The sequence below is a fragment of the Somniosus microcephalus genome, chromosome 5, assembly GCF_052327205.1.
Source record: "Somniosus microcephalus isolate GS21.2 chromosome 5, FLI_Smic_1.0, whole genome shotgun sequence".
Classification (NCBI taxonomy): domain Eukaryota; kingdom Metazoa; phylum Chordata; class Chondrichthyes; order Squaliformes; family Somniosidae; genus Somniosus; species Somniosus microcephalus.
Window position 1 is genome coordinate 111,040,811 of NC_140991.1, and position 144,179 is coordinate 111,184,989.

Here is a 144,179-nt window from a genome sequence, read left to right on the forward strand (position 1 = left end):
CCCCTCACTCCCTTTTAACATCTCCTCCTGCTCTCCCTTCTACTTCCTCCCCCTTTCCCTTCGCCCTCCTCGCTGTTGTCCAAACATCACCTCCACCCTTTAGCCCCATTTAATCTGAATACTGCACTTGGTTATGACTCTCCATGTGCAATGCCACGGGAGATCAATTAGTACTTTAAAAATGCTGATATTAAATTATGCTTACTACTTACATTGATAGTTGCTTCTTCGACAGCACCTCCCAAATCTGTAACCTCCACCAACTAGAAGGACAAGGGTAGCAGGCGCATGGGAACAACATCACCTTCAAGATCCCCTCCAAGTCATACACCATCCTGACTTGGAAATATATCGCTGTTCATTCAATGTCGCTGGGACAAAATCCTGGAACTCCCTCCCTAACAGCGCTGTGGGAGCATCATTACCACATGAACTGCAACGGTTCAAGAAGACGGCACATCACCACCTTCTCAAGGGCAACTAGGGATGGGCAATAAATGCTGGCCTTGCCAGTGATGCCACATCCCATGAATGAATGAAAAAAAGATAGTGAGCCTTTAATTGTGCCTATGTACAGAAGGACAACATATTGGGCCGTATTTTCTGATCGGAGGCTTCCTGCGTGCGGAAGCCTCCAACCTGGAAAAAATCTACGCCCTTACCTGAGCGCTCCCGAGGTGTGTATAGTTCTGATGCTGGGCCTCTCCAATTCCAAGTGTGCAGGGCCTACGTATCCCAGGGGCGCATGCGGTTCGCAAGCGTCCCTGGGATCACGTGGGCCATGGGGAGCCAATCAAAGAAGGGAATCTCCCTTCATACACTTGACAGATAGACTTGTCAAATATATGAATGGAGATCACCCCAAAAACACTTGAAAACATGAAATATTTTTTTTTAAATCACATTTTAAAAATTAGTTGAAAGTCCAATAATTTTAATAATTTAAACAAAAATTTAATTTTTTGAAAAAAAAATTAAAGTTTTTTACGGGGCTAAAAATAAACTTACCTTTTTAAAAGTATTTTTAAATGATAAATGACTGGAATTTTTTTTAAAACTTTTTTTTCAACTCTTATCCTGGTAAAAGCAGGCCTTACACCTGTTTTTACCCGGCGTAAGAATTCTAAGGGTTTTCTGTGGGCGGAGGATCTCCAGAAAGCAGAACTATCCACCTGCAGAGGCCCTTCTCCAGGTCAGGCATCCAATCTGTCAAGACCATTCTTGACAGATCGGAAATGCCGGTTTTCAGCGCATGCGCTGTGCATGCCTGAAACTGTCATTTCCGATGTCCCTACGGGTGGGTACACAGCCTGTACACACCCATAGGGATTAGAATATCTGGGCCATTGTACCTTTCTTAAAAAACATTTTATTCCACTATTAAATCATTTTCATTTCAGCTAATGTCGCCAAGCAAGAAGAATTTTCACCTTCACTAAACCACGAAAATTGATAGGCGACTTTAAACATTTTGTGTAAATTTTGTGTAAAATCAGATATCATTTTTCTTCACCTACTGACAGGTGTGACTATAAAAGATTAGCTTTTAACACCAAGAATATGATGCTAGGGAGGCATCATTCCACGAAGCAGGCTCGAGGGGCCGTATGGCCTACTCCTGCTTCTAATCCTTATGTTCTCTATCTGATAATGTCATGTAGAAACTGTATCAAGGTACATTTAATAATCTGTCATGGACTGTTAAAAGGTAGTTTCTTCTGGAATCTTCTGCATGAAAACATCAGCTTTTCACATACTGTGGAAATTCCATTATCCACACTTCACTTATCTGCATTCCTAATTATCCCTTTTTTCACAGGACAAAGCTTTCTGAGATGTTGAAACTTTTGTTTTGTTGTTTGTACTGTACATGTCTTTATTCCCTACTTCTTCAATGGCTTAAACTGTTTAAGATACTGCATTATTAATGGTTGTGAATGATCCATCACGCATTGCAAGCGTAAGCCAATTATGATGGTCTTTTATATTGGTCGAAAGAACATCCATGATGAACCATCAGTTTCTATTACATTGGAGATTTCTCTAGGTTTCAAATGTCTCCAGATATACACTATAGTTCTTCCTTAATGACTGGATTGAGTCATTGAAGAAAACCTACAGTGTATGAGTAAGTATTAGGAACTGACTGTACTTTGCCCAGATAAATTACAGCTATTTTTCATTTAAAAATGAAATACATTATATTCCTCTATCCCTATGACTGCTGGAAGCTCAGTAAACTCAATGAAGTTGCAGAGTAAGGGAAGTTTGAAGTACGCTCACATTTTTTTCACACTTCTCAGTCAGTGGATTAACTACAATCGCTGATTTGCGACATGGGGTGGTTGGGGAGCGGCGGGGCGGGGTGGGGGGGAAGAAAAAAAAAGAGTAGGATAATAATTATTCAGCCATCGGCAGCACTAGCTCACACAGTGCATGTGCCCTGCGTTCCAGTTCAATTTCCTTGATGTTGCAAATCAGTGCCTGTAGTGAGCAGTGTAAACTTTGCTGGGTGACTTTAAGACATCTGTAAACTCAACTATTATGCCTGAATTGTTTGTTCTTTCAGACCAATGTTTTTACATCGTAAATTTTCCATGAACAGATTAGCTCCCATTTTTCTAAACATTCATGTGCGTACACTGAATAGTATTTTGAGGTTCTTGAGTTTGTTGTCACACCTACATTCCTGCAGGAACAGAGGTGAATTGTGCTCACTTCAACTCTAAGGAACCATGTACACTGAGGCCAGAAGTAAATTACTCACAGTTGCATAAGGCCTTTTGGCATTGTAGGTTTAGCTCAAAAGCCCATAGTTACCAGGGCAGGCGGAGAGAGCTGGGACTTTTTACTTTGGAAGAAATATGACTGAGGTCTTTAAAATAATGAAAGGATTGGACTCAGTCCAAATGGAAGGGCTATTTGAGCTAGCTAGATAAAGGAGGACCAGGTTAGATGTTCGGAGGTTCTTCTATTCGCAGAGATTCCTTGACCTCTGGAATAAGTTGCCAGCACATGCAGCAAGTGTAGATTTGCTGCAAGCATCGAAAAGGAAGCTGGATGAGTTCCTGAGATTGGACAACATTTCTACATATAGAAAGAAAGAAAAAACTTGTATTTATATATTGTCTTTCAGAATCTCTGGACGTCCCAAAGTGCTTTACAGCCAATGAAGTAATTTTGAAATGTAGTCGTCCTTGTAACGTTGGAAACATGGCAGCCAATTTATACAGAGCAAGGTCCCACCAACAGCAATGTGATAATGACCAGATAATGGAGGCTAAATTGGATAGCCCCGAAAAACTGGTGTGGAGATCGCGATGTGCGATTAACCCGTGCCCATTGCTTCTGATGCAGGCAACATGCCAACTTCGGGCTGCCTACTAATTTACATGATTGCAGCATGCAGCCAGTGCTAAACGCACTGTTGAGTGGCTGCACACAACAGCAGGGGGCCCAAGTTTGTGAGCGGCACCACTTAAAGCTAGCCTGCCCTACTTAAAGGGGAGGTACATTCTGGCAGGATCAGGTGCTGGAACTATTTGTGAAAGAGAGTCTGAGCAGGAAGAAGAGTGAATTATGGCACAACAGGGGAGAGAGTGAGCTCCAAGGTTCTCTGATGCTGCACTGGAGACCTTGGTGGAGGAGGTGGAGAGGAGCAGAGAGGTCCTCTATCAAAAGGGGGCCAGGAGGCCCTCCAGACAAACTCTGCAAAGGTAGTGGGAGCAGATAGCCGTGGCAGTCCATGCCAGGTGTGTAAGATTCGAAATTTTCAGCAAAAATCACGCAAGAAAACCGGATAAAATAAGACTGTTTATTGACCAAAGTAAGCTTGCACAGAAAAACCTTTGATAAAAGGGCATACAAAATGGCCGCCGGGCCTCGTGATCAGTTATCTGGACCATTTTATTTCTGTTACTGCAAGCCAGACAGGCTTGTGGATTGAAGACAGTAAGCCCGCGAAAGCCAGTATCTGGGAACCGAAACTCAGAGAAACAGCATACATATTCAATGGATTCTAAGTACAGGATGGGGCCCATCAAGATATGGGCGGACAATGCAAAAACACTTATACCCATTTATTGTACAATGGAGAAACCGTTTAGCAGCCATCAAGGAAAATCTCCGGACCGATCAATATGCGAACCGAGTCGCGATGACAATGTAAAAGACATTAAAAGACATTATCGGCCAGGAAGGCCAGTTAAGTTATCACCGGCTCCCGTTACAAGACAAAGCGCCCCTGCAGAGATTTCTGCCCGCCAAAATTAATACAAAGACAGGACTATGATTTGGCGGGAGATAAGACTGTCCCAAAAGAGTATAACTATGGATTGAAAGTCCATCTAAGTTACTTCGTACTTCACTTCACTGATGCTTCTTGCTGGGCGACTTCAGACTTCTACTTCTTCAAGAACTTCTTCTACAAGGAACGAACGAAGGACGGACGGTGCCAGGATCGGCGCCTCTTCCACTTCGATAGATGCGGAATCGATGAAGACGTTTCGTCTTTTTAAAGACGGACAATTTTGGTGAAAAGACAACGTGGTCGGTGTTCAGCCAAACAAGACTCGGCCACGACGAGAAGACGACGAGGGTAGCCCGGGTACTGGGGTCGGGAGGTCATCGACGACCCAGGCCGACGGAGAAGAAACCCTCTGGAGAACCGACGATCCAGGCCGGAGAGATTCTCCCATTTGCATGCAGTTCTTCAACAGCCTGCAGTTGAAGGTCTGCTCCATGAACCCAAATCCACAATAGTGGATCTCAACCTTGACGAGCGCTCATCGAGGCTGTGTCTACCCCACCGCCTCGAGGGAGAGAGAATATCGACTGCGCCAGAAGTTTCCAAATCCACGTGACGACGGAAAGCGGTGCCAAAAAGGCTGCGAACCCCCTTTTTCACGATTTCGAGAGTGGTGAGCATGATCCCAAGTTCCCCAGGTCGAAACTTAGTTTAGGTATAGGGGAGGGAGTTAAGGGTAATCGTAATGTGTTTTCCCTTTTACGATGTGCCGTGTGTTCCCCAGTTCCATAGAGTCAAGTTCATAAATTTGTGCATGATTGTAGTAACTTTAATCTGTGCCTATGACATGTATTTTGTAATGCTTCAAACAGTTTAAAAATAAAAGCATCCATTTCGTGCTATTCAACCTGGTCTATTGAGTTCTTTCTCTGCACTACTGTTCTCTGCACCTAAGTCCAAGGTCTAGAACCGTAGGGGGAGTGGGTCGAACCACTCAAGGGTAATTATTGCACGAAGCCTGGCAGGAGACCAGAAAGAGCAAGAGAAACCCCCTACAGGTGTCAAGCCCAGAGGACCTGGATGCAGTGCCACAAGTTCAATGACCTCACACGAGTGGTCAAGGTCAGTGAATTCATCTTCAAATGCCATATCCCACCAACTGCACCACATCCCCGTCACTCACCTGTGTACAATCTCTAGCAATCGTGACTCATACCTCACATTCTTATCTTCACCTCACCCTCACTCACTTAGTACTGTTGCAAGCCTCACACCCACATCTCACAGCTTGCATACACTGCCAGCTATTCAACCATGACAGGCACATCACACTAACAGATTGAACACTCACTGACACACTTCCCTCTCTCATGTAGGACAAGGTGGCGCATAACCGGAGGCAACAGGAGCTAACTGGCAGGGTACAGGCATGGCTGCATGACCTTACCTTGATGGAGGAGACGGTGCTCACCATCATTGGAGCAGCATCGCTGAGGCTGTGGCCGGTGACAGGGCTGAAACCATTGAAGATGACGGTATTCTTATACATTATCCTTATTCTCACAACCCACTTCCCCCTCATCCCACAATGTCTTTTAATTTAAAAGCTGCAGATAGTATAGGCACACACATCTTTATTCCCCTCCTCATCACAATCCTACCCTTGTGCCTTTCTTCTTTCATATACCCAAGAACTCCAAGCTTCCCAGCCAGTGCAGGAAGAGCAACAAGGCGGAAGAGGAAGAAAACAGTGCTGATGAAGAAACACCATCACTCGATTTCACACTCACAGCAACCAGTTCAGATACTGATGCTGCACATAATTTAGAGGCTTGCTTAGAGGCGGGACTGCGCATGTTGAGATACCGGGCACGCGGGGCCTGCAGCCAGGGCAGTGGGCAAGGTTAGCGCAGGTGCCAGCTCACTGGAGGACAAGTTTGAGGTGAGGTGTTGCTTAAGTTGATAAGCATATTATATAGCCGCCGGTGAACTAGACCTTGTGCTATATACACCATAAACTGTTTGCACTATCCCATTATCTCCCAATTTGTGCAATGACAGAGGGCAAGGAATTCCCACACCAGGAATTTCATTGGCCTTGGCACCTTTACCACGTTGGAATGAACCCAACGTATAGATTAGCTCAGCAGCAGGTGTGCAGCCCACCTGGGGGGTCTAGGCCTGGGTCCTCTTCTTCCCCATAACAGCTAGAGCATCATTACTTGTCTTAAAATTGACTAAGCTAATGGCACTACCTGGCTAGCAAAAGGCTTACCTGCACTGCCTTCCCCCCTGTAGCAGATAAACAACAGTTGGGAATGGGTGCCCACCACTGGCATGTAAATTAAATGACTCCACGCTGACCCCGAATGCACTGGTAGGCCGGAATTTTGCCGGTGCTCAGGGGGTGGTTTTGGAGGCGGGACATCCAGCAAAATCGCAAAGATTGACAGCGGATCGGAATCTCGCTATCAACCCGCCTCCAATCAATCTCCCCAAGTGTTGAGTCCCCGATTTGCGCATGGACCCAACACATAGCGGCGGGAAGAGGATTATAGCCATTTAACTGCTTGTTAACAGGTAGTTAACAGGCAGTTAAGAGGCTTTTTGAAATTTTGACAGTTCTACTTCTGGCTTCCCGATGTCCTGACACCACGCCAGGTAAGTGTGGCATGTTGTGGTTCTGTTGTAATGTTTCTGCATTGATGTCAACTGCAGAAGTATTGTGAAGGATCCAATGGGGCACTGGTGAGTTTCAGAGGTAAGATAATGTTGGGAAAATCATTTTTAATGCATTTAGACTTTTCTGTAGGTAACAAGTTTTGAATTGTATGTGTAGTCCCACCTCATTGGGAGAACATCTCTCACCAGTGACAGATCGCTTCTGTAACCTCACCTGCAGCTGCCATCTGTTCTAGCCTAAGGAGGGAGTCACTGGAGAGCCTGGGTGCAAGAGCTTACCTGTGAACAGTGATTGTCAGTGTTTGCAGTATCTCAATGCTGTCAAACACTGAGAAATCAGCTGTCAAAAAAAATGTGTGTGGCCCCTTTAAGAAAACCAGCAGATGATGAATCATCAACTGACACCATCTGACACCGGCTTCCTCTTAATTGGCCAACAAGCCCGCAGGGCCAATTGACACAAAATCACATTTATGCGTGTGATGTCGTTGGGGGCAGGACTGGAACCCGGAAGGCAGCTGTCCCGCTCCCAAGCCGCCTCGACCCAAAAAATTGAACCCGTAGAGTCAGTGATCACCAGTGCCCATCCTACTGTCATTCTGCCAGTGGAATATGGCTGAGAATTTTCAGACCTGTGGTCATTGTTCCCCCTAATTTTTTTTGCTTCGCGGCCCATTCAAAGTTTTGCGCATGCGCAGAATTTCACATTGGAAATGCCGGTCACGAGCCAGACAGCCTTGCAGGATGACCTCGAGCAAGGCTCTGGGCCTAGAATGCCTGGCTTTGGACTGCACCACCTCGGCACAGGTGGCAGCAGTCTGGGCTGGCTGGCTGACAGGCAACAGCAAGGGCACTGGCGGAGTGGCAGTTGTGGGAGGATGAATGCTGTAATCCTAAGAGAGTACAGCAGGTTTGTGCTCCACAGAGCCACTGCCATTCCCCCAGGGCGGCACCTCAGCAATCCTAATAATCTGTTGGAGGACAGATTGCTGGACTGCTTGACACCCTGCAAGCCCTATCAACACTGGTAAATCCAGCCATGATGGCAGAAGTCTGTGCTTGCATCGCAACAAGCTGAGCTTGCATGACTTCAATCTGAGCTTCCATTGCAGCACCCAGACATTGAGTGGATGCTGCTTGTGCTGCAATGGAAGCTGAGACATCAGCCATCAGACGCTGAATCATGGTTGAGTCCACAAGTGCGCTAATGGATTTGCCCACCCCTTCATGCTGGAAATCATGGGCTCCAAGCTCTGCACAAAGCCCTGTGCAAGGTTGATGCCGGACTCCTCCATGCTCCTTGACATTGCATGCAGGCTTTCTGGCAGGCCTGCCAATGCACCAAGCACTTCTTTGTGCATACCCATCAGCCTTCTTCTGTAAGCCCCCCATCGAAGTCCTCATCCAAATCCGATGCAGCAGAACTCATGTGTGACCTCGGCCTCCGGAAAGCTGGCACCTGTGCTACCCTTTCCCTCTGCCCTGGCTGCAGGCCACTTGTGCCTGGTGGCTTACCACATGCAAATCCTGCCTCTATGCTACCCTCCAAGATACGTGCATTGACAGTATCTCAGCTTGTGGCTGTGAGTGTGAGATCGAGTGACAGTGTTTCTTCTTCATCATCATAACTCTCCTCTTCCTCTACTGCCTGCCCAGGTTGGAGTTCTTGGTTATCTGAAAGGAGAAAGGCACAAGGGTAGGGTTGTGGTGGGAGGTGGGGGGTGGGGGAAGCAAGAGCTGCATGCTTACACCATCTGCAGCTTGTAAATGAGAAGAAGTTGTGGGATGAGGGGGAAGTGGGATGTGAGAAGGTGGATTAGATATGAACAAATGATTATCTTTAATAGTTTCATCCCTGCCGCTGGTCATGGCCTCAGCAATGGGCATTCTAATGATGGTGAGGACCGTCTCCTCAATCGGGGTAAGGATATGCAGGCGTACCGGTCCCCCTCCAGTTTGCTGCTGCGGCTTGAGGTTTTGCACCACCTTGTCCTGCAAGAGAGAGGGAAGTGTGTCAGTGAGTGTGGTGCAATCTGTTTGGATGATGTACCTGTCATGGTTGAATAGCTGACAGTGTTTGCAAGCTGTGAGATGTGGGTGTGAGGCTTGCAGCAGTGCTAAATGTGTGAGGGTGAGGTGAAGCTCTGAATGTGAGGTATGAGTCGTTATTGCTAGAGATTGTTGGTAGGTGAGTAATGGGGGTATGGTGCATTGAACAGTGTGTGAGGCTAGTGGTGCAGCTAGTGGGATATGGCATTCGAAGATGCAGTCACTGACCTTGACCACTCGTGTGAGGTTATTGAACTTCTTTTGATGCTATATCTAGGTCCTCGGGCAACACTGCTGGCATTGACCTCCGCCACTATTTGCTCCCACTGCCTTCGCAGTGTCTGTCTGGAGGGTCTCCTGCGGATACAAGGCCTTTCTACCCCTTTTCACCTCCTGCACTAAGGCCGCCAGTGCTGCGTTGGAGAACCTTGGAGTTCTCTCTCTGGGGCATGTTGTGGCATTCCTGTGTTTCTCCCCAGTGATACTCCCTTCTGCAATGACTACCAGCACCTGCTCTTGTCAAACTGCACCTCCCCTTTTAGAGGTGCAGGATGGCTTTAAGAAGTGCAGTCTAGCTTTAATTGGTGCTAGCCTCACACGAACTTGGGTCCCCTGCTGAGCATGCAGGCACTCAGCAGCATGTTTAGCGCTAGGCTGCATGTTGCACTCATGTAAATTAGCAGGCAGCATGAAGTTTTTGTTTGCTGCCTGCATCAGATGGAATGGGCATGGATTGATTTCACATCGTGCTCCCCATGCCAGTTTTCTGGTCTTATCCAATTTCTAGGCCTAGGTGTCTAATCTATCTGATAGCTTTTGGATTCTGCTGATGTTCGGGGGGAAAATTCGGTACCTTAGCGCCTCCCGTTAGTGCCAGCAGAAGGTGCTAACAGGATGCTAGAGCATTATCACTGGGGCGCAGCGAATACAACGCCACATGCCAAATCCCACCCCTACCTCAGTGCCGCCGCCAAGAGTTATCGCTGGGATCCTCAACGCCAGTTGGATTGTGACATCAGTGAGTATACAATGCTCACTGAACACCCGATCTGCAAAATTCATTGTCGCCACCTACCTTAGCGCCTGGAGAAAACAGCGACAGGGAGAGCTGGCTTGAAGCAACAGCAAGCTGGCTCCAGGGACGTTATATAAAGGGATTATCAGTAATGAGTCGCAGCTGTAGTTTAGTGGAGTTTTAGCGCTTTCTTGTCAGTTTCACTTGGTGCAGCAGTCTCATTCCATTATTTCAACTTTAGTTACTATCTGGAGTGTTGTGGCTGCTAAAAATAGCAACTTTTATTCTTAAAAAAAAATCAAACTGCTGCACTTGGTTACATAAATGGGCACTATACTGGCAGTTGACCTCGCCCTCCAGGATTTACAGCAGAGGGAGCAGAGGCAGCAAGAAAGACTGGAACATGTGGCTAGAGGGAGGAGGAGGGCCATCAGGGCTCTCAACAAGAGGTCCTACCCTCCAAGGGTATTCCAAGAGCATTTCTCCTACCTCCAATTAAGCAAGGAGCAGTGTATTAGAAGGCTCCGCTTCAGCAAGGAAGTAGTCACAGAGCTCTGCAGCCTCCAGCAACCAGACCTCCAGCCTCAGATCAGGTGGACCTCAGTGGCTCTTTCAGTGGCAGCCAAGGTCACCGTCGCCCTCAATTTCTTCGCCAGTGGATATTTCCAGTCTGCAACAGGAGACATAGCAAACATCTCGCAGTTTGACATCCATCGCTGCATCTAGGAGGTCACAGAGGCTCTATACAGTAGGTGAAGGGATTATATTTCCTTCCCCATCACCAGAGAGAAGCAGGACGAGCATGCATGTGGCTTTGCCAGGATAGCGGGATTCCCCATGGTGCAGGGCGCCATTGGCTGCACCCATATGGCTTTGCGGGCATTGCAAACAATCCTGATATCTTTCGTAACTGCAAAGGCTACCACTCACTTAATGTGCAGTTGGTGTGCGACCACAGACAGCGAATCCTCAATATTAATGCCCACTATCCTGGCAGCAGCCACGATGCCTTCAACTTGCACCAGACTGGTGGCTAGCACTCTTCCAGCCACCACGTCAAGCTCGCAGCTTGCTGCTCGGAGATAAGGGCTATCCACTCTCCATCTGGCTCATGACTCCCCTCCACAATCCCAACACTCCTGCCCAGCATTCATATAATGAGAGCCATGCTGCCACCAAGAACATAATCGAGCAGACCATCGGGGTGCTCAAGCAATGGTTCTGCTGCATTGACCACTCGAGAGGAGCCCTCCAGTACTCGGCTGAGCAGGTGACCAATTTCGTGGTGGTCTGCTGCATGCTCCACAACTTGGCCATCATGAGGGCTCAGCCCTTGCCACCAGTGTTTGCGTGACCACCTCAGGAGGAGGAACAAGGAGGGGATGAGGAGGACGAGGAGGAGGACAAGCAGGAAGAGGAGGAGGAAGAGGAGCAGGACTGAGGGAGGAGGTAGCCACTCAATTAGCCTTCCGGAAGGGCGGTCCATGACTGCCTCATCAGACTGCAGTTTGAATGAATTATACCCCAGATCCCCATTGCTCACCACATCTCCATCATTCCATCCCTGTCACAGGCCATATCACAGCGCAAATCGGAAGTGAGACACATGACAAAAAAATCCAAACTGAATTAAAACATTTATCAAAAATCAGTGAACACATATTTACAACAAAAATATTAACTATTCACCCTTGTGCAATCCCTTAGTGCCCATCATTACTGTGCCTTTGCCTACTCTAGTGCTCCTACAAAGTATTGGCCCAGTAGCGACAGCAGGGCTGGTGGAAGGCTGCTGAGTATCCGTGCGGGAGACTTCAGATGGCCTTGCAGGATGCCCTCAACCAGCTCTGGGCCTGGAAGGCCCAGCTGTAGACTGTACCACCTCAGCATGGGCGGCAGCAGTCTGGGCTGGCTGGATGACAGGCAGCGACAAGGGCAATGGTGGAGTGTCAGTGGTGGGAGGAGGAATGCTGTCATCCTGAGAAAGGACAGCAGCTTCCTGCTCTACTAACCTACTGCCACTCCCCTGGGGCAGCACCTCAGCATCCCTAGCAATCTGTTGGAGCACAGATTGCTGGCCTGCAGCGACACCGTGAAAGTCCCAGTGACGGTGGTACACCCAGCCATGATGGCAGCAGTCAGAGGTGCATAGCATCAAGCTGAGACTGCATGAGAGCAGTCAGAGATTGGATGCCACCAAGCATAGGCTGCATTACAGCACTAAGACGTTGCGTCGCTTCCGCCTGTGCTGCAATGAAAGCTGCCAGATCACCCATCACACGTGGCATCAGGTCTGGGTCGCCACGTTTTCCCTGGGAGTCTACCATCCTTTGCAGATTGGAAATGATGGGCTCCATGGTGTGTGCAGAGCCTTGTGCAATGTTGGAGCCAGACTCCTCCACGCTCCTTACCATTGCCGAGAGGCTCATGGGCACCCTTACCATTGCATCTATCATTTCCATGAACATGCCCATCACCCTTCTTCTAAACGCCTCCCCATCGAGGTCCTGTGCAGCAGAACTTGTGCCCGAACTCACCCTCCGGGGAGCTGGCCCCTGTGCTACCCTTTCCCCCTGACCTTGCTGCAACCCACTCATCCCCGGTGCCTCACCCTGTGCAGATCCCGCTACTATACTAGCCTCTAAAGAACACTTAGTGCCAGTGTCTGAGCTGGTGCCTGCGGGTGAGACATGCAGTGACACGGTGTGTTCTTCCTCCTCCTCCTCTTCTCCTGCCTCGCTCTCTACGGTGCCCTCAGGGACAGACTGCTCAGGTGCTTGCTCGTTATGTGAAAGCATAAATGCACAAGAGTCGGTTTAAGGTGAGGGGAGGGGGGCAGGAAGGGAGAAATGCATACATACAGCATGATTAGCTGGAAAGTGCGAAACGATTGTGGGGTGAAGGGGAAGTGGGATGTGAGAAGAAGGAGTAGAGATGTACATACCGTTATTGTCCCCAAGGGGTTCATAAGAACATAAGAACATAAGAACATAAGAAATAGGAGCAGGAGTAGGCCAATCGGCCCCTCGAGCCTGCTCCGCCATTCAATAAGATCATGGCTGATCTGATCCTAACCGCCAATCTACTATCACAGAAACATCTCCTGAATCTAACAGAATTAGACACACGAACTAGGAGCAGGATCAGGCTACACGGCCCCTGGGCTCGCTCCGCTACCCACAGGGCCATGACCGATCCGAACCTAGACTCATGTCCAAATTCCTGCCCGCTCCCCGTAACCCTTAATTCCCTTTACTTCTAGGAAACTGTCTATTTCTGTTTTAAATTGATGTAATGATGTAGCTTCTACAGCTTTTTGGGGCAGCATATTCCATGGACCTACCACCCTCTGAGTGAAGTAGTTCCTCCTCATCTCAGTTTTGAAAGAGCAGCCCCTTATTCTAAGAATATGCGCCTAGTTCTAGTTTCACCCATCTTCGGGAACATCCTCCCCGCATCCACCCGATCCAACCCCTTCACAATCTTATATGTTTCAATAAGATCGCTTCTCATTCTTCTGAACTCCAATGAATAGAGTCCCAATCAACTCAACCTCTCCTCATACGTCCATCCCCTCATCCCCGGGATTAACCGAGTGAACCTTCTTTGGACTGACTCGAGAGCAAGTATGTCTTTTCTTAAGTATGGACACCAAAACTGTATGCAGTATTCCAGGTGCGGTCTCACCAATACCTTGTACAACTGAAGCAATACCTCCCTATTTTTATATTCTATCCCCCTAGCAATGAAAGCGAACATTCCATTGGCCTTCTTAATCACTTGCTTCACCTGCATACTAACCTTTTGAGTTTCATGCACCAGGACCCCCAGATCCCTTTGTACTTCAGTACTTTCCAGTTTCTTGCCATTAAGATAATAACTTGCTCAACATCGCTGGTGGCCACAGCACCCGCCACCTGTCACCCAATGATCTGCAGCACTCAATTTTCCAGTGCAGACAGTGGTTGGGTGTCAGCTTGTCCCCGCCTGTGCACTCCTGCTCCCTCCTGTTGTGAGCCACCTTGACCTGCAAGAGAAAGGAAAGTGTGTGAGTGAGTGTGGAGCAATGTGTTTGGGTGATGTGCTGCCATAGTTGAATAGCTGTCACTGTGTGCAAGTTGTGAGATGTGGGTGTTGATAGGTTGAGAATGTTGGTGGGTGAGTGCTGAGGTGTGGTGCTTTGGGCAGTTTGTGAAGAGTGTGGGTCAGATGGTGGTACGTAGCTTTTGTTGAAGCATTCACTCATCCTGTCCACCCGAGTGAGGTCGTTAAATTTCTTCCTCCACTGTGTGTGGGTCCTGGGGACCACAGTGCTGCCCGAGATGTGCTGTACTACCTCCCTCCACCACGTGGCATGGAAGACTTGCGGCAATGTCCTCCTGCCACTTGCCAGGTAGAGCACCGCCCTCCGTCTCTCCACAGCGAACACCAATGCTTCCAATGCTTGACCGTAGAATCTGCAGGCTCTCTCCCTGGGGTGTGGATCTGCCACGAGTACAGCTACTTCAGTCCTCTGCTTCTTTCTCCTTGACCTACTGCTTCTTGCTGAGGCAGCTGCACAGCCAGCAATGCTGTGAATGAGATTCTGCAGCATCAATGAACCTCCCCTTTAAGAACTGGTAAAAGCCTGTGGCAATCATGATTTGCGATTCGACTGCACCTGATGTTGGTTCACCCTTTGAGCGTAACGCCAGTGAGCTTGGGCTTAAAGACTTGAATTAGCGCTCCAATCATTTCTTTGAGCAGTGAGCATGAATTTTGCATGCATTCTAAAGCATTAGCACCTGGTGCTAATTCTCAAACTTTTCTAATTTTGTCTTCCATTCCTGGGCTATAATGAATTTTGCCCCCATCCTTCCTAACCTCAGGTCTAGTTTGCTAGTGGGAGTTCCATCATAACTCTACTGGGAGTTCAGCAGAACAATAGGCCAGAATCTGGTTATGCTGGTTCCAAACCTAAACTGGACATTTCTGCTCCACCTTGTAAGGAATGAAGCCTCCACTTGCCCTTTACAAGGTCACTGAAATGGAGGTGGTGCAGCTGTGGTGGGAACTCCCCAAGTTGAGAGTTCCTGCTTTTCTGGCCTATATGGGACCTGGTGTACATCAGGAGGCTGGTTTACCCAATGAGATGAGGCATACTGTTCTCCAAACGGGTGCTGGAGGACCCCACCAACATTTCCAAGATGGGAAGTAACGTGGACCCCTGAAAAAAAAGACAATTTTTTTTGAAGGGGTTGGTTTGTTGGGGGTACACAGAAAAGACCTTTCTCCAAGTGGGGAGGGGGGTGTGCCAATGCACCTCTCATCATATGGCAGCCAGGCACTGAGGATTTTGGCAGCATGGGCTGGTGGGTGCCTGAAATGTTCCCCTAGTTGGGGTTATTTGATTATCTTTGTCCTCTGTCCCATCAGTTTCAGGTTGGTAATTTCACTCAATACATTGGCTACTGTAAGATTCGCAAAATTTCCACATTTCCCCAAAGGTTTATTATTAATAAAAGGGACCCTGCATGGACATTTTAAAACAAAGTGTACCCAAAGATGGCGTCCGCACCTCGTGGCCGAAAGCCTGTAAGATTTTAAAAGCTTGGACTCTGTGGCACAAGCAGCTTTTGGGGAAAATTGAAACCAAAGATGCAGTTTCTGTGAAGGGGGACTTTTGTATTTTGAAAAGCAGACAGCAGGACTTTGAATATGTATTTGGCCAAATCGGAGACAGATCAAAAACCAGTTAGGCCTATACTTAAGGACATCGAGCAGTTTGCATAAATAATCGGAAACAGTTTAAGGAAGCCATCGAGGCTGGTCAGGCTGATTAAGATCTATTAATAACAAAACAACTCGATAATCAGGCCAGTAGATGCGATTACCGGCCATCTAAAAACAGTTAGTTTAGATTGCTACCATTATTTAAACTAGCCCACCAAGATTGGGAAAAAGAACTAACCTGATTTGGCGCGCAGATAAGGGCCATCTGAAGGAGTATAACTGAAGGCAATCTCTCTCTTCTTCTTCTTGCTCCTCGCCCTCGTGGCTGCTGCTCTTTCCCCGTCCCGCGCTTACCGCCTGGTCACTGCCCGTGCCTTTCCCCATTCCATCAGGAACGCCCGGCATTGCATCAGGCAGAGACGGACAAAGCAGGCCAGGCGAGGCGGGACACGACGAGGTGAGGAGGCGAGACGAATTGGGAAGATGAATGGGAAGACGATTGAAGAAAAGCTTCGAATAATCAGGCCTTCAATCCAACCGACCTGTGACTATCTTCATGCAAACTCCAACTGCCGACCGAGAAAGAGGAACCATCATCCCTGCGAGGTAAAGTACCCAAGCAGAGTCTTTAACTTTGGGGTACTTGTACCTGGACGACACCCTTGCAGCACCCCAAGACCACATGATGATGGCAGGCCCCAGATAGCACAAACAGCGAACCCCAAGCCCCACCGCTGTTTTGAATTCAGCAGATCTTTGATTGGTGAGCATGAATTCTGGCCCCTCATAGCTTAATCTAGTTAGGTATAAGGTGTGGGATAAGGATAAGGGGATTGTTAAGATAGCTTGTTTTCCCTCAATGTGCCGTGTGTTCCCCATTCCCTGTATAAGTATAGTTATTTTGTATTTGCCTGTAATTTTACACTAGTAACTTCTCATAAGATTGTGTTAATTTCTATTTCAATAAAATCTTGGTTCTGCTTACATCCAATCCACCTGTCTACTCAAGTTTTCTGTGTCGCCGCCTGTACCTAAGTCCGGTGTCTAGAACCCAGGGGCGTGGGAGTGATTCGAACCGCTCACAAACAGTCAGGGGCATAACTGACTGGGCGCACGCGCCAACCACCACCACCCCCTACAGAAATGGTGACCTCGGCAGGACACCAGCAACAGGGTTGTGATACAGTAGACAATGGTTCAGATGAGCAAACCATGATGGAGGAAAGGGTTTGTGATTATGTGTTTAGCAAGGTGAATATCACTAAGAAGTGGATCACCACTCTGTTAAAGGCTGGGCGTCCGGTAGATTCAGCAGCTAAGTGGACAGAGGGATAGGAACACAAGAAGTCCTTAGAGAAGGCAGTTTGGCTGATGTGTTTTAAAAAGCAGGTCCAGCTTTTGGACAGGCTCGTTGCAACACAGGCAGCCGCGTTAAGGGAGTCAGCCCTGGAGATCCAGGATAAGGCTCTCAGCGGAGAAGTTATTAGTAGATTTGCAGATATTGAATCAGGATAGAGTGCATTTAGTGGGAGAACACAAGGCCCAGTTGGAATACCTACGGTGCCAAGTCACCGAGGCCAAGGGAAATGAGCTAAGGTTGCGGGAGAAAAACGCCCGCTTGGCAAGGCAGATTAGGGAACAGGAAGAGAAAGTACAGGAGGTAAAGGGAGCTTACAAGCTAGCGAGCGAACAGGGGTTTGAGGAGGCAGACCACGGCCCCTGTAAAGAGAGGATAGAAAATCCGAGCCGGGCCCTCCGGAAGGCAAAAGGCGTGGTATGCCTCATAAGCCCAAAGGCAGGCCAGGCAGATTTTATGGGGAACGAGGGGAACACAGTTCCAACGTCACTGGTAGTGCTTACGGATGACCCGGTTGAGAGACAGGAGACCTCACGACCACCACCCGTAGCGCCAAGTTTCAGCGAGGTTTGGCAGCAAGTGGGGGTGGAACCAGGAGTGGAGCCAGAGGTGGAGGCGGAGGTGGAGCAACCCCCGTCAGAGAGGTCGGAGCCGGGACCAATGTGCCCAGCACGGCATTGGAGGTTCGGCCCACCCGTCAATGGCGACAATGAGGGACCCCTCCAAAACCAGTTCGTATTACCCTTTAACACCCAACAGCTTAGGGTTATGGTCAACCATATCCTGAGGCTCTCCGAAAAGGGAGACCCCTCGATCCATTTCAAGGAAATAGAGCAGGCAGCCAGCATCAACGACTGCGATGATGCTGAGAAGGCCAAGATGCTGCTATTCTCCCTGGAGAGTAGTCTCCTCCAATCCCTCTCTGACGAGTGTAAAAGGGGGCAGAGCGGGTACGAGGAGCTTAGAGATGCAGTTCTGGAGGCCATGGGGATGAATGAGGAAAGTCCTTTCTCCCGTGTGGAGAAGACAATTTAGCTCGCAGGGGAAACCCCGCAGGCTTTAGCGAACCGGCTGTGGCTGGTGTACCGGAGGGCCTGTTCGGGGACGCCGGACCGAGCGTTCCTGACCAGGGATTCCCTGGCCCATTGGCTCCGTTGCCTGGTGGCAAACAGCTTGCCACAGGTCCGGGCCAAGGCAGAAGCCTGGTTTGACCCTCTTTGTTGGGGTCGAAGTAGGCAAGAACTGGTCCTGGTTCTCTGGTGATTAGGTATTTCATTTTCTGAAATGCTGTGTCATGTTGTTTGCCCCACAGGAACTCATTGGATTGTTTGAGCAACTGACGCATGGGTGCATTAATTTCGGAGAGGCTCGGGGCAAACTTGGCTAAGTAGTTAACTATTGAGTCTGTGTGTCCCAGTTATGTTTAGGATCAATCACTGGACACAGACAACAAGAATAACTTTAAACAGGTCTTTACTATTCGGAGGTCAGGGCTGAACTGCCCAGCAGATCCTTACACAACACTTATATACCGGTGTGGTCACCACCGGTATTACAGTATACAGCAGCCAAGAGAAAGTAGTACATCTCTTAACGTAGTTCTCTTAAGGTGGAACAGGTTACATACACCACAATCCTCCCTTTTTAGCTTAACAGTTATATCCCCATTTAACATAACATAATAACATATATACAACTTCATGCAAAACAGTTCAAAGATCCAGTCTCTGAGGAGGCCTCCTGATTCGAGTTGGATGACGCCTTTCAGGGGTCTCTGATTCTCATTGTTGAGGTGACTCATCTAGTTGGTCTCTTATGGATTGGACATCATCATCAGGTACATTCACTTCTGAGGTAGATGCTTCAGGTTCACTAACTTCTTCCACGGTTGTCTCTGCCGTAACCATGGGTTCGACCCTTGTTCTCGATTCTACTAGTTGGTCAGCATGACGCCGTATTACATTTTCACCAACATCTACCGTGTACATCAGGGGTCCTTGTCTGGCCCGAATTGTTCCAGATTGCTATTTCTCGTTTTTATAATCCCGGGCTAACACTGGTTGTCCTATTTCGAAACTCCGAGTGGTCTTGTTATTTATATGCTGGAACTGTTTGTTTTCAACTTCCCTCCGCACATTTGGTTTTAACAAGTCCAACCTGGACCGCAACCTCCTGTTATAGAACATCATGGCAGGACTTTGGTTTGTCACTGCATGGGTGGCGTTTCGATATGCCAGTACGAATTTGTCCACCTTGTGTTGTAGTGGAATCTGATCTTCGCTCATGGCATTTATCGCTTTTTTGAACGTTTGTACAAATCTCTCGGCCAACCCGTTTGTAGCCGGATGATATGGGGCAGAGGTATAATGTTTCACCCCATTCTTCTTCATGAATCTCTGGAATTCTTCTGACACGAACTGCGGTCCGTTGTCTGAACATATTTGTTCTGGCAATCCATTTCTTGCAAATATCGTTCTTAACACCGCGATCGTCTTTTCCGAGGTAGTGGTAGTCATCCTAATCACTTCTGGCCATTTAGAATGTGCATCCACCGCAATTAAAAACATGGAGTCCATGAAAGGACCAGCAAAGTCAATATGTACACGTTGCCATGGGGTTGAAGGCCATTCCCATGGATGCAGCGGTGCAATCGGAGGTGCATTTTGCACTTTTTGGCACCCTGAGCAGCTTTTCGTCAGCTCCTCTATCTGTTGGTCGATACCCGGCCATCACACATAAGCCCTAGCAAGGCTTTTCATCTTGACTCCACCCAGATGACCTTCATGCAGTTCCTTTAGAACTCTCTCTCTTAACTTAGGAGGAATAACCACCCTTGTTCCATACATCAATGTTCCTTGACAGACAGACAGCTGTTCTCGTCTTGCTGAGAATGCCGGTAACAGTGGATCACCATGTGCTGGCCATCCCTTCACTGTCACTTCGTAGACCCTGGACAGTGTCGGGTCATTCCTGGTTTCTCTTTCAATACTTGCATTGGTGACTGGTAAACATTCGATGATGGTCGAGTGAAATAACTCAACAGGGTCAACCGTCGGTGCCTCCTCCTCTGTAGGTAGTGGCAGGCGCGACAGCCCATCAGCATTACCATGCTGCTTTGTACCTTTGAATTCTATCTGATATTGATGTGCCCCTAGGAAAAGGGACCATCTCTGGAGTCTCTGTGCTGTCATCACCGAAACACCCTTCTTAGGGTTAAAAATGGATACCAACGGCTGGTGGTCTGTCAGAAGCGTAAACTTTTGGCCCTGCAGGTAATGATTAAACTTCTTTACTCCCCACACAAGGCTGAGAGCCTCCCTATCTATCTGAGCACAGTTGCGCTCAGCGGAGGTCAATGATCTGGATGCGAACGCAACTGGCCTCTCCTGGCCATTTGGCAACTTGTGTGAGAGTGCTGCCCCAATACCATATGGAGAAGCATCACAAGCCAAATGAATAGTCAGCATTGGGTTGAAGTGAGCCAACACTTCCTCTGAGGTGATCAATGCCTTGCTTTCGTGAAAGGCCCTCTTACAGTCCTTGCTCCACTTCCATGGTAATCCCTTCTGCAAACGAGCATTCAGTGGGTGCAGCACCGTGGATAAATTTGGCAGAAACTTATGGTAATAGTTAATCAACCCTAGAAACGACCTCAATTGGGATACATTATCCGGAGCGGGAGCCTTCACAACAGCTTCGATCTTGTCAGGAGAATTATGAAGCCCCTCCTGGTCAATGACATGACCACAGTACGAGATCCGCTTCTGAAAGAATTCACATTTCTGGCGATTAACTCGAAGAGCATATTCTTTCAATCTGGTGAGCACCAGTTCCAAGTTTGCAAGGTGTTCCTCGTCATCATCTCCTGTAATCAGAATATCGTCCAGGTAACATTGTGTACCTGGAATTCCCTGTAATACCTGCTCCATGGCCCTCTGCCAAATTGCCGGAGCTGATGCCACTCCAAAAACCAGTCTATTATACCGGTACAAGCCTCTATGCGTGTTGATCGTGAGATACTGGCGTGACTCTTCCTCAACTTCCATCTGTAAGTACGCCTGCGCCAGGTCTATCTTGGTGAAGTGTTTCCCGCCAGACAACGAAGCGAAGATATCCTCAATCCGCGGAAGCGGATACTGCACCGTGTGAAGCACCGGATTAACAGTGATCTTGAAATCTCCACAGATGCGAACCTTCCCCGGTTCCCCCGGCTTATTGCTCGATGAACGCTTCATGACGGGGACAATGGGCGTGGCCCACTCATTCCAGTCTACCTTAGACAGTACTCCTGAACGTTCTAGCCCTTCCAGCTCAGCTTCCACAGCAGGCCGTATTGCATAAGGTACCGGTCTGGCTTTGAAAAATTTTGGGTTTGCATGTTCTTCAACCTTGATGTTTGCCGTAATTCCTCTCAGCAGCACGGTGGCATAGTGGTTAGCACTGTTGCCTCACAGCGCCAGGGACCCGGGTTCGAATCCGGCCTCGGGTGACTGTCTGTGTGGAGTTTGCACATTCACCCCGTGTTTGTGTGGGTTTCCTCCGGGTGCTCCGGTTTCCTCCCACAGTCCAAAGATGTGCGGGTTAGGTTGATTGGCTATGATAAAAATTGACCCTTAGTGTTAGGGGGATTAAATAAGTGGGGTTACTGGGATATGTGTTGGTGTAGGGGTTACAGGGATCGGGTGGGATATGTGTCGGTGCAGGCTCGATGGGCTGAAATGGCCTCTATCTGCACTGTGATTCTGTGATTCTGTGTTCCCAGTCCCTGTTGGAACACCTCTTTAGCATCGTCCAATATTCTGGACAATGTTTAGGTTTGACATCTTTTGTACCGGAATCTACCATTAGTGCTTTTAAGGAATGCCAGTCCATATTCATTTTCCTAATCCACTCCCGTCCCAGTAGTGGTGGACCTCCCTCAGGTAGCACATATAAGTCCATTCCTCGGCTTTCTTTGCCCTTGTGGACCACCTTTACCTCTATCTTCCCGATGGGGTATACTCTTTGCCCCGTGTATGTTTTCAATACAATCTCCGTATCCCGTACGGGAATATGTGGGAATAACCTTTTGTAATCTTTCTTATTCATGATCGTCAATGCCGATCCAGTGTCCAATTCCATCTTCACTTGGACTCCTGCTATCTGAAGTGTGACCCAAATTGTTTGGAGGTCTGCTTCCTTACCAACATTGTGTACTCTTAGACTACCCAGTTCATTACTGCTGGAGTCTGAATCTGACTTCTGTTCGTTCGAACTGTTCTCTGTCACCTTGTGTACCTTTCTGTACTTTTCCTGAGGTGACTTTTTGTTGCTGGTCTTCTTTCCTGACCGGCATACTTTAGCTATGTGACCAAGCCTGCCACATTTTCTGCATTCCTGATTTTTGAACCAGCACTGGTTCTGATCGTGCATTGTCTTTCCACAACGATAACATTTTACTGTACTCAAGACCATTTGATTGGTGCTGAGTTCCGGTGACCGTAGCTGCATTTCCGCAGTGCCTCTCGCTGCGGCTTTGTGTGATGCTGCAATAGTGATAGCTTTATCAAGCGTAAGCTCATTCTCCTCAAGCAGTCACTTTTGTGTTCCTTCTTTTAACAATCCACACACAAATATATCTCTCAGCGCATCTGCTAGTCCTGTTCCAAACTGACAGTACTTTGCTAGCTTACGCAGTTCAATTAAAAATTCAACGTTGCTTTCGTCTTTCAGCTGCGTTCTTCTGTAAAATTTAAATTGTTCCGCTATCATCAGCGGTGTGGGGTTTAAATGATCTTTCAGGACAGTAACAATATTCGTGAAAGTCTGATCCGCCGGTTTATTTGGTGATAGAAGGTGCTTCAATAGTCCGTATGTCTTCGCACCCATTGAGCTTAATAAGGTTAGTGCTTTCTCATCATTTGGTACCTTATTTGCTTTACAATACACTTCCATGCGTTCTACATACATGGTCCAATCTTCGATATCGCTATCAAAGGTATTAATGCTCCCATGTTTAGGCATCCTTGCAATTTTTTTTTTTAATTTTTCTTCTTCTCAAAATGGCAGCTTCCCGCGCTTGTCTTCTTCCCCCGCCTACTAAAATGGTGGCTTCCCGCGCTTGGCGGTCTTTCCTGCGCTCGTCTTCTTCCCCCGCCGACTACAATGGCGGATTCCCGCGTTTGCCTTCTTCCCCCGCTGGCTGCAATGGCGATTGCCTTGCTGCTGCCGTTCTCACCTCCCCAGCGGTTCTCACTCCCCAATGCTGCTTTGCCTCGCAGCCCCGCATGCAGCCCAGTCCTTTACACCGGCTGCGTTTGAATTCTCCACGGCTCTCGTGCCTTAAGCTTCTCAACTCCCTGATGCTGCTTTGCCTCGCAGCCCCGCTTGCAGCCCGGTCCTGTACACCGGCTGCGTTTGAGTTCTCCGCGGCTCTCGAGCCTTAAGCTGCCCCAGCTGCTGCGCCTCTCGGCCTCGATTGCAGCCCGGCCCTTTCTACCGGCCGTGGTCGAGCTCTCCGCCCTTATTCCTCCGTTTTCCCTCCCCTACTCCACAGCCAACGCGGCCGACTTTCTGCTCGTGTCGCTGATCGGCTTACCCACCACCGTGGTAGAAGGGATGATCACTGCCTGTCGCTGATGGAGGGCTTCGTGGTCAGAATTCTTTTTCTTTTTAACCCGGGTTCTCGATGCCTCCCGTGCGATGGTACTCAGCAGGATGATGAGGGCGGATGCCTCTTCTCGACGCCCATTCTGAGGACGAAGCTGCCTTGGATGTAAAACTGCCGCAGGCTAAGATCGGACTCGTCGCCACTGTTGAGTCTGTGTGTCCCAGTTATGTTTAGGATCAATCACTGGACACAGACAACAAGAATAACTTTTAACAGGTCTTTACTATTCGGAGGTCAGGGCTGAACTGCCCAGCAAATCCTTACACAACACTTATATACCGGTGTGGTCACCACCGGTATTACAGTATACAGCAGCCAAGAGAAAGTAGTACATCTCTTAAAGTAGTTCTCTTAAGGTGGAACAGGTTACATACACCACAGTTAACCATGTTTAGTACTGTCTCTAGCTCTGCACAGTTCTTCGACGGCTCCATCTTCTTGATGGCGGAGATTTTCTCTGGATCCGGCTTAATGCCATCAGTTGAGAGGCGATGCCCGAAATAACTGATCTCGGTAGATCCGATTATGCTTTTCTCGGTGTTGAGCTGGATACCTTTCTCCCATGATCTTTGTAGCATCGCACGGAGGTTCCTGTCATGTTCCTCTCTATTCCTGCCATAGATGAGGATGTCATCTACAATTGCGACTACTCCATTGAGGCCTTCATAGGTTTCATCGATCTTCCGCTGGAATTCACCCTGAGCTGAGATAAGACCAAATGTTAAACGCAGAAATCTGTCGCGTCCAAATGGTGTGTTGAACATTGTTAGCTTAGATGACTCTTCCGTGAGCTTGGTAGTCCAGTATCCTGATTGTGCGTCCATTACACTGAAGTAACATGCTCCCACTAGCTTGGGTGTGATGTCATCTAGTGTTGGTAGAGGGTAGTGAGGGCGTTTGATAGCCTTGTTCAAATCTCTGGGGTCGAGACAGACTCTGAGCTTGCCTGTACGTGGTTTCTCAACCACTACTAACGCGTTGACCCACTCTGTCGGTTCTGTTTCCCAGACAATGATTTCTGTATTCTCCATGCCCTGCAGCTCCTCCTTCAGGTGACTATGTAGAGCAAGGGGTATCCTTCTCGGTGGGCAAACCACAGGGGTTGCTGCTGGGTCAAGGTGAATAGTGCATTCACCTGGAAATAGTCCGATTCCTTTGAAAACATCAGCAAACTCCTCCATGACTGTCTGCTTCTCAACTGGTGCTGTCAATGATAGCACTAGCTTGATGAGGTCCATGTCTAAACATGCCTTTAGACCTAGCACTGGAGGTGCTCGAGTGTCAACAATGTAAAAGTCCAACATCATGGCGCTTTCTTTGTACTTGCATTTCATCACGCATGTGCCTTTTACAATGAGCTGCTCACCCCCATAGCTGGTCAGTCTGTGTGAGGTGGGCTGTAGCTCACACTCATCCTTCAAGCTGTGATACTCACTTAGAGGAATTACATTAACCTGAGCTCCAGTGTCTAGTTTAAACCTAAGCTCTGTGCCCTGTTTTCCTATCTCAATATCGGCAAAGGCTTGCTCAGCCTCTGAACTCTGTTTTTTCTGTGACACAGAATCAATAAACAGTTCCTCTGCATTTGGCTCTCTACCTGGCATTTGGCTGTCACTCACTGCGTGTACTGCTCATCCAAAAACAGTCCTGCAAACTTTAGCAAAGTGGTTCCGTTTACCACATTTAGCACATTGCCTTCCTTTGGCAGGGCAATGCTCCTTTTTCCCCATGCACCTTGTTTCCACAATATCCACAGTTTTTGAAGCATTTTATGTCTGTGTCGCTCATTTTTAGAACTTTCTCTGTTCTTTCTGTTCTGAAACATGCTCTCTGGGCGGTGTTCTTTGGTGTGTGTCTATTAACTGTGTGCACTATCTGTTCACACGAGCTGCTCATGGTGCCGGTTATGGTTTTCAACTGTGCTTGGGCTATCTCGTGCAATCTAGCTATGTCCATAGCTTTGTCCAGCGTTAGCCCGGACCCAACTTTCAAAAGTTTCCCTCTCACTTTAGCTGAATGTATTCCAAACACGATGCGGTCTCTGACCATCTCATCTTTATCTGCATATTCACAGTCTTTTACCAGCAGTTTTAGCTCAGTCATGAACTGTTCAAACAACTCACTAGCTCCTTGTACTTTCTCCTGAAACTTGTACCTAGCGAATATCGTATTTGTCTTGGGCATCACATATGATTCAAAATGGTCAAAATAACTTTTCAATACCTTTGCTTCATCTGCGGTGAGAGACCAAGGCCTAGAAATTCAGTAGCGTGCGCCAGCCGTTAGCGCCTTAGGAGGAGTAGATCTCGAGCGCTAGGCGCTTAGCGCCCGGGCGCAGCGTGATCTGCGCCTTGCCCCAACTTCAGTAGACATTTAGCGCCGGCGCAGAGTCTTAGCGCGCGCCCTGCTGCGCGCGCAGATTATGACGTCATTTCCTCGTGCAACGCCCTTTGTGCGCCCCAAACCGGAACTTCAGTCGCGCTGGCCCATTGTGCGCCGGGCGGCCCTAACGACTGTGGAGTGGAGCGGTACACAGCCGAAGCGGGCCGCGGGGAGCGCAAATTAAAGGGCACTTACCCTGCACTATAAAGGGCTGCCATTTTGCAGCAATCACTCCTGTGCAACGGATTTTTTGAAAAAAACCAAGGAAGGGAGCTTACTGCTTTGGGCCAACACTAGGACAGGTATTTTTGGCTTCAGGCCAGAGCTTGGCAATTCGCCTTCACTTATATCTCATTGTTTGCCAGCATATTATGGGGGCTGCATGGGGTGCCAATGCTGTGTTTCAGGATTATGTCGGAAGGGCTCGCAGACGCTGGGTTTGAGGGGCAGCCCTGGCTAGACGCAGAGGGGGCAACAGGCGTTGGCAACGTGGGCCTTACCCACTCAGGCAATACCGCCAGCAGGTCTCGTATCTCAAAATGACTGGCGCGCGATGTGTTAGGAGGCTGCGATTCAGAAGGGAGGTGGTTGCAGAGATCTGCCATCTGCTTCACAGAGATCTGCGTCCACAGCTGAGTTGCAGGACGTCTCTGTCGGTGGAAGTGAAGGTGACGGTGGCTCTGAACTTCTATGCCACCGGCTCCTTCCAATCAGCTGCTGGGGACATTGCTAACATATCCCAGTTCGCCGTCCATTGCTGCATCCACCAGGTCACCAATGCCCTTTTCAGAAGGAGACGCCAATTCATCTCCTTCCCCATGACCCTGGAGAGGCAGCAGCAGCGTGCAGTGGGATTTGCAAGAATCGCGGACTTCCCCATGGTGCAGGACGCCATTGACTGCACGCATGTGGCTTTGCGGGCACCTCTGGACCATCCCGAGGATTACCGCAACCGGAAGGGCTACCATTCCCTCAACGTACAGCTGGTGTGTGACCACGGGCAGCGCATCCTAGCTGTCAATGCCCGCTTTCCAGGCAGCAGCCACGATGCCTTTATCCTGCGACAGACTACTGTGGCTGATATGTTCCAGGCACAGCCTCACCCAAGAGGATGGCTTATCGGGGACAAAGGCTATCCTTTGTGTACCTGGCTCATGACCCCGCTCCACGCGCCCAGGACCCCTGCTGAAGAGGCATACAACGAGAGCCATCAAGCGACTAGGAACATCATAGAACATACAATTGGCGTCCTCAAGCAACGGTTCCGCTGCCTGGATCATTCCGGTGGATCTCTGCAGTATTCGCCGGAGCAAGTCTCCCAGTTCGTGGTCGTTTGCTGCATGCTGCACAACCTGGCTATCCGCAGGACTCAGGCACTGCCACCTCACGCTGGAGCACCACCTCAGGAGGAGGAGCAGGAGGAGCATGAGGAGGAGGAGGAGGAGGAGGAGGAGGAGTACCAGGCCAGGAGGGAGGCACAAGGTCCAAGGGCCGCCCGTCGGCGGCTTATTGAACGTCACTTCTAGGCCCCCTGTCAGGGCATGGCTTGTGCCAATGAAAGAACATGAATGCAGCCGCTCCGCAAGCCCTCAGCCGCTTAAGGCAACAAACACTTCAAAGATCAAACATGGACAATATGAATAAATAAAATGCTTTATTGAACAAACTCAGGGCCCTTCCCACATGAAACCCAAAAACAGACAAGACCCCCCAAAAAACAGTCACACACATGACTCACTCCCACAACCTGGGGAGGAATAACAAAACATTTGAACAAAAATGGCCTTCATCCTCGGCCTTAACAGAACAACCATCCCCAGAAACAAAACAACCATCCCCAGAAACAAGACAACCATCCCCAGAAACAAAACAACCATCCCAATATAAACAAACATTTGTCCACAGCCTCTACTTTGTGGCCCGCGAGGGCGATTCCTTGTCCAGCCTTTGGCGGCCCCTGGCCGCCCTGCTGCTCCTCCTCAAACCGTGACCAGTGGCTGCTGCAAGGCTGGGGGAAGGCTCCTGAGGGGCACATGTCGTCACGGCAGATGTCCTTGGGGGTCGGCCTAGACGAGGTCTGGGCCTCGAGGGGCCGGCTGGTGAATGCTGCAGCTGTGGCTGGCCTGCATCAGTCGGACCAGCATCTCGTGGCAGCTCCACTGGGGGAGTGACAGTGGTGGCTGGAGGAATGGGGGCAAGCTGGCGTATGGCAGGCCGCCACTGGTCAAGTGACACACTGGCACTCGCCCGGGCCCGCACTGCAGCATGCGCTGCCATGTGCCGAACGACAGACCGCTGTGCTGCTACAGCGCGGCGGGTGTCCTGGCGATGCCCGGCTGACGCAGCGAGTGTGGCAGCAGTGAGTGCCGGTGCTGCCCTGGTCTGTGACTGCATCAGACCAGCCAGTGACTGCACGGCACCACTGATCAGCTGCCCACTCGCTGCCTGTGCTGCCACGAATTCGGCACGACTCGCGTCCTGTGCTGCCCCGAATAGCTCCAAACTCCTGGCCTGTGAGGCCCCGAACTCGGCCACACTATGAGCCAGGGACTCGATGGCCTCAGGCATCCGTGCCACAACCCCCATGAGCTCGGTGTGCCGGCGCTCCGAGTCCACGGACATTTGATCGAGGAGGCGCAGCTCCTCGGAGTTGACCGTCGGCAGACTGGAGGCCGGACTCTCCCTCTGGGGAGAAGGCCGCCGAGCGGGCCGACCCTTCCTGCGTTGCTGGATGCCACTGGGCCCAGCAACTACACCCCTCTGGGAAGAAGGCCGCTGAGCAACCGCACACCCCCTGCGTTGCTGCACGCCACTGGTCCCAGGAGCGACACTCCCCTCCGACACTTCCCCCACGCTCTCCTCCAGGGAAGACGTGTCCCCTACATTGGCATCCCCTGGCGCGGGTGAGGGTTCCCCTGATGGGCCGCCTTCCTCTTCCTCTTCCTCCTCCTCCTCCTCCTCCTCTTCCGAGGGGCTGTCAGTGGCAGCTTCAGGGACCTCCTCCTCACCATCTGAAAGCAGGAAGGGACAAGAGTAGCTTTAGATTGAGGAGAGGGCGTCAGCGAGGGAGGCATGAGTGGTGGCATTCAGCGCATTGGCCGGACAGTGGCAAAGAATGTAGATCTGATGCGCAAGTGGGACGAGAGAGGTCCAAAAGGTGATGTCCTTACCATTGGTGCCCAGGACAGGGTCAGCATCTCCACTGGCAACGGGGCCAATCACCCGGGCTCCCATGAGGCGACCCACACGCTCTTCCAGGTCAGTGAGCTGCTGGATCTGGGGACCGCCTCCCCCAGTCTCAGTCCGGCTCTTCTGATTGTGGGCCAGCTTGGCCTGCAAGAGAAAGGACGGCCTCTAAGTACAGTGTGGAGCCCTGATCTGGTGTGCACTGCCTCCCATGGTCGAATAGCTTGGCCAGTGTGGAGCCCTGATCTGGTGTGCACTGCCTCCCATGGTCGAATAGCTTGGCCAGTGTGGAGCCCTGATCTGGTGTGCACTGCCTCCCATGGTCGAATAGCTTGGCCAGTGTGGAGCCCTGATCTGGTGTGCACTGCCTCCCATGGTCGAATAGCTTGGCCAGTGTGTCAAGTGCAGAATGTGCAATTGATGTTCATGCCAGTCCCATAGCTGCTGGATGAGGGCTGGCCATTAGGGCTTTCAGGTCCCTTTGCCCATAATGTGAGGTGCACATGCAAGGATGAGGAGGACACTGGAAAGGCTACTCACCCTGACAATCCTCGTGAGGGCATTGAACTTTTTTCTGCATTGGACAGAGTTCCTGGGGACCTCGCTGTTGGCTGTCACCCTGATGGCGACCTCCCTCCAGGCTTTCCTGTAGACGTTGGTCGCAGGCTTCGTCCCACTGTCCGGGAACAGGTGTTTGCGTCTCCTCTCCAAAGCCCTAACCAGCACCCTCAAATCATGGCCAGTGAAGCGCTGCGCTCGTTCACGGGCTTTCTGCATCTTTCCCGGCGCTATTTCTGTTCACCAGCAGTGTTTAGGCCTAGCTGGAGGGCTGCAGTGTCCAGGGCGTGGCAGCAGACGAACTCGACCCTTCCCCCTTTAAGAGCTGGCCGGCGCCAGGGTGTCTGCTGTCAATCAAGAAATGACCGCACCTGCGCTGCGCCCGGCCTCGGCGGTTTCGCTCTGCACCGCCGGCTTTGCGCCTAAAGATAGTTGTGGAATGCCAGTTTTAGCGCTCGAGCAAACTCTTAGGGCGAAGCTACTGAATATCGGCGAAGTGGCCTCGACTTTGCGCCGGACGCAAACTTTAGCGGCCGCCCGACTTTTCCGCCCCAAAAGTGGCTATACTGAATTTCTAGGCCCATGAGTTAAAAATGTCTCTCCATTTTTCTGCGATCCACAGGAGTAGGTAGCTGCATCTTTCTTCCTCCCCTTTGCTTTTCAGCAGACCCGAGAACATCAACTCCACATGTTGCTTGAACTTGTGCCATTCTACAGGTAAGTTCAAAGATCCCCAATCGATTCAAGGCAAGGGAGCTCCAATGATGTCCATTTGCAATCCCTGTCCTGACGCCATGTCTTGTTTTGCACACTTTGTAAAAAATAATAAATTTCAGGACACCGGAGTATTACAGTTTAACTCTTCTATTTAAGCATTATGTCTTTGATCTTATTCATAGCAATACCAGTGGGGAAAAGCGTGGCATTAAGACACCTAGCCTGGGCCTTCCAAACAATAGTAGTCCTTACAGATGCCTGCAGGCCAATGATAATTCAATATGCAAATGTTACAGTCATAGTGGTTAGCACTGTTGCCTCACAGCGCCAGAGACCCGGGTTCGAATCCGGCCTCAGGTGACTGTCTGTGTGGAGTTTGCACATTCTCCCCGTGTTTGCGTGGGTTTCCTCCGGGTGCTCCGGTTTCCTCCCACAGTCCAAAGATGTGCAGGTTAGGATGATTGGCTATGATAAATTGACCCATCGTGTTAGGGGGATTAAATACGTGGGGTTAGGGTGGGATATGTGTTGGTGTAGGGGTTATGGGGACCGGGTGGGATATGTGTCGGTGCAGGCTCGATGGGCCGAAATGGCCTCTATCTGCACTGTGGGGTTTCTGTGATTCTGTGATTCTGTGATTAGCTCGTACGGGGAGTACTCCGGGCTTTTAGACTGGCTGGCCCAGATCCCCATCAAAACCAACGGTAGGACTTCGGCCCATTTACGGGGCGAGTCCACCGTCTCCTTCCTTAATCTTTCCTTTAGGGTCCGATTCATATATTTTACAATCCCCGATTACTGGGGGTTGTGTGCCACGTGCCATTTCCTTTCAATGCCAAACAGCATGAGGGTGTTCTGCATCACCTGTCCAGTGAAGTGACTCCCTTGGTTGGACTCTGCATACTGTGATAGTCCCCACCTCGAGAACACTTCCCGGACCAGGATCCTGGCAGTACACATAGCTGTGGCCATTCTGCAGGGAAAGGCCTCTACCCATTTCGTAAACACGTCCACCAGGACTAGGCAGTACTTATAGCCTCCCTGGGCGGTGGGCAGGGGCCCGATGTAGTCGACTTGTATCGACTGCCATGGTCCCTCCACCCTCCTGACGTGTCCCATGGGTACCTTCCTTTTGTGGGGGTCGGGGTTATTCGCAGCACACACAAGACAGCCTGCACAGAATTCGCGGACATCGTCCCTGAGTCCCGGCCACCATCCCGCCTGTTCCACCCGCTGCCAGGTGGTCTCAGGCCCGGGGTGCCCGCTCCTGGACGCTCGTGGGCCAGTTGGAGGAACTCCCTCCGGTGCTGCTGCGGCACAACCCACTGTTCCCCCCGGAACAGCATACCCTCTTTGACGGAGAGGGTTACTGTGCCGTACGGGCCCTCTACTCCCTTTCCCTCAGCTACAACGCTGAGGACTGCTTTGAGGATGGGGTCTTGGGCTTGGACCGTCTTAAGGTCTGGGGCTAACACTACCCCTACACTCCCTTGGGTCCCGTCCCTACCTATGACCGCCGCCATGGGTCTGGACCCAAATGGGTCCCAGAAAGTGCCTGTGTGGGCACCCTCCTTGGCGAGCAAGTCAGCCTGCTGGTTGCCTTGGCCGCAGGGTTCTGTGGAGGAATGGGCTTTCAGCTTGTGAATGAAAACCTCCCCTTCCTCCCCCACTGCTGCCAGGATCTTTTCCAGCAGGGGTTTTACTGTGAGGGGTCTCCCGTCGGCGGAGGTGTATCCGCGGCGGGACCAGATGGCCAGGTACTCCGTACACAAATTGTACATGAACATGCTGTCCGAGCAAATCATGTAGGGGGTGGGGAAGATTTCGGGGTGCTCATGGTGCTGGGGAGCTTAATCGCCAGGGCAATGTTTGCCGCTGGGTCGTAAACTCCACACCCCGTGAGACGCTCGCCAGCAGATACCGTGCTGTAACCGTCTACATAGATTTCGCGGCCTGTGGGATGTACCCCGACCCGTAAACCTATGTTTACTTCCCAAACCCCTTCAATGGAACACCGGTGGGCTGTTCCAGGAAATACCAGGTTGGCTGCAAGCTTTGGCTCACAGAGACCCTTCACCTTCAGATCCATCTGCGAGAGGAGCAAAGTCCAGTGGGGAATGTGGGCACTGCTCACGGTCCCATCCTTGATCCTCCCATCCAGAAGCATCTGGGTGGGTGTGTGATGGGTGAGGAGGGTGATGGGAGAGGTGCCTGTGAAGACCAGTGTATCTTTTCACAGCCCAATGTGTGGCCAAAAGATGCCGCTCACAGTTGAAGTAGCTCCTCCTCCACATCCGTGAGTATCCGGGAGGAGTAGACCACCGGCCGCAGCCGGCCGTGCCGCGCTTGAAGCAGCACAGCACTCAGGCTGTCCTCGCTGGCTGCTACCTCCAGGAAAAACTCTTTCCCCCCATCTATAGCCCCTAGAGCTGGCACGGTCTGCAAGTCTTTCTTGAGCCGGACAAATGCTGCCTGGCAACCCTCATCCCAAACCGACTCCACTCCCTTGTGTAGGAGTCGGAGCAGAGGGGCTGCGGTGGCTGCATAGTCCTCAATAAAGTCTCTACAGTACCCGGTTAGCCCATGAAACTACCTCACACCCGTTACTGTGTTAGGGACCGGTAGTTCTTGTACCGCCTCCCTCCTAGCCTTATCTATAGCCCTGTCTCCAGCGCGAACGGTCAGGCCGAGGAATTTCACCTCCTGCTGGCTGATCTGCGCTTTCTTGGGGTTTACTTTGAAACCCTTCTGCCCTAACAGCTCCAGCAGTTCGGCCAATAGCGGGCCATGCTCCTCTTTCGAATCAGTGAACAGGAGCAGGTCATCCACATATTGGACCAACTGTCTGGGCTGGCTAAAACCCTTCAAACTGTTGGCCATGCACTGATGGAAAATGCTGGGACTATTGTGGAAGCCCTGCGGCAAACAGTTCCACGTGTACTGTTGCCCTTTAAACGTAAAGGCAAACTTGTACTGATCCTCCCTCCTTACAGGGATGGACCAAAACCCATTGGAAATATCCAGCACTGTGAAAGCGGTCGCGGATGCTGGAATACTCCCCATGAGGTCGGCAACTGCTGCTACTGTGGGTGCACAGGCTGGGATGTTACTATTGAGCACCCGATAGTCCACTGTGGCCCTCCAGGAATTGTCTGGCTTTCTGACCGGCCATAACGGAGAATTCATGTGGGTAGTTATCGGTCTCAGCACTCCCTGCTGCACTAACGAGGACATGGCTGCTTCCATGTCCGGCTCTGCTTCCCTGGGGAAGTTATACTGTTTCTGTGGTCGGGCCATGGGGTCCCCGTCTACGCTGACCTCAAACTCTGTGGCCCTCCCGCAGTCGTGTTTGTGAGTGGCAAATGTGGCCAGGTGGGCCTGCACAAATGCTTGGAACTCTGGTGGGGTGTTGCTGACCATGAGCCCGAGGTTATAATCCTCTTTGGGCTTCATGGTGCAGAGGGTCCCCTTCCCTTCCTTTCCCGGGATTTCTACGATCTCTCCGTTCTTTACTTTACCTGCCCCCCAAAGGCAATGATCTCTTAAATCCACTAGGATCCCGTGGCCCACAATAAAGTTGGCCCCCAGGATCCCTCTTCCACCCTCCACTTCCCATTTCATCAGGACACAGGTCCACTTGGAGCGGAGCGGTCCTAACCGAATGGTGAGCGGGATGGAAAATGAGCCAGCCTGTTCTCTACCCGTGAATCCCAATAGACTGTATGGGACCCCGTTAGAGAGAGGCGTGGTGGTGGGGTTATCTGAGTAGACCACGGTGCATGATTCCCCCGTGTCTAACAGATAGGTCCTCATCACCTTTTCCACCTCCATCTCCAAAAGGGGTCTTTTCCACTCATCATACCGGAGAGAACACAGGTAAACAGGCTGCGTTGACTCTAGTCACTGTAACATTTGCATATTGAATTATCATTGGCTCGCAGGCATCTGTAAGGAATACCTATTATATTCACATGTGATCACATGCTGAGTTGTCATTGGCCAGCAGGCATCTGTTAGGATTACTATTGTTTGGAAGACCCAGGCTAGGGGTCCTAATGCCAGGCTTTTCCCCACTGGTATTGCTATGAATAAGATCACAGGCCTAATGCTTAAATAAAGAGTTAAACTGTATGTGATGAAATATGCCATTCATCAGACTCTGTAGTTAACTGTATATACTGTATTGCCTGCTCCGGTGTTTGTACCTTGTATTGTGTATAGGGCACCGCCCCCTTTGTGTGTCGGCTCCACCCATACCTGGCCCTACTTAAGACAAGTCCAGGCTTGTCTTGCAGTAGAACAGCAGCACGCTAGGTGAAGCTAGGTGCAGACACCGGCATCTTTTCTTTGCTAATAAAAGCCTTGTTTTATTCTGCTAACTTCGAGTCTTGAAGTTATTGAGGCGCATCAATTTTATTAGCAAAATTTTAACGATGGATCAACTTTTGAAACCAGAACGCTTGGATTTGGACCCGCATGCTTTGGATGCATCGGCACGGTTTGGACACTGGTTCCAGTGCTTGGAATTCTTTATGGCCAACTCCGAAGCCGTCACAGCCTCTAAAGCCACCGGAGATGTGAAACTCGGGATCCTACAGAATCGGGTAAGCCACCGGGTTTTTCCACTCATACAAGATGCCGCCACCTACCTGGATGCCTGCAACGTTCTAAAGGCCCACTATCAGCGGCCTACCAACGAGGTGTACGCCAGGCACCTGCTTGCTACCTGCACACAGCGACCCGGAGAGTCGCTAGAGGACTTTCTAGTCACCCTAAAAGTGCTTGGCAAAGACTGCAAATGCAAAGACGTGAAAGCCACGGTATACACAGACGAGCTGATTCGGGATGCCTTTATCGCAGGCCTTAGCTCTAATTACATCCGGCAGAGACTGCTAGAGAAAACGGGCCTAGATCTGACACAGGCTGTGGACACAGTGCGATCGTTGGATGTGGCTCAGAAGAACTCTGACTCCTACTCGGCAGGCCGCGCGGCCCACGCCGCCTCTGCTTCCCCGCCCGGTAGCCCAACACCGTCGGGGCCCTGCTCTCCCCCCAGAAGCCCTACGACCGCCGCGATGCATCGGGGCCCCAAATGCTACTTCTGCGGGCAGCCGAAGCACACCAGGAACCTGTGCCCGGCGAAAGGCACCACCTGCTTTAAGTGCGGTAAGAAGGGACACTTTGGGAAGGTATGCAGAGGGAACCCCGCAGGCAAAACCGCCACCGCCGCGTGCGCGCCGTGGGAGCGGCCATCTTGGACGCCATCTTGTCCGACCTCGTGGGGTCCGCCATCTCGCGAGCAGACAGCGTGGACGCCATCTTACCCGGCCTCGTGTGGCCCACCATCTAGTCCCGATCAGGGCCCTACAGTGGCATCGATCACAGTGGACCAGTCCAGACCGCACCCACTATCCAAATCGATGGTGGACATTGAGGTAAACGGGTGCAAGGTTAAATGTTTAATTGACAGCGGGAGCACAGAGAGCTTCATTCACCCTGATCTGGTACAACGACTCTCTCTAACTATAGTCCCTACTCAGGGCAGGATCTCTATGGCCGAAAAAACCCAGATATCGACTATTGCGGGTTACTGCGCGGTACGATTGTCCGTTAAAGACACTGGCCTAGAAATTCGGTTTTGGCGCAGCGAGGGCTTTAGCGCCGGAAGTTAGTGCCGGCGCTAAGTCCCCCTGCGCCCGCCAAAAATTCAGTAGCGCCGCGCCCAAACGGCTGCCGGCGCTACTGAGGGGTCTCAGCGCCTCAAAACTGGCGCCACGCGCTGCATTGCGGCGCTATTCCGGCGCTGCGGCGCCCGCTGCAGTGCGGCAGGCTCGGGAAGTGCAGGCCTCCTCCTTCCGTTAAGGAGGAGCTGCCTGCACCCGGCCGCGGCCCGCGATAATCTTTTTAAAAATGAGCCCGGCACCTCGGACAAGTGCCGGGCTTGCTTCTGTTCTGGGGGGGGGGGGGGGAAGTCCGGGGAGGGAGCTGCGGCCAGGCGGCCGGCGGGAAAGCGGCCGGCCGCCGCGGGGCCTTTAATGCGCCGGCGCAAAGTTCTGTAAGGCACCTCTGCCAGAACGTTGCTTGCGGCTGCCACGGGCGAGGCGGCCGCAACTCAATTTCCGAGTTCGGGCGGGTTACCATGGCAACCGGGACGCTGCGCACACCGATGACGTCATCGGTGCCGGCGCAGCGCTACCGGCCTAACGCCGATTTAGGGCCCCTGTCAATTTCTAAACTGGCCATAACTTCGGCGCTAGGCCCTCTAGCGCCTCAAAAGCGGCGCTAAGGCCAGTGAATTTCTAGGCCACTGTATATAATAATTTTAAACTGTTAATTATGAAGGATTTATGTGTGAGCGTGACCTTGGCCCTGGATTTTCAGTGCCACCACCAAAGCATCACGCTCAATTTCGGTGGGACCCAGCCGCCCCTCACAGTGTGCGATTCGCGAACCTTACCCCTAACTGCCGGCCAATAGCGACCAAAAGCAGGAGGTACAGCTGGGAGGACAGGCGGTTTATCGTGACCGAGGTAGACAGGCTCCTGAAGGAGCGCATTATTGAACGCAGCAACAGCCCGTGGCGCGCCAAAGTGGTGGTGGTGAGGGGTAGCGAGAAGAAGCGGATGGTGGTTGACTATAGTCAAACAGTCAACATCTATACCCAACTAGACGCCTACCCGCTACCCCGCATATCCGAGATGGTGAACCAAATCGCCCAATACCGGGTGTTCTCCACCATCGACCTCAAGTCAGCGTACCACCAGCTCCCTATCAGACCAGAGGACCGTTCGTACACCGCCTTCGAGGCAAACGGACGCCTCTACCAGTTCCTCAGAGTCCCCTTTGGGGTGACGAATGGGGTCTCGGTCTTTCAGAGGGAGATGGACCGCATGGTCAATGACCACCACTTGCAGGCAACCTTCCCTATCTCGACAACGTCACCATCTGCGGCCACAACCAACAGGACCACGACTCAAACCTCGCGAGGTTTCTGAAAACCGCACAAAAACTCAACCTCACCGACAACGAGGACAAGTGCGTTTTCAACACCACGCGCCTCTGCATACTAGGCAGCGTGGTGGAGAATGGGGAAATCGGACCAGACCCCGACCGATTGCGCCCCCTACGGGAGCTGCCCCTGCCCAACACTCCCAAAGCCCTGAAAAGGTGCCTGGGGTTATTTTCTTATTATTCCCAATGGGTCCCCAACTACTCCGACAAAGCCCGCCCCCTCTTGAAAGCATCCTCTTTCCCGCTCTCTGCTGAGGCCCATGCTGCCTTCAAAAGCATTAAGCAGGATATTGAGCGGGCCACGCTACAGGCAGTGGACGAGAACACTCCCTTTCAAGTGGAAAGTGATGCGTCTGACTTTGCCTTGGCGGCCACCCTCAACCAGGCAGGGCGGCCCGTAGCTTTCTTCTCGAGGACCCTCCAGGGGCCCGAGATCAGACACTCCTCCGTGGAAAAGGAGGCCCAAGCCATCGTGGAGGCAGTGCGCCACTGGCGGCACTACCTAGCCAGCAAACGCTTCACCCTACGTCCCGACCAGCGGTCGGTAGCGTTTATGTTCAATAATAAAAAGAGGGGGAAGGTTAAAAATGATAAGATTCTTAGGTGGCGGATCGAGCTCTCCAACTTCGAGTACGACATCATATACCGGCCGGGGGCCCTTAACGAATCCCCCGACGCCCTCTCACGAGGGATGTGTGCCAATGCCACCGGGGATCGGCTACAGACCCTCCACAACGACCTCTGCCACCCAGGGGTCACACGGCTGTTCCACTTCATAAAGTCCCGCAACTTACCCTACTCGATTGAGGAAGTTCGGTCCCTGACCAGGAACTGCCGCACTTGCGCTGAGTGGAAGCCTTGGTTCTACCGCCCTGATAGAGCCCACCTAATCAAAGCTACACGGCCCTTTGAGCGGCTTAGCTTAGATTTCAAGGGCCCCCTCCCGTCCGTCGACCGCAATGTTTACTTCCTGAACATTGTGGACGAATACTCCCGTTTCCCATTCGCCTTCCCCTGCCCAGACATGACCAGCGCCACGGTCATTAAATGCCTCAACAGCCTGTTCTGCCTGTTCGGTATGCCAAGCTATATCCACACGGATAGGGGGGCGGCCTTCATGAGTGAAGAGCTACGCCAGTACATGCTGTCCAAGGGGATTGCCACGAGCCGTACCACCAGCTACAACCCCCGGGGTAACGGTCAGGTGGAGCGAGAGAACGGGACAGTATGGAGGGCAGTCACCCTAACTCTAAGGACCAAGGGCCTCCCTGTCTCCCGCTGGCAGGAAGTCCTCCCAGATGTGCTCCACTCAATATGGTCACTATCGTGTACTGCCACTAATGCCACGCCTCATGAGCTAATGTTTGTGCTTCCCCGGAAATCCACCTCAGGCGTATCCATTCCATCATGGCTCTCCACCCCAGGTCCGGTACTTCTGCGAAAGCATGTGAGGGGTCACAAGACGGACCCTCTCGTGGAGCCAGTGCACCTGCTCCACGCCAACCCACAATATGCGTATGTCCAGCACGCCGACGGACGGGAGGACACTGTGTCCATAAAAGACCTCGCCCCAACCGGTAACAACAGCAACAACGACAACGACTACAACAACAACAACAACAACCACAACAACTATTACCCACCCACTCCACCCACTATTCTTTTGAAGTTAGATATTAAAAATTGGATTTAATAAGGTAAAACAAACCAGGATTCATCTGTAACACCAGTATACAAAATGGAGGGAATAGGTTAATTCGTGCTCTGAGTTGAACAATAGAAGTCTGTAAAAGTTGTATAAACCCAGATAAGGTTTAAACAAGACTACGGGTTAACTGCTGAGAGATTAAAACTGTCAAAACAACCCCTTAGAAAGAGGGAGAGATATATGGGTTCGGCCACGCGAGTCGACACCTTTGCACTTAAGGGTTTGTTAAGTGTGAAGCTCAATAGGGTTCTATTCTTTTAACTAACTAAGGTGTTTTTGCTCTGTAGAAATAATTTAAGAGAGAGAGACAGAAAGTCTGCGGATTGCCCGCTTTGGAAAGATCTACTATCTTAGAGAAATACTTAAAAAGACCAAGCCATCTGACAACAGCAAATGGGCGATCGTAAAGTAATAAAGTTGAGGCCCGGGTCATGAGAAAGTAACAAGACCAACTGATAACGAAATGTGAGATTTGTAAGCGACTGGAAGAATGGAATGTCACGGTTTTATAATTACAATTTAACTATAATTCTGTATATGTTAATAAGCTTATCCCCGCCTTTAGGGCAGGGCCTTAATTTTTGTATAACTGTGTGAACCTCAAGAGATTCGGTGGAGTCGGAGCCTTGTGTTGGGACGCAAGAGCCACAGCTCCCCAGGCCTGAATAAACCGTTTTTACTTCAATTATTGGGTCTGTCTTTCTTATAACAAGCCAGTGTTGTCGACTTTGTATATCACTTAGTCCACACTTTGGGGGCTTACATCAATTGGCGACGAGGATGGGATGTGCGTTCTGAACAAGACTCTCGGACAGCGTTAACCTAAGACGGGTGAGTATGTTTTAATTACCACCTGTAAAATTAGAGGTTAATCGCTGGCGAGACGTTGAGTCAGAATCGACGTATAAAAGAACTATAAGAAGAAAGACACCCTTAATTGAAGGCGGTTAAAAAGATAGGGATAAGGTGTTCCCTAAGCCGTATAGTGGCAAACCGACAGGGGCGGAAAGACCCCTACCCCGGGAGGCGGGAAATCCTCATTTAGCCGTGTGGCGGCAAACCGACAGGGGCGGAAAGACCCCTACCCCGGGAGGCGGGAAATCCTTTCAGCCGTGAGACAGCGAAATCTCAACAATTGAATGAATGGGTGCACCGTGGTGAGTGAATGAAATAAAACCCCTACAGTCACAAAGAGGTTAAAACTCAAAACCTCGGGACTAAAGGGTTGGTGTGTTTAACGAAAGAGTGATTGACAGGAAGTGAGCAATTAATCAGAGTAACGCTATAGGGGTGAGCAATGTAGTGTAAACCTAATTCACCAATACCGTGAATTACGCATTAAACATAGCAGTTAGTTATGACTAAGAGGGTGGAAGAAGAATCCTCAAGGGACCTGGATTCTATAACCCGACTCCTGGAGAAAAAAAACAGTGCAGAGAGCCAAAGGCTTGGTGGGGAGGAGCTAAAGATAAAGAGGCAACAGATAATGTAAGGAATTGAAACAGAAGGGAGAGATAAAGAAGGAAAAAGATCTAATTTGCAGGCGAACCAATTTGAAACCCCAGCAAAAAAAAAACAAACAAACAGGGATTTGGAAACTAGGGAAAGCTGTTGAGTCACAGATTTAAAAAGGAAGGAAAAGATAAACTTAAAGCTTTACCAACATGGAAGTTATTAGCATCTGTACCAAGACAAGTAAAACACGAGATTTGCTGAGTGAAAGGAACCTTAGACATATGCTGAAATTACAGTTTGTATAAAAATGTGTGAGTGTGGATGTTTTCCTGATTAGGAATGTTTAAGAGGTTACAATATTCCTTTGTCTGAAAATCTGTCCGTTAAGAAAAAGAAATGTCTGCTGTGTGTTGTAGCCCCACCCACTTCTCTGTGTTAAAGTAAAAGCATTTAACCCCTTTGTCTTGTCGGGGATTTTGGAAGTTTAAGAATGTGCAAATAAGATTGTGCCCTCAGAATGAAAAAAACCTATTACAATTTAAGTTAAGCTGGAGTGTAAAAACTGAGAAGAGCAACAAAAAGTTTGTTTAATGAAAGATTAAGTTTCAGTCTAAGATCTAACCTTGAAGTTATGAGGTAAATTAACCTATTAAAACCAGACTTTCATTGTGGCCACAGTGAAATTCTGGTTGATGTAAATTGGTGTAGTCCGAATTGAATAAGATAACTCCACTCCGCAAGAATATCCGATAGTGGCAGGTCCCTTTACAATATTTAATTGACTATGGTACTGGAAGCCTTATAGAAGGCGGGACTAGAGTTAAACCTTAGAAAGGTATAGGTAGGGAAGGATGAAGTAGTCGACCTAGGATACATAGTGACACAAGGGAAGAGACAAATGCCCAAAAACAGATGGGAGGGGCATTAGGACTGGCTGCGTGCTTTGATTGCTCGCAAGCTTCTAGGGATGGCAGCAGGAAGGGACCACGCCAGAGAGGGGAGGGGGATCCGAGGATGTTTGTTGATGCATTGGTAGGGGGCCGACAGTGCAAAATGTTAATAGACACAGGAGCCACAATCTCATTGACAGACTTACCCTTGCCCCGAACGAAACTTTCAGTTAGTATAGCAGGAATCGGTGGACGAAGAATCAGGGCTTATAAGAGCGAAACAGTCTTACTAGAAATTGGATGTATAATAATACCTACACAGTTGTGGGTATGCGAGAACACGGAAGGAACAATCCTAGGGATAGATATACTGCGAGAAGTAGGAGCTTTAGTCGACCCTAAACTGAATGAAGTGTACTGGCCCCCAGATTATAAGTCAAACAAACAGGCAGGCCCGGGAAACAAAGTAGAAATGGCCCAGCCTATACAGGATTTGATCAAAGTGGGGTAACCAAAGGAAAATGTGTAAACCTATATAGATAGTCGGAATGCCTTTGGGGTGGTGTCTGATTACATGATAGTGGGAGTAGGCAGGGATATATGACACCAGGAGAAGACCCGTAAGACACAAGAATATAATCAAGGAATTAGTAGGAACCTCTCTCCTACCCAAAGAGTCCGTAATAATAAATTAAAGCACACAAGAGGATGGGCAGCTAAACGATCAACTGAGAGAGGGAATCTGACCAATGAAGCCCAAATGTTCATGTTGAATCAAAGTGTGAAACCACAACTGTCTTTCAGTCAGGGATGTTTTTTTGGGTTGCGTGAAGTGACGCAATAATGTTTAGCTCCACCTTCAAAAGCCTGCGAAGGAGTTAACCCTTTCCACTGACAGCTGTTTGAGTTCACCAAGCAACAACTTCAGTATTACTGAACAGAATTTAAAGATATTGGACATTATTAAATGTACATTTCTTAATGTTGAGTTAATATTTCCCCACAGTGATTGAAGGAAAATTAGGATTTGATAAATGGAAGTTATCTTATATACTAATTGCAGCACCATCTCAAACGGCCGGGAGACTGCTTGGGAAGCTGTCCTGTTACCCAAAGATAAATCTGGACAGATAGTTAGAGACATGAGGCCAAAGACCAACAGATTATACGGGATCGAGAACAGGATACACGGGACGACCAGAAGGAGGTCTTAGCAATAGACAGCAAAGTGATAGCAGAAATAATACCAGCCAAACCAGGGCTAGCACCCAGATGGTCAGGACCTTATGAAGTATTAATGAATAATGACACATGTGCTCATGTAGATGGGTCTGGAACGGGTAAAGGAAGGTGGAAACACTGGACTCAGTTAAAAATATATAAGAAAGACAATGAGTAAACCAGAGATGGTGCCCTTTTTGACAGAGTGAGGAGTATACTAGAAGATATAAAGAATGGGAAGGGGAGTTACTACATATATCAATGATAGGCTGTGTATGATGATAATATTATATGCCATAGTTTGCATTTTCAGGTATGTCTGGGGACAGAGCCACAGAACAAGAAATGAACCAGATGTACAGCATTTTGAACTGATAAAATGGATAAGAGCAGAATAATTCTAACTGGCTGGTGACAACCAGGCCCTTTTTGTAATTACAGGAATACTGGACGTCCGGAATGAGATGGAGCGTCCTCGCCTTGATTCTAGGGATAAATATAAGTATTGCCATTATTGAGGGGGATTAGTAATAAGGAGAACACAGGATGAGATGTATTTTAGTGTAGCACATAGAGCTACTAAGCTTGCCATTAATATGAGTACTTTTGAGATACAAAACAAACCTGGAACTCCCTGTGGGTAAAACAATTAGAGGATCCACAGGAAAAATCTATCTTACAAAGATGTAAGAAACGGGGAGTATTGGAAACGACCGGAGCAGGGTATGCAGCCGGGTTAGCAACAGTTAATAGCTTGGACATAGAAGGAGTAAACGAAGGAGTAGAAGAGTTACAAGCAAAAATAGAGAAGTTACTAAAACAAGCTACTGGAAATAGCCGGCAATTGACACTGGCAGGGAAACCAAACAATAATGCAATTGTCGGGGGTGGAAGAGATAGTAGCCCCCCATGCAGAAACAATCAATACAATTATTGATAGACTTAATAATGCTTCTTGCCAAACCGATAAGGAACTAATATGTGCCACGTAGGGCTCATGGATATTGTCGAATGCTCAGCATAACATGAGGCAAATAAATAATGGACAGATCCCTGATTGGATTACTAATAAGGATCTGGAACCTTGGATTGACACAAATAAAAGCCTATGTAAGGAATGTAAAATGGGACAAGTACACCGGGCAGGCGATTGTCTGACCCCATGGACTAAGATGATTGGCTTTGTACTGGCCATCCCACAATTCCCAGAAGGGGGACAACCCCGATACGATGTGATTAATATAGGAGAAGTACAAAGGGAAAGTGGGTTAAATATCATGATGTCCCTACCAAGGCGCTTTGGGAAAGGGATGAAGATAATAAACAGAAGAATGAAACCTAAAGGGGGGTGGTAGTGGACGGGTGCCACCACAAGGGAAGGACATGGGCGTGCACACCCCCCCCCCACCGAGGGAGACACATCAGAGTACGGATTTACGAAAATTACCAATTGCACCCTCGAGGTTCACCCAAGGGGATACACTGGACCTGGGTAGCATCAAGGAACAATGGGACCTGTTGTGTCACCACAATTGAACAGAAATATGAATATCAAGATATGGCTTATACCATTCCCCAACCAAACCATTGTATTGGTCTAAAGACACCTATACAGATAGGAAAACCTGGTCATTTGATAATATGAGACTTACTAAAAAGGGTTGAAACTTATGTCATACCAGAGCCCAAGGCAATTCCTAAGTTAGAGGAAGCTTGGCAGAAGTTACGGCAGGAAACAAAGGAAATTTTAAAGTACTATCATAAAATAGAAGAAGGCTTAAAGAAACAACAAAAAGACATTAGTACAACATTAGAGGAAACTCACCCACTTCCTCATATTTTGATAATTGGGGACCAGGATGGTCGGGGACTGTGGGCGCCTCAGTGATACAAGGCATAATGATATTCCTCTTGATTGTTATTCTGATATATTGTGTATTTTTATTTCTCCAGTGCCTTTGTGCCAGAATGAGTAAGGCCGAAATTGGAGCGGTGAAGGAAGTAGAGCCTGAGGAGGGGCAGGTAGCGATGTTAAGAATGGACAACTCCCCCGCCTCTCCAAGGCAAATGGTGTAAGACGCGATGGGAAGCCCTGAAATTATATGGGATTAATTGGGCATGGTAAATAAAGACCGGGCCGGCCAACCGTAAGATGGAGGTGGCAGAAGGAGGGTGGTGAATGAGGATTGGTGTGTGATGACAGTCTCGAATTGGCACGTCACACACCCCACGTGGGAATGAGGACAGGCTTGAGCAGAAAGCCTCAACCATTAGTGTAGGGTCTAAGGGGCCCCGAGAATGGTTACACCGGACGGAGTGCATAAAGGAAAGCCCACCCTAAAGGAAAGACCACCGTAAAGGAAAGACCACCATACCACAGAGGGGGAAGTCGGCCTCCAAATTGATAAGATATATATACATGTATAACCTAAACTGGTAGAAAGCCAGGGAGTGCACGCTCTGGCAGACACCAGGAAGTGGAAATACATGTTGACCTGTTTGGAGCAATTGTCCAAAGGTCAAAAGGGGGGACTGAAGTAAGATATTAAAAATTGGATTTAATAAGGTAAAACAAACCAGGATTCATCTGTAACACCAATATACAAAATGGAGGGAATAGGTTAATTCGTGCTCTGAGTTGAACAATAGAAGTCTGTAAAAGTTGTATAAACCCAGATAAGGTTTAAACAGGACTACGGGTTAACTGCTGAGAGATTAAAACTGTCAAAACAACCCCTTAGAAAGAGGGAGAGATATATGGGTTCGGCCACGCGAGTCGACACCTTTGCACTTAAGGGTTTGTTAAGTGTGAAGCTCAATAGGGTTCTATTCTTTTAACTAACTAAAGTGTTTTTGCTCTGTAGAAATAATTTAAGAGAGAGAGACAGAAAGTCTGCGGATTGCCCGCTTTGGAAAGATCTACTATCTTAGAGAAATACTTAAAAAGACCAAGCCATCTGACAACAGCAAATGGGCGATCGTAAAGTAATAAAGTTGAGGCCCGGGTCATGAGAAAGTAACAAGACCAACTGATAACGAAATGTGAGATTTGTAAGCGACTGGAAGAATGGAATGTCACGGTTTTATAATTATAATTTAACTATAATTCTGTATATGTTAATAAGCTTATCCCCGCCTTTAGGGCAGGGCCTTAATTTTTGTATAACTGTGTGAACCTCAAGAGATTCGGTGGAGTCGGAGCCTTGTGTTGGGACGCAAGAACCACAGCTCCCCAGGCCTGAATAAACCATTTTTACTTCAATTATTGGGTCTGTCTTTCTTATAACAAGCCAGTGTTGTCGACTTTGTATATCACTTAGTCTACACTTTGGGGGCTTACATCACTTTCATCACCCCCGGAAGAACACCAGCCAACGGTACCCCCACCACCTACCCCCCCACCACCTACTCCTTCAACAACCCCGGTGGCACCCCCGGCAGAGACCCAGGAGACCACCCGGGACACCCAGCTGGCACCCGCGGCACCGCAACTGTTATGTCGGTCACAGAGGACTATCACACCCCCGGACAGACTAAATCTGTAGAAGGGGTGAATGTGATGAAATATGCCATTCATCAGACTCTGTAGTTAACTGTATATATTGTATTGCCTGCTCCGGTGTTTGTACCTTGTATTGTGTATAGGGCACCGCCCCCTTTGTGTGTCGGCTCCACCCATACCTGGCCCTACTTAAGACAAGTCCAGGCTTGTCTTGCAGTAGAACAGCAGCACGCTAGGTGAAGCTAGGTGCAGACACCGGCATCTTTTCTTTGCTAATAAAAGCCTTGTTTTATTCTGCTAACTTCGAGTCTTGAAGTTATTGAGGCGCATCAATGTAATACTCCGTTGTCCTGAAATTTATTAGTACAAAGTGTGCAAAACAAGACAAGGCAGGGTTATGCGGACCCCCACCCATGTGCTAGCCCCGGTGCTCATGGAGTGTCAGCTCAGAGAGGTAAACTGGGACAGGTTCGCCAAAACCTCTTTGAGCACCTGAAGCAGGTCCATGAGCAGGCGGTTGGGAACATGGGAAGGCAGCATCGGAGTAACCGATTGCTGCTCGAGCCGAGAAAGCACCACGAGTGGGAGGTAGGGGATCAGGTCATGGTGAGAAACTATGCCCGAGTAGGAAGTTTGGAGCCATTGTACATGGGGTCCTACAGCATAGTAGGTAAAGCCAGCCCCATAGTATACACCATGAAGATGCCCCGGCGTACAAAATGGTTCCATATCAACCAGTGTAAGCTGTTTACACCTGAAAGGGGAAAACAGCCAGTTGGGGTAAGGTCTGAGGATAAAGATCCTCAGCCTGCAGCAGGAGCGAGTTCACAGACTGCACAGGCAGGCGCTGTGGCTTGCTTGAAGGGAGGGGCCATCCCGGCCATTGATTGGGACACTCCCCCACTCTTCTGGGACCCAGACGAGGGGGAGGGACCTGAGGGCAAAAACCACGCCCCAGACCCAGCCATGGGACCTAGGGGCAGAGACTCTCAGCTCGCCACAGCAGGCTGCGAAGAGTTACCTGCCCCTAGCCCAGGTTCGGGAGAGGTCAAGCCTGAGGGAGCAGCGGTTCGGGTTAAAGGCCCATCAGCCAAGAAAGCCCCATCCGCCAAAGTCCCTAGAAGGTCCCCACGGACGCCCCAGCTGAGAAAGCCATGGTCACCAGCCCTCCAGTTGCCAAGGGCCGCCCCTCGAGTCAGGGAGAGGTCCAAGGACACAGGTCCTCAGCCAGTAGCCACGGGCTGCGAGGGACCAACAGTGAAGGACGGTGCGGTCACGCCGGGGGTAGCGGTGAGCCGCAGTCCAACCAGGGATTAGCCTGGCCGCCCGGAGATGGGCGGCGGATGTGCATAGTTTAGTTTAAGTTTTTGGTTATTGTTTACTGTTAAGTTTAATTATTTAGCTTAAGTTTGGGTGTTTTAGTTTAAGTTAAATAAGGTGATGGGTAGTTTTAAGTAAGTAATCTGCTAAGAGTGTGTATATATGGGTTGAGGTCGTGGGACCAGACCATGCTTCACCAAGCCAGAGAATCTCTTGGGGACCTGGCTGCATGTTTTTGTATCTTTTTGCAGGAAGACTTTCAGGATGGAGGGGATCGTGATCCTACTCGCCCTGATTGGGATGAGCATGGGAAGATGAGATGACGTACAGGATTCCCACATCTACGGGTGCTCGGTAGACAGGGCGCCCATAGTGACCGATGGAAGCGTGAATGGGATGCGGAGGAGACCGCGGTCTATGTCGACGAGGAAAGGTGGCCAGGATGGCTGGGGTCCAATTCGTCTCAGTACTCCAGCCAAACCGGATTCACGTACGGGGAGGCCTCCCTCCTGTGCCCCAGGGTACGAGTCGTTACCACGAGGGTCAGCATCACCGTTGGAAAGCGAATATGTTTAACTTGTAAAGGACACATTCCTCTGGATAGGTGGTGGTGGCTCAGAAAGCTGAGCAAAGATATGAGGAACCCCGAAGTTGAGTGGGAACGGTTGGGGAACAACACCCACCAGACGATTACACGGACTCATGGAGGACTAAGCGTGTGTTGGGACAAGTGGTGGGAACCGGACCAAGGGATTTATATCTGTATGTGGGGTTCAGAGGAGGTTTGCCCTGCAGGCATATCCATCGTTTTCCACCAGCAGTGGCAAGACACCGGGGAGGGGATGAAGTGGGATGCCAGCCTGAAGGTGTGTGCGGTCACATACACCCCGATCCCAGTCAATGCCATTGAGTTTTTGCCCCGCCCATGGTGCAGGCGGCGAGGTTACCCAGGGAAGGTTGCCCCACCGCCACCAAGGGACCAGGGAATGGGTTGGTACTAGTCCCCACCAATCAGATGCTGTACCAGGGGGTACACTACACGGTAGCCTCTGTGATTTTAAATCTCACTGAGGTACATTTACCGGAGTGGTGTCCCAAAGAAACAGAGCAGCTATACCAGGCCCTATTAAAGGACATGTTCAAGAAGTTTTACGAGTTCGATTTGGCCCACGTGGACAAGACCGAACTGTGCACCACACACCGAGAGTTTTTGGGTAATGCAGGGAGACAAAGAAGGGGAGTATGGAATGATGTTTTTACTGCGTTTAATACTGGGTCCTCTGTCATCAACAGCTTGGATGACATAGAGCTGCAGACCCAGATAAACGGTTTAAAAACACAGTTAAAGAAAATATTACTGGATGAGAACAAGGTAGTGGGCTCGGAATTGCATGAGGACCAGGCCATGATGGTCCATTTGAAAGAGATCATAGCCGAGTTGGAAAAGCATGCAAAGACAGTAAATGCTGTCATAAGGAAGGACAGAAATGCTTCTGACCAGGCTGCGCAGAATGAGGTGTGTGTGTTATACGGGGCGTGGTTACTGAGCGAGGGCCGCAGTAATCTGGAGGATTTAAAACAGGGTTTGGTTCCCTCCTAGATTAGCAACAAGCACCTCGCAGCCCTCCACCCTTTTGAGAATGCATTGAGCCCGTGCCAACTCCGGCTAGCCTCCGAAGCCTATCCAGTCCCCGTGGATTGTGGGCAGTCCAACCACACCATCATGGGAGTAGTAGTTAGGATGCCGGTCATGGGTAGGGCAGCCCGACCCGCACCGGTATACAGGGTTGAGAACATTGGAGTCATTCAAGGGGGTGCACACATTCGTTTCACAGCGGTCCCGCCTTACGTCATTAAGTGGGAGCATGCTATGACAGGTACTGACCTCTCAGGGTGCCGGAGCCGGGGAGCACACATAATCCTGTGTCCCCAGCACTTGAATGCCTATTCGAAACCGCAGTGTGGGTTCAGAGCTGCTGGCGCGAAACCTATAAATTGTACCATGGAGGCAATGGCACAAGGCCATGTTCCCCCGCAGGCAGCATATATAGGAGGTGGGACGTATTGTGTCACCACCGGCGCATCCCACTACCAGCATGGACAGCATAGCTGGTGTCCGGTTAGTGACAGCAGTTTCTGCTTTAAACCCGAGGCAGAAGTTCAAATGTCCCTGGAGCGAATTGTCCCCATTCCTGAACCCTCCACTGTTCACCACACTGTGAAGAAGAATTTTACGAATTTGCAAAAGTACGTAGCGCACTTTGGCTATGAAATTCCCCCTCTCCCTGAACACCTTACCAAAATACTCAAAGCCGTTATAGTTTTGCAGAAACATTTTTACACTCTAGAGCAGAAAACAGTAGAGATAGGGACTAAGATAATGGATATTTTTAATAACATAGAGGTCCCTTCGTGGATCAGACTGGCTTCCCACATTCTCGTGGTTTGTCAGTTACGGATAGTGTTGTATCTAGTTTGCATTCAGTGTAAGGGAAAGGGTCAGTTGTCAGAATTCCAAAACCAGAGGATCTGGAAGGAACATTATGTAAAGGTGGAGGGAAATACGCCTGTTCAAGCCTTTCCTTGTATTTTGATTAAAGATTGTTGTTTCTTTGTGTTTGTTTTTTTTAATAAAGGTTTTTCTGTTGTTTTTTTTTGCGATGCGTTTAATAAAGATGTGTGTGTGTACCAAGTGGTGCAGGGGTGTTGGACTCCCTCCATGCTTGGATGTGTGTAAAGTCTGTAATTTATCCTATGTATGCTTATGTACACTACATTTCCGCGGAATGGGAAGTGCATGTGTCGTGGGTATATTAGATAGGTAATTACAGGGGAAGGTTGACTATGGAGGGTCAGAAAAATTTTGCTCACCTTGTAAGGAATGATATTTCAAGTAAGTTTTAGTATCACAGTGGGGAGTGTAAGATTCGCAAAATTTCTACATTTCCCCAAAGGTTTATTATTAATAAAAGGGACCCTGCGTGGACATTTTAAAACAAAGGGTACCCAAAGATGGTGTCCACACCTCGTGGCTGAAAGCCTGTAAGATTTTAAAAGCTTGGACTCTGTGGCACAAGCAGCTTTTGGGGAAAATCGAGACCAAAGATGCAGTTTCTGTGAAGAGGGACTTTTGTATTTTGAAAAGCAGACAGCAGGACTTTGAATATGTATTAGGCCAAATCGGAGACAGATCAAAAACCAGTTGGGCCTATACTTAAGGCCATCAAGCAGTTTGCATAAATAATCGGAAACAGTTTAAGGAAGCCATCGAGGCCGGTCAGGCCGATTAAGATGTATTAATAACAAAACAACTCGATAATCAGGCCAGTAGATGCGATTACCGGCCATCTAAAAACAGTTAGTTTAGATTGCTACCATTATTTAAACTAGCCCGCCAAGATTGGGAAAAAGAACTAACCTGATTTGGCGCGCAGATAAGGGCCATCCGAAGGAAGATAACTGAAGGCCCTGGGTAGCAATCTCTCTCTTCTTCTTCTTGCTCCTCGCCCTCGTGGCTGCTGCTCTTCCCCCATCCCGCGCTTACCGCCTGGCCACTGCCCGTGCCTTTCCCCATTCCATCAGGAACGCCCGGCATTGCACCAGGCGGACACGGACAAACCAGGCCAGGCGACGCAGGACGCGACAAGGTGAGGAGGCAAGACGAATTGTGAAGACGAATGGGAAGACGATTGAAGAAAAGCTTCGAATAATCAGGCCTTCAATCCAACCGACCTGTGACTATCTTCATGCATACTCCAATTGCCGACCGAGGAATCGGAACCATCATCCCTGCGAGGTAAAGTACCCAAGCAGAGGCTTTAACTTTGGGGTACTTGTACCTGGACGACGCCCTTGCAACACCCTGAGACCACGTGAAGACGGCAGGCCCCAGGGAGCACAAACAGCGAACCCCAAGCCCCACCGCTGTTTTGAATTCGGCAGAGCTTTGATTGGTGAGCATGAATTCTGGCCCCTCATAGCTTAATCTAGTTAGGTATAAGGGGTGGGATAAGGATAAGGGGATTGTTAAGATAGCTTATTTTCCCTCGATGTGCCATGTGTTCCCCATTCCCTGTATAAGTATAGTTATTTTGTATTTGCCTGTAATTTTACACTAGTAACTTCTCATAAGATTGTGTTAATTTCTATTTCAATAAAATCTTAGTTCTGCTTACATCCAATCCACCTGTCTACTCGAGTCTTTTCTGTGTCGCCTCCTGTACCTAAGTCCGGTGTCTAAAACCCAGGGGCGTGGGAGCGATTTGAACCACTCACAAACAGTCAGGGGCATAACTGACTGGGCGCACGCGCCAACCACCACCACCCCCTACACTACTTACAGCACCTGTATCTTTCTTGTATTCTACTATCAAATTGTAAGTTTGTAACTTAAGCAACATTCTCTTCTTTCATAGTAGGGTTTCATAAAGTGCTTTCTTTATAATTGTCTCAAAAGGTTTATGATCACTGTCCACCACCAAATATTACCAAATTCTTATGCAATTTATTGAATTGGTTAAAATGCTTGTAAATTATGTACTGTGTGTTATTCCTGCAGCAATATTGCATCCATGCTAATCCTCACTGGCTTGGTCACGATACAATGTTTCACTACTGGAGTTTCCAACATCGGGTGTTACAACGCCAAGGCTGGGCAGATTAGCAACTGGAAGGCCGACGCTGCAGTACTTCTGGCAACTGAGTGGACCTTTGGGAGTTTCAGGCACCAGATCTAGTCAGAGCTACACCTTCTTAGGTGTTACATTCACATTTTGTGTGCACCATAGAATTTACATGTAGGCTACTTGTCATATATGCAGTGTACAGTACTTGAGGATTGTTGACCAACCTTGTACATGCAGCATACACGATCCTGACCTGGATGACTTGTATATGTTTCTCAAAAAGGATACAATAGAGGCCACTGACAGTTCTATTTAAAGGAGCAGCAAGAATACAAAGCCAAAGATAGCAGTGGAACATGATTTTGGTACTGAAAAAACAAACAATCTTTTAACACTCATCATACTTTCTAATTAACTAAAAAAAAGGCCTTCATCAGTTTTAAACAAATTGGTAAATAAATGTGAAAACTCTAATCAATGTATTGTAAACAATTATAAAACAAAGTAGTCAATCTCCTGTTGTGTTGCACTTGGTGGTGGGCGGTTGGGAGTGGGAGGGGTCAAGTTCACACGCAGTATTCAAGCCCAGCAGGGTTAGAAGGCTGGGGGTATGAATAGATCCAGGAAGATATGGGGAAATGGAAGGGGAAGAGGGAGGAGAAGAGGGGAATGGGAAGAAGTTAGGAGTGGGAGAGGATCGAAGAGGAATAAGAGGTGAGGGAGGGTTAGGAAAGAGGAGAGAGGTGGAAGAAAGAGTGGAGGAAGGGTCTGCCAGGCAGGGTTGTGAAAGAGTTCTTGATCCGCCCTGACCGCAATTGAATGTACAGTGAGGGGATGTTGTGGGAGAACTCCTTCTCTATCGAGGCCTGTTTTTGGGAAAGTAATGAATGCCGAGTGCTTGGGCTGGAGGAGAGACTGTGGAAGAGGAAGCACAGTATGGTGGATGTTCCTGATTGATAGCTATGATGAGAGCACACACCTACTTTACAGCACTCTCCAGAACAGCAACCCAAGAAAATTACAGGAGACAGAGCTGCAGGAAGCAAAGCAAATGGAACTGGGCAAAGGTTGTGTCTGTGGACAGCGTACAGGAAGCCCATGTAACAAGTTCTCTAATGTCCTTCAGGAAAGGGAGCCTGCCGTGCATGGCCTACTCATGATTCCAATCCCACATCACGTGGTTGACATTTAATGCTCAATGGCTGAGCAAACTATTCAGTTCATTGAACTGGAGTGGGTAATAAATGTGGCCTTACAAAAAAACTCAGTTATACATCTTTTAAAAAGGAACTTCACTGAGGAAAATATTTCTGCTCCCTTTCAAATGAGTTGATATGTCCTCTAATTGACTGTAAAGTAAAGGCATTATCCCAGATCTCAAGGTAGGTGACAAGAAGGAGTAAAGCCAGGTCTATATAGGATTATGCCCATTATAAGAACATAAGAACATAAGAAATAGGAGCAGGAATAGGCCACTTGGCCCCTCAAGCCTGCTCCACCATTCAATAAGATCATGGCTGATCTTGGGCTCAAAGCCACTTCCTGCCCGCTCCCCATAACCCTTCACTCCTTTATCTTGCAAAAATCTGTCTATCTCCACCTTAAATGTATTTAATGACCCAGCCTCCACGGCTCTCTGGGGCAGAGAATTCCACAGATTTACGACCCTCTGAGAGAAGAAATTCCTCCTCATCTCAGTTCTAAAAGGGCGACCTTTTATCCTGAAACTATGCCCCCGAGTTCTAGATTTCCCCACAAGGGGAAACATTCTCTCTGCATCTACCTTGTCAAGCCCCCTCAGCATCTTATATGTTTCAATAAGATCGCCTCTCATTCTTCTAAATCTCAATGAGTATAGGCCCAACCTGCTCAACCTTTCTTCATAAGTCAACCCCCTCATCTCTGGAATCAACCTCGTGAATCGTCTCTGAACTGCCTCCAATACAAGTATATCCTTCCTTAAATAAGGAGACCAAAACTGTACACAGTACTCAGGGTGTGGCCTCACCAATACCCTGTACAGTTGTAGCAGGACTTCCCTGCTTTTAGAGTCCAACCCCCTTGCAATAAAGGCCAACATTCCATTTGCCTTTTTGGTTACTTGCTGAACCTGCATGCTAACATTTTGTGTTTCATGCGCAAGGACCCCCAGGTCCCTCTGAACTGTAGCATTTTGTAATCTCTCTCCACTTAAATAATAATTTGCTTTTTAATTTTTCCTGCCAAAGCAGATAACATCACACTTTCCCACATTATACTGCATCTGCCAAATGTTTGCCCACTCACTTAGCCTGTCTATATCCCTTTGCAGATTCTTTGAGACCTCTTCACAACTTGCTTTCCCACCCATCTTTGTATCATCCGCAAACTTGGCTACATTATACTCAGTCCGTTCATCCAAGTCATTAATGTAGATTGTAAATAGTTGAGGCCCCAGCACCGATCCCTGTGGCACCCCATTAGTTACCATTTGCCAACTGGAAAATGACCCATTTATCCCGACTCTCTGCTTTCTGTTAGTTAGCCAATTCTCTATCCATGCTAATATATTACCCCAACTCTGTGAGCTCTTATCTTATGCAGTAAGCTTTTATGTGGCACCTTATCGAATGCCTTTTGGAAATCCAAATACACCACATCCACTGGCCCACCTTTATCTACCCTGCTCGTTACATCCTCAAAGAACTCCAGCAAATCTGTTAAACATGATTTGCCTTTCATAAAACCATGCTGACTCTGCTTGACTACATTATGATTTTCCAAATGCCCTGCTATCGCTTCCTTAATGAAGGACCCCAGCATTTTCCCAAAGACAGATGTTAGGCTAACTGGTCTATAGTTTCCTGCTTTTTGTCCCCCTCCTTTCTTAAATAGGAGTGTTACATTTGTGGTTTTCCAATCCGCTGGGACCTCTCCAGAATCCAGGGAAATTTGGTATATTGCAACCAATGCATCCAATATCTCTGCAGCCACTTCTTTTAAGACCCTGGGATGCAGGCCAACTGGTCCAGGGTGTAATGTCCGCGCCTCCATAATACACGGACTTCGGGAGAACAGTTTAACAGGTACTTTACTGAACAGGAGGCAGCGTCAGACTGAAAATACAGAAGCCTGCTAGGGCCTTTTATACAGGGGTGGTCACTGCCGGTACTGCAGTCTAAGACCAGTTATTCCCTTAAAGGTACATACACAACAATTCCTCCCCTTTTAGATAAACAGTACATAACATTCATTTAACAATTAAATAATAACTAATTACAATTACAATTTCCTCAGTAATATATACATCAACTGAAATAGTCATTTATAAGTTCAGTCTTTGAGGAGGCTTCCTGATCCTGACTGGATAGCGCCTTTCTCGAGTATCCTGTTCTGGCGGTGGAGTCAATTCTGGCTCATTGTCATTGGTTGGTTCGTCAGCTTCCAATACCCCTGCTTCTGAGGTAGATGCAATCTGTACTTCGGGCTCATTACCAGGTGCACATGCTTGTGGTATAGGTTTGGCTTGTTCCTATGACTCTTGAATCTGGTCAGCATGGCGTCTCACGATGCTCTCTCCAATGTCCACTGTGTACATTAGTGGTCCCTGCTGTGTACATATCGTTCCTGGCTGCCATTTTTCTGTTCGGTATTCGCGGGCCAAGACTGGTTGCCCTATCTTGAAGCTCCTGGTTGACTACTCATTTATGTGCTGGAACTGCTTATCCTCAACATCTCGTCTTATGTTTGGTTTGAGCAAATCCAAGTGACATCTTAGTCTCCGGTTGAAAAACAGTACGGCTGGAGTTTGGTTGGTTACTGCATGTGTCGCATTCCGGTAAGCAAACAAGAAGTTATCCACCTTGTGTTGCAGTGGTATGTCGTCATTATACATTGCCTTTATGGCCTTTTTAAAGGTCTGAACAAACCTCTCAGCCAATCCATTTGTGGCTGGATGATATGGGGCAGATGTGTAATGTTTCACTCCATTATTCTTCAGGAACCTCCGGAAATCCTCAGACACAAACTGTGGGCCATTGTCAGAACAAATTTGTTCTGGTAACCCATTCCTGGTGAAGATGGTCCTCAGGACTGCAATAGTTTTCTCCGTGGTGGTGGAGGACATTTTAATGAACTCTGGCCATTTCGAATGGGCGTCCACAGCGATTAGAAACATTGAGTCCATAAATGGACCAGCGAAATCAATGTGTACCAGTTGCCATGGAGATGAGGGCCACTCCCATGGATGTAGCGGGGCCTGTGGTGGAGCGTTTTGGACCTTCTGGCATCCTGTGCATCTCTTGGTCATATCCTCGATTTCTTTATCGATTCCCGGCCACCACACAAACGCCCTGGCTAGGTTCTTCATTTTTACCCCTCCCAGATGACCCTCGTGAAGCTCATTGAGCACTCTATCTCTCAACTTGGGTGGAATTACCACTCGGGATCCACACACCAAGGTTCCCCGGCACACTGACAGCTGTTCTCTCCTTGGCGAGAATGCTGGCAACAGTGAGTCGCCATATGCTGGCCATCCCTTCACCGTCAAATCATAGACCCGAGAGAGTGTCGGGTCATTTAGTGTTTCCTTCTCAATACTTGCGTTTGTAACAGGCAAACATTCGACTATGGTCGCATGGAATATCTCCACAGGGTCCACTGCAGGTGCTTCTTCCGCCGTAGGCAACGGTAGGCGTGACAGCCCATCAGCGTTTCCATGTTGTTTCGTACCTTTGTACTCTATGTCATACTGATGTGCCCCTGGAAAAAGTGACCATCTTTGCAGCCGTTGCGCCGTCATCACCCGAATGCCCTTCATTGGGTTAAAAATTGAGACCAGGGGTTGATGATCAGTCAGTAGGGTGAATTTCTGCCCGTGCAGATAGTGATTGAACTTCTTCACTCCCCACACCAGGCTGAGGGCCTCCCTGTCAATCTGGGCGTAGTTACGCTCGGCTGAGGTTAGCGAGCGCGATGCAAAGGCTATTGGCCTCTCTGAACCGTCACGGAATTTGTGTGACAGCACCAATGTGGTAAACCACTGTTGTTGTTGTTGTTGTTGTTGTTGTTGTTACACACTGCTGTACCTATGCATGCCTCAACATGTCTCGGCTGGCTCCACCCACACAGGCCCAGGTATAAAGGTGATTCACCTGCAGCCCCCTGCCTTCTTGGAACCCAGTCAACCACGAGATGCATGCTCTGTTCTTTGCTAATAAAAGCCTTTAGTTACTCTCTTAACTCTCAGTCTTTTATGAGTAATTGATAGCGCATCAATTTTATTAGCAAAAACAAAATGTCGACAGACGCTGAACAGCAGGCTGCAGCACCAAACGCTGAACAGCAGGCTGCTGCACCAAACGCTGAGCAGCAGGAGCTGCTGCAAGCCCTCAGACCAACATGCCTGGACCTAGACCCCCAAGAAGCGGGTTCGGCTACCAAATTCGCGCATTGGCTGCGTTGCTTCGAGGCCTACCTGCAAGCCTCAACTGTGACCCTGGACGAAAACAAGTTGGAAATCCTGGCCTCAAAGGTGAGCCACCAAATTTATACAATAATCCAGGACGCGACGACCTACGCGGCGGCTATCGGTCTGCTAAAAGGGCAATACGCACGCCGGGTAAATACGGTCTATGCCCGGCACCTCTTAAGATCCCGCAGACAGCAGCCCGGGGAATCGGTGGAGGCCTTCCTACGGGCACTACGGATACTCGGCCGAGACTGCGATTGCAAAGAAGCATCAGCCGCAGCACACACGAAGGGACTGATCCGAGATGCTTTCGTTGTGGGTCTAAGGTCTGACTACTCCCGGCAGAGACTGTTGGAAAAGGGAGAAATGGACCTGAGAAAGGCAGTGTCCCTCGCGCTCTCGCTCGACGCGGCCCACAGGAATATGGACGCCTTCTCCCCTAACCGCTCCGCAATGTGGACGCCACAACCTTGGGTCATGGGACCGCCACCTTCAACGGCTGCTGCGATGTCCAAGGCACAGAAATGTTATTTTTGTGGCCAGGCAAAACACCCCAGAGCACACTGCCCGGCGAGAAACGCTACCTGCTCCGGCTGCGGGAAGAAAGGACACTATGTCAGCGCCTGCAAAGGTAAAACCGCTAACGCCAGCAACGCCGCGTGCGAACCGTGGGGGCAGCCATCTTGTCCGCCATCTTGGGCTACCCCAGCCGCGTGGGGATCGGGACCATGGGCGCCGCCATTTTGTCCGCCATCTCGGACGTCTCCAACTTCAACCACGGGGGACCCGGACTCAACCACCGCCTCATCTGACGACCACATCGATTCGCTCGACCATACGCTGGCCTCCGTGACGCTGGACCAATCTCTCCCTCATCAACTGTCCAGGTCCATGATGGACATTACGGTAAATGGCCGCGCCACTACCTGCCTTTTTGACAGCGGGAGCACGGAAAGCTTTATCCACCCCGACACGGTGCGCAGTTACTCTCTCCCGGTCCTGCCGACGTGACATCGGATCTCTTTGGCTTCCAAAGCCCAGTCAGCGGACGTCGGTGGCTACTGTGTAGTGACCCTTTCAGTAAGGGGCACAGAATACAAAAATGTTAAACTCCTGGTCCTGCCCCACCTTTGCGCTGCCGTTCTACTGGGGTTGGATTTTCAGTGCAACCTTAAGAGTGTCACATTAGCGTACGACGGACCCCTCCCCCCACTCACAGTCTGCAGCCAGCAGCTTTTAAATCGCCCGCTGCGCACCATTTGCAGCCTCTCCACCCTTAAAATCCCCCCCCCCTCCTTGTTCGCTAACCTCACCCGCGACTGTAAGCCCATCGCTACCAAAAGCAGGCGTTACAGTGCCGGGGATAGGAGCTTCATTAAATCCGAGGTAGCAAGACTCCTGAAGGAAGGGATTATTGAAAGTAGCACCAGCCCATGGCGAGCACAAGTGGTGGTAGTGAAGACTGGCGAAAAACAGCGCCTAGTTATTGACTACAGCCAGACGATCAATCGCTACACCCAGCTAGATGCATACCCACTCCCCCGCATATCTGACATGGTCAATCAGATAGCACAATACCGGGTGTTCTCGACGATTGATCTGAAGTCGGCATACCACCAGCTCCCCATCAGGGCTGAGGACCGCCAGTACACAGCTTTTGAAGCTGACGGTCGTCTCTACCACTTCCTCAGAGTTCCCTTCGGCGTCACCAACGGGGTTTCAGTCTTCCAACGGGAGATGGACCGGATGGTCGACCAGAACGCGCTCCAGGCCACTTTCCCCTATCTAGACAACGTCACCATCTGCGGCCGCGACCAGCAGGACCACGATGTTAATCTAGAGAAATTCCTCCGTACGGCCCAGCGGCTGAACCTAACATACAACAAGGACAAATGTATGTTTCGTACCAAGCGCCTTGCCATTCTTGGCTGTGTAGTGGAGAACGGAGTCATCGGCCCCGACCCCGACAGGATGCGCCCCCTTTTGGAGCTCCCCCTCCCCCACTGCCAAAAAGCACTGAAGAGATGCCTAGGGTTTTTCTCGTACTATGCTCAGTGGGTGCCCAACTATGCGGACAAAGCCAGACCCCTCATCAAGTCCACCTCCTTCCCCCTGACAGCAGCGGCCTGTGCAGCCTTCACTCTCATAAAAGGAGATATTGCGAAGGCCACAATGCACGCAGTGGATGAGTCCATCCCTTTCCAAGTGGAGAGCGACGCATCCGACTTTGCCCTAGCTGCAACCCTTAACCAGGCGGGGAGACCCATGGCCTTTTTCTCAAGGAACCTCCAGGGCCCCGAGATTCGACACTCCTCTGTCGAAAAGGAGGCCCAGGCCATTGTGGAAGCTGTGCGACATTGGAGGCATTACCTGGCCGGAAAACGATTTACCCTGCTCACTGACCAGCGTTCAGTAGCTTTTATGTTTAATAATAAGCAGAGGGGCAAAATCAAGAACGACAAGATCTTGAGGTGGAGAATCGAACTCTCCACCTACAATTACGATATCTTGTACCGGCCCGGGAAACTCAATGAGCCCCCAGATGCCCTATCACGTGGTACATGCGCCAACGCGCAGGTCGATAGTCTGAAGACCCTCCACAATGACCTCTGCCACCCGGGGGTCACCAGGTTTTTTCACTTCATCAAATCCCGTAACCTGCCCTACTCCATCGAGGAGGTCAGGACCATGACCAGGAACTGCCAAATCTGTGCCGAGTGCAAACCGCATTTTTATAGGCCAGACAGAGCAAGCCTGATCAAAGCCACGCGCCCCTTTGAACGGCTGAGCGTCGATTTTAAAGGGCCCCTCCCCTCCTCCGACCGCAATGTGTACTTCCTCAACATAATTGAAGAGTACTCCCGTTTCCCGTTTGCCATCCCTTGCTCAGACATGACCAGTACCACGGTCATTAAATGTCTGAATGACCTCTTCGCCTTGTTCGGTTTCCCTAGCTATATTCATAGCGACAGGGGCTCATCCTTTATGAGCGACGAACTCCAGCAGTACCTGCTCTCGAGAGGTATCGCTACAAGCAGGACCACCAGCTACAACCCCCGGGGGAATGGCCAGGTGGAAAGGGAGAATGCAACGGTCTGGAAGGCAGTCCTTTTAAACTTGAAATCTAAGGGCCTTCCGACCTCTCGCTGGCAGGAAGTCCTCCCTGCGGCGCTCCATTCCATTCGGTCACTGCTCTGTACAGCCACCAATGCTACCCCTCACGAGAGAATGTTCTCCTTCCCCAGGAAGTCCACATCGGGGATCTCGTTACCGACATGGCTGACTTCTCCAGGACCCGTCCTACTGCGGAAGCACGTGAGGTCCCATAAGATGGACCCCCTGGTCGAGAGGGTGAGCCTCCTCCATGCCAACCCTCAGTATGCTTACGTGGTGTACCCGGACGGGCGGGAGGACATAGTCTCCATACGAGACCTCGCACCTTCGGGTGCTCCCGAAACACCCCCCTCGCCACCCACCACTACCCACGCCTACCCCCAGTACGTTTACGTAGCGTACCTGGACGGGCGGGAGGACACAGCCCCCACACGAGACCTCGCACCTTTGGGTGCCCCTGAAACACTACCATTGCCATCCACCACTACCCACAACCCAACCCCGCTAGACGGCATGCCGCAGCCCCAGGACCCGTCATTGACCACCCAACCACTCAATGAGACGCCAGACCCAACGTTGGATGCTGCACCATCACCGCCGCCACCACGACGATCAGGACGGCATACAAGGCCACCTGATAGACTTACTTACACAAACCTTTAGTACACTTCACCCCGCTGGACTCAATTTTAAACAAGGGGTGAATGTGGTAAACCACTGTTGTTGTTGTTGTTGTTGTTGTTGTTGTTGTTACACACTGCTGTACCTATGCATGCCTCAACATGTCTCGGCTGGCTCCACCCACACAGGCCCAGGTATAAAGGTGATTCACCTGCAGCCCCCTGCCTTCTTGGAACCCAGACAACCACGAGAGGCATGCTCTGTTCTTTGCTAATAAAAGCCTTTAGTTACTCTCTCAACTCTCAGTCTTTTATGAGTAATTGATAGCGCATCAACCGCTCCAATGCCGTAAGGTGATGCATCACATGCCAACCGAATCGGTCGTGTTGGGTTGTAGTGGGTCAATACTTCTTTTGAAGTGATTAGGCATTTACATTCCTGAAAGGCACGCTTACACTCATCACTCCATTTCCATTTACACCAGTATTAAGCAGGGCGTTCAGTGGGTGCAGAATTGTGGATATATTCGGCAAGAACTTAAGGTAGTAGTTCACCAACCCGAGGAACGACCTCAGTTGCGACACATTTTCCGGTACTGGAGCCTTGACTACAGCCTCAATCTTGTCCGGCGACTTATGCAACCCTTCCTCATCAATCATGTGGCCACAATACGAGATTTGTCTCCTGAAGATCTCGCATTTGGGGCGGTTGGCTCGTAGCCCATATTCCTGCAATCTCGTGAGCACCTGTTCCAGGTTTGCAAGGTGTTCATTGTCATTTTCGCCCGTAACCAGGATGTCATCCAAATAACACTGGGTCCACGGGATCCCTTGCAGGACTTGTTCCATTGCCCTCTGCCAAATAGCCGGGGCCGATGCTACCCCGAATACCAGTCGATTGTACTGGTAAAGGCCTTTGTGAGTGTTTATCGTGAGGTCTTTCCTAGATGCTTCTTCCACCTCCATTTGTAGATACGCTTGAGCCAGGTCAATCTTCGTAAAACGTTTCCCTCCAGATAGCGAGGCGAAAATATCTTCTATCCGTGGAAGCGGATACTGTACTGTGTGCAGGACTGGGTTCACAGTCACCTTGAAGTCCCCACAGATGCGAACCTACCTTGGCTCCCCAGGCGTGCTGCTCAATGCTTTCTTCATTACAGGAACGATGGGTATGACCCACTCGCTCCAGTCCATGTATGGCAGCAGTCTGGCCTTGAAAAATTTTGGGGTTGCGTTATCCTCAATCTTTATGGTTGCCTTTACTCCTTTTAGAGTCCCAAGTCCTTGTTGGAACACCTCTTCCGCGTCAGATAGAATTTGTGACAGACGTCCAGGTGCGACGTCATCATCTTTTTTGTCAGTCACAGTTAGTGCCAGAATGGAATGCCAATCCAATTGTAGTTTTCAGATCCATTCACGTCCCAATAATGGTGGTCCTCCATCTCGTAGTATATACATGTATAGTTTCTGTGTTTCCTTTCCGTTATATTCAACTGGCACCCTTATTTTTCCTCTGGGGTAGACCTTTTGCCCCGTGTATGTCTTCAATACAATGGACGTGTCCTTTAAGGGTATGTGTGAGAATAGCCGCTCATAGTCTCGTCGATTCATGACAGTTAGGGCTGATCCTGTGTCCAATTCCATCTTTACTGGGGACCCTGCTATCATGAGGGTGACCCAAATGGTTCGGTGATCTTCCTTGGTGATCACGTTGTGTAACTTTAAACAACTTAGTCGCCTGCTCCCAGAGTCCTTATCACTCTCCTGATCTTCTGAACTACTATCTGTCAGTTTCTTTACTTTCCTGTACTGTTCCTTAATAGTTCTTGTCGTGTTGGTCTTCTTTCCCGACGTGCAGACTCTTGCTATATGTCCCATTTTTCCGCATTGCCTGCATATTTTGTCTTTAAACCAGCAGTCCTTCTGCCGCAGCGATAGCACTTTTCGGTTCCATACGCCATTTAGCTATTAATGGGGTATGTACTGTACAACATTAATACAAAGGTTTTTTTTAAATAGCCTTTAGTTGATGTCACTTTTCTGCAGATAATTAAATTGCTTTGTGTAAACAATTTACCAGAGAAAAAAAATCAAACACAGAAACTATACATGTATATACTACGAGATGGAGGACCACCATTATTGGGACGTGAATGGATCCGAAAACTACAATTGGATTGGCATTCCATTCTGGCACTAACTGTGACTGACAACAAGGACTTGTGACTTTAAAAGGAGTAAAGGCAACCATAAAGATTGAGGATAGCGCAACCCCAAAATTTTTCAAGGCCAGACCAGTGCCATATGCGATACGCCCAGCTGTGGAGGCTGAACTGGAGAGTCTGGAGCATTCAGGGGTGCTGTCTAAGGTGGACTGGAGCGAGTGGGCCACACCCATCGTTCCTGTAATGAAGAAAGCATTGAGCAGCACGCCTGGGGAGCCAAGGAATGTTCACATCTGCGGGGACTTCAAGGTGACTGTGAACCCAGTCCTGCACACAGTACAGTATCCGCTTCCGCGGATAGAAGATATTTTCGCCTCACTATCTGGAGGGAAACATTTTACGAAGATTGACCTGGCTCAAGCGTATCTACAAATGGAGGTGGAAGAAGCATCTAGGAAATACCTCACGATAAACACTCAAAAGGCCTTTACCAGTACAATCGACTGGTATTCGGGGTAGCATCGGCCCCGGCTATTTGGCAGAGGGCAATGGAACAAGTCCTGCAAGGGATCCCGGGGACCCAGTGTTATTTGGACGACATCCTGGTTACGGGCGAAAATGAAAATGAACACCTTGCCAACCTGGAACAGGTGCTCACGAGATTGCAGGAATATGGGCTACGAGCCAACCATCCCAAATGCAAGTTCTTCAGGAGACAAATCTCGTATTGTGGCCACATGATTGATGAGGAAGGGTTGCATAAGTCGCCGGACAAGATTGAGGCTGTAGTCAAGGCTCCAGCACCGGAAAATGTGTCGCAACTGAGGTCGTTCCTCGGGTTGGTGAACTACTACCATAAGTTCTTGCCGAATTTATCCACAATTCTGCACCCACTGAATGCTCTGCTTCAAACTGGTGTAACATGGAAATGGAGTGAAGAGTGTAAGCGTGCCTTTCAGGAATGTAAATGCCTAATCACTTCAAAAGAAGTATTGGCCCACGACAACCCAACACGACCGATTCGGTTGGCATGTGATGCGTCACCTTACGGCATTGGAGCAGTGCTGTCACACAAATTCTGTGACGGTTCAGAGAGGCCAATAGCCTTTGCATCGCGCTCGCTAACCTCAGCCGAGCGTAACTACGCCCAGATTGACAGGGAGGCCCTCAGCCTGGTGTGGGGGGTGAAGAAGTTCAATCACTATCTGCACGGGCAGAAATTCACCCTAATGACTGATCATCAACCCCTGGTCTCAATTTTTAACCCAAAGAAGGGCTTTCCGGTGATGACGGCGCAACGGCTGCAAAGATGGTCACTTTTTCCAGGGGCACATCAGTATGACATAGAGTACAAAGGTACGAAGCAACATGGAAACGCTGATGGGCTGTCGCACCTAACGTTGCCTATGGCGGAAGAAGCACCTGCAGTGGACCCTGTGGAGATATTCCATGCGACCATAGTCGAATGTTTGCCTGTTACAAATACAAGTATTGAGAAGGAAACACGAAATGACCCGACACTCTCCCGGGTCTATGATTTGACGGTGAAGGGATGGCCAGCATATGGCGACTCACTGTTGCCAGCATTCTCGCCAAGGAGAGAACAGTTGTCAGTGTGCCGGGGAACCTTGATGTGTGGATCCCGAGTGGTAATTCCACCCAAGTTGAGAGATAGAGTGCTCAATGAGCTTCACGAGGGTCATCTGGGAGGGGTAAAAATGAAGAGCCTAGCCAGGGCGTTTGTGTGGTGGCCGGGAATCGATAAAGAAATCGAGGATATGACCAAGAGATGCACAGGATGCCAGAAGGTCCAAAACGCTCCACCACAGGCCCCGCTACATCCATGGGAGTGGCCCTCATCTCCATGGCAACGGGTACACATTGATTTCGCTGGTCCATTTATGGACTCAATGTTTCTAATCGCCGTGGACGCCCATTCGAAATGGCCAGAGGTCATTAAAATGTCCTCCACCACCACGGAGAAAACTATTGCAGTCCTAAGGACCATCTTCGCCAGGAATGGGTTGCCAGAACAGATTTGTTCTGACAATGGCCCACAGTTTGTGTCTGAGGATTTCCGGAGGGTCCTGAAGAACAATGGGGTGAAACATTACACATCTGCCCCATATCATCCAGCCACAAATGGATTGGCTGAGAGGTTTGTTCAGACCTTTAAAAAGGCCATAAAGGCAATGTATAATGACGACATACCACTGCAACACAAGGTGGATAACTTCTTGTTTGCTTACCGGAATGCGACACATGCAGTAACCAACCAAACTCCAGCCGTACTGTTTTTCAACCGGAGACTAAGATGTCGCTTGGATTTGCTCAAACCAAACATAAGACGAGATGTTGAGGATAAGCAGTTCCAGCACATAAATGAGAAGCCAACCAGGAGCTTCAAGATAGGGCAACCAGTCTTGGCCCGCGACTACCGAACAGAAAAATGGCAGCCAGGAACGATATGCACACAGCAGGGACCACTAATGTACACAGTGGACGTTGGAGAGAGCATCGTGAGCTGCCATGCTGACCAGATTCTAGAGTCACAGGAACAAGCCAAACCTATACCACAAGCATGTGCACCTGGTAATGAGCCCGAAGTACAGATTGCGTCTACCTCAGAAGCAGGGGTATTGGAAGCTGACGAACCAACCAATGACAATGAGCCAGAATTGACTCCACCGCCAGAACAGGATACTCGAGAAAGGCGCTATCCAGTCAGGATCAGGAAGCCTCCTCAAAAGCTGAACTTATAAATGACTATTTCAGTTGATGTATATATTACTGAGAAAAGTGTAATTGTAATTAGTTATTATTTAGTTGTTACATGAATGTTATGTACTGTTTATCTAAAAGGGGAGGAATTGTTGTGTATGTACCTTTAAGGAAATAACTGGTCTTAGACAGCAGTACCGGCAGTGACCACCCCTGTATAAAAGGCCCTAGCAGGCTTCTGTGTTTTTAGTCTGACGCTGCCTCCTGTTAAGTAAAGTACCTGTTAAACTGTTCTCCCGAAGTCCGTGTATTATTGAGGCGCGGACTTTACAAGTGCCAGATTTAGGGCAGAATCCAGTTCCACCAGGATTCTGCTCCAATTACTTGGGCCAGAGACATTCCGATTTGGAGGAAGAGGGTGAATCTTCCACCTGTCTTCTCATATCAAGAGGGCTTGTCTGAAGGAATTCCTGGTCTACCCCCAAGTGTTCCACCGGTAAGCTCTTTTAAAGCCTCAATAGAATTCTCACCAGCTGAGAGCTGGTGTGACTATTGTTGAGGCCCTTGGAAAGGCTTCTGGACTGCACTGGGGAAAGGCAATCCACCTTGGATGGGATCCATTTCCTTCTCTGTTCAGCTCTTTAAATCTTTATGGAGAAAACACTTCCAATGTTTTCTATTCTTTAGCCCTTCAAAGGCCTCTCCCTGTTCCATCAGGAAGACATGGCGCCACACCAGTTTTTTGCACTGCTTTCGGGGTGGGTGCCTCTGGTCCACCTTTACTCAGGCAGCTTTCCTCGACTATGATAACTACACCAACCCCAGGATTTGGGATGGAGCTTACATCTTTCACTATAACTGCACAAGAGACTGACTCCACTGCACTTACGCTGGCAAAGCTGAGAACTTGGAATTGTGGGGCCTAGACATTTAAATCAATTCTACTGCAGTGTTTTATCAATCTTGTATACTCATTGCAGCAATATTACTGAGGCACAATTATCCACATGGACATCATCCGATGTCAGATGTATTTGGAGCAGACAGTCATGGGGAATTTGCCAGTTTGCTGGCTCCCCATCAATTGTCATCAGTTCTAGGATTTTCCAGCACTGAAGGGATGGCTGTTGAATAAAAGAAATAAAGACTTACATTTATATAGCACCTTTCACGACCTCAGCATGTCCCAAAGCGACTTACAGCCAATTAAGTACTTTTTGAAGTGTAGTCACTGTTTTAATGTAGGAAACATGCATGGGCAGGTCGATTTCAATTGCATGATAATGATTGAGTGACATCAAAGTTATATTTTCCTCCACTACTGTTGCTGCAACATTGCTATGGTGCATGGGAGGGGACTTAAATTTTATGAGGCTCTGTTAAGGAGTGCAATTCATTGTGGTCCTCTTCCAGATAGCACATGTATAGAGGAGATTCCAAAAGGTACTGCCCTGAAGGTACTGTAAGGTCTCCTCACAACAGCCAAAACATTCAGAACATGCTATCCTAGTATGTATTCGATCCCCAAAACCATTAAGTTTTATAAGAACGTGCATGTCACTGTATGCAGCGGAACACACAAATTTACAGCACAGACGGAAGCCATTCAGATTATTGCTAGAGCAATCTGAAACTAACCCAGCTGCTATGCTCTCTCCATGGCCCTGTACCTGCCTCTGCTTCAAATATTTATCCAATTTTTCCTCCAAAGAAGCACTGGTCTCTGCCTCATCTGCTCCATGTGGCAAAGGAATCAATGCTTCACGAACCCTCTGCTTAAAGAAATATCTCCTAACCGCTCTCCTCTTGATTGATATAATGGGTTGACAGAAGGGGCTCTTGTAGCCACATAAGTGCAATCTATAGCTCCAGGATCTCCTGGAAATTCAGCAATACAATGAAAATTAATGGCCTGCACTCTCAGTTTTCTTGTTCCTTTGCCAAATACAGGGAACTGGGCTGCCCAGGCAAATAGGGAGTTAATGGCTTGCCTTATGCAAGAATGGACTGTAAACTGACTGAACTGGATGAAGTCATCTGTTGCCTCTTGGAATGAGCTGGTGGCCAAGAAATGAAGCAATGTCTTGAAGAAGAAATTTTCCAATTCTACCTGTAGGATGGAGCAAAACTATGCCAAGGCTTCCGAAGTGAACTGTGGTTTCCTTACACATAATTCCAGGGAGATTTTCAAATAAGATCTTCTGGGCTTATACATCCTAGTGTCTGCATATATGGAGGAGGGTCTGGAGCTCCTGTGGTGCTCCCAGTAAACAGGAGGGTCAAATTCATCAGACATATATCCTTGTTACTTTACTGTTTCTTCCCGCTGCAGCCTGTTGCTATGCGACCAAATATAAACATGAAATAAAAAGAAACAATTGACCTCTCCTGCTAAGGGGGCTGATTTTCCTATGGAGTAACGCCGGCTCCCTGGGTAAGGAGCCATTCTGCCCATTCCTCATCAATACCACCGATTCTGGGATCTGTCATCAAAAGCGCCGAAGGTCATCCAATATGGATGCCCAAAATGTGGATGGGCAAATTGTAATGGAATGTAAATGACAGGTAACTGTTGTATGAATTTTTTTTTGGTCATCTGTGCCATAGTAACAATGCTGTGCTTTCCTGGTATACAGCATTGATATGGCATGCGGTGGAGCTGAGGGGAGGAGGGAAAGATGATCACAATTTTAAATGCCTGAAGGCAGTGTAATTATTTGCAGGGTGCTCAATACAACTGCCCAGCCCCACAACATTTCATTAAAAAAAACATAAGTATACTGTGTCAGGTGCCTGACATCTGTGGCAACAATTCTCTCCCTCCTCCAGACGGGGTCCTCAAAGCAGGCAGGGAGCCAGCTGAAAACATTAGCCTGAATCTGAGAAACCAGTCGGGGTCCTGGGCACAGGTGGAGGTCCTGCCCTACTGAAGGTACACCAGCCTTTCCGCCTGGGAAGAAAATTAGAGTTAATTATCTTATCATCATGTGATAATTTGAGTACCACCCAATTTTTCAAACCCAATTGTGGGAGGTATGCTTAATATCTTTTCTGCTCATTGCTACTCTCATTTACAATCACACAACATGTATTTGCCTCAATGTACCAATTTATTTTAATTTAGGTTTATGTAAAAATATCTTCAATTGCTGAGGAAATGGAGTTCATAAAATAATAGATGATCTTGGTGCAAAAGTGAATTTGAAATTGTTATATTTGCAATTACATTAGTGTTGATAAATTTCATTTAATCTCAACAACAATAACAACAACGTGCATTTATATAGCACTTTCAACACAGTAAAACATCCCAAGGCACTTCAATAAAGTTTATATTTGGAGTAGTGTTAATGCTATTCTGGATTTTCCCCACATAGGTGCACCACAATAGTAAATGCCAGTGAAGTAAAACAATAATTTCGTCAATTATTTGGCGACAGGGAAATAACTGAAGTGATGTTCTATAATCCAAATTTTGAATTGGTGCACTTTAATACATCACATTTGGAATAGTCTTAATATCAACTGCAGCAAAGGCAGTTTAACAAAACTGTAGAGTGTCATTCACACCAATCATAGCAGGGATTGTGCTGATTGAGAAGAATCAAGAACGGAAAATGTCAGTGCACAAAAGGAGGGCTGCCAGGAGAGAGCCTTACCCATGGGAAAGAGTCCACATATCTTGAAGGAACGATCTGCCTTTAACAGAGAAACATTACATTAGGATGTTTAAGTTTGCCAAGGAGGTAATTGCAGAAATATGTGCACTACTAGCTCCAACTTTAGAGAGATCCTTAGAGACTCCAACTCTTATGGTTGTTAAAGTGACACCAGCCACGCTTTGGCTACTGGATATTTCCAGATACCAGGGAGAGATTTGAGTAGCACTGATCAAGATACCATACCCACCGGAATTCAGGAGATGACTGATTCACTATTACAAGTGGCTGTCTGATTCATTTATTACTTCAGAACACAGTTGGTCGGACAAAAACATTTCTATGCTATTTCTGGTGTCTTCAGTGTACTGGACATGGTTGGCTGTGCCCTCTTAGAAATGTGCGTATCATTAATAATGTGAGGTGTACATTTGCTATAATTTCCTGAATCTTCTCTTCTCCTTAGGTAGTCCCTCGGAACCAAGGATGACTTGCTTCCACATTAAAAATGAGTTCTCAGGTGACTGATGAGTCCAGTGCGGGACCTACAGTCTCTGTCACAGGTGGGGCAGATGTTGGTTGAAGGGGCGGGTGGGTGGGGTGCTTGGGTTGACATGCGCTCCTTGCACTGCTTGCGCTTGGCTTCCGCTTGCTCCCGGCGAAGAGACTCGAGGTGTTCGGTGCCTTCCCAGATGCTTCTCCTCCACTTCGTGCAGTCTTGGGCCAGGGATTCCCAGGTCTCAGTGGGGATGTTGCACTTTTTCAAGGAGGCTTTGAGGGTGTCCTTGAAGCATTTCCTCTGCCCACCTGGGCCTCTCTTGCAATGTTGGAGCTCCGAGTAGAGCACTTGTTCTGGGAGTCTCGTATCGGGCATGCGGACAATTTGACCCGTCCATCGGAGCTGATCGAGCGTGGTCAAAGCTTTGATGCTGGGGATGTTGGCCTGAGCATTGGTGCACCTATCCTGCCAATGGATTTGCCGGATCTTGCAGAGGCAGCGTTGGTGGTACCTCTCCAGTGCTTTGAGGTGCCTTCGACACTGTCAACCATGAGGGATTATGGAGTGTCCTCCTCAAATTCGGCTGCCCTCAAAAGTTTTTCACCATCCTCCGCCAGCTTCATGACGACATGCAAGCCATGATCCCGACCAACGGTTCCACCACAGGCCCAATTCATGTATGGACCGGGGTCAAGCAAGGCTGCGTCATTGCACCAACGCTCTTCCCTTGCTGCAATGCTCCATTTCACCCTCAGTAAGCTCCCCGCTGGAGTGGAGCTAATTTACAGAACAAACGGGAAACTGTTCAACCTCTGTTACCTATAGTCCAGATCCAAGGTCGTTGAATTACAATATGCAGACAATGCTTGCGCCTGCACTCACACGGAGGTCGAACTCCAAACCATCCAAACCATCGTCAACACCTTCACCGAAGCGTACGAGAGCATGGGCCTTACACTAAACATCAGTAAGACAAAGGTCCTCTACCAACCTGCTCCCGCCACACAGTACTGCCCCTCCGATTATCAAAATCCACAACAAGGCCTTGGACAACGTGGACCACTTTCCATACCTTGGAAGCCTACTGTCAACAAGGGCAGACGTCGATGACGAAGTCCAATATCGCCTTCAGTGTGCCAGTGCAGGCTTCGGTTGCCTGAGGAAGAGAGTGTTTGAAGACCAGGACCTCAGACCCGGCACTAAGCTTATGGTCTACAGAGCAGCAGTGATAGCCACCCTGCTGTATGCCTCAGAGACATGGACCAATTTCCTGAATAGGCAGATAGTCTGTGATACTCAGGAAATATTCTCTGCATGGACATTCAAGAAATTGCCAAGTATAGCTTCAATATCTATATAGATTCATTAAATCACTTCCTTCCATTTAGTAAGTTCAATATAAACTGGCCAAATCTCCATATGATACAAAACTAGGAGGGGTAATTGAAGCTGAGGAGATAGAATAATGGAAGATTAAATTTAACATGGACTAGTCCATTACAGTCGAGACTGGTCTTGTTCACATTCGATGTCTATGCACACACAAGTGCAAGTGTCTTTGGTTTCCAGTGATTATCTTTTCACATGCTTGGACTTCTATTTTTAACATCCCGCTGTTTCTTGTATACCCAGGCCACGCCTCGTTCCCATAACAACACATTGTGCAGTAATTGTCTTATTTGTCTAGGGAGAACTGACTTAAGCGTAGGTTGCAAGATGTAGGGGACGGTTGAGAATTGCTTTTTTTCAATGCACATTAAATACATAATGCCAAAAGGATTTGGGCTTTTCTTTTTAATTTTACCAATGAGAGGTTGTTAAATATCTGAGATGGTAAATGCATTAATATGTGAGTTCATATGGGCTCCCTTATTTTACTGCTTTATTTCTTTCATGTGCTCAGAGAGAGATTCCCTTCTTTCAGTTCATTACTGCAGAGTGGATGCTTCTTAATTGGAGTTTATTCCATCAGGGTTTGACCCCTTTGCTGATGAAAATAAGACTGTCTCAGCCATCAACTAACCCTCATCTGGTGACGCAGAAGGGTAACCCTCAGTCAGTATTGCTGCATATTAACATGTAATTAAAACATTGCTGTAAAGTCAATTTTAAGAGAGGGGCAAATTCACTCCACTTTTGTTTCAAAAATAGCTCTTTTTCAAAAAGAAACTCGATCTTAACCTTCAGAATCTAGCTAGATATAGACTGTGGATATGCTGGACTTAGATTACATAGAATAAACAGCACAGGAACAGGCCTTTTGGCCCAACCAGTCCATGCAAGCGTTTATGCTCCACTCGAGTCTCCTCCCATCCTTCCTCATCTAACTATCAACATAACCCTCAATTCCCTTCTCCCTCATATGCTTATGTAGCCTCCCCTTAAATGGATCTATACTATTCACCTCACCACTCCCTATGGTAGCGAGTTCCACATTCTCACCACTCTCTGGGTAAAGAAGTTTCTTCTGAATTCCCTATTTGATTTCTGGATGACTATCTTATATTGATGGCCTCTAGTTTTGCTCTTTCCCACAAGTGGAAACACTCTCCCGACCGCGATTTCGCCATCGGAGGCGGGATCGCAGCAGGAGATGTCGTTGGCAGGTCCCGGTCCTGCTCCCGGCTCCAGCCGCACTGCGAAAAAGATTTTACGTTAATTGGGCTTGTTAAGCCCGCCCTGCACATTACCCGGCCCAATTACAAGGTGTGGGTCTGGTGACGTCACCTGATGATGCATTTGTTGCCGATATATTTAAGGCAGCCATGTCCCCATTTGCTCTCAATTTTGATTTAATGTTCCCAAGTGCTGGTTCAGGCAACAATAACTGCAGTGTAAGATTTGCAAAATGTCTACACTTCCTCGAAGGTTATTATTAATAAAAAGGGACCCTGCATGGACATTTTAAATCAAAAAGGGTACCCAAGATGGCGTCCATGCCTCGTGGCAGAAAGCCTGTGAGATTTTAAAACTTGAACTCTGCAGTGCAGGCAGCTTGTGGAGAAATCAAAACCAAAGCTGCGGTTTCTGTGAAGAAGGACGTTGTATTTTGAAACGAGACAGGACTTTGAATTATGTATTCGATCAAATTGGAGACAAACCTAAACCCAGTTAGGCCCATAGTTAAGGCCATCAAGCAGTTTACATATATAATCGGCAACAGATTAAGGAAGCCATCGAGGCTGGACAGGCCCATCAAGGAACATTCATGACAAAACAAGTCAATTATCGGGCCGGTAGATGCGATTACTGGCCATCTAAAAGCAGTTAGTATGGATTGCTACCATTATTTAAAATAGCCCGCCAAGATTAAGACAAAGATCTAACCTGATTTGACGCGCAGATAAGGGTTTTCGAAAAGAGTATAATTGAAGGCCCCGGGTAGCAATCGCTCTCTCGCACTCTCTGCTTGGCTCTTCTGCCCCTCGCCCTCGTGGCTGTTGCTCTTTCCCCATCCCGCGCTTACCCCCTGGCCTTTGCCCGTGCCTTTTCCCACTCCATCTGGAAATTGCCCAGGCACTGCATTGGGTGGACATGGAGAATTCAGGCCAGGCGAGGCGGGACACGACGAGGGGAGGAGGGAAGACCAACTGAGGAAGACCAATGGAGGAGACGAACTGAGGGTAGGCTTTGAATCATCGGGCCTTCTGTCTCAGCCAACCTGCGACTATCTTCATATAAACTCAAACTGTCAGCCGAGGAAGAGGGACCATCATCCCTGCAAGATAAAGTACCCAAGCAGAGACTTTAACTTTGGGGTACTCGAACCTGGACAACGCCCTTGCAGCACCCAGAGACCACGTGATGACGGCAGGCTCCAGAGAGCACCAAGAGCGAACCCCGAACCCCGCCGCTGTTTTGAGTTCAGCAAAACCCTTTTGATTGGTGAGCATAAATTCTGGCCCCTCATAGCTTAATCTAGTTAGGTATAGGGGGTGGGATAAGGATAAGGGGATTGTTAAGATAGTTGTTTTCCCTCCATGTGCCGTGTGTTCCCCATTCCCTGTATAAGTATAGTTATTTGTATTTGGCTGTAATTTTATATACTGGTAACTTCTCATAAAATTGTGTTAATTTTTCTGTTTAATAAAATCTTGAGTTTTGCTTACATCCAAACCACCTGTCTACTCGTCTCTTTTCGGTATCGCTACCTGTACCTAAGTCCGGTGTCGAGAATCTCAGGGGCGTGGGAGCAATTCGAACTGCTCACGGGCAGTCAGAGGCATAACTGACTGGGCTCACGCGCCACCCCCTACAGCAGATAGACAAAGGGCAGCACCACATTTCAATGATGATTCACTCCATGTTCTTGTGGCGGGAGTCAGAGGACACAGGGAGTTTCTATTCCCTGGGGATGGAAGGAGGAGCCCTCCTCACCAGACGAGGGCAGCCTGGCTGCAAATAGCTGAGGAGGTCACTGCAAGCTGTGTGTTTGTTCGCACCTGGGTGCAATGTAGGAAGAGGTTTAATGATCTTCTGCGTTCAGGAAAAGTGAGTATAAATGTACACTTACCTTCATTCTGCTGTGCCTGTCATCACATCCCCATCACTCTGCATTGCCAACCCTACTCCTGCACATCCTTACTCACCCCAACTTCCCTTGCACCATCACCATCCCTCTCTCTATGTACAGAATCACATCCCCATCTTACTATGCACGCCTCACACTCATCTTTATGCAATGACAACAATTAACAATACAAAAGGAGGCAACTTGGCATTGGCACTCCACTCCATCATAGTCTCCCTCTAAACATCTATCCCATCCATTCTTTATACTCATTCCATCACTCTCACTCAAACTTCTCTTGTTTCCCTCATTGCAAGCAAAGAGAGCACACAATAAGAGGGAGAGGGTGTAAGATTCGCGAAATTTTCATTAAATAATCACGTAGGAAAATAGGGTTAATAAAACAGCTTTATTGACCAAAAGAAGCTTTTACAGAGAAACCTTTGATAAAAGGGCACACAAAATGGCCACCAGACCTCGTGACCAGCTTCTGGGACCATTTGAATTTCTGTTACTGCAAGCCAGACAGGCTTGTGGATTGAGGGCATTAAAAGCCCGCGAAAACCAGTTTCGGGAAGCCGAAACTCATGGAACTGAGCATACATATTGATTAGATTATAAGTACAGGACAGATTTGGGTGGCAGGATGAGACCCATCAAGAAATGGGCGGACAATTGAACGAACGCTTTAACCCATTACACTGTACAAAGAGAAGCCGTTTAACAGCCATCCAGGGCAATCTCCAGACTGATCAATATACAAACCAAGTTACGGTAACAAAGCAAAGACATTATCGGCCCAGGAAGGCCAGTTAAGCTATCACCGACTCCCGTTATGAAGACAAAACACCCCTGCAGAGAGTTCTGCCCGCCAAAATTATTACAAAGACAGGACTATGATTTGGCGGGAGATAAGAATGTTCCAAAAAGTATAACTGTGGATTGAGTAAAGTCCATCGGTAGCTTCGGTTCGGAACGTGTTCGGTTCATGGTTCGGTAAACGGTGTCCAGCGGGGTGTTCAGCCGTGTGTTCCGCGACTTTGGGAGGTTCGGCCAGGTAAGGCCCGGCCACGACGAGAAGACGACGAGAAGAATTTGGCTTGGAAGCCAGCTCGGCCAGGCAAGGCCCGGCCACGACGGGAAGACGACGAGGGAGGCCCGGGTACTTTTGTCGGGAGATCATCGACGACCCAGGCCGGAGAAGAAGACACTCAGGGCCCGGGTACTCCAGTTCTTCAACATCACATCAGTAATGGATCCATCCGTGGCGAGCGCTCACCAAGGCTGTATCGGCTGCCTCCATCGCAGGAGAACCAAGAGGAAAACAAGCTGTGCCAGAAGCTTCCAAACCCACGTGACGACGGAAAGCTGTGTCGAAAGGCTGCAAAGCTTTTTTTTTGCAATTCTTAAAGTGGTGAGCATAATCCCGAGTCCCTCAAATCGAAACTTAGTTAGGTTTAGGGGAGGGGGTTAAGGGTAATTGTAATGTGTTACCCCTTTCACGATGTGCCGTGTGTTCCCCATTTCTATAGCGTTAAGTTTATAGATGTGTGCATGCTTGTAGTTGCTTTAATCTGTGCATATGACATGTATTTTATAATGCTGCAAACTGTTCAATAAAGGCATCCATTTCGTGCTATTCGACCTGGTCTATTGAGTTTTTTTCTCTGCACTACAGCTCCCTGCACCTAAGTCCAAGGTCTAGAACCGTAGGGGCGAGTGGGTCGAACCAGTCATGGGTAATTATTGCAAAAAGCCTGGCAGGAGACCAGAGCAAGCAAGAGAAACCCCCAACAGAGATGGCGACCGCGGCAGGACCTTGGCAGCAGGAATGTAGTGTTTTAGATCAAGGTCAGAATAAACGAAATGTGATGGATGAGAAAATAGCGGATTATGTTTTTGGGAAGGTAAACCTTACAAAACAGTGGATATCTGACCTATTAAGAGATAGGCGCCCGCTAGACGCAGCCATCAAGTGGACAGAAAGCAAAGAGCACAAAAGATCTGTAGGAAAAGCGGTCTGGCTGATGTGCTACAAGAAGCAAGTCCAGCTTTTGGACCAAGTTGTTGTAGCACAGACGGCCCAGATCAAAGGGTTACTAGCAGAAGTAGAGGAAAAGGTTGCGGGAGGAAAGAGACTGATTGCATCGCTCAACGCGCTGAATCAGGAATGCCACTCCGTAACCAATCGCCATGAGGCCAAGATAGATTACTTGGAGTGTCAGGTCACTGAGGCCAAGTCCAGTGAAGGAAGAATAAGAGACAGGTGTGTCCGCCTAGCTCAGCAGGTAAAGGCACAGGAGGAGAGTATTCTGGGAGCTAGAGCAGTGTACAAGATGGCCATCGAGGATAGGTCTGAGAACGCCGACCATAGCGCTTGCCAAAGGGAGCTAGAGGACCTGAGAATGGCCCTAGCGAAGGCAAACGGCTTGATGTGTCTCATAAACCCACCAGCGAGCCATCTACAGTTAGCCAGGGAATCCAAAAGACCGATTCCGCGAGATGCAGTTGGGGTACCAACCACCGAGCCCTCGGCACCTCCCAGCTATGATGAGTCTTGGGTTGCGGGGGAGGAAACGGTGGAGTTAGACGAAGAGATTCCTGAGGTAGAGCAACCCCAGGTAGTAGGGTCGAAGCCGGCACCGATGTGTCCCGCTCGACACCGGAGGCTCGGTCCGGACAACGAGAATGGCGATGACGGACCCCTCATGAATCAGATCGTAATGCCCCACAGAGCACAACAGCTAAGGGCAATGATAAGCCACATCCCAAAACTCTCCGAGTCAGGAGATCCCTCCGTCCATTTTAGGGACGTGGAGCAGACCGCAGCAGTTAATGACTGCGACGGGGGAGAGCAGTCCAGAATGCTGCTGTTCTCCCTGGACAGCCGATCCTCCAGTGTCTCTCTGACGAGAGCAAGAGAGGGCACAGAGAGTATGAGGATTTATGGGACGAGGTCCTGGAGATTATGGGGGAAGATGACGGAAGTCCGTTCCTCCGATTGGGTAGGACGGTACAGCTAGAGGGAGAGCCCCCACGGGTTTTCGCCGGAAGGTTGTGGCCAGTGTATCGGCGCAGCTGCCCGGGCGGGCTGGCCCGGGACAGGCTGGACGCTGGTCAAAGGGCTCATTGGCTCCGGTGCCTGGTCACCAATTGCTTGCCACAGGTGAGGGAGCAGGCCAAAACATGGTTTGACCCCAATAACCCCCGCTCCACGGAGGAGATAGTACTTGATCAGCTCACGATAGGTTACAGGAACAGCAGGAGTAGGGAAGTGCCTCCCCCGAAGGGAAAGGTGCATGAGGTGAGGCCTGCAGCTCCTGTTAAAAAAGAGTGGCATCAGGAGGGGAATCGCCCTCCCCAAGCCAAGAATAGTTGTTACGGGTGTGGGAAGGAAGGTCACTGGCGCCGGGACTGTAAAAATCCCTGGAAGGATTTAAAGGGAAAAGCTCCCTCAGCCCCAGCCCAAACGCCCATCCGGGAGAAAGGAGCCGATGTGTCGATCCATCCCGCTGTGATCGAGTCAGTTTTAGAGGCAATGCGGTCTCTAATGACCTCGCAGGGGAAGGTGGCAGTCGCCAACGGCCCTGTTGCTCCACCAGCCCCAACTGCAGTGCCCCAATGACTAAAGCCCGCGCAGCCCGTCTACCTGTGTCTGCTCCGATATGACGCGTGGAGAAGACCCCTTGTGGAGATGGAGGTAGAGAAGGAAAAAGGTAGTTACCTGTTGGATACGGGGGCATCATGTACCGTGATCCACACAGCTAAACCTTTTGGCTCACCTCTGTCTACCCAGGCTCCATTCTCATTAGCGGGTTTCACAGGCAAAGAACAGGCTGGCGCGTTCTCCATCCCGCTCTCCATTCATTTGGGAGCACTCCACACCACATGGACGTGTATCCTGATGAAGTGGAACGAGGGGGGTGGTAAAGGCATCTTCGGGTCTGATTTCTTGGTGGAACACGGGATCCTCGTGGACCTTAGAAATCACTGTCTCTGGGGAGCCAAGAATGGGTTAGACAAGGTAGTCGTGATCCCAGGGAAGGGAGGAAAGGGGACCCTGTGCACCATGAAGCCGTCAGGAGGTTACGACCTCGAGCTTATGGTCACGGACGTCCCAACGGACTTGCAAGCGTTTGTGTCGGACAATCTGACCGCATTTGCCACCCACAAGCACGACTGTGGGAGGGTCACCGGGTTTGAGGTCAGCGTAGACGGGGACCCCATGATCCGACCCCAAAAGCAGTATAACTTCCCCAAGGAAGCAGAACCCGACATGGAGACAGCAATATCTTCATTGGTGCAGCAGGGCGTGTTGAGGCCGATAGCCACTCACGTGAACTCCCCATTATGGCCGGTAAGGAAGCCGGACAATTCATGGAGGGCCACAGTGGACTACAGAGTCCTCAACAGTAACATCCCAGCCTGCGCGCCCACGGTAGCAGCAGTTGCCGACCTAATAGGGAGTATTCCAGCATCCGCGACCACGTTCACGGTGCTGGATATCTCGAACGGTTTTTGGTCCATTCCGTTGCGGCAGGAGGATCAGTACAAGTTTGCCTTTACTTTTAAAGGGCAACAGTACACTTGGAACTGCTTGCCACAGGGTTTCCACAACAGCCCCAGCATTTTCCATCAGTGCATGGCAGGAAGTTTAAAGGAATTTAGCCAGCCCAATCAGATAGTGCAGTATGTGGACGACTTGCTCCTGTTCACGGATTCAAGGGAGGAGCACGGCCCGCTATTAGCCGAATTATTGGAGCTACTGGAAAGGAAGGGTTTTAAAGTAAACCCAAAGAAAGCACGGATCGGCCAGCAGGAGGTGAAATTCCTGGGTCTGACCATCCGCGCTGGGGAAAGAGCCATAGATAAGGCTAGGCGGGAATCGGTGCAAGATTTGCCGATTCCTAACACAGTTACGGGTGTGAGGTCCATTTTGGGACTGACCGGGTACTGCAGAGACTTCATCGAGGACTATGCAGCCACAGCAGCCCCGTTACTTCGACTCTTACACAAGGGAGTCGAGTGGTCTTGGGACGAGGGTTGTCAGGCAGCATTCGAGAAGTTGAAAAGGGACCTGCAGACCGCGCCAGCCCTAGGGGCCATAGATGGGGGAGAGGAGTTTTTCCTGGAAGTAGCCGCCAGTGGAGACAGCCTGAGCGCCGTGCTGCTCCAGGAGTGACACGGCAAGCTGAGGCCAGTGGTCTACTCCTCCAGGGTGCTTACGGATGTGGAGAGGAGTTTTTCCAATTGCGAACGGCATCTCCTGGACACGCATTGGGCTGTGAACAGATCAGCGATCTTCACAGGAACCTCTCCATCACTCTCCTCACCCATCACACACCCACAAAGATGCTTCTGGATGGAAGGATTAAGGATGGGACCGTAAGCAGCGCTCGGATTGCGCGCTGGACCCTCCTCCTTTCCCAGATGGATCTCAAGGTTAAAGGTCTTTGCGAGCCGAAGCTTGCGGCCAACATGGTATATCCCGGAACAGCCCATCGGTATTCCGTCGAAGGGGTATGGGAGGTCAACATAGGTTTACGGGCCGGGATACACCCCACAGGCCGTGAGATCTATGTAGACGGTTCCAGCACGGTATCTGCTGGCGAACGACTCACAGGGTGTGGAGTTTATGACCCCGTGGCAAACATTGCCCTGGCGATTAGGCTCCCCAGCACTATGAGCGCACAGCAGGCTGAACTGTCCGCGGTGGCGTACGTGGTTACCCACCCCGAGATCTTCCCAACCCCATACGCGATTTGCTCGGACAGCATGTTCACATGCAATTCGTGTACAGAATACCTGGCCATTTGGTCTCGTCGCGGATATACCTCCGCGGACGGACGACCTTTAACAGTTAAGCCCTTGCTGGAAAAGATCCTGGCAGCAGTGGGGGAGGAAGGGGAAGTGTTCATCCACAAGGTGAAGGCTCATTCCACCACAGAACCCCGCAGTCAGGGTAACCAGCAGGCGGATGCTCTAGCCAGGGAGGGTGCCCGCAACGGCATTTTCTGGGACCCCTATGGACCCGGACCCATGGCAGCGATCCGAGTCAGGGAGGGGACTCCAGGGAACACAGGGGTGACACCGCCCCTAGACCTAAAGACCATCCAAACCCTGGATCCCACCCTGATAACAGTCCTCAATGCTATTGCTGAGGGCAAGCAGGTAGAGGGTCCGTACAGTACGACAGCCCTCTCCGTCAAGGAAGGCATGTTGTTCTGGGAGGAACAGTGGGTTGTGCCGCAGCAGCACCGGAGGGAATTCCTTCAACTGGCCCATGAGGGTCCAGGGGCAGGACACCCCGGGCCTGAGGTTACCTGGCAACGGGTAGAGCAGGTGGGATGGTGGCCGGGACTTCGAGACGATGTCCGCGAGTTCTGTGCAAGCTGTCTTGTGTGCGCTGCAAACAACCCAGACCCCCAGAAAAGGAAGGTGCCCATGGGGCACATCAGGAGGGTAGAGGGACCATGGCAGTCGATACAGGTCGACTACATAGGGCCCCTGCCCACCGCCTTGTCCTGGTGGATGTGTTTACCAAGTGGGTAGAAGCCTTCCCGTGTAGAACAGCTACGGCGCTGGGTACTGCCAAGATCTTGGTCCGGGAAGTGTTCTCACGGTGGGGGCTCCCCCGGTTTGTTGAGTCCGACCGAGGGAGTCATTTCACCGGCCAAGTGATGCAGAACACCCTCATGCTCTTGGGCATTGAAGGGAAGTGGCACGTAGCGCACAACCCCCAGTCATCCGGGATTGTTGAACGCATGAACCGGACCCTCAAGGAAAAGCTGAGGAAAGAGGCAATGGGCTCGCCCCAGAAGTGGGCGGAGATCCTGCCTCTAGTCCTCATGGGGATCCGGGCCAGCCAGTCCAAAAGTACAGGGCACTCCCCGCACGAGTTAATGACTGGGAGGATCATGCGAACACCCACCCATGTACTAGCCCCGGTGCTCACTGAGGGCCAGCTCCAAGAGGTGAATCGGGACAAGTTCGTCCAAACCCTTTTGGAGCGCCTGAAACAGGTTTATGAGCAAGCGGCTGGGAACATGGGGAGACAGCATCGGGGCAATCGACTGTTGCTGGATCCCCGTAAGAAGCAAGAGTGGGAAGTCGGAGGCCAGGTCATGGTTAGGAACTATGCCTGAGTAGGGAGTCTAGAACCACTGTACATGGGGCCCTACAGCATTGTAGACAAGGCCAGCCTCATGGTGTACGCAGTGAAGGTGCCCCGACGTACTAAATGGTTTCACATTAACCAGTGTAAACTGTTTAAGCCGGGTGCACAAGGGCCAACAACAGGGGCCAGGTCTGAGGACAGAAATCCTCAGCCTGAGACAGGGTCACAGACCACACAGGCTGGAACTGTAGCCTGTGTGAGGGGAGGAGTCATCCCATCGGAGTGGGAGGTCTCCCCATTAGTTTGGGATTCGGACGAGGGAGAGCCCGAACAGCTCGACCCCGCCCCTGACCCGATCACGGAGGAGGAGGAGTCGGAGGACGAAGGTCCCACCCCCGACTCGAGCATAGGGGAGGTAGGGATTGGGGGCAGAGACTCACCACCTGTGGGGATAGGTGGGGTGCAGTTGGATGCCACGGATCCCAGCCCCAGGGGGGCGGAGCCTGAGGGAAGGGAGCCGGAGCCGGCAGCTGTGGTGGGACCACAGGCTGCGACGGTGGAGGTCCCGATCACCGGTCCGTTAGCCCTGGGAGCCTCGCCCAAGGTGCCCCCTCGCAGGTCGGCTCGGACGCCTCAGCCCAGAAAGTTTTGGCCAGATTCTCCTCACCTCCCCCAACATCGATCCAGGGTAGCCCAGGAAAGACACGATTCCCGTTCAGCAGCGACAGGCTGCGGGGGATCAAAGCCGAAGGTCAGTGCAGCCCCGCCACAGGGAGCGGCACGCTGCAGCCCTCACAGGAATTAGGTAGGCCGCCCGAAGGAGGGCGGCGCTGTACATAAGTTTAGGTATGTTAAGTTTAGGTAATGATAAGTTAAGTTAGGTAATTTTAATGTTAGTTTAAGGCATGTAAAGTTTAAGATGATGGGGATGTTTTCGAAGTCTGCCCAGTATGTGTGTTTGTTTGGAAGCGGGGTCAGGGGACCCGAGCGTCCGTTTAATCAGGCCAGCGCCTATTGGGAGCCTGGCTACATCATCTTATCGGTTACAGAAACCAGGAATACAATGGAGAGGATTCTCGTGGTGCTCGCGGCGATCGGGTGCGGGCTGGCCTACCGAGGCCGCACCGAGGACGTTGTCGTGTTCGGATGCTCCGGGGACACAGCCCCCATCGCGACGGATGGGACGGGGAAGCGAGAGGTTGAGTAAACCGCCACCTACTTCCACCAAGGGAGATGGCCAGGATGGCTGGGGTCGAATTCTACAGAATACTCCAGGAAATCCGGGTTTGCCTACCAAGAGACTTCGTTACTGTGCCCTCGGGTGAGGATCATTGCACCCAGAGTCAGCGTTACCGTGGGAAAGAGGATCTGTTTGGTGTGTAATGGGAACGTACCGCTAAGTAGATGGTGGTGGCTTCGAAAGCTGGGAAAGAATATGAAGAACTCTACAATCGAGTGGGAGCGACTGGGTAACAATACCCATCGGACAATTACGGGGACTCACGGACAATTACGTGTGTGTTGGGACAAGTGGTGGGAACCAGATGAAGGGATATATGTCTGCATGTGGGGTTCGAAGTACGTTTGCCCCAAAGGCATATCCATCTTTTTCCAGAGGCAGTGGCAGGGTGCCGGGAAAGGGATGAGGTGGGACGTCAGCACCCAGGCGTGCGGAGTCCCATTCTCCCCGATTCCGGTAAACGCCACTGAACTCATCACCCGCCCACGCAAGCCCCTGCCCACGATTCCGGTAGCACTAGCCCAGAAGGAAGGGTGCCCCACCACCACAAAGGGACCCGGGAACGGTTTAGTATTGGTACCCACCGGTCAGATGCTGTACCAAGGGGTACACTATGCGGTGGCCTCAGTGATTTTAAACCTCACTGAGGTACGATTGCCGGAGTGGTGTCCCAAGGAAACGGAGCAATTGTACCAGGTCCTGTTAACCAGGATGTTCAGACAATTTTATGAGTTTGACTTTGCCGACATCGACAAAGCCGAATTGTACACCACACCACAGGGAGTTTTGGATCGGGTAGGGAGGCAAAGAAGGGGTACTGTAAATGACATCTTCACTGCTTTTAGTACCGGGACGTCTGTTGTCAACGCTCTAGACAACATGGAGCTGCAGACACAGATTAATGGTCCAAAGGCCCAGTTAAGGAACATACTGACAAACGAAAATAAGGTAGTGGGTTCTGAGCTACATGAGGACCAGGCCATGACACTACACTTAAAAGAAATAATCGCTGAGCTGGAGAAACATGCTAGAACGGTAAATGCACTCATTAGGGAGGAACGGAATGCGTCCGATCAGGCTGCACAGAACGAGGCTTGTTTGCTATACGGGGCGTGGTTACTGGGCGAGGGCCGCAGTAATCTGGAGGATTTAAAACAAGGTTTGGTCCCGTCCTGGATCAGCAATAAGCACTTGCAAGCGCTCCACCCTTTTGAGAACGCATTAAGTCCGTGCCAGCTCAGACTAGCTGCAGAGGCGTACCCAGTCCCAGTGGACTGTGGACGCTCGAATCACACTATCATGGGAACAGTGGTGAGGATGCCGGTGTTGGGTCCCACAGCAAAACCCGCCCCGGTTTACAGGGTGGAGAACATTGGAGTCATTCAGGGGGGTGCGCACATTCGTTACGCAGTGGTCCCGCCTTACGTCATCAGATGGGAGCGTACGATGACAGGCACCGACCTCTCGGGGTGTCGAAGCCGGGGAGCACACATCATCCTGTGTCCCCAGCACTTGAATGCCTTTTTAAAACCACAGTGCTGGTTCAGAGCCGCTAGCACGAAGCTGGTAAATTGCACCATGGAGGCAATGGCAAAAGACCATGTGCCCCCGCAGGTGGCATATATCGGAGGTGGAACATACTGTGTTACCACTGCAGCGCCTCACTACCACCACGGACAGCACGGGTGATGTCCGGTCAGTGACAGCAGTTTCTGTTTCAAACCCAGGGCTGAAGTTCAAGTGGCACAACAGCGAATTGTCCCCATTCCTGTACCTTCCACTGTTCACCTCACTGAAAAAGAGAATTTCATGGATTTGAAGCGATTCGTTGTGTATTTTGGTTATGTCATTTCCCCTCTCCCCGAACACCTCACCAAGATTTTAAAAGCCGTAATAGTCTCACAGAAGCATTTTTACACACTAGAGCAGAAGACAGCAGAGATAGGGAAAGACATATTAGACTTAGTCACCCCGTGGGACCTGTTCACTAATATAGAGATCCCGCCCTGGATTAGAATAGCATCCCACATCCTAGTAGTGTGTCAGGTTTTGATTGTAATATATTTACTGTTCGTGCATTGCAAGAGAGGCAAACGCCTCCAGAGGCACGAGAACACAGGAGAATGGAGAGAACGCTATGTACGAGTGGGTGAAGAGACCCCCGCTTAGGCTGCTATGTATTAAAGGATAAAGCGTCCCTCCACTCTTGGTTTTGGTTACTATATGATTTAAGTGTATGAATACTGTTGTGTTATAACCGTTGATCGGTTTTCTATTTTTGATTAACAAAATGTGTATGCAGGTGGTGTAGGGGGTATCGGCCTCTTCACATCTGAAAGATGAATGTGTTATAGTTTGAGGTAGTACTGCCTATGGTTGTCCAACTGTACACAATGTAATTTTTCTGAAATGGGAACTGCATGTGTCGTGGGGGTCATAGATAGTTAATTACCAGGAATGTTTGGATGTGGGGAATCAGGGAAAATTTGCTCACCAAGGATTATTGATACTTTAAGCAAGCTATCAGTATCACAGGAGGGACTGTAAGATTTGCGAAATTTTCATTAAATAATCACGTAGGAAAATAGGGTTAATAAAACAGCTTTATTGACCAAAAGAAGCTTTTACAGAGAAACCTTTGATAAAAGGGCACACAAAATGGCCGCCAGACCTCGTGACCAGCTTCTGGGACCATTTGAATTTCTGTTACTGCAAGCCAGACAGGCTTGTGGATTGAGGGTATTAAAAGCCCGCGAAAACCAGTTTCGGGAAGCCGAAACTCATGGAACTGAGCATACATATTGATTAGATTATAAGTACAGGACAGATTTGGGTGGCAGGATGAGACCCATCAAGAAATGGGCGGACAATTGAACGAACGCTTTAACCCATTACACTGTACAAAGAGAAGCCATTTAACAGCCATCCAGGGCAATCTCCAGACCGATCAATATACAAACCAAGTTACGGTAACAAAGCAAAGACATTATCGGCCCAGGAAGGCCAGTTAAGCTATCACCGACTCCCGTTATGAAGACAAAACACCCCTGCAGAGAGTTCTGCCCGCCAAAATTATTACAAAGACAGGACTATGATTTGGCGGGAGATAAGAATGTTCCAAAAAGTATAACTGTGGATTGAGTAAAGTCCATCGATAGCTTCGGTTCGGAACGTGTTCGGTTCATGGTTCGGTAAACGGTGTCCAGCGAGGTGTTCAGCCGTGTGTTCCGCGACTTTGGGAGGTTCGGCCAGGCAAGGCCCGGCCACGACGATAAGACGACGAGAAGAATTTGGCTTGGAAGCCAGCTCGGCCAGGCAAGGCCCGGCCACGACGGGAAGACGACGAGGGAGGCCCGGGTACTTTTGTCGGGAGATCATCGACGACCCAGGCCGGAGAAGAAGACACTCAGGGCCCGGGTACTCCAGTTCTTCAACATCACATCGGTAATGGATCCATCCGTGGCAAGTGCTCACCAAGGCTGTATCGGCTGCCTCCATCGCAGGAGAACCAAGAGGAAAACAAGCTGTGCCAGAAGCTTCCAAACCCACGTGACGACGGAAAGCTGTGTCGAAAGGCTGCAAAGCTTTTTTTTTGCAATTCTTAAAGTGGTGAGCATAATCCCGAGTCCCTCAAATCGAAGCTTAGTTAGGTTTAGGGGAGGGGGTTAAGGGTAATTGTAATGTGTTACCCCTTTCACGATGTGCCGTGTGTTCCCCATTTCTATAGAGTTAAGTTTATAGATGTGTGCATGCTTGTAGTTGCTTTAATCTGTGCATATGACATGTATTTTATAATGCTGCAAACTGTTCAATAAAGGCATCCATTTTGTGCTATTCGACCTGGTCTATTGAGTTTTTTTCTCTGCACTACAGCTCCCTGCACCTAAGTCCAAGGTCTAGAACCGTAGGGGCGAGTGGGTCGAACCACTTAAGGGTAATTATTGCAAGAAGCCTGGCAGGAGACCAGAGCAAGCAAGAGAAACCCCCTACAAGGGTGAGAACAGGAGGAGGACCACCATCATTGGCTGAGCTCACCAACGCTGAGGAGGCAGCTCTGGACATAACATGAGTCATTGACCAGCCTTAAGTGGGGGACAGAGAGAGGGGCTCATTAGAGCAACCTGGTGACAGAATTATTTTCCATACATCATAGTTGGCATTCATAAATGACTCATATGGGGCCTGATGTCAAGAGAAATTGAATGATCATCATGTGCATAATGGGATGTATCTGCAATCTACATATCGCATTTCTAACTCATGCCGTTACTCTTCCACAGGACCATCAACAGCCAACCCACCCCACCACAACCACTGTCCGGGAGGAAGAGCAGGAGCACTCCTCAGAGGATCCTCCAGCCTCTGAGGGGGCAGTGTCAGCAGAAATGAGCGCACCCAGCACCAGTGCAGAGACGCACACCTCGGTGGGTCCTATGCGAGATAGAGTGGTGTTGTTACCTGGTGTATCACAAATTACAAGTGAGCAAGTTCAGATGGTGGAGACAGGGACAGCAGTGGAGACTCCTCGTCGGAGGCCACATGACTCTCCTAGCTCTACTGAGCTGCATGCAGGCGCTGAGCCTTGGCGGCCATCCAGGAAGAGGGCGATCCTGGAGCTTCAGGAACAAGTTCAGGAGGTTCTGACAGGGTTTGCAACCATGGTGACTTCGAGTGTGCAGAGAATGGAGGAGTCCATCTCAAATATGAGCAACACCATGGCGCATGCACTGGCAACTGTAGGTTCTGCCGTGGAAAGGATGATAACCTCCATGGAGGACATAAACCGCCAGACTCAGGGGAACATGGTAACACTTCTAAATAGATGGCCATCTATGGAGGATAGATGGGCATCTATTGAGGAGAGAAACCAAGGGTTCATGGATGTCCTTTTTATGAGGAATGTCAGTACAGACATGTGTCCTCATGGCCCCACTGATGTGCAGCAAGGTGCGCTCCAGCTACTTGCTAGCAGAGAAGTGCTGGCGGCCCATGAGAGGGTTGATGGTGGAAGGGGACTTGGAAGTGAGGGCTCCTCTCCAAGCAATCAAACTTCCACCCCCTTACCAACCCCTTGGTCAGAGTCCCAGATGCCTCCCGGCCAGTGATGGTGGAGTCTGCCTCTGCACAGGCTCCAAAACCCAGAGGACGACCGCCAAAGGCGTCTAAGCAGGTGCAGCAGGGAAGTGAGCAGGCTGCCTCTACATCTACTGAAGCCACAGGGGTAGCACCATGTAAAAGCATGCATAAAATAAAGATCCCACATAAATAGTCACGAGGGTAGTCACTTGGGTGATTTGCTATAAATGAATGTTAAATTTTTGTTCTTTTACTTTGTTGTAATAAATTATTTTTTTCTGAATGTTTGCATTTGTTGCCACATTGTGTGCTCACAATTGCAAATGGGAGAGTGAAGGGTAAGGGCGCCTATTATGTCCAGCAGTGGTGGTGACAGTGCAAGGAATGCTCATTGTAGAGATGCTCTATGGTGTTAAAGTGGGGTGATGCCAACCTTCATGCGCATGTGGCAGCCACTTGTCTGTGCTGCATAAAGTTAGGTGAATCTGGCATTGATTAGGCCATCCCTGGCATCACGGGCAGCAATGTGCTTGCATTCTGGTCGCATTGGGACAGCTGCCTTCTCCAGTGTTCCTCATGCTGAACCTAATTCTGCTCCTCCTCCTCCTCTGAAGAGGCTGTGCGCTCTGTGCCTTGTGCCTCATGCAGCGCTAATCCTCGCTGCAGTGCTATGTTGTGCAGGGCACAGCAGACAACGATGATTCTCAAGACCCTGGCTGGTGTATACTGAAGGACTCCACCAGATCTGTCCAGGCATCTGAAGCGCATTTTGAGTAACCCTATTGTTTGCTTTATGAGACTTTTGGTGGAAATGTGGCTTTGAAGGTATCATTAGCCACGTCTTCAGGGGATAGCCCTTGTTTCCAAGGAGACAGCCGGAAAGTTCATTTGGCGGTGGGAAGAGCTGAGGGACAGTGGACTGACGCAGGATGTAAGAGTCATGGCAGCTGCCAAGGACCTTGACACACACATGCATGATGCTCTTCCTATGGTTGCACACCAGTTGCATGTTAAGGATGTGGACGCCCTTGCGGTTGACAAATACTGCTGGGTTCTGATGGAGTGCCCTGATGGCCACATGTGTGCAGTCGATAATGCCCTGCACCCGTGGGAAGCCAGCCAGATTGTCAAAGCCGAGCACCCGCTTGGTAACACTGGCTTCATCAGTGGAAAAGTGGATGTAATTGGCGGACTTTTCAAAGAGGGAATCGGTGACCTGCATGATGCATCTGTGGATGGCCGACTGGGAGATGCGCTAATGTCTGCTGCAGATCACAGGTAGGAGCCTGATGCAAAGAAGTTGAGGGTGGTGATGACTTTGACAGCCACCGGTAAGGGGTGTCCACCTGCTCCTCTGGGCTGCAGGTCTCCATCGAGCATTGTGCAAATGTCTGCGACTACCTGTCGCGATAGTCTCAGCCTCCTTTGGCACTGCTGCTCAGTCATGTTGAGGAAGTTCATCCTTTGCCTTTAAATGGTGTGTTAGGGGTATCTCCTGCAGTGCGCTGCAGCCCTACGCTGATGCCCTCTGCCCTGTGCAGCAGCAGGTGGTTGAGTGCTGCTGGTGTGCCTGGTTCTGCTGCTGCTGCGGCTGATCGTGGTCAGATTCTGATGGCCAGGTTGAGAGAGTATAAATCGTTCCCATTCTGCTGTTACATAAGGCAGGTGAGGATGAGATGTTAGAATCAATCTGTCCAAGGGGAGAAAGGTTATTCCAAGGAGGTGACAGTGGATATAAAGTTTACACCACACACTTACAGCCTCAATAAAGATCAAATGTGTCTTCCAAATCCTGAAATCGGCAACTTCTGACATTGGAAAGTGAACAGATGTGAAATGTTAGCTTTTATACTACATTTGCAGATGTAAACTAGTCAGCTCGATTAAAATCCCAATCTACTTACCTGACGTGATCTCCGAACGACGTGAACCTCATTAAAAATGTGATAAAATAGAAATAGGCTGGCAAAATAGTAGTTAACAAGCGTTTAACAAGCATTTAACTATCTTAAATGCCTCCCCCACTGCTTGGTGTCGGGTCTGTTCTGCAATCGCAGACCCGACACTTTGGACCCTTACCTGGACGTGGATTTGGAGCGGGCTCCCAACTCGCTGTCAATCATTTCAATTTTGACAGCGGACCCGCCTGCGAACCCGCCCTCTAAGCACTGGCAAAATCGCAACTTCTGTGTCTATTCTATCATAATCTTTCATAATTTTAAAGCCCTCTACTAGTTCACCCCTCAACCTTCTCTTTTCAAGAGAAAACCGACCCAGCCTGTTCATCCATTCCTGATAGGTATAACCTCCCCTCACATTTCTGGTATCATCCTTGTTTGCACCCTCTCCAGTGCCTCTTTATCCTTTTCATAATATGGTGACCAGAATTGTATACAGTACTCCAAGTGTGGTCTAACCAAGGTTCGATCCAAGTTTAGCATTCTATCCCTCTATAAATAAATCCTAGTTCTGGGTTGTTTTTCTAATGGGCTTGTTAACCTGTGTTGCTTCTTTTAGTAATTTATATATTGGTACTCCCAGATCCCTTTACTGCTCTACCCCATTTAGATTCTAATTTTCCAAGTAATATGTAACTTTATTATTTTTCTTACCAAAATGTAATGCATCACATTTATCTGTGTTGAAATTTATTTGCCAATGATATGCCCATTCTGCAAGTTTATAAATGTCTTTTGTAATTTGTTGCAGTCCTCCTCAGTATTGACTATCTCTCCCAATTTGGTGTCATCCACCAATTTAGAAATTGTGCTTTTGATTCCAAAGTCTAAATCATTAATATAAATTATGAACAACATTGGTCCCAGCACTGATCCTTGTGGGACCCCACTTTGCACCTTCTGCATTATGAATAGCTACCCTTTACCCCTACTATCTGCTTTCTGTCTTGCATCCAGCTAGCTATCTAATCTGTTACCAGCTCTCAGACTCTGCATTCTTTGACCTTATTCATTAGTCTATGTGGTACCTTAGTGAAGGTCTTTTGGAAATCTAGATACATTACATCTACTACATTACCCTTGTCTACTCTCTCTGTTACCTCTTCAATGAATTCAATGGGCTGGATTTTGCCAGGCCTGAGGAGATGGGTTTGAAGGCAGGTCAGGTGGGAAAGTTGCAAAAATGGGGTTGGGCTCCGATTCCACCTCCAACCCACCTCTGCACAACTTTCCCAAATGCAGACTTGTAGACTCCATTTCGGTCCCGCCTCCAAGCGGTGGGATAGGCCCTTAAGGCAATTAACTACCACTTAAGTACCTCTATAATGCCATTTTGAGAGGCCTTTCAGAGTTTACCATATTTCCCGCGTGCTGCACGTCTCCCCTGGAACACGCTAGGTAATCCTGTCGGGTTCACAAGTGGTTGGCTTACTAACAGCTCCACCATAAAATCAACGTTTCCACAATAATCATTTGCAGGTGGCAGAACTTTCTTTTCTCAGGTCTTGGAGAACTATTTGCAGGTCTACTGATTTTGGAAGTGTTGAAGCTGAGATCCATCGCCAGTGTGACCTCCTGGGAAAACCATCTCCCCACCTTGACTGAGCATTTCCTCAACTGAGATATATACCTGCAGCATGGGAACCATTTATTTCCTTTCCTTCTGGACCTCAGATTCCGATGAATACCAGCCGTGGCAGCACCAACAGCAGAAGCAACAACAGGAGCACCAACCTGCTGCTCACCCACCTGAAGCTGCACAGGCCAGAAGGCGCCAGCACAGGGAAAGACGTCGCCGCAGGAGATACCCCCAAAACAGGGCTTACAGACAGGATGAGCTACCTCAACATGACTGAGCAGCAGTGCCAAAGGAGGCTGAGACTTTCACGAGAGGTAGTGGGTGACATCTGCGCAATGCTGCAGCAAGACCTGGAGCCCAGAGATGCGGGTGGACATCCCTTACCAGTGGCCATAAAAGGCACCACCGCACTCAACTTTTTTGCTTCAGGCTCATTCCAGGGATCAACAGCAGACTTCAGCGGCATCTCCCAGGTGGCCGCATACACTAGCATCATGCAGGGAACCGATGCCCTCTTTGCCAACGTGCATAATTACATCAACTTCTCCAAGGATCAAGCAAGTGTAACCACGTGTGAATCACACAGAATCACAGAAACCCCACAGTGCAGATAGAGGCCATTTTGGCCCATCGAGCCTGCACCGACACATATCCCACCCGATCCCCGTAACCCCTACACCAACACATATCCCACCCTATCCCCGTAACCCCACGTATTTAATCCCCCTAACACTAAGGGTCAATTTATCATAGCCAATCATCCTAACCCGCACATCTTTGGACTGTGGGAGGAAACCGGAGCACCCGGAGGAAACCCACGCAAACACGGGGAGAATGTGCAAACTCCACACAGACAGTCACCCGAGGCCGGATTCAAACCCGGTTCCCTGGCGCTGTGAGGCAACAGTGCTAACCACTATGCCACCGTGTGCGGTTGCATTTGCTAATATGGCAGGCTTTCCAAGGGTGCAGGGCATCATAGACTGCACACATGTGGCCCTTAAGGCACCCCATCACAATCCAAGTATTTTTGTCAACCACAAGGGCTTCCACTCCCTCAACGTGCAGCTGGTGTGTAACTACAAGAAGGAAATTTTGCATGTTTGTGCCAAGTACCCTGGCAGTTGCATGATTCCTTTATCCTGCGGCAGTCTAGTGTGCCTCCGCTCTTCACTCCACCAAGCCAACTTTGCGGATGGCTACTTGGAGACAAGGGCTTTCCCCTGAAGATGTGGCTAATGACGCTGTTCATGAGGCCATCCAACAAAGCTGAGGAGCACTACAACTCCAGCCACATTTCCACCAGATCCATTATTGAGCAAACCATTGGCTTGCTGAAGATGCGATACAGATGCCTTGATAGATCAGGTGGAGCCCTGCAGTACTCAGCAGCCAGGTTCTCCAGAATCATCGTGGTCTGCTGTGCACTTCACAACATGGCACAGCATCGTGGCTTGCAGCTGCCTGAGGTACAAGTGACTCATCGCATAGCCTCTTCAGATGACGATGAGGAGGAGGAAGAGGAGGATGAGGAGGGGGAGGATGAGGAGGAGAGCGAGAACGAAGAGCTTGTGGAGGCGCATCAACCAGCGGCAGCAGCACATGAGAACATTGCTGCACAGAATGCAAGGGATACACTCATCTTGGCCAGATTTGCTTAGGCTGCCCTATCAAACACATTTGGCTCGCACCTTCTTACCACACCATCAACAATGGACAAGAACCTACGGCTTTCTATCACTCTGACCACCATACTGACAATTGCAAGTCGCCCTGAGACCTCAATGTAAAAGTCCCATTTGCGCAATGACACAGCCCACAACTTCAACAGTTTGCCATCAAGTCATTTTATAACATTCAGTCAAGGATGCCATTTCACAATTAAACACAACAGAACACCCAAGTGACTACCCTTGTGGTGACTTGTGCTTTACCTCCCTCTTACGCGTGCTCCTACATGGTGCTTCCCCTGTGGCTTCAGCAGATGTGGAGGCCCCTTACTCATTTTCATGCTGCTCCTGCCTCAACACTTTTGGCAGGCGTCCTCTGAGGTTGTGAGCCTGTGAGGGCTCGCCAACAGTCTGCTGCTCCTGCAGCTGTGCAGGGGTTGAGACGCTAATCTCAGTTGGATGAGGACACTGGTGGGGCTCTGACCAAGGGCTCTGCAGTGGCATGGAAGTGTGAGCGTTTGGAGAGGAGCCCCCACTTCCTTGTTGTCTGCCACCAACATCCCTCTCATGGGTCAGCCCCACTTCAGAACTAGCAAGTGGCTTGACAGCACCTTGCTGCTCTTCAGGGGTGGCCATGTGGACCTGTTTCTGCACTGGCAGTCCTATTCCAGAGGACATCCATGAAGCTCTGGTTTCTCTGCTCAATAGCTGACCATCGTTCCTCCAGAGATGTCAGTCTATTCTGAACAATGACCATGTTTTCAAGACTCTGGCGACTTAGCTTCTTCATGGCCATAGCCATCCTCTCCTCTACCGTAGCCATCCTCTCCTCTATGGTAGCTATCCTTTCCATGGAGAATGCCATCCTTTCCGTGGTGATGCGTTCATGCACCAATGCCTCCACAACGGCTCTGCTCATGTTAGCAATGGACTCCTCCATCCGCTCCACACTTGCAGTGACATGGAGACAAAACCTGCCAGAGACTCCTGCATCTGTCCCTGGAGTTCCATCACCGCTCTCCTTCTGGATGGACCCAGAGGCACAGGGTCGACATGCAGTTGAGCCAAGCTGGGTGCGCCCTGCGGCCTCCAACGAGGACTCTCCACTGCAGTCCCTGTCCCCACCATCTGCTGATGCTCACTTGTGAGCTGTGATACACCAGGTGACAACACTACTCTATGTCCCGAAGGTCCCACCGAGGTGTGAGTGTCTGCGCTGGTGCTGGGTGTGCTGAATTCTGGTGACGCTGCACCCTCAGAGGTTGCAGCTTCCTCTGAGGAGTCTTCTGGTTCAGGCTGTTCCTCTTGGACAGTGGAGAGGGGGGCTGTCGATGGTCCTGTGGGGGAGTAAAGGAAAGAGTTAAACATGTGAGATAAATGTTGCATGCATATGGAATTGTGCAGATCATGATAAGTCAATTTGTTAGAGCATCAGAATCAATATCAGTCACTCATGCAATGTAAATGAGAGAGAAGCAGAACTATTCTGTCACCAGCTTGCTCTGATGCGCCCGTCTGTCCATCCCCCACTTGCACATCCTCCTCGACTCCCATGATCTCAATGGCCGCCTCCTCAACGCTGGTGAGCTGGGCTATTGAGGGTGGCCCTCTTCCCGTCTTCGCCCTTTCCCTCTTATTGTGGGCTCTCTTTTCCTGCAATGAGGGACACAAGTGGAGTTTGAGTGAGAATGATGGAGTGAGTGTAGAGAATCCATAGCATCGATGCTTAGATGGACACAAAGATGGAGTGAGGTCCCAACACCAAGGGCTCTCCCTGTGTGTTGCAAGTTGTTGTCATAGCATAACAGTGATAGGGAGTGTGAGGGTTGCATAGTCGAATAGTTAAGTGAATGTGTATATATAGAGCGAGGGAATGGTTAAGGGTGCAGTGATGTAAGGGTCAAGTGGGATGTGGAGGAGGAGGTTGACAATGCAGAGTGCTGGTGATGAGAGGCTATGGGGAGCAGATTGAGGATCATGGTTATGTCATACTCACTTTTCCTGTGTGGAGAAGGCCATTAACCCTCTTTCTGCACTGCAGCCAGGTTCTGCTGCACATTGATATGCCACTGACCTCCTGTGCCACTTGCAACCACACAGCTTTGGTCTGCTAGGGAGGTTTTTCCTCCCAGAGGAAGGAAACAGCACCTCTTTCTGAGCTCTGGCTCCCTCCACCAGAGCTTGGAGGGTGTCCTCATCAAACCGGGGTGCGGTCTTGGACCTTGAGGTTGACATCTCTGCACCACAAATCCCTAAGAACAATCCCACGTAAAAGTTGTAAGGCCGAAAATGAACCAAGGCTGCTTGCAGGCCTTAAATGCAGCTGCATAAATGACGTCATCAGAGGCGAGTTTCAGGACCAAAAGATTCATTGGGCTAGGGGTTTTCACACGCTGGGAAACAAGTGCCCAATTAGGGCAAAATTGCTAAATTCTCCCACCTCATATCGGAGGCGGAAGCGGGACCCGTCGACCACCTGACCTGCCCCCAGCCCACCCCCAGTGACCAAATCAAGCCCATTGAGTTTGGTCAAGCAAAACGTTCCCTTTTGAAATCCATGCTGGCTATTCATTATTATATTTTTGGCTTCTAGATTTTTAAAAAATATATTCTCCTTTAATAGGGATTCCATTATCTTTCCCACCACTGATGTTAAGATGATTAGTTTATAGTTCCCTGAACAAGGTCTATCGCCCTTCTTAAATATAGGTAGAATGTTATCTATCCGCCATTCCACTGGCATTACACCTTTTTCTAATGAATTATTAAATATGTGTAAAAGTGCCTCTGCTATCTCTTCACTAGATTCTTTTAAAATGCATGGATCCAATCCATCTGGACCAGGGGTTTTATCCGCTGAGTTTAATTAACTTATTTAATATTTCTCCTCTTTTTATTTTAAATATGGTTGTATCATTTCTAATCTCATCTTCCAATGTCATGTCCACCTGATTCATTTCCATGATAAATACTAAAGCAAAATAATTATTTAATATTTCTGCCATTTCACTATCGCTGCCTGTGATTTTATACTCTCTGGGCTAAAAATTCGGTATCGCCGCGCCAGGTCTTTAGCGCCCGAAATTTAGCGCTCACCCGGATTCCCGTAGCGCCCGCCTGAAATTCAGTTGCGGCGGCCCAAGACGGAGGCGGACGCTATTGCAGGGTTTGGCCGCCTCGCTTGGGGCGATGAAAGTCAGTTTCAGGCGTCCAGCTGCCGCTGCGGCACCCGATGCGGTGCGGCAGGCTGGGGTACTGCAGGCCTCCTCCTTCTCTTAAGGAGGAGCTGCCTGCAGCCGTGAGATCGCCGCTGGATTCCCCCGGCAAATGAGCCCGGCACCACGGAGAAGTGCTGGGCTCGCGGGAGTCAGACACCAATGCCGCGGGGGGGTGGTGCAAGAGTCCGGGGAGGGAGGTGCGGCCAGGCGGCCGCCGGGAAAGCGGCCGGCCGCCCCTCCACCTTTATGCGCCGGCCTCTCGGAGCTGCAAGGCACCATTTTTCAAACGCTGTTTGCGGCCGGCGCGGGCGAGGCGGCCGCAACTGAATTTGGCGGTCAGCACGGAATCGCATTGGAACCGGGGCGCTGCGCACACCGATGACGTCATCGGTGCCGGCGCAGCGCTACCGGCTAACGCCGATGTTAGGGACCAACTGAATTTCGGGCGCTAAAAAACTTCCGGCGCAAACCACTCTATAGCCAATAAGTGGGCGCAAACGCGACTGAATTTCTAGGCCTCTGCCCCTTAGCAGCCCTATTCCCATCACGACTTTTTTTTTAAATGTATTTGCCTGTACAATATTTTACTATTTTGTTTAACGTTCCTTGATAATTTAATTTCATAGTTCCTCTTTTCCTTCCTAATTGTTTTTTTGCCTTCTCTTCTAATCGCTTCATATTCTACCTTGTTTTGCTCTATCTCCCCTGCTGTCCATGTACTTAGTGTACACCTCTTTCCTTACCCTCAATTTTTCCCTTATGTCTTTATTCATCCATGATGTCTCATTAGTGTTTAGCTTGTTCTTGTTTTTTAGCGAAATATATTTTTCCTGGACTCTGTTGATCACCTTTTTAAATGTTTCCCATTACTGTTCTACATCATTGTTTGCCAATACTTTTGTCCATTTTATTTTCCCCAAGTTCTATTCTCAGGCCCACAAAATCAGCTTTTCTCCAATCTAACACCCTGGTATTTGTCATGCTTATGTCCTTCTCAATTATTATCTTAAAGCATGTTGGGGCAGAAATTCCTCCCCAAACGCGTGAGTACGGAAGGGGTACTCACGCGTCTGGCCGGAGGAAATGCCGGTTTTCAGCATGCACAGCGCATGCGCTGAAAACCGGCATTTCCTCTCCTCTAACCCAAGAGGTGAAGAGGCTAGTGCATGCGCTGTAGGGGGCAGCGCGTGCGTCTTGGATTTCCTCTGTTTTGGGGGATTTGCGCATGTGTAAAGGCCTCCGGTCTTTACGCTTGTAAAAAGCACACGTAAGTATTTATTTTTACAGGTAAGTGGTGTTTTAGTGTAATTTAGAATTTTTTTCCACAGTTTATTATTTTAAAGTATCTACAATAAGGTAAGTTTAGTTTTAGACCCTTTTTATTAAAAATTTATTTTTTTCAAAAAAAAAATTATTGTTTAAATTATTTTTTTAAACTTATTTATACTTAATTTAATGATTGGGATGTTTTTTAAATTTTTATTTGAAGTTTAAATAGTGTTTTGGGCCCCCGTAGTTTTCATGAGTTTGACAGTTCTTACTCTCAAACTCATGAATGGGTTTCCCCTCCCCTGCTTGGTTGTACAGTGCTCACCTGATCCCAGCCGGCACATCGCACTAACTACGCCGCTGGATCAGGTAAGCACTGCGCGCTGACACCTGAACCGGGCCTGTGACAGGAAATGCAAGCAGGCCCGGGCTTCAGATGTCAGCGCGCAGGGTGAGTGCAGATCAGGGGCTTGCACGCGCGGCAAGCCCCCGACACCAAGTTCTGGGCCGTTATATTATGGTCACTATTGCCGAGATGTTTCCTTACTTTTACTACTCTTATCTGCTCTGGTTCATTCCCCATTACTAGATCCAGGAACAAATCCTCCCTTGTTGGACTTCTTACATACTGGGTCAGAAATATTACACTCTTATTCAAAAAAGGGTGCAAGGATAAACCAAGAACTACAGGACAATCAGCTTAACCTCAGTAGTGGGGAAGCTTTTAGACACAATAATCAGGGTCAAAATTAACAGCCACTTGGATAGTGTGGATTAATTAAGGAAAACCAGCATGGATTTGTTAAAGACAAATCACGTTTAACTAACTTGATCGAGTTTTTTGATGAGGGCAATGCGGTTGATGTGGAGTACATGGACTTCCACAAGGCATTTGATAAAGTGTCACAAAATTGAAGCCCATGGAATAAAAGGGACAGTGGTAGCATGGATACAAAATTGGCTAGGTGACAGGAAACAGAGAGTAGTGGTGAACGGTTGTTTTTCAGACTGGAGGAAGGTGGTGTTCCCCTGGGGTCAGTACTAGGACCACTGCTTTTCTTGATATATATTAATGACTTGGAGTTGGGAGTACAGGACACAATTTCAAAATTTGTAGATGACACAAAACTTTGAAGTATAGTGAACAGTGAGGAGGATAGTGATAGACTTCAAGAAGACATAGACAGGCTGGTGGAAGGGGCGGACATGTGGCAGATTAAATTTAACACAGATAAATACAAAGTGATACATTTTGGTAGGAAGAACGAGGAGAGGCAATATAAACTAAAGGGTACAATCCTAAAGCAAGTGCATGAACAGAGAGATCTGGATGTATATGTGCACAATTCATTGAAGGTGACAGGGCAGGTTGAGAAAGCAGTTAAAAAACCATATGGGATCCTGGGCTTTATTAGCAGAGGCATAGAGTACAAAAGCAAGGAAGTTATGATGAACCTTTATAAAACACTGGTTCAGCCTCAACTGGAATATTGTGTCCCATTCTGGGCACTGCACATTAAGAAGGATGTGAAGGCCTTAGAGAGGGTGCAGAAATGATTTAGGAGAATGATTCCAGGGATGAGGGACTTCAATTACATGGATAGGCTAGTGAAGCTGGGGTTGTTCTCCTTGAAGCAGAGAAGATTGAGAGGAAATTTGATGGAGGTGTTCAAAATCATGAGGGGTCTAGACAGAGTAGATAGAGAAAAACTGTTCCCATTGGCAGAAGGGTTGAGAACCAGAGGACACAGCTTTAAGGTGTTTGGCAAAAGAACCAAAGATGACATGAGGAAAAACTATTTTACGCAGCGAGTGATTAGGATCTGGAATGCACTGCCTGAAAGGGTAGTGGAGGCAGACTCAATCGTGGCTTTCAAAAGGGAATTGGATAAGTACCTGAAGGGATAAAATTTGCAGGGCTACGTGGAAAGAGCAGGGAAGTGGGACTAGCTGAAGTGCTCTTGCAGAGAGCCGGCATGGGCTCGACGGGCCAAATGACCTCCTTCTGTGCTATAACCATTCTATGATTCTAAACGCATTTTAGGAACTCCATTCCCTTATGCCTTTTACCTACCTCTTCTGGCCAATTAAGTTCAGGGTAGTTGAAATCACCCACAATTATATTTTTTACTCTTTTCTTTAATTTGTTTTTGCATATTTCTTCCCCCAGCTCCCTTCCACTATCTTTTCTGACTACACACATAGATTGTATTTCTGTCTTACTGATAGCTGCATCACCTTTTTTCTACTGCCATTATATTATCTATTTTTTTTTATCTCTAATAAGTTTTTTTCAATTAGTTCATGGGATGTGGGTGTTGTTGGCAAGGCCAGCATTTATTGCCCATCCCTAATTGCCCTTGAGAAGGTAGTGGTGAGCCACCTTCTTGAACCGCAGCAGTCCGTGTGGTGAAGGTACTGCCACAGTACTGTTCGGGAGGGAGTTCCAGGACTTTGACCCAGCGACGATGAAGGACCTGCGATATATTTCCAAGTCAGGATGGTGGGTGTCTTGGAGGGCAACTTAGAGGCGGCGGAATTCCCATGCGCCTGCGAGTTTGCGGGTTTGGGAGGTGCTGCCGAAGAATCCTTGGCGAGTTGCTGCAGTGCATCTTGTAGATGGTACACACTGCAGCCACGGTACACCGGCGGTGGAGGGAGTGAATGTTTAAGGCGGTGAATGGGGTGCCAATCAAGTGGATTGCTTTGTCCTGGATGGTGTCGAGCTTCTTGAGTGTTGTTGGAGCTGCACTTGTCCAGGCAAGTGTGTTATGTTCATTAATAAATAGACATTCTTATTATGAACAAAGCTAGCTTTTGCTAGTTACTTTTATTGAGCACATGTGGACTTGTACAGCATCTTGTAGAGGCTTCCATCTTGACTGCTGCCTTGTGGGTAGCCTAGCCTCATGGGTAATGTAGTCTTAATATAATATATAGCTGGGTAGTGTAGCCTTATACATACAGCTATATCCAGCTCTACTGCTCCACCTAGTGTCCACCACAGAATGACATGTTATTGATCGCTACATCCTCCTTTCTTTGAGGTTTAACAAAATCAATATCAATCAACTTTCAAGAAAACAATAAAGATAATATCAGTAACACTTCTGTTAGTGCTCTATAAACATAAACATTTTCAAAACAGTCAACACATTTTCAAAGCTTTACATTGTACTCAAAGATTAAGTCTATCAGGCTCTTTTACTTCACGTGTGGATTTTCTCAACACGGGTAAGTCTGATGTGTCTTCATGAGATTGTTCTGGCGGTGAATGACAAGATGCAGTTGCGGCATTGTCATCAATCTGCTCTTGTATAGATCGAGGTCTGCTTGCGATCTTTGCTTGGAGAGGGTTTCAGTGTTTCCTTCACTCTTCATGCCATAACTCTCAATGTAGTCAGTGCACTCTCGAAAAACTGCTGGCAGCTGGATCCCATCATACAGCATAGTCCTCTCAGCAGCCTCGACTAATGGAACACCAAAGATTGGCCTGAGGGAAGAAGGAGTATCCACCGGAACTGCTTCCTGCTCTGGTGCAGGCTTCTTCTTTTTCTTTTTCTCTTTCCACTGCTTAACAACATCTGCTGCGGTTATATCTTTGGACTTTTTCTCCTTGTGTTTTTCCTCTTTGTGCTTTTCTTCCTTTGGCTTCTCTTTGACCTTAAAGTCTTTTTCTTTCTTCTTGGAGAAACTAGGCTTTTTGAAGACATGGATACCCTTTGGCCTTTTCATCCTTGATGGGCTCTCTGCTTCATCACCTGAGTCATCTGGTCTGCTTATGGCACAGTTTATACGGTAGACTCTCTTGACCAGTTCTAAGTCTTCACAAGCTTTGTCACCTAGTATCGAATCAAGTCTTTCAGCCACAACAGAAAACATGAGATGATGCACTTTGTCTTTGACTGTCACTTTAAGTCTGCATACACCTAAGCTATCTATTTTCTGTCCATTATAGTCCTTCAGTAGTACTGACTTTTTCTGTATTTTGGGCTTTTCTTTCATATTGTTAATGTCACTCATACTGATTAAGTTTGCTTTTGCCCCAGTGTCCAGTTTCAATGTAACTAATGCTCCATTTATCTGCAGTGGGATCATCCATTTGTCCTCTTTTACTGCATTAACTTTATGTTCAGCATTGTCTATTTCTGAGGGCTGCACATTTTCTGTATCTTTTTTGATATCGTCACATGACACCATTCCTACAAAAAATGTCTCACTTAAATCAGTGTCCTCAATCACATTAACTCATTGCCCTTTCGTCGTTTTTACTTTTGAAAAGCATTGTTTGGCAAAGTGATTCTTTCCATTACACTTTGTGCACATTTTTCCAAACGCTGGGCATTGTCTTAACTGGTGTTTGTAACCACAGCGTTTACAATTAAAAATTTCATTTCTGTTCTGCCCACGTTTCTTCCCCTTGTAGGACGCAGCACCAACAGCAGCATTATCACTCATTACATTCACATCATTATTGATTTCACTGAAAGTCTTCGCGTGCTTTCAAGCTAGCTCGCTGGCTTGGCATATTTTCACCGCATTTTCCAAATTTAGTTCGGTTTCTCTCAACAGACGTTCCCTGACTTTTTTATCATGAATACCAAACACAATCTGGTCACGAATCATGGATGCTTTGAGCTCAGAGAAATTACATGTCTGTGCTTTCAGTTTCAGATCAGTTATAAAGCTATCAAAAGTCTCATTTTGTTGTTGTGTCTGAGGACAGAAGATGTATCTTTTATACGTCTCATTCTTTTTTGGAGAGCAATGTGCATCAAATTTTTTTAGCACATCTTCTAATTTTTCTCTGTTCTCCGCTGGATTAAATACAAATGTATTAAATACCTCTATTGCCTGTGGGCCTGCAACCGTAAGCAGCAACGCTATCTTCCTTGCGTCTGGCTTCGTACCGAATCCGATGGCTGCAATGTAGATTTCGAATTGCTGTTTAAAAGTCTGCCAATTGTAGTCGATTTTTTCTGTGAGATTCAAACGCTCTGGTGGCTTCAAATTCTCCATGTCGCTTTTCACAATTTTCAGCAGATCTTCACCACCCTGGTACCATGTTATGTTCATTAATAAATAGACATTCTTATTATGAACACAGCTAGCTTTTGCTAGTTACTTTTATTGAGCACATGTGGACTTGTACAGCATCTTGTAGAGGCTTCCATCTTGACTGCTGCCTTGTGGGTAGCCTAGCCTCATGGGTAATGTAGTCTTAATATAATATATAGCTGGGTAGTGTAGTCTTATACATACAGCTATATCCAGCTCTACTGCTCCACCTAGTGTCCACCACAGAATGACATGTTATTGATCACTACAAAGTGGAGAGTATTCCATCACACTCCTGACTTGTGCCTTGTAGATGGTGGAAAGGCTTTGGGGAGTCAGGAGGTGAGATACTCGCCGCAGAATACCCAGCCTCTGATCTGCTCTTGTAAGCACAGTATTTATGTGGCTGGTCCAGTTAAGTTTCTGGCTAATGGTGACCCGCAGGATGTTGATGGTGGGGGATTCAGCGATGGTAATGTCGTTGAATGTCAAAGGGCGGTGGTTAGACTCTCACTTGTTGGAGATAGTCATTGCCTGGCACTTGTGTGGCGCAAATGTTACCTGCCACTTATCAGCACAAGCCTGAACTTCATCCAGGTCTTGTTGCATGCGGGCATGGACTGCTTCATTATCTGAGGAGTTGTGAATGGCACTGAACACTGTGCAGTCATCAGCAAACATCCCCATTTCTGAACTTATCATAGTCATAGGGGGAAAAATTCAGTTGATTAGCGCCTCCCGTTTGCGCCCTAAGAGGGTGCTAATGGGGCGCAAAACAACGAATGCCCGGGCACGGCGATGTTTGCGCCACTCACGAAATTGACCAGACAATTTGCGGCGGTGCTAAACACTACTGCCACGATCTCCTGCGCCCGCAGATCGTGACGTCAATCGAGCGTGCAATGCCCCCTGTAGCGTCCCAGACCAGTTATTGAGTGGCGCCTCCTTCCTTTCTGCCTGCCACCAGCAACAACAGGTAGAGGGGAACATTTTGCTGTCGGGAAGGGGCTGGGGGAGCGTTATTTAAAGGTGGCCTCGTCCTGCCTTTTTTTGTCAGAGACATTGTTGCACTACGCATTCTGAAAGAGAGAGAGAGATTCTGAAAGAGAGGGAGAGACTTCTGGAGGGATTCAACGCTGTGTGAAGGAGTTTTGGGTACTGAGCAGCACTTTGCAGGTTATTTTTGATTTGACCTTCCTTGCATCAATTTAGAAGAGACTATGGGGGCTGCACTCTGAGCTCCTTCCCTGGGCCTCTCCATTGTTCTTTCCAGCAGAATTGATGTACAGGTCTCTCCAGGCCGAGATTAAAGGCTGCAATTAGCAGGGTGTGGCTGGAGAGCAAGATCAACCCTCCCCTTTAAGAACTGGCCTGCGCCAGCGTGTCTGTGTTCCATTGCTAACTGACATCACCTGAGCTTCACCAGCGCTCTGAGGTAACGCCTCGCTCCTTGGTGTTAGCACCTTAAGCGAGGTGTGTAGCATCTCATTGAGCGCTCCAATCACCTCCAGGGGCAATAGAAGCCAAGTTTGCAGTCGGAGTTGATAATTAGCGGCAGGCACTAAACATTGGCCTAGAAATTCAGCTGTTTGCGCCAGCTGTTAGCGTCAGATTTCCGGCGCTAGCCACTTAGCACCCGGGCACCACCGGATCTGCGCCTACGCCAAAATTCAGGTGGGATTTAGCGCTGGCGCAAAGTGTTAGCGCCCGCTCAGCTGCGCGCGCATCTTATGACGTCATTTCGTCGTGCAACGCCGTTTGTGCGCCCCAAACTGGAAATTCAGTGGCGCCCGGCCGATGTGGGCGTGGCGCTGCTAAGAACTGTGAAATGGAACTCAACAGAGGCCCTGTGGGATTCGGGGAGTGCTAATTAAAGGGCACATCCACTCACCCATAAAAGCCAGCCATTTCGCTGCAATGACTTTACTGCTTTGGATTTCTGCACAGAGAGCAAGGCACAGAGATTACTGATTTCGGACACCATAGGAGAGGTATTTTTGGCTTCTAGCCAGTGCTTTGACATTTGCATCCTTGTGATTTTGCTGTTTGGAACTTTGTAATGGGGGCTGCATGGGGGGCCAACCCTCAGTTGCTACATTTTGTGCGAAGGGCTCGCAGACGCTTTGAGAGAGGGCCAGGCATGCCTAGACGCAGAGGGGCCATTAGGCATCGCCAACGTAGGACTTACCCAGTCAGGCAATACCGGGAGCAGGTCTCATATCTCACCATGACTGCGGCGCATTGTGTTAAGAGGCTGCGCTTCAGAAGGGAGGTGGTTGGAGAGATCTGCCAGCTGCTTCACGCAGATTTGCAGCCACAGCTCATGTCCAGGACGTCTCTCTCGGTGGAAGTGAAGGTCACGGTGGCTCTCAGCATTTATGCAAGCGGCTCCTTCCAAGCCGCTGCTGGGGACATTGCGAACATCTCCCAGTTCGCCGCGCATCGCTGCATCCGACAGGTCACTGAAGCACTTTTCGCGAGGAGGCACCAATTCATCTCCTTCCCCATGACCCAACACAAGCAGGAGCAGCGTGCAGTCAGATTTGCCAGGATCGCGGCCTTCCCCATGGTGCAGGGCGCCATTGACTGCACGCATGTGGCTATGCGGGCACCTATCCACAATGCCGAGCAATACCGCAACCGGAAGGGCTACCATTCCCTAAATGTGCAGCTGGTGTGTGACCACAGGCAGCGCATCCTAGCTGTCAATGCCCGCTTCCCAGGAAGCAGCCACGATGCCTTTATCCTGCGCCAGACTACTGTGGCTGACATGTTCCAGGCACAGCCTCCACCAAGGGGATGGCTTATCGGGGACAAGGGCTACCCTTTGTGCACATGGCTCATGACCCCGCTCCGCGCGCCCAGGACCCCAGCGGAGCTGGCATACAACGAAAGCCATCAAGCCACAAGGAACCTAATAGAGCAAACGATAGGCGTCCTCAAGCAACGGTTCCGTTGCCTGGATCGTTCGGGCGGGTCTCTTCAGTATTCGCCGGATAGAGTCTCCCAGTTCGTCGTGGTGTGCTGCATGCTCCACAACCTGGCTATCCGCAGGACTCAGGCACTGCCACCTGACATTGCCCCACCACCTCAGGAGGACGAGCAGGAGGACCCTGAGGAGGAGGAGCACCAGGCCAGGAGGGAGCGACAAGGTCCAAGGGCCGTCCGCCGGGGGCTTATTGCTCGACACTTCTAGGCCCCCTGTCAGGGAATGGCCTGGGCCACTGAACGCAGCTGAAGGCAGCCGCTCCGCAAGCCCTCAGCCGGTTAACCCAACAACCACTTGAAACATGACACCTGCACATGGTGAATAAATAAACATCTTTATTTCAAAAACTCAGGGCCCTTCCCACATGGAAGAGCAAAACAGAGAAGACCCCCAAAAAACAGTCACAAACTTCTGTCACTCCCAAAACCTGGGGAGGACTAACAAAACATCAACATCCAAATGGCCTTCCTCACTGGCCTAACAAAAACAAGCCCCCCCCACAACACAAACACCCCCATAAAACCAAACAACATAATGCCCCCCAGAACAGAAGCCCCCGCATCACCCAAACCCTCGCTCACCACACTCTATTCGGTGTGGCGAGAGGGCGAGTCCGTCGACAGCCGTCTTTTGCCCCGGCCCGTCCTGCTGCTGCGACTCAAGCTGGGCCGTGAGGCTGTGGCGAGGCTGGGGGAAGGATCTTCAGGGCGACAAGGCGTCTCGCCAGATGCCCTTGGGGGTCGGCCTACACGAGGGCGGGCCCGGGAGGGGCCGGCTGGTGGCTGCTGCAGCTGTGGGTGGCCCTCTTCACTGCCTGCAGCAGCTCCTTGCACCCTGGCTGGGGGAGTGGCAGGTTCGCCTGCACCAATGGGGACAAGGTGGGTGATGCCAGGCGCGCGCTGCTCGCCAGACACACGTGCACTCGGGCGGCCTGGCCGGGGAGCAAGCGCGCCAAACTGTTGGTCGCCAGACCGGTGTGCGGCAGCAGGGTGGCGGCTGGCCTGGCGACGCCTCCGCGCCAGTGCGAGGGTGGCAGAAGTCAGTGCCCCAACTGCGCCGGCATGTGCCTGCATCTGTAGTGCCATTGTCTGCCCAGCACCTCTCAGCTGGCGACTGGCGTGCTGCGCTGCCTCGAGTTGTTGCACCCCCCTCTCATGCGCTGCCACAAGGAGGTCCACCCCCCTGGCGTGCGCTGCTGCGATTTGCTCCAGCCCCCTGGCCTGGGATTGGCCGAAAGCCACCACACTTTGTGCGAGGCTTTCGATGGCGTGAGGCATCTGTGCCACCACCTCCATGAATTCGACGTGCCGCCGCTCTGACGCCGCCGACATCTCGTCCAGGAGGCGCACCTCCTGGGCGACGTCCGAGTCCGGACTGGAGGACACCTCCCCCCTCTGGGCAGAAGGCTGGCGTGCCGCCGGAGCCTTGCTGCGTGCGGCCACGCCACTGGGAGCAGGTTCGGGGCTCCCCTCCCCCGCCTCCCCCTGGCTCTCCGGCACGCCAGACGTCTCCCCTTCATTGCCATCTCCTGGAGCGTAGGAGGGTTCCCCCGAGGTGGCGCCTTCCTGCTGCTCCTCGACGTCCTCCTCCTCCGAGGGACTGGCTGTGTGGGCTTCAGGGAGCACCTCCTCCTCACCAGCTGAAAGCAGGAAGGCACAAGTGTAGCTTTAGAGTGAGGACAGGCCGACAGCGAGGGAGGCCGCACTGGTGCATTATGCGCATTTTTCGGCCAGTGGGGAAGGATGTAGATCTGATGCGCGAGGGCAAGGAGAGAGGTGCACCCGGTCCTGTCCTTACCAGTGGGTTCCAGTATAGGGTCTGCGTCGCCGAGCGCCACAGGCCCAGTCACCGGGTGACGCAGGAGTCGGGTCACCCTCTCTTCCAGAACCGTTAGCTCCTGGTAATCGCGAGGGCCTCCACCAGTGACACGCAGGCTCCTGGCGTTCCTCGCCAGCTTGGCCTGCAAGAGAAAGGAGGGCGTCTAAGTACAGTGTGGTGCCCCGTTGGTGTGTGTGAGTCCTCCCATGGTGGAATAGCTTGGACAGTGTGGTGCCCTGTTGCTGTGTGTGAGGCCTCCCATGGTGGAATAGCTTGGACAGTGTGATAAGTGCAGAAAGAGCTATTGATTAACATGCAAGTGCCATTGCAGCGGGAGGAGGGCTGGGCATTAGACCTTTGATGTCCCTTTGGCCCTAATGGGAGGTGCACATGCAAGGATGAGGGGGACACTGGAAAGGGTACTCACCTTGACCAGCCGACATAGGTCATTGTATTTCTTGCGGCACTGGTCCGCACTCCTGGGAACATCGGAGTTGGAGGAGACCCTCCGGGCAATTTTGGTCCAGGCCTCCCTGAACTTGCTCCTGGGAGCCTTCCTGCCACTAGCCGGGCACACGACCCGTCTTCTCTTGCGTACCCCATGAAGGAGCACACCCAGCGCATGGTCAGAGAACCGCTGGGCTCTTTCACGGGCCCTCTCCATTACCTCCAGGCGTTGATTTGGGACACAACCAGTGCTGAGGCCTAGTTGCAGGGCTACAGCATGCAGGGCGTGGCTGCAGTCAAAGTTGACCCTTCCCCCTTTAAGAGCTGGCCGGCGTCAGGGTGTCTGCTGACACTCAGCACATGATCGCACCTGCGCTGCGCCCGGAATCGGCGTTATCAGGCCGCATCGCCGGATTAGCGCCTGAACACAGGGTTCCAACGCCTATTGCAGCGCTCGGCCAAAAAGTTGGCCAAATCTACTGAATTTCAGCGAGGTCGCCTGCACTTTCCGGCGGCCGCTAAATTTGCCGAGCGCCCGACTTTAGCGCCGCAAGAGTGTCCGAACTGAATTTCTAGGCCATTGTGTCTGGCCGATAATTGCGCCCCAAACAGGGCGATACCGAATTTCTCCCCGATAGAGTCATAGGGCTAGAAATTCAGTAGGCTTTGTGCCCAGTTTTCGCCCAAAGAGGGCTTTTGCGCCACTTGCTGAGCTTTCGCCGATATTCAGCGCTGCGATAATGGCGGTGTTAGCCAGTAGCGCTGCGCTGCCACCGATGACGTCATTGGCGTGCGCAGTGCCCCGCTACCGCCCCGCTACCGGCCCGACCGCCATATTTAGTTGCGGCCGCCTCTTCCGCAGCGGCCGCAAACAGCGATCAGAAAACGGGGCCGTCCTGTAGCGTTAGTGGGGCGAGTTAAGGCGGAGGTGCGGTCGGCCGCTTTTTCGGTGGCCGCCTGCCCGCACCTCCTTCCCCGGCCTCCTCGAACCCCCCCCCGCAGCATTGCCGGCTGTTTTCCGGGAGCCCGGCACTTCTCCGTAGTGCCGGGCTCATTTGCCGGCACTAGTGAGCGGCGATCTCGCTGTTGCAGGCACCTCCCCCTTAAGAGAGGGAGGAAGGCCTGCAGTACCGCAGCCTGCCGCTCCGCAGCGGGTGGCGCTGCGGCACCTAGCGCGCCGATATTCAGTTTCAGCGCCCCAAGCAGGGGCGCCGAAACCCTTGAATAGCGGCCGCCTTCGAGTTGGGGCGCTGAAACTGAATTTCCGGCGGGAGCAAGTGGCTCCGCGCGCAGCGGTACTTTCTGGGCGCGAGCGAGCTGGCCGCCCCAAACTGAATTTCTAGGCCATAGAGTCATAACGGCACAGAAGGAGGCCATTCGGCCCATCGAGTTCTTGCCGGCTCTCTGTAGAGCAAACCAGTCAGTCCCATTCCCCCGCTCTATCCCCGTAACCCTGCAAGTTTATTTCCCTCAAGTGCCTATCCAGTCTCCCCTTGAAAACCAATTAAATACTTTGGTCCTGTCTTCACAAAGGAGGAGACAAATAACCTCCAAAAGATGTCGAGGAACATAGGGCTAGATTTTCAGTTGCTTGCGCCAGCAGTTAGCGCCTTAAGAGAAGTGATTTCCGGGCGCTATGCGTGTAGCGCCCGGGCGCAGCGCAGTTTGCGCCCCGCCCCAAATTAAGTTGCCCGTTAGCGCTGGCGCAAAGTTTAGCGCCCGCCCGGATGCGCGCGCAGAAAATGACGTCACATCCTCGTGCAACGCCCTTTGGCCGCCCCGATTGCAAACTTCAGTCGGACCGCCCCATTGTGCGGCGGGCGGCCGGAGCGTTTGGAAAAAGGAACGCAACACAACCAGCACGGGCCCCGGGGGGCGCTAATTAAAGGGAACGTCCTCTCCAGTATAAAGGCCATCCTTTTTTCAGAAAACAGTCTTGTGCAACGCATTTCTGGAGACACAACAAGGAGGATAGCTAACTGGTTTCAAGCAGCAAGAGCCAGGTATTTTTGGACTCAGGCAACAGCGCTGCAAGTGGCCATTTGGAAATTAGAGTGTTTGCCAGGATTTGATGGGGGTTGCATGGGGTGCCAACGCGGAGCTGCAGCTCCATGTCCGTAGGGCTCGCAGACGCATTGTGAGAGGGGCAGCCCTGGCTAGAGGCAGAGGGGGCTACAGGCGTCGGCCACGTAGGCCTTACCCAGTCAGGCTATACCGCCAGCAGCGCTCCTACCTAAACATGAGTGCCGCGCGATGTGTTAAAAGGCTCCGATTCCGAAAGGGGGTGATTGCAGAGATCTGCCACCTGCTTCGCCGAGATCTGCGGCCAAAGCTCAGGTGCAGGACGTCTCTGTCGGTGGAAGTGAAGGTGACAGTGGCATTGAACTTCTATGCCACCGGCTCCTTCCAATACGCTGCTGGGGACATAGCAAACATCTCCCAGTACGGCGCGCATCGCTGCATCCGCCAGGTGACCGAAGCACTGTTCAGAAGGAGAAGCCAATTCATCTCCTTCCCCATGGCCCTGGAGAGCCAGCATCAGCGCGCATTGGGATTTTCCAGACTCGGGGAATTCCCCTTGGTGCAGGGCGCCATTGACTGTACGCATGTGGCTTTGCGGGCCCCTCTGGAGCATGGCGAGCAGTATCGCAACAGGAAGGGCTACCATTCTCTGAATGTGCAGCTGGTCTGTGACCACAAGCAGCGCATCATGGCAGTCAATGCCAGCTTCCCAGGCAGCAGCCACGATGCCTTTATCCTGCGGCAGAGTACTGTGCATGACATGTTCCAGGCACAGCCTCCCCCAAGAGGATGGCTACTCGGGGACAAAGGCTATCCTTTGTGCACCTGGCTCATGACCCCGCTCCGCGCGCCCAGGACCGCTGCTGAAGAGGCCTACAACGAGAGCCATCAAACCACCCGCAACATCATCGAGCTAACTATTGGGGTCCTCAAGCAGCGGTTCCGCTGCCTTGATCGCTCCGGAGGAGCTCTCCAGTATTCGCCGGACCGGGTCTCCCAATTTGTGGTGGTTTGCTGCATGCTACACAACCTGGCTATCCGCAGGACTCAGGCACTGCCACCTGACGTTGGACCAGCACCTCAGGAGGAGGAGCAGGAGGAGCATGAGGAGGAGGAGGAGGAGGAGGAGGAGGAGCAGGAGTACGTTCCCAGGAGGGAGCGACCAGGGCCAAGGGCCGCACGACGCCACCTTATTACACGGTACTTCTAAGCCCCCTGTCAGGGAATGGCCAGGGGCCATGAGGGAAGATGAATGCAGCCGCTCCGCAAGCCCTCAGCCGGCGAAGCCAACAAACACTAAGAAGAACAACCATGGAGACTGCATGAATAAAGATAATTTTTTATTAAACAAAAATGAAAAGCCCTTCCCACATGAATCCCCAAAAACAATAAACGGGCCCCACAAAAAGCCCAACAAACGACTCACTCCCACAAACTGGGGAGGAGCCACTCCACCTTTATTGAAACCGGGCCTCAACGTCGGCCTAACGCAAAAAAAAAGCCCTCCAAAAGCACAACCATGGGCAAAATAAAGATGGCCACCGCCATATTAAAGGAAAGCTGGCCACACCCTCTACTGAGTGGCCCGCGAGGGCGAGACCTTGGCCAGCATTTTGCCTCCCCTGCCCTGCCTGCTGCTCCTTCGCAAGCTCTGCCCAGTGGCTGCTGCGAGGCTGGGGGAAGGCGCCTGAGGCTCAGATGCCCTTCCGCCAGATGCCGCTGGGGGGCGGCCTACACGGCGTTTGGGCCTCGAGGGGCCGTCTCCTGAGTGGCGCACCTGAGCCTGGCCACCATCAGCTGCAGCCGCTTGCCCTTGACGCCCCAGAGGGGGAATGGCGGCGACGGATGGCGCAATGTGGGCCAGCTGGCGTCTGGGATGCGCTGGCTGGTGCTGTGGCGCGGTGGCACTCGGCCGGGCCCGCACTGCAGGATCCGCAGCAATCAGCCGACGGCCGGCTTGCTGGGATGGTCCAGCGCGGCGCCTGCCCTGGCGATGCCTGCCTGAGACAGCGCGTGTGGCAGCAGTGAGTGGCCCTGTGGTCCTGGTGTGCGCGCGCATCACATCCGCCAGGGTCTTGACGGCATCAGTTAGCATGCGGCCAGTCGCGGCAGTTGCTGCCCCGAACTCGCGCACACTGGTCGCCAGCGACTCGATGGCCTCAGGCATGCGCCCCACCACGCTCATGAGCTCCGTGTGGCGCCGGTCCGAGTCGTCGGCCATCTGATTGAGCTTCCGCACCTCCTCCGAAGTGAAGGTGTCCGGACTGGAGTCGCGACTCTCCCGCTGGGGAGGAGGGGGCCGAACTAGGGGACCCTTGCCGCGTTGGTGACGGCGAGTGTGCCGAGCAGCAGCACTCCCCTCTGATCCTTCCCCCCTTTGGGGGGAAGGCCGCGGGCCACGCGCACGGCTGCTGGGTGGCTGGACGCCACTGGTCCCAGAAGCTGCATTGCCCTGCGACAGTTCCTCCAGGCACTCGTCCAGTGAGGAGGTGTCAAGCATTTCCTCCTCTCCTGCGGGACGTGACTGTTCCCCCGAAGGTCCGGCTTGCTCCTCCTCCTCCTCCTGGTTGGAGGTGCTGTCACTGGCAGCCTCAGGGTCCTGGTCGTCACCAGCTGAAAGCAGGAATGCACAAGAGTAGCTTCAGAGTGAGGAGACGGCGTCAGCGAGGGAGTTAGGACTGGTGGGATTCAGCGCATTGGTGGGACAGTGGCAAAGGAGGTAGCTCGGATGGGCCAGTGCGACGCGAGAGGGCCAAAAGGCGAGGTCCTTACCATTGCCGGGCAGTGGAGGGTCGGATACACCGCACGCTGTGGGGACAATCACACGGGCTCCCATGAGCACACACACGCGCTCCTCCAGCCGAGTGAGCTTCTGCAGCTTGGCACGGCCACCCCTGGCACGGGCCTGGCGATTAAACGCTACTTTAGCCTGCAAGAGAAAGGACGGGCTGTAAGTGCGCAGTGAAGCCCTGATGTAGTGTGCACTGCCTCCCATGGTGGAATAGCTTGGACAGAGTGAAGCCCTGATGTAGTGTGCACTGCCTCCCATGGTGGAATAGCTTGGCCAAAGTGTAGAGTGCCGAATGGCCATTTGATGCTCATGACTGTCCCAATGCTGCTGGCTGAGGGCTGGCCAAAAGGACTTTCAGGTCCCTTTGCCCATCATGTCAGGTGTACATGCAAGAATGAGGAGGAGACTGGAAAGGCTACTCACCCTCACAATCCTGGTCAGATCGTTGTATTTCTTACGGCATTGTTTGTGGGTCCTGGGGGCCTCGCCGGTGAACGTCACCCTCTGGGCGATCTGCTTCCAGGCTTTGGTGTAGTCGTGGTGGGTTGGATTCCTCCCACTCTCTGGGAACAAGATCTTGCGCCTCACCTCCAGAGCTGTGACCATTATGTCCAGATCACCCTCTGAGAAGCGCAGGGCACGCTGACGGGCCTTCTCTGGCGTTGCCATGACTCCCTGCGGCTGAGCAGCAGTGTTGAGGCCTCTTTGCAAGGCTGCAGTGTGCAGGGCGTGGCAGCAGACCAATTCGTCCCTTCCCCCTTTAAGAGCTGGTCGGCACCACGGGGTCTGCTGTCAGTGCAAAAATGACCGCACCCGTGCTGCGCCCCGCCTGGGCGCTATCCCTCTGGACCGCCGGCTTAGCGCCTAAAGAGAGTAGTGGGGAAAATGCTAGAGTCCATTATAAAAGATGTAATAGCAGAGCACTTGGAAAACAGTGACAGGATCTGACAAAGTCAACATGGCTTTACAAAAGGTAAATCGTGCTTGACTAATCTACTGGAATTTTTTGAGGATGTAACAGGTAAAATAGGTAAGGGAGAACCAGTGGATGTGGTGTATTTGGATTTTCAAAAGGCTTTCGATAAGGTCCCGCATAAGAGATTAGCATGTAAAATTAAGGCACATGGGATTGGGGGCAAGGTATTGACTTGGATAGAGAACTGGTTGGCAGACAGAAAGCAAAGAGTTGGAATAAACGGCTCTTTTTCCAAGTGGCAGGCAGTGACTAGTGGGGTACCGCAGGGATCGGTCCTTGGGCCACAGCTATTCACAATATATATTAATGATCTGGACGAGGGAACTAGATGTAATATCTCCAAGTTTGCAGATGACACAAAGCTGGGTGGGCGTGTGTGCTGTGAGGAGGATGCCGAGAAACTCCAGTATGATTTGGACAGGTTGGGTGATTGGGCAGATGCATGGCAGATGCAATATAATGTGGATAAATGCGAGGTTATCCACTTTGGTGTCAAAAGCAGGAAGGCAGATTATTATCTGAATGGCAATAGATTGGGAGAAGGGGAAGTGCAATGAGACCTGAGCGCCCTTATGCATCAGTCGCTGAAAATAAGCATGCAGGTGCAGCAGGCAGTTAAGAAAGCAAATGGTATGTTGGCCTTCGTAGCGAGAGGGTTTGAGTATAGGAACAAGGATGTGTAGGGGGTGGCGTGTGGTGGTGTCATTTGGCGCCTATGTCCAGTCAGTTATGCCTCTGACTGTTTATGAGCAGTTCGAATCACTCCCACGCTCCTGGGTTCCCGACTTAGGTACAGGCGGCGATACAGAAAAGACTCGAGTAGACAGGTGGTTTGGATGTAAGCAAAACTCAAGATTTTATTAAACAGAAAAAATAACAGTCTTATGAGAATTTACTGGTGTAAAATTACAGGCGAACACAAATAACTATACTTATACAGGGAATGGGGAACACACGGCACATCGAGGGAAAACAACTATCTTAACAATCCCCTTATCCTTATCCCACTCCCTATACCTAACTAGATTAAGCTATGAGGGGCCAGAATTTATGCTCACCAATCAAAGATCTGCTGGATTCAAAGCAGCGGTGGGGTTTGGGGTTCGCTCTTTTTGCTCTCTGGAGCCTGCCGTCGGCATGTGGTCTCCGGGTGCTGCAAGGGCGTTGCCCAGGTACGAGTACCCCAAAGTTAAAGTCTCTGCTTGGGCACTTTGCCTATCAGGGACGATGGTTCCTCTTCCTCGGTCGGCAGTTGAAGTTTATATGAAGATAGTCACAGGTTAGCTGAGACTGAAGGCCCGATCATTCGAAGCTTGTCTTCAGTCGTCTTCCCAATTCATCTTCTCAATTCGTCTCCTCAATTCGTCTTGCCTCCTCGCCTCATCACGTCCCGCCTCGCCTTGCCTGGATTGTCCGTGTCCGCCCGATGCAATGCCTGGGCATTTCCAGATGGAGTGGGGAAAAGGCATAGGCAGAGGCCAGGGGGTAAGCGCGGGACGGGGGAAGAGCAGCAGCCATGAGGGCGAGAAGCAAGAAGAAGAGGCCAGAGAGAGAGATTGCTATCCGGGGCCTTCAATTATACTGCTACGGATGGCTCTTATGTGCGCGCCAAATCAGGTTAGTTCTTTGTCTTAATCTTGGCGGGCTATTTTAAATAATGGTAGCAATCCACACTGACTGTTTTTAGATGGCCGGTAATCGCATCTACTGGCCCGATAATTGACTTGTTTTGTTATTAATACACCTTGATGGGCCTGTCCAGCCTCGATGGCTTCCTTAATCTGTTCCCGATTATTTATGCAAACTGCTTGATGGCCTTAACTATAGGCCTAACTGGGTTTTGATCTGTCTCCGATTTGATCTAATACATAATTCAAAGTCCTGTCTGGTTTTCAAAATGCAAAGTCTCTCTTCACAGAAACTGCAGCCTTGATTTCGATTTCTCCACGAGCTGCCTGTGCCGCAGGGTCCAAGTTTTTAAATTCTCACAGGCTTTCTGCCACGCGGCACGGACGCCATCTTGGGTACCCTTTTTGATTTAAAATGTCCATGCAGGATCCCTTTTATTAATAATAACCTTTGGGGAAATGTAGAAATTTTGCAAATCTTACAGATGTCTTGCTGCAGTTGTACAGGGCCTTGGTGAGTATTGTGTGCAGTTTTGGTCACCTTATCTGAGGAAGGATGTTCTTGCCATGGAAGGAGTGCAGCGAAGATTCACCAGGCTGATACCTGGGATGGCAGGAATGACGTATGAGGAGAGATTGGGTCGATTGGGCTTGTACTCGCTGGAGTTTAGAAGAATGAGAGGGGATCTCATTGAAATTTATAAAATTCTAACAGGACTAGACAGACTAGATGCTGGAAGGATGTTCCCGATGGTCGGGGAGTCCAGAACCAGGGGTCACAGTCTAAGGATAAGGGGTAAGCCATTTAGGACTGAGATGAGGAGGAATTTCTTCACCCAGAGAGTGGTGAACCTGTGGAATTTGTAGTGTCCGCGTATCAATAACACACGGACTACAGGAGAACGATAATAACAGGTGTTTACTGAACAGAGGGTATGCTGGAACTGAAAGTACAGAAGCCTGCTACGGCTTTATATACAGGTGTGGTCACTGCCGGTACTACATTATAAAAGCAGTTCTCTCTTAAAGGTACATACACAACAATTCCTCCCCTTTTAGATAAACAGTACATAACATTCATTTAACAATTAAATAATAACTAATTACAATTACAATTTTCTCTGTACTATATACATCAACTGAAATAATCATTTATAAATTCAGTCTTTGATGAGGCTTCCTGATCCTGGCTGGATAGCGCCTTTCTCGAGTATCCTGTTCTTGCGGCGGAGTCGATTCTGGCTCATTGTCATTGGTTGGTTCGTCAGCTTCCAATACCACTGATTCTGAGGTAGACACAATCTGTACTTCGGGTTCACCACCAGGTGCGCATGCTCGTGGTATGGGTTTGACTTGTTCCTGTGACTCTAGAATCTGGTCAGCTTGGCGTCTCACGATGCTCTCTCCAATGCCCACTGTGTACATTAGTGGTCCCTGCTGTGTGCATATCGTTCCTGGCTGCCATTTTTCTGTTCGGTAGTCGTGGGCCAAGACTGGTTGCCCTATCTTGAAGCTCCTGGTTGGCTTCTCATTGATGTGCTGGAATTGCTTATCCTCAACATCTCGTCTTATGTTTGGTTTGAGCAAATCCAGGCGACATCTTAACCTTCGGTTAAAGAATATTATGGCTGGAGCTTGGTTGGTGACTGCATGTGTTGCATTCCGGTGAGGAAACAAGAAATTATCCACCTTGTGTTGTAGTGGTATGTCGTCATTATACATCGCCTTTATTGCTTTTTTAAAGGTCTGAACAAACCTCTCAGCTAATCCATTTGTGGCTGGATGATATGGGGCAGATGTGGAATGTTTTACCCCATTATTCCTCAAAAACCTCCGGAAATCCTCGGACACAAACTGTGGTCCATTGTCGGAGCAAATCTGTTCTGGCAAGCCATTCCTGCCGAAGATGGTCCGTAGGACTGCAATAGTTTTCTCCGTGGTGGTGGAGGACATTTTGATGAACTCTGGCCATTTCGAATGTGCATCCACGGCGATTAAAAACATTGAGTCCATAAATGGACCAGCAAAATCAATGTGTACGCATTGCCATGGAGATGAGGGCCACTCCCATGGGTGTATTGGGGCCTGTGGTGGAGCGTTTTGGACTTTCTGGCATCCTGTGCATCTCTTGGTCATATCCTCGATTTCTTTTTCGATTCCCAGCCACCACACAAACGCCCTGGCTAGGCTCCTAATTTTTATTCCTCCCAGATGACCCTCATGAAGCTCATTGAGCACTCTATCTCTCAACTTGGGTGGAATTACCACTCGGGATCAACACATCAAGGTCCCCCGGCACACTGACAGCTGTTCTCTCCTTGGCGAGAATGCTGGCAACAGTGAGTCGCCATGTGCTGGCCATCCCTTCACCGTCAAATCATAGACCCGAGAGAGTGTCGGGTCATTTCGGGTTTCCTTCTCTATACTTGAGTTTGTAACAGGTAGACTTTTGAGTATGGTCGAATGGAATATCTCAACAGGGTCCACTGCAGGTGCTTCCTCCACCATAGGCAACGGTAGGCGTGACAGCCCATCAGCGTTTCCATGCTGTTTCGTACCCTTGTACTCTATGTCGTATTGATGTGCCCCTAGAAAAAGGGACCATCTTTGCAGCCGTTGCGCCGTCATCACTGGAACGCCCTTCTTTGGGTTAAAAATGGAGACCAGAGGCTGATGATCAGTCAGTAGGGTGAATTTCTGCCCATGCAGATAGTGGTTGAACTTCTTCACCCCCCACACCAGGCTGAGGGTCTCCCTGTCAATCTGGGCATAGTTACGCTCGGCTGAGGTTAACGAGCGCGACGCAAAGGCTATTGGCCTCTCTGAACCGTCAAGGAATTTGTGTGACAGCACCGCTCCAATGCCGTAGGGAGACGCATCACATGCCAACCGAATCGGTAGTGTTGGATTGTAATGGGCCAATACTTCTTTTGAAGAGATTAGGCATTAACATTTCTGAAAGGCATGCTTACACTCATCACTCCATTTTCATGCTACTCCAGTTTGCAGCAGGGCGATCAGTGGGTGCAGAATTGTAGATAAATTCGGCAAGAACTTATGGTAGTAGTTCACCAACCCGAGGAACGACCTCAGTTGCGACACATTTTCCGGTGCTGGAGCCTTGACTACTGCCTCAATCTTGTCTGGGGACTTACGTAACCCCTCCTCATCAATCATGTGGCCACAATACGAGATTTGTCTCCTGAAAAACTCGCATTTGGAGCGGTTGGCTCGTAGCCCATATTCTTGTAATCTAGTGAGCACCTGCTCCAGGTTGGCAAGGTGTTCATTGTCATTTTTGCCCGTAACCAGGATGCCATCCAAATAACACTGGGTCCCCGGGATCCCTTGCAGGACTTGTTCCATCGCCCTCTGCCAAATAGCCGGGGCTGATGCTACCCCGAATACCAGTCGGTTGTACTGGTAAAGACCTTTGTGAGTGTTTATCGTGAGGTATTTTCTAGATGCTTCTTCCACCTCCATTTGTAGATACGCTTGGGCCAGATCAATCTTCGTAAAGCGTTTCCCTCCAGATAGTGAGGCGAAAATATCTTCAATCAGTGGAAGTGGATATTGTACTGTGTGCAGGACTGGGTTCACAGTTACCTTAAAGTCCCCACAGATGCGAACCTTCTTTGGCTCCCCAGGCGTGCTGCTGAATGATTTCTTCATTACAGGAACGATGGGTGTGGCCCACTCGCTCCAGTCCACCTTGGACAGCACAGCCGAATGCTCCAGACTCTCCAGCTCTGCTTCAATGGTTGGGCGGATCACGTACGGTACCGGTCTGGCCTTAAAATTTTTTGGGTTTGCGTTATCTTCAATTTTTATCGTTGCCGCTAATCCTTTTAGAGTCCCAAGTCCTTGTTGGAACACCTCTTTCGCGTCAGTTAGAATTTTTGACAGTCATCCAGGTGTGACATCATCATCCTTTTTGTCAGCCACAGTTAGCGCCTGAATGGAATGCCAATCCAATTGTATTTTTCGGATCCATTCACATCCCAATAATTGTGGTCCTCCATCTTGTAGTATATATAGGTACAGTTTCTGTGTTTCCTTGCCGTTGTATTTAAAGGGCACCCTTATTTTTCCTCTGGGGTAGACTTTTTGCCCCGTGTATGTCTTCAATACAATGGATGTGTCCTTCAAGGGTATGTGTGAGAATAGCCGCTCATAGTCTCGTCGATTCATGACAGTTAGGGCTGATCCTGTGTCCAATTCCATCTTTACTTGAGACCCTGCTATCATTACTTTCTTGTACTTTTCCTCAGTAGCTCTTTTAGTGTTGGTTTTCTTTCTCGACCTGCACACTCATGCTATGTGTCCCACTTTTCCACATTTCCTGCATACTTTGTCCTTAAACCAGCAGTCCTTCTGATCATGGGTTGTTCTGCCGCAGCGATAGCACTTTTCTGCTCCATATGCCATTTCGTTAGTGCTATATTCTTGTGGTTTCTGTTGTATTTCCGCAGCTCCCCGTGCTGCTGCTTCATAGGATACTGCCAAGCTGAAAGCCTTTTCTAGCGTCAGGTCCTTTTCCGAAAGTAGTCGTTTCTGGGTTCCTTCACTCTGGAGCCCACAGACAAACTTATCCCTTAAGGTATCTGCCAGTCCTGCTCCGAACTGGCAGTGCTTCGATAACTTGCATAGTTCCGTAAGATAGTCAGCATTGCTCTCATCTTTGTGTTGGTTTCTTTTATGGAACTTGAATCTTTCTGCTATCAGCAGCGGTGTAGGGTTTAGATGTTCCTGTAAGATATTGACAATCTCTTCAAAGCTTTCCTCCATTGGTTTAGCTGGGGTAATTAAATTCCGCAATAGGCTGTACGTTCTCGCGGCCATCAAATTGAATAATACCGACACCTTCTTTCCATCGGCCACCTCATTTGCCTTGCAGTACACTTCAATTATTTCCACATACGTGGTCCAGTCTTCTATTTCGTTGTCGAAAGCAGTGATACTGCCACTCTTCGGCATCTTGGGTGGTTTAAAATGGCGCCTCCCGCGCTTTTCCTTCTTCCCCAATGGATTAAAATGGCACCTCCCGCGCTTTTCCTTCTTCCCCAATGGAATAAAATGGAGCCTCCCACGCTTTTCCTTCTTCCCCTTGCTGCCAACGCTGCTCCTAGCATTCTAAAGAATAATGGCGGTGCCCCGCGGCTTCGGCGCGTCTCTCTTTTCCTTCCCGACGACGCTGCACGGCCCTTGAGCACCGACCACCCCCTGTGTGCTCCACCCTCTCTCTCTCTTTTCCTTCCCAACGACGCTGCACGGCACCTTTGCAGAGCCGCGCGATTGAGCTCAAGCCCGCCGCAGTCCGGAAGGGTCAGCGCACTACCTGCTACCAGCACGATTTGCTGGAACACCTTGACTGGGGAGCCAAGCCTAGCTCTCCACAGCCTCCCGTACGATTCTCTGAACTCCGATGGATCACTGGGCGGTTGCCCGCAGTCGACGCCCGTTGCTCTGACTTCGACCTCCAAGAAGCTTCTTTTCAGGGATGAATCCCTGTGAGGTGATGCAGTACTGCAGGTGAGTTCGAACCTGCTCATCGCCAGTGTAGTGTTCGCGTATCAATAACACACGGACTGCAGGAGAACGATAATAACAGGTGTTTACTGAACAGAGGGTATGCTGGAACTGAAAGTACAGAAGCCTGCTACGGCTTTATATACAGGTGTGGTCACTGCCGGTACTACAGTATAAAAGCAGTTCTCTCTTAAAGGTACATACACAACAGAATTCTCTGCCAAAGAAAGCAGTAGAGGCCAATTCATTAAATATATTCAAGAAGGAGTTGGATATATTTCTTACGGCTAAAGGGATCAAGGGATATGGAGAGAAGGCTGGAACATGGTACTGAATTTGGATGATCAGCCATGATCTCATTGAATGGCGGAGCAGGCTCGAGGGGCCGAATGGCCTACTCTTGCTCCTATCTTCTATGTTTCTATGTTTCTATTGAGTGTGTCCGCTTCCACCATTTCTGTCGGCAGTGAGTTCCAGGTCCTCACCACTCGCTGCGTAAAAAAGTTTTCCCTCACGTCCCCCCTGTATTTCTTGCCCAAAACCTTCAATCTGTGTTCCCTAGTCCTTGTTCCATCAACTAGTGGGAACAGCCTTTCCCTGTCTAGCCTATCCAAACCCATCATAATCTTGTACACCTCTATCAAATCACCCCCGCTACCTCCTTTGCTCTAATGAAAATAAATCCAGCTTCTCCAACCTGTCCTTATAGCTAAGATTACCCATCCCCGGAACCATTCTGCTAAATCTCCTCTGCAACCTCGCAAGTGCATTCACACCCTTCCTAAAGTGTGGTGACCAGAACTGTTGGCTCCGTGGTTCAGTGGATATGCTGTTATTAAATAATCACACGGATGCTGTACATTAACAATAAACAGGTCTTTACTGGAGGAGGATAGTCTTAAAACTGGGGGTACAGAGGCATGCGCAAAGCTTATATACAGGTGTGGTCAATGCCGGTACTACAGTATACAGGAGCTGTAAAAGTAGTTCTGACTTAAAGGCACATACACTACAATTCCTCCCCTTTTAGATTAGTAGTACCCCTAATATTCAAATAACAATTAACATTTCAACATGTAAATTAAACAACAAAAGTCCATTTATAGATTTAGTCTTTGGGGCGGCTTCCTGACCCTTTCGGGATAGCGCCTTTCCGGAGGTTCTTGTTCTTGGTGCAGAGGCGATTCTGACTCCTTTTCATCGGGTAGTTCATTGGGTTCCACTGCTACTGGGTCCGAGGTAGATGCTACCGGTATGTTGGGTTCATCCCCAGGTACTCGAGACATGGGGTTGACGCGTTCCTGTGACGCTAAGATCTGATCGACGTGGCGTCTCACAATGTTCTCCCCGACATCCACTGTGTGCATTAATGGCCCCTGCCTTGTACATATCGTTCCGGGTTGCCATTTCTCTGTTCGATAGTCACGGGCCAAGACTGGTTGCCCTACATTGAAGCTCTTTGTCGGCTTCTCGTTGATGTGCTGGAATTGTTTGTCCTCAACATTTCTTCGCACATTTGGACTGAGCAAGTCCAGACGAGATCTCAACCTTCAGTTAAAGAACATCATGGCCGGGGTTTGGTTGGTAACTGCATTAATCGCGTTTCGGTAGGCTAATAAGAAATTGTCCATCTTATGCTGTAGTGGAATTTCATCGTCGCACATGGCCTTTATCGCCTTCTTAAAGGTTTGTATGAACCTCTCAGCCAATCCATTTGTGGCTGGATGATACGGGGCGGATGTGTAATGCCTTACCCCATTCCTTCTCATAAATTTTTGGAACTCGTTGGACGCAAACTGTGGTCCATTATCAGAGCAAATCTGCTCTGGCAAACCGTTTCTGGCAAATATGGTCCGTAGGACTGCAATCGTTTTCTCTGTAGTGGTTGAAGACATTTTTATCACCTCAGGCCACTTTGAATGAGCATCCACTGCTATAAAGAACATTGAGTCCATGAATGGACCAGCGAAATCAATATGCACCCATTGCCATGGAGAGGAGGGCCACTCCCATGGGTGTAGAGGGGCATGTGGTGGTGCATTTTGGACCTTCTGGCATCCTAAGCAGCTCTTAGTTAGGTCTTCGATTTGTTGATCGATTCCCGGCCACCACACATAAGCCCTAGCAAGGCTTTGCATTTTCACTCACCCCAGATGACCTTCATGTAGCTCATTTAGCACTCTCTCCCTTAACTTGTGTGGAATCACCACTCTGGATCCACACACCACTGTCCCCTGGCATACTGACAGCTGTTCTCTTCTGGATGAGAATTCTGGCAACAGTTAGTTGCCATGAGTTGGCCATCCCCTCATCGTCAATTCATATACCCGAGACAGCGTCGGATCATTGCGGGTCTCCTTCTCTATATCCGCGTTCGTTACTGGCAATCGTTCAATTATTGACGAATAAAATATCTTGATAGGGTCCGCTGCTGGTGCTTCCACCACAGTAGGCAGTGGCAGGCGCGATAGCCCATCAACGTTCCCATGCTGTTTCGTGCCTTTATATTCTATTTCATATTGATTCGCCCCAAGAAACAGGGACCATCTTTGTAACCGCTGTGCAGTCATCACTGGAACGCCCTTCTTAGGATTAAAGATGGAGACAAGTGGTTGGTGGTCAGTCAGCAAGGTGAAGTTCTGCCCATGCAGATAGTGGTTGAATTTTTTTACTCCCCATACTAGGCTGAGGGCCTCCCTGTCAATCTGGGCATAGTTGCGCTCGGCTGAGGTTAGTGACCGAGACGCAAAGGCTACTGGCCTCTCCAACCCGTCAGGGAATTTGTGCGACAGCACCGCTCCAATACAATAGGGAGATGCATCACATGACAAATGAATTGGTAGTGCTGTGTTGAAATGGGCCAACGCCTCTTTTGATGTGATCAATTCTTTACACTTCTGGAAAGCTCGCCTACATTCGGCATCCTACTCCCATGGTTCTCCTGTTTGCAGTAGGGTGTTCAGTGGGTGTAATACCGTAGACAACTTTGGTAAGAACTTGTGGTAGTGGTTTACCAGCCCGAGGAACGACCTCAGTTGTGACACATTTTCCGGTGCTGGGGCCTTGACTACTGCCTCAATCTTGTCAGGGTACTTAAGTAACCCCTCTTCATCGATGACGTGGCCACAATACGAGATCTGATTCTGGAAAAACTCGCACTTGTGGCAATTAGCTCGTAGCCCATACTCCTTTAATCTGGTGAGCACCTTCTCCAAGTTGGCGAGGTGATCACCTTCATTTTTGATGTCGTCCAAATAACACTGGGTCCCTGGACTCCGTTGCAGTACCTGATCCATCGCCCTTTGCCAGATAGCCGGAGCCGAGGCTACTCCAAACACCAGCCGGTTGCATTGATAGAGACCTTTATGAGTGTTGATCGTAAGGTATTGTTTCGAAGCTTCTTCTACCTCCATTTGCAAATACGCCTGGGCTAGATCAATTTTGGTGAAGCGTTTACCTCCAGATAGCGAGGTGAAAATATCCTCAATTCGTGGAAGCAGATATTGTACCGTGTGAAGGACTGGGTTCACTGTCACCTTAAAATCCCCACAGATGCAGACCTTCTTTGGTTCCCCAGGCGTATTACTCAACGACCTCTTCATTACAGGAATGATGGGTGTAGCCCACTCGCTCCAGTCCACTTTGGACAGTGCTCCTGAACGTTCCAACCCTTCCAGCTCTGCTTCAACAGCTGGTCTGATCGCATAAGGCACTGGTCTGGCCTTCAGAAACTTTGGGCTTGCATTTTCCTCTATTTTAATTGTTGCTGTTATTCCTTTTAGTGTTCCTAGTCCCTCCTGGAACACTTCTTTTGCGTCAGTTAGCATTTTTGACAGTCGTCCAGGTGTGACGTCGTCATCCTTTTTGGCCTCAACCTTCAGTGCCTGTATGGAATGCCAATCTAATTGTATCTTCCGGATCCATTCACGTCCTAGCAGTGGTGGTCCTCCATCTGGCAATACATATATATCCATTTTAGGTATTTCCTGGCCTTTATATGTCACTTTCACCCTTATTTTTCCTTTGGGGTAGACTTTTTGCCCCGTATATGTCTTCAAGACAATCTCTGTAGCTTTCAAGGGTATGTGTGAAAATAGCCGCTTGTAGTCTCTTTGATTTATGACTGTTAGCGCTGACCCTGTGTCCAATTCCATTTTCACTTGGACTCCGTCTATCTTGAGTGTAACCCAGATAGTCTGGTGATCCTCCATTTCTGTTACCTTATGTAGTTTCAGACAACCCAGCTCCTTGATTCCGGAGTCTGTGTCACTTTTCTGTTCGTCTGAACCACTGTCCATCACCTGGTGTACCTTTTTGTACTTCTCCTGTGGAGCGTTCTTACTGTTGGTTTTCTTCCCAGACCTGCAGACTATTGCTATGTGTCCTGCTTTCCCACACTGTCTGCACACTTGGTCCTTGAACCAACAATCTTTCTGGTCATGTGTTGTTCTGCCACAGCATTAGCACTTCCCTGTTCCATAGGATATTTCATTGGTGCCATATTCTTGCGGTCTCCGTTGTATCTCTGCAGCGCCCCTTGCGGCTGCTTCGTGTGATACTGCCATACTGAAAGATTTGTCCAGTGTAAGGTCCTATTCTGATAGAAGCCGTTTCTGGGTTCCTTCACTTTGTAGCCCACACACAAACTTGTCCCTTAACGTATCTGCTAGTCCCGCTCCAAATTGGCAGTGTTTCGATAGCTTGCGCAGTTCCGTTAGGTACTCAGCATTGCTTTCGTCTTTGTGTTGGTTCCTTTTATGGAACTTAAATCGTTCTGCTATCAGCAGCGGTGTGGGGTTTAAGTGGTCCTGTAGGATTTCTACTATGCTTTCAAAATTCTTGTTTACCGGCTTCTCTGGGGATATTAGATTTCGCAGTAACCCATAAGTTTTTGTACCCATGGAATTTAACAGAACCAGTGCTTTATTAGCATCTGGCACTTCATTCGCCCTGCAGTACACCTCAATACGTTCCACATATGTCGCCCAATCTTCGACTTCATTGTCGAACGTAGAGATACTGCCACTCTTCGGCATCCTTGGGTGTGAATTAACTGTCAAAAATGGCGCCTCCCGCACTTCCCCTTCTTCTCCGCTGGCACAAAATGGCATCTCCCGCGCTTTCCTTCCTTCCCGCGCTCGCCCTTCTTCTCCGCTGCGGCTTCTAAAAATGGCGTCTCCCGCGCTCTTTCTTCTTCTCCACGGCTCAATGGCATCTCCCGCGCTCCCCTTTCTTCGCCCCGCGGACCCTGTTCAGCCCGTGAGCCCTGGCTGTGCTCTGCGCGTTCTTCTTTTTATATTTTTCGATGCCGCTCAGTCTAGAACCCGGCTGTTTCTCTACCCTCTCTCTCTCCGGTTTGTTTTCTTTTTCTCGACGCCGCTCGGTGTTCAACCCCCGGCTGTGCCCTGCGCTCTTCACCCTCTGTCTTACCCCGTCGACGCTGCTCGGCTTTATCTCCGCCGTCGGTCGGCTCCAGCTGCCGCTGCTCGGGAAGGGTCTGCGCTGGACCTGTCGTCGGTCTCTTGCTGCTCGTCGTGGCTGGGGAACCAAGCCCGGCTCTCCACAGCCTCCCCTGCGAAGTTCAATCTCTGCCTGACTGCTGGGCGGTTGCTCATGATCGACGCCCGTGTTCCTGGCCTCGACTATTTTTTTTATTTTTATGTTGCAGGTAGATTCGAATCGACCCTCGTCGCCACTGTTGGATCCGTGGTTCAGTGGATATGCTGTTATTAAATAATCACATGGATGCTGTACATTAACAATAAACAGGTCTTTACTGGAGGAGGGTAGTCTCAATACTGGGAGTACAGAGGCATGCGCAAAGCTTATATACAGGTGTGGTCACTGCCGGTACTACAGTATACAGGAGCTGTAAAAGTAGTTCTGACTTAAAGGCACATACACTACAAGAACTGGACACAATACTCCAGTTGTGACCTAACCAGCACTTTATAAAGGTTCAACATAACTTCTCTCCTTTTGTACTCAATACCTCTATTAATGAAGCTTAAGATCCCTTATGCTTTGCTAACCATTCTCTCACTATGTCGCGCCACCTTCAGGGATCTATGCACATTAACACCCAGGTCCCTCTGTCCCTGCACATTCTTTAAAACTGTGCCTTTAAGTGTATCTTCTGCCAAAATGCATCGCCTCACACTTTCTGTATTACTTCCATCTGCCACTTGTTTGCTCATTCCGCTAGCCTTTCCGTGTCCTGTTGCAGTCGATTGGTATCATTCTCACTGTTTACCACACCCCCAAGTTTGGTGTCATCAGCAAATTTAGAAATTCTACTCTGTATTCCAATATCCAGGTCATTTATATATATCAAAAAAAGCAGTGGAGGGAAGGTCATTGATGAAGCAGCTGAAGATGGTCGGGCCTAGGACACTGCCTTGAGGAACTCCTGCAGTGATGTCCTGGGGCTGTGATGCTTGACCTCCAACCGCCACAACCATCTTCCTTTGTGCGAGGTATGACTCCAGCCAGTGGAGAGTTTTCCCCCCGATTCCCATTGAATTCCGTTTTACTGGGGCTCCTTGATGCCACACTCAGTCAAATATTGCCTTGATGTCAAGGGCAGTCGCTCTCACCTCACCTCTGGAATTCAGTTCCCTTGTTCAAGTTTGGACCAAGGCTGTAATGAGGTCGGGAGCTGAGTGGTCTTGGTGGAACCCAAACTGGGCATCAGTGAGCAGGTTATTGGTGAGTAAGTGCCACTTGATAGCACTGCCAATGACACCTTCCATCACTTTGCTGATGATTGAGAGTAGACTGATGGGATGGTAATTGGCCAGATTGGATTTGTCCTGCTTTTTGTGGACAGGACATACCTGGGTAGTTTTCCACATTGTCTGATAGATGCCAGTGTTGTAGCTGTACTGGAACAGCTTGGCTAGAGGCGCGGCTCGTTCTGGAGCACAAGTCTTCAGCACGACAGCCGGGATGTCGTCGGGGCCCATAACCTTTGCTTTATCCAGTGCACTCAGCCATTTCTTGATATCATGCTACTCCACCTCCCCTTTTCCCCCTCTCTGTATTTTCTAAATATATTATACCCTACAATGTTTAATTCCCAGTCCTGATTTTTGCATAGCCATGTCTCAGTAATCCCTACTGTATCTGATTCCTCACAATGTATTATTGCCTCCAGTTCCCCCATTTCATTGTGGACAGATTAGGAGAACTCCATTTGGTCACCTTCAACAATCACCCAGATTGGGGTTTTGTACTAAATCCTGCCAGGAAACGCTAAGCTTCAGCTTGTCAGGGGGAGTTTTAAAACACTAACAAAGCTGTTTCTATTTTATGCCTTTGAAGCTCCTTAACTTGCTACTGTTTTCACTCTGATAACTCAAACAAGAATCCTGATTGGCAATGCCCTCCCAATTGACGATAACACTGACAATCTGCATAATTGAAAGAGGAGGAGAAGTAGAAGCTTTATTATAACCTTAGTAATGTGCCTTCTGTTCTGCAGTGCAGTCAACAGAGAGAGAAAAAAAGAGAGGGTTATAAACATATTAAGTGACTAGCTGCCCATATTGCCATTTAAATATATTTATTCCTCCTGTGTGAAATGCTTTACTGATAACCATTAAAAGTCAAAGCGGATTTTGAAATCATCCACGGAACAAAGGATTTAATGAATATGTTTTGTGGCCAGTCTGGCACTTTATTCATCTGGCTCATAATAGAATACATTACAGCCACAGGAAGTGACATTTTTATTCAAACGGCATTAATTTGAGAGACATGGCAGACCATTCACAGCTTGTTGTGAAGTGTTAGATGTTTTCCCGAGATGAAAATTTCCTGATTGATTCAGAATTAATCAAACAATTTTGTCTCACAATTGTTCATTTATTTGTGTGGAAGGCTGCTAATATTCTAATAACATTTAAATTAGCTGTGATTGAGGACAGAGAGGAAAGTTAAACATTAAACTGATTTTTTTTAAAAGTCAGATGTGACTAAATCAAAGAAAGTGCGCAGGAAGACTTCAAAGAAATAGAAAAATCAAGTACCTCTCCGGCTGACTCGATACTCTAGCTCAGGAATGTGGTATAATATTTATATTAGCCAAACTGAGTGCAGAGACATGGCATTTAAAGCAAAACAGAAAATATTGTGATGTAACCATTTTGCTAAAGCTACTGCACCCCATGTGTATGTTTGAATTATGTGGCAATAGCAGAGCCAGGTCAGAGAAAGAGACATCCTCTGCTTTCTTTGTCTAGAGCACATGTTAACACTGAAACAATCCTATTGAAACAAAATGGAAAAGCAAATTGCTGGATATCTATAACAAGACAGAAAAAGCTGAAACACACAGCATCTGTGGAGAAAACAGGTGAGGTTTTGGGTGGGCACCTTGCATCAGAATGAGATGGACAATCCTATTGAAACAAAGCTTGCATTTCTATACTCCCATTTTTCTGAGAATTTCAATCCAGTTGTGTTTTTTGGGCCAAATAGAGGCAGCTACTTCTATTGGTGCAGTCATTTCATATTCCTTGGCTCCAACCCAGTCAAAGACAGGGGGAGACAAAAGGATTGGATTTTTATTGAAATAGGAATGAATTAATTATAAATATATGAATAGATCATTTTTAGTGGCGTTGATTATATTATGTGCTTATCATGATGCTGAATCTGTATACTGGAAAATGATTCCCTCTAAATTTTGCACCCAATGTCAGACTCCCTGATCTGATGTCACTTGAAATGATTGTAAGTCTGAATTTAACTGTGACTGTAACACTTGTGTTTTGTAGGTAACAGAGCGTGGGAAAAACCAGTACGAATCCAGTGTGAGGTGGTCAACCAACACATTTTTAAGTAAGAGCTGCACAATTTGGATGTGTGTCACAATTCGGATACTCAGATATGACATTCTCCTGTTGTTTGAGGGTTTCAGTGAGCTCATGATGCGATTGAATTCCCCCGCCCCCCCCAAAGCATTTTTATGTTTTGGGGTAAGACAACTCGAGAATGGATATTGAAATTGACAGCATAGAGGACAACTCACACTGGTGAGATATTGGGCTTAACACATATCAGCACATCCTTAGGTTTGTATTATTTCACACGCTCTGGTAGTTAGCATACTTTGATACATAAGTCAATTGGGTACTCATGCCCATGACTAACAAGTTAATTGTGCACACCGAAGGAGAAGATCTGAAGCAACGTAGAGGAAACCCCAGGTGGGGTAACATCAGGAAAGATAGAAGAAACAGAGGATACTCCAGGCGGTGCAGAATCGGAACACCGGAACACCCATAGATCAGACTGATTTCACACATATTGGTCGTGGTGCAGTTAATACTGGTCTTGAGTTTGCTATGTATGGCATGTAAGAAATGTAAACGGGCTAAAGCGAAACACTTTGCGAAACAAATGGTTAAGACAGGTAGTACATACACTGCTCCCCCTACATGCGTTTCGGACGACTTTGGTCGTTTGCTGGAGAGATCAAGCATATGAAGTATGAGGTGGTAGTATAATTAATTGGGAAACACTTTAATTTAAATTTAAATATTAACCATACTCATCTGATGCATACCTGGTGCCCACCTCGACAGGATTCACACCAGGCCCTATGCAACAAATGGGTGGCCTTCCTGGAGTAACCAGAGGTCTAAGGGGGGAGGTGTATAACAAAGTAGGTTCAGTAACCGGAAGCAACCACAACCATTCACGCTCTTGGTTTCCCAGCATGCTATACCAGCTGCTCGGAGGTGTGCACACTTTCCAACCCGCCTCAAGGTTCCCTTTCGGGGGGTTGGAAGGAGGGACTGTTGGATTGCAATAATAGGCCTGTGAACCAAAGCCTGAATCCTCTAGTCTTTAAAAACATTAACCAAAGCTGTAGGGAGGGCCGTAGTACTAGAAATCATATTTAAAGGATGATTAGCTTCACTTATTAAGAAATATATGTATTAAAAACATACATGTAGTATTTAGGTAGCTGCAAAGCATGATGGGACACTTGACCATCATTAACCCTTTTTAACTAAGTACTGTAGAAATAGCGAACCACAGCATGTTTACAAGACTCTTGGTCTCCGTCTTTACTGATTCCAAAATGTTATTATCAGTGTTACAGAAGCAGTGTTTAATGCAGCTGGCTTTCTGAGAGATAAGGGAAACTAAACTTCATATGGAGTCAGCCATTTCTAGCTTTGCCTCAAACACCTTATCTCCCTTTGTAATGTCTGCTCGTAACTAAAAGCTGACATTGTTTATTATAATAAGCTTTTCTCAAGAATTAAACGACCTTGCCCACAGAAGCTAGATGTCTAAGAACTAGGTGTTATGCTTAATGTCAAAGAACACTTCAGGGCGGCTCCCGGCATTGAGTGACGAATCACCCAACCAATAAGTGAGTAACTGTAGTGACGTTGGCCTAGAAATTCAGTATAGCCACTTTTGGGGCGGTAAAGTCGGGCGGGCGCTAAAGTTAGCGCCCGCCGGAAAGTGGAGGCCACTTCGCCGAAATTCAGTAGCTTTGGCCAAGGAGTTTGGGCTGAAACTGGCGTTGCACTCCTATCTTTAGGCGCTAAGCCGGCGGTGCGGACTGATAACGCCGAGGCCGGGCGCAGCGCAGGTGCGGTCATGTTTTGATTGACAGCAGACACCCTGACGCCGGCCAGCTCTTAAAGGGGGAAGGGTCGACTTTGTCTGCAGCCACGCCCTGGATAGTGGAGCCCTGCAGCTAGGCCTGAACACTGCTGCTGGACCCAAATAGCACCTGAAGCCATGCAGAAGGCCCGTGAACGAGCGCAGCGCTTCTCAGAGCCTGCTTTGTGGGTGCTGCTTAGGGGATTGGAAAAGAACAGAGAGATCTTGTGCCCGGACAGTGGCAAGAAGGCTCCCAGGAGGCAGTACAGGAGAGCCTGGAGGGAAATCGCCCAGAGGGTGTCAGCCAACAGCGATGTCCCCAGGAGTGCGGACCAATGCCGCAAGAAGTACAACGACCTCAGTCGGTTGGTCAGGGTGAGTACCCTTTCCAGTGTCCTCCTCATCCTTGCATGTGCACCTCACATTATGGGCAAAGGGACCTCAAAGGCCTAATGGCCAGCCCTCCTCCCGCAGCTATGGCACTGGCATGGTCATCAATAGCACTTTCTGCACTTAACACACTGGCCAAGCTATTCGACCATGGGAGGCAGTGCACACAACAACAGGGCACCACACTGGCCAAGCTATTCCACCATGGGAGGCAGTGCACACAACAACAGGGCACCACACTGGCCAAGCTATTCGACCATGGGAGGCAGTGCACACAACAACAGGGCACCACACTGGCCAAGCTATTCCACCATGGGAGGCAGTGCACACAACAACAGGGCACCACACTGGCCAAGCTATTCCACCATGGGAGGCAGTGCACACAACAACAGGGCACCACACTGTACTTAGAGGCCGTCCTTTCTCTTGCAGGCCAAGCTGGCGCGGAATTTGAAGAGCCAGACTGTCACCGGGGGAGGCCGTCCCCAGTTCCAGCAGCTCAGTCAGCTGGAGGAGAGCGTGGCTCAACTCATGCGTGGCCGGGTGACTGGCCCCGTTGCTATTGGAGATGCCGACCCTGTGCTGGGACCCAATGGTAAGGACATGACCGTTTGGACCTCTCTGGTTCCCCTTGCGCTTCAGATCTACATCCTTTGCCACTGTCCCACCAATGCGCATCATGGCACCACTCATGCCTCCCTCGCTGATGCCCTGTCCTCACTCTAAAGCTACTCTTGTGCCTTCCTGCTTTCAGCTGGTGAGGAGGAGGTCCCTGAAGCTGAGAGTGCCAGTCCCTCGGAAGAGGAGGACGACGAGGACCAAGAGGAAGGCGGCACATCGGGGGAACCCTCATCCGCGCCAGGGGATGGCAATGGAGGGGACACGTCTTGCCTGGAGGAGAGCCAGGGGGAGGTGTTGCAGGGGGGTGTAGCTCCTGGGCCCAGTGGCGTCCAGGCATGCGGGAAGGGTCGGGCAGCACGGCTGCCTTCTCCCCAGAGGGGGGAAGTGTTGCAGGGGAGGGCAGTTCCTGGGCCCAGTGGCGTCCAGGCACGCAGGAAGGGTCGGGCAGCACGGCTGCCTTCTCCCCAGAGGGGGGAAGTGTTGCAGGGGAGGGCAGTTGCTGGGCCCAGTGGCGTCCAGGCACGCGGGAAGGGTCGGGCAGCTCGGCGGCCTTCTCCCCAGAGGGAGAGTCCGCCCTCCAGTCCGGAGACGGTCCTCGCCCAGGAGGTGCGCCTCCTTGATGAAATGTCCGCGGCCTCGGAGCGGCGCCACAACGAGTTCATGGGGGTTGTGGGACAGTTGCCTCAGGCCATTGAGTCCCTGGCTCATAGTGTGGCCAATTTCGGGGACTCACAGGCCAGGGGTGTCGAGCAACTCGCGGCAGCACAGGCCAGGGGTGTCGACCAACTCGCGGCAGCACAGGACGCGAGTCGCGAGTTCATGAGTGGTGCCATCCAGACACTGGCTGATCTGATGCAGGCACAGACCAGGGCAGTTCGCGCACTCACTTCTGCCACACTCGCTGTGTCACGGAAACATCGCCAGGGCACCCGCCGCCCTGCTGCAGCACAGCGGTCTGGCCTTCACCAGATTGCTGCACTTGCTGCAGTGCCAGGCCAGCCGAGTGCCAGTGTCTCTGGCGACCAGCGAGCGCCTGGCATCAGCCAGCTTGCCCCCATTGCTGCAGCCGCCACTGCCACTCCCCCAGCCAAGGTGCGACGAGCTGCTGGAGAGACTGATGCTGGCCAGCCACAGCTGCAGCAGTCAGCAGCCGGCCCCTCCAGGGCCGGACCTCGTCTAGGCCGACCCCCAAGGGCATCTGCCGTCACGCATTGTGCCCCTCAGGAGCCTTCCCCCAGCCTTGCAACACCCACAGGGCCCAGGTTGAGGCGGAGCAACAGGTCGGGCAGGGGCCGGAGAAGCCTGCACAAGGACTCGCCCTCTCGGCACACCAAGTAGAGTGTGTTGCCAACTGTTTTTTTTATATGGGGGTGTTTGTGTTCTGGAGGGGGGGGGCTTATTTTGGTAAGGCCGAGGATGAAGGCCAATTGGAAGGACAATTTTTGTTATTCCTCCCCAGGTTGTGGGAGTGAGATATGTTTTTGACTGTTTTTTGGGGGTCTTGTCTGTTTTTCTGTTTCATGTGGGAAGGGCCCTGAGTTTGTTAAATAAAGCTTTTTATTTATTCAGCTTGTCCAGGTGTCATGTTTCAAGTGGTTGTTGCGTTAACCGGCTGAGGGCTTGCGGAGCGGCTGCATTCAGGTGCGTTCATTGCCACAAGCCATTCCCTGACAGGGGGCCTAGAAGTGTCGTTCAATAAGCCGCCGGCGGACGGCCCTTGGACCTTGTGGCTCCCTCCTGGGCTGGTACTCCTCCTCCTCCTCCTCCTCCTCATGGTCCTCCTGCTCATCCTCCTGAGGTGGTGGTCCAACGCGAGGTGGCAGTGCCTGAGTCCTGCGGATAGCCAGGTTGTGCAGCATGCAGCAAACGACGACGAACTGGGAGACTCTATCCGGCGAATACTGTAGAGATCCGCAGGAATGATCCAGGCAGCGGAACCGTTGCTTGAGGGCGCCAATCGTTTGCTCTATGATGTTCCTTGTGGCTTGATGGCTTTCGTTGTATGCCTCCTCCGCAGGGGTCCTGGGCGCGCGGAGCGGGGTCATGAGCCATGTACACAAAGGGTAGCCCTTGTCCCCAATAAGCCATCCCCTTGGTGGAGGCTGTGCCTCGAACATGTCAGCCACAGTAGTCTGGCGCAGGATAAATGCATCGTGGCTGCTTCCTGGAAAGCGGGCATTGACAGCTAGGATGCGCTGCCTGTGGTCACACACCAGCTGTACATTGAGGGAATGGTAGCCCTTCCGGTTGCGGTAATCCTCGGCATTGTCGATAGGTGCCCTCATAGCCACATGCGTGCAGTCAATGGCGCCCTGCACCATGGGGAAGTCGGCGATCCTGGCAAATCCGACTGCACGCTGCTCCTGCCTCTCTAGGGTCATGGGGAAGGAGATGAATTGGTGTCTCCTTGTGAAAAGGGCATCGGTGACCTGCCGGATGCAGCGATGCACGGCGAACTGGGAGATGTTCGCTATGTCCCCAGCAGCGGCTTGGAAGGAGCCGCTTGCATTAAAGTTCAGAGCCACCGTGACCTTCACTTCCACCGACAGAGATGTCCTGCACATCAGCTGTGGACGCAGATCTCTGTGAAGCAGCTGGCAGATCTCTGCAACCACCTCCCTTCTGAAGCGCAGCCTCTTCACACAATGCGCGGCAGTCATGGTGAGATAGGACACCTGCTGCCGGTATTCCCTGAGTGGGTAAGGCCTACGTTGCCGACGCCTGATGGCCCCTCTGCGTCTAGGCATGGCTGGCCCTCTCACACAGCGTCTGCGAGCCCTTCGCACATAATGCTGGAACTGAGGGTTGGAACCCCATGCAGCCCCCATAATAAACTTGCAAACAGTGAAATCACAATGAGTCTAATTTCAAAGCTCTGGCCAGAAGCCAAAAATACCTCTCCTATGTTGTCCCAAATCAGTAAGGTCTGTTCCTTGGTCTCTGTCCAGAAATCCAAAGCACTAAAGTCATTGCAGCAAAATGGCTGGCCTTTATAGTTCAGTCTAAGTGCCCTTTAATTAGCGCTCCCCAAGGCCCGCAGGGCCTCTGCTGCGTTCCAGTTCACAGTTCTTAACAGCGCCACGCCCACATTGGGCGGCTGCCACTGAATTTCCGGTTTGGGGCGCACAAACAGCGTTGCACGACGAAATGACGTCATAAGCTGCGCGCGCAGCTGAGCGGGCGCAAACACTTTGCGCCGGCGCTAAATGTCAACTGAAGTTGGGCGTAGGCGCAGATCGGCCTGCGCCCGGGCGCTAAGTGCCTAGCGCTGGAAATCTACCCCTCTTATGGCGTCAACAGCTGGCGAACGCAACTGAATTTCTAGGCCGTTGTCTGTATGCGTACATCAACTTTTGTAACCAGTGGGCATTGCTTATTGAAAGGTATATAAAATGCTTGTATGCTGTATTCCCTTAGAGAGCTAGGTGCGAGTCTGAGGAGGCTCCCTCCTCTCCCTTGTGCACAAGGCCTCCTGGCCATTTTTGTTAAGTCTGTGTGTTATAGTGAGAATTACTACACAGACCACAAGAGTAAATTCAACAGGTCTTCACTGGTTGGAGGTCGGACTATACTGAATACAATATTATTACACTGTGCTTATATACCGGTGTGGTCACCACCGGTATTACGTATACAGCAGCCAAAGAAAGTAGTACCTTTCTTAAGGTGGACCCGGCTTAAGTTCTCTTAAGGTGGAACAGGTTACATACACCACAATCCTCCCTTTTTAGCTTAACAGTCATATCCCCAAATAAACATAACATATATACATATATAACTTCAGGTATAACAGTTCAAAGGTTCAGTCTCTCAGGAGGCTTTCTGATTCGGCTTGGATAACGCCTTTCAGTGGTCTCTGATTCTTGTTGTTGAGGTGCCTCCTCTAGTTGGTTGCCAATGTATTGGGTGTCATCATCATCAAATACATTCTCGGCCGAGGTAGATGCTTCAGGTTCATGAACGTCTTCCACAGCTGTCTCTGTCACAACCATGGGTTCGACCCTTGCTCTCGACTCTACCAGTTGATCCGCATGACGCCTTATCACATTATGACCAATATCTACGGTGTACATCAGAGGTCCTTGTCTGGCCCGGATTGTTCCGGACTGCCATTTGTCGTTTCCATAGCCCCTTGCCATCACTGGTTGTCCTACGTCGAAAGTTCGAGTGGTCTTGCTGTTAATATGCCGAAACTGTTTGTTTTCCACTTCCCTCCGCACATTTGGTTTTAACAAGTCCAACTTGGACCGCAACCTCCTGTTATAAAACATCATAGCAGGACTTTGGTTAGTCACGGCATGATCGGCGTTTCTATATGACATCAGGAACTTATCGACCTTGTGTTGCAGCGGAATCTGATCATCATTCATGGCCTTAATAGCCTTTTTGAATGTCTGGACAAATCTTTCAGCCAACCGGTTTGTCGCCGGATGATATGGGGCAGAGGTATAATGTTTAACTCCATTCTTCTTTAAGAATTGTTGGAATTCTTCCGATACAAACTGTGGTCCGTTGTCCGAACAGATCTGTTCTGGCAATCCGTTCCTTGCGAATATTGTTCTTAACACCGCAATTGTCTTTTCTGAAGTAGTGGTATTCATCTTGATGACTTCTGGCCATTTGGAATGTGCGTCCACCACAATTAGGAACATGGAGTCCATGAATGGACCAGCAAAGTCAATGTGTACACGTTGCCATGGGGCTGAAGGCCATTCCCATGGGTGTAGCGGTGCTATCGGAGGTGCATTTTGCACTTTTTGACACCTCAATCTGTTGGTCAATACCCGGCCACCATACGTAAGCCCTAGCAAGACTTTTCATTTTAACTCCCCCCAGATGACCTTCATGTAGTTCTTTTAAAACTCTTTCCCTTAACTTGGGAGGAATAATCACTCTTGTCCCGTACATCAAAGTACCATGGCAGACGGACAGCTGGTCTCGCCTTGCTGAGAATGCCGGTAACAGAGGATCACCCCGTGTTGGCCACCCTTTCACTGTCACCTCGTAGACTCTGGACAGTGTCGGGTCGTTCCTGGTTTCTCTTTCAATACTTGCGTTGGTGACAGGTAAACACTCGATAATGGTCGAATGAAATAACTCAACAGGGTCAACTTCCGTCGTGTCTTCATCTTCAGGTAGTGGCAGGCGCGACAGGCCATCAGCATTGCCATGCTGTTTCGTACCTTTGAATTCTATCTGATATTGATGTGCCCCTAAGAAAAGAGACCATCTCTGGAGACGCTGTGCTGTCATCACCGAAACACCCTTCTTAGGGTTAAAAATGGACACCAACGGTTGATGGTCCGTCAGAAGTGTGAATTTTTGGCCCTGTAGGTAATGATTAAACTTCTTCACTCCCCATACAAGGCTAAGGGCCTCCCTATCGATCTGCGCATAGTTGCGCTCAGCGGAGGTCAATGATCTGGATGCAAACGCGACTGGCCTTTCCGTGCCATTTGGCAATTTATGTGAGAGTACTGCCCCAATACCATATGGAGAAGCATCACAAGCCAACCGAATAGGCAGTGTCGGGTTGAAGTGAGCCAACACTTCCTCTGAGGTGATCAATTCTTTGCTTTTGCGAAATGCCTTCTTACAGTTTTCGCCCCAGTCCCATGGTACCCCTTTCTGTAAAAGAGCGTTCAACGGATGCAGCACCATGGATAGATTTGGCAGAAATTTATGGTAATAGTTAATTAATCCTAGAAACGACCTCAACTGAGAGACATTCTCCGGAGCGGGAGCCTTTACAACTGCTGCTATCTTGTCAGGAGACTTATGAAGCCCCTCCCGGTCAATGACATGACCACAGTACGAGATCCGCTTCTGGAAGAACTCACATTTCTGCCGATTTACTCTAAGTCCATACTCTTTCAGTCTGTTGAGCACCAGTTCCAAGTTAGCGAGATGCTGTTCATCACCATCACCTGTGATCAGAATGTCGTCCAGGTAACATTGTGTGCCTGGAATTCCCTGTAATACCTGCTCCATGGCCCTCTGCCAAATTGCTGGAGCCGATGCCTCACCAAAAACCAGCCTATTGTACCGGTACAACCCTCGATGCGTGTTGATCGTGAGGTATTGGCGTGACTCTTCTTCAACCTCCATCTGCAAGTACGCCTGCGCCAGGTCTATCTTGGTGAAGTGTTCCCCGCCAGACAGTGAAGCGAAAATATCCTCAATCCGTGGAAGCGGATACTGCACCGTGTGAAGCACCGGATTAACGGTGATCTTGAAATCTCCACAGATGCGAACCTTCCCTGGATCTCCTGGCTTATTGTTCGCAGGACGTTTCATAACGGGAACAATGGGCGTAGCCCACTTACTCCAATCTACTTTAGACAGTACCCCTGAACGTTCTAGTGCTTCCAGCTCCGCTTCAACCGCAGGTCGTATTGCATAGGGTACCGGTCTGGCTTTAAAAAATGTTGGTTGTGCATGTTCATCAATCTTGATGTTTGCCGTAATTCCTCTCAGTGTTCCCAGTCCCGGCTGGAACACCTCTTTAGCCTCATCCAATATTCTGGACAATCGTTTAGGTTTGACAGCTGTTTCCCCGGAATCTACCGTTAGTGCTTTCAAGGAGTGCCAGTCCATATTCATTTTCCTAATCCACTCCCGTCCTAGTAGTGGTGGACCTCCTTCAGGTAGCACATATAAGTCCATTACTTGGCTTCCTTCGCCCTTGTGGACCACTTCTACCTCTATTTTTCCGATGGGGTACACTCTTTGCCCCGTGTATGTTTTCAATATAATCTCCGTATCCTGTAAGGGAATATGTTGGAATAACCTTCTGTAATCTTTCTTACTCATGACCATCAATGCCGATCCAGTGTCCAATTCCATTTTTACTTGGACTCCTGCTATCTTAAGAGTGACCCAAATTGTCTGGAGGTCTGTATCCTTACCAACGTTGTGTATTCTTAAGCTATCCAGTTCATTACTGCTAGCGTCTGAATCTGACTTCTGTTCGGTCAAACTGTTCTTTGTCACCTTGTGTACCTTTGCATATTTTCCTTGCGGTGACTTTTTATTGCTGGTCTTCTTTCCTGACCGGAATACTTTAGCTATGTGGCCAAGCCTGCCACACGTTCTGCATTCTTGGTTTTTAAACCAACACTGGTTCTGATCGTGCGTTGTCTTTCCACAACGATAACATTTGACAGAACTCAAACACAATTTGTTTGTACCGAGTTCCGGTGGCCGTAGCTGCATTACTGCCATGCCTCTCGCTGCGGCCTCGTGTGCTGCTGCCATAGTGACCGCCTTCTCGAGAGACAGCTCATTCTCCTTGAGCAGTCGCCTTTGTGTATCCTGTTTAAGTAAACCACACACAAATCTATCTCGAAGTGCCTCTGTCAGTCCCGTTCCAAACTGACAATATTTTGCTAGCTTACGTAATTCCATCAAATATTCAGCATTGCTTTCATTTTGCAGCTGTCTTCTATCGTAAAATTTAAATCGTTCCGCTAGCATCAGCGGCGTGGGGCTAAGATGATTTTTTAGGACAGTAACAATCTGTTCGAACGTCTTATCCGCCGGTTCATCTGGTGATAACAGGTGTTTCAATTGCCCGTATGTCTTCGCACCCATTAAGTTTAGTAATGTTAGTGCTTTATCTGTCTCAGGAATTTTATTTGCCTTACAATAGTTTTGTATGCGTTCTACATACATAGCCCAGTCTTCTATATCACTGTCGAAGGCATTAATGTTCCCATGTTTAGGCATCGTAGCAATTTATCGTATTTTTAATGTTATCTAAGATGGCGGCTTCCCGCTCTTGCTGTCGTCCTCCGCCCACAAAATGGCGGTTTTCCCGCGCTTGGCGGTCTTCACCCGTCCCCCGACGCTGTCTCCGCTTCACCGCGGCTCTCGCGCCTTCAGTTTCCCCAGACGCTGCGCCTTTAGCCCGAATGTGGCCCTTATCTCCGGTCGCGATCGATGTCCCGCGCTGCGCCTCTCACTCGAAAGCGGCCCGGCCCATATCTCTGGTCGCGATCGACCTCACCGCCCTTATTCCTCTGTCTTCCCAGCCCCGTCTGTACAGCCAACGCGGTTGACTTTCTGTCGCGTCGCTGCCCGGCTTACCCACCACGAGGTAGTAGAAGAAGCTGACAGTCGCTGATGGAGGCTTCGAGGTCAGGATGTCTTCTGCACTCCGGTTGCTCGATGCCCGCCGCTCGACGTGTCTTCCCGTAGGTGATGAGGGTGGAAACCTCTCTTCGACGTCCTGTCTGTGGACGAAGTCGGCGTGGAAATTACTGCAGCAGGGTAAGAATCGGACTCGTCGCCACTGTTAAGTCTGTGTGTTATAGTGAGAATTACTACACAGACTACAAGAGTAAATTCAACAGGTCTTTACTGGTTGGAGGTCGGACTATACTGAATACAATATTATTACACTGTGCTTATATACCGGTGTGGTCACCACCGGTATTACGTATACAGCAGCCAAAGAAAGTAGTACCTTTCTTAAGGTGGACCAGGCTTAAGTTCTCTTAAGGTGGAACAGGTTACATACACCACAATTTTCTAATAAACTTTAACTTTGTCAGCAGCTCCGTCTCTCCATCTGGTTTTGCTGTGAAAATTCGAATCTAACAATGTGGTTTAGATGGAAAGTAAAGTTCTCTTTACACTGTCCATCATTGTTCCTCAAACTCAATCTTACATTGCTGTTACTGCAGTATGGCACTTCTGTGTTTCAGATAAACCATCCTTGTGGCCTCTCTGAATAAAATCACCAGTGTGTGTGTGTGTGTTTGTGTGCACATCAGAAAAGGAGAGATCTCTTCTGATTACTATAGGTTACATTCAAACTGATCCCAGAGGTGGAAAAAAAAATTCAGCTGCACAGTACAAATATATTTACACTGTCCTCTCCTTAAAGTGTCACTGAAGACAATTGAACATACGAGCAAAATACACCGAATGCATGATGTCAAGTGACACAGTAGAAATGTTGGATCACTGATCACTTGGGTCAAACAGATGAATGAGAGAGCTGTAACGGGGTGTCATCCTCCAACATACACAGCAAGATTGCAACCAATTTAATTTATTTATTTGATTATGATTCTCAGTCTACTTCCTTTGTAAGTGAATATTTACTGAAATGTAAGGGGTGGTGTGTGTGGTCAGCTTTGCCTCTGACTCCCTGAGTGGTTGAAATCGCTCCTACTCCCTTGGTTCTAGACTTTGGACTTATTTGGGGGTTGTAATGAAATTGCAACAGACAACTGAGTTGGTTAAAAATACTTGGATTTTTATTTTGAGACAGGAAAATATACAATACAATAAATCTTATCACTCTAAAGGGGGAACATTGAGCAGTGTGTGATGTGAGTGGTGCACTTGGTAGGAGACGGCTTTTGAAGCTGCATTCACTGACCTTGATCGCTGGCCTGAGGTCATGAAGCTTCTTTGGGCACTGGAGCCAGGTGGTGTGGCAAAACTGCTGGCGGTGACCACCTTAGTGATGTACTCCCACGTCGTTCTTTCTGGAGGACCACCTGGCCCTTGTGGGTAGAGGGCCGCTCTTGCAGTGCTGACCCCCTGCACAAAGCTGGAGTGCTGCATGTGAGACCCTCGGTGCCCTTTCCCTGGCTTGCTGAGCTATTTGTGTTAGTGCTGAGGCTGTTTCCCCATGTGTTGAGTTTAGGAAGGTAATTCAGCTTTAACAACTGAATATTCACATTTAGAACGTCTTTTAAATGTTGAATATTTTATAAAAGGCAGAAAGTGCTGAAAAATGTATTGATTCACTGCATTTTATTTTGTATTGCTTCAGATGTATTCATTGCCTACAATTCCTTGTGAGTGCCACAGCTTCGCTCACAGAGGCTGTAGGAAGCTGCAACGCTGGTCCTGGACAGAAGCTTCGTCCCGGATCCCTCCAGCAAAGCCACCAGGATGCCGTTGCACAGAAGGAGTGCACTGCGCCACCTATCTCCATGCCCCTCAGACCAATTTGACTCGGTTAGCGTTGCGGCCATTTCCAGCGGCCGTTAAGCGCAGTTGCCGGTGACACCCGCAACTTTACTGGCGAACACAAATTTTTCCCCCTTAGTCTTAAGTTTATTTTTGTAAGCTAGTTAATAGTCAAACAAATCACAGAATCACAGAATCACAGAAACCCCACAGTGCAGATAGAGGCCATTTCGGCCCATCGAGCCTGCACCGACACGCATCCCACCCGATCCCGGCAACCCCCACACCAATAGAGGCCTTAGAGAAGGTGCAGAAAAGATTTACGAGAATGATTCCAGGGATGAGGGACTTCAGTTACGTTGATAGGCTGGAGAAGCTGGGGTTGTTCTCCTTGGAGCAGAGAAGATTGAGAGAAGATTTGATAGAGGTGTTCAAAATCATGAGGGGTCTGGACAGAGTAGATAGAGAGAAACTGTTCCCATTGGCAGAAGGTTCGAGAACCAGAGGACACAGATTTAAGAACCAAAGGCGACGTAAGAAAAAACTTTTTTACGCAGCGAGCGATTAAGATCTGGAATGCACTGCATGAAAAAGTAGTGGAGGCAGTGTCAATCTTATGTTTCAAAAATCTGAAGGAAAAAAATTGCAGGAGTCCAGGGAAAGGGCAGGGGAGTGGGACTAGCTGACAGCCGGCACGGGCTCGACAGGCCGAATGGCCTTCTTCCATACTGTAACCATTGTATGATTCTATGATGATTTGAAATAGAGGCATGGCTGGGCACCTCAGTTCCATGAAATGCACATCTTGTGCCATGGGGAACTCCAGGATGCTTCCAGTGTCCTGGACAACCACACGTGTAGGAAGTGTCGTTAGCTGAAGGAGTTCAAGCTCCAGGTTTCGGAGCTTGAGCAGCAGTTGGTTTCACTGCAGTGCATCTGTGAGGCTGAGAGCTACGTGGATAGCATGTTTCAGGAAGTGGTCACACTGCAGCTAAGAGTGTGCAGGCAGAGAGGTAATGGGTGACCACCAGACAGACAAGGAGGGCCAGACAAGTAGTGCAGGAGTCGCCTGAGTGCATCTCGCTCTCCAACTGGTAATACTGGTGAGGGCAATGATTCCTCTGGGGAATACAGCCAGAGCCAAGTCTATGGCACCACAGGTGACTCACCTGTACAGTGCGGGGGTGGGGGGTTTGGAGGAG